At 46.7% G+C, this 136,700-nt stretch overlaps 2 protein-coding genes and 1 long non-coding RNA gene across 4 annotated transcripts in view; all 3 read right to left on the bottom strand.

Annotated features, from left to right (window-relative positions):
• Nucleotides 1-30,561: 30,561 nt before the first annotated feature.
• On the bottom strand, nucleotides 30,562-56,848 carry usf3 (upstream transcription factor family member 3). Its single transcript, XM_085999885.1, has 5 exons — nucleotides 56,773-56,848; nucleotides 51,844-52,014; nucleotides 45,574-45,656; nucleotides 42,749-42,845; nucleotides 30,562-40,270 (listed from the first exon to the last, which is right to left on the bottom strand). Exons 1-5 carry the CDS (start codon nucleotides 56,846-56,848, stop codon nucleotides 33,555-33,557), a joined length of 7,143 nt encoding a protein of 2,380 aa, XP_085856011.1. The 3' UTR covers nucleotides 30,562-33,554.
• Nucleotides 56,849-58,073: 1,225 nt separating this feature from the next.
• Nucleotides 58,074-76,407, bottom strand: LOC147111412 (uncharacterized). Its single transcript, XR_015079831.1, has 2 exons — nucleotides 75,950-76,407; nucleotides 58,074-58,153 (listed from the first exon to the last, which is right to left on the bottom strand). It is a non-coding gene; the product is annotated as an uncharacterized LOC147111412 (long non-coding RNA).
• A 33,455-nt stretch (nucleotides 76,408-109,862) lies between these two features.
• naa50 (N-alpha-acetyltransferase 50, NatE catalytic subunit) overlaps nucleotides 109,863-136,700 on the bottom strand; it is a 30,140-nt gene continuing 3,302 nt past the window's right edge. The window contains exons 2-5 of one of the 2 annotated variants that reach the window (XM_085998376.1): nucleotides 123,324-123,460; nucleotides 116,421-116,540; nucleotides 112,542-112,608; nucleotides 109,863-110,528 (exon numbers count right to left, since the gene is read on the bottom strand). In XM_085998376.1, the coding sequence (XP_085854502.1) occupies nucleotides 110,357-110,528; nucleotides 112,542-112,608; nucleotides 116,421-116,540; nucleotides 123,324-123,460 (496 nt within the window). In that variant the 3' untranslated portion in view covers nucleotides 109,863-110,356. The remainder of the gene's footprint in view (nucleotides 110,529-112,541; nucleotides 112,609-116,420; nucleotides 116,541-123,323; nucleotides 123,461-136,700) is intronic. The other variant, XM_085998377.1, reaches the window with a different exon arrangement.

Raw genomic sequence — 136,700 nt, 5'->3', positions numbered from 1 at the left:
CTTCCAGCCCCACAACCCTCCCAGATCTCTGCGCTCCTCCAATTCTCACCTCTTGTGCATCCCTGATTTCCATCACTCCACCATTGGCGGCCGTGCCTTCAGCTGCCTGGGCCCCCAGCTCTGGAATTCCCTCCCTAAACCTCTCCACCTCTCTCTCCTCCTTTAAGATGCTGCTTAAAACCGACCTCTTTGACCAAGCTTTTGGTCACCTGCCCTACTATCTCCTTCTGTGGCTCGGTGTCAAATTTTGTCCGTTAACACTTCTGTGAAGCACCTTGGGACGTTTTACTACGTTAAAGGCGCTATATAAATGCAAGTTGTTGTTGAAGAGAGTTAATATGTTGACGCTCAACGGATGGTTGAATTAGGAGCAAAAGGAGGCTATTCCACCCCTTGATCCGCCTTGTTTTTCTTTTATTCGTTCATGGGATGTGGGCATCGCTGGCAAGGCCAGCATTTATTGCCCATCCTTAGTTGCCCTTGAGAAGGTGGTGGTGAGCCGCCTTCTTGAACCGCTGCAGTCCGTGTGGTGAAGGTACTCCCACAGTGCTGTTAGGGAGGGAGTTCCAGGATTTTGACCCAGCGACGATGAAGGAACAGTGATATATTTCCAAGTCAGGATGGTGTGTGACTTAGAGGGGAACTTGGAGGTGGTGGTGTTCCCACGCGCCTGCTGCCCTTGTCCTTCTAGGTGGTAGAGGTCGCGGGTTTGGGAGGTGCTGCCGAAGAAGCCTTGGTGAGTTGCTGCAGTGCATCTTGTAGATGGTACACACTGCAGCCACGGTACGCCGGTGATGGAGGGAGTGAATGTTTAAGGTGGTGGATGGGGTGCCAATCAAGAGGGCTGCTTTGTCCTGGATGATGTCGAGCTTCTTGAGTGTTGTTGGAGCTGCACTCATCCAGGCAAGTGGACAGTATTCCATCACACTCCTGACTTGAGCCTTGTAGATGGTGGAAAGGCTTTGGGGAGTCAGGAGTGAGACACTCGCCGCAGAATACCCAGCCTCTGACCTGCTCTTGTTGGAGATAGTCATTGCCTGGCACTTGGCGAATGTTACCTGCCACTTATCAGCCCAAGCCTGAATGTCATTCAGGTCTTGTTGCACGCGGGCATGGACTGCTTCATTATCTGAAAAGTGTGAGGTGATGCATTTTGGCAGAAGGAACAGGGAGAGGCAATATACACTTAATGGCACAGTTTTACAGAGTGCGCAGGGACAGAGGGACCTGGGAGTTAATGTGCATAGGTCCCTGAAGGTGGCAGGACATATTGAGAGAGTGGTTAGCAAAGCATTTGGGATCTTGGGCTTCATAAATAGAGGTATTGAGTACAAAAGGAGAGAAGTTATGCTGAACCTTTATAAAGCACTGGTTAGGCCACAACTGGAGTATTGCGTCCAGTTCTGGTCACCACACTTTAGGAAGGATGTGAAGGCCCTTGAAAGGGTGCAGAGGAGATTTACCAGAATGGTTCCTGGGATGGGGGATCTTAGCTACAAGGACAGGTTGGAGAAGCGGGATTTGTTTTCATTAGAGCAAAGGAGGTTGAGGGGTGATTTGATAGAGGTGTACAAGATTATGACGGGTTTGGATAGGCTAGACGGGGAAAGGCTGTTCCCACTAGTTGATGGTACAAGGACTAGGGGACACAGATTTAGGGTTTCGGGCAAGAAATTCAGGGGGGAATGAGAGGAAAATCTTTTTCACGCAGCGAGTGGTGAGGACCTGGAACTCGCTGCCGCCGGAAGTAGTGGAAGCGGAGACACTCAATGTTTTCAAGGGGAGACTGGATAGGCACTTGAGGGAAATAAACTTGCAGGGCTCCGGGGATAGAGCGGGGGAGTGGGACTGACTGGATTGCTCTACAGAGAGCCGGCACCGACTCGATGGGCCGAATGGCCTCCTTCTGTGCCGTTATGACTCTATGACTCTATGAGTTGCGAATGGCACTGAACACTGTGCAGTCATTGGCGAACATCCCCATTTCTGTCCTTATGTTGGAGGGAAGGTCATTGATGAAGCAGCTGAAGACGGTTGGGCTTAGGTCACTGCCCTGAGGAACACCTGCAGCGATGTCCGGGGCTTAATGATTGACCTCCAACCATCTTCCTTTGTGCTAGGTATGACTCCAGCCAGTGGAGAGTTTTCCCCCCAATTCCAATTGACTTCAGTTTTACTAGGGCTCCTTGATGCCACACTCAGTCAAATGCTGCCTTGATGTCAAGGACAGTCACTCTCACCTCACCTCTGGAACTTAGATCCTTTGTCGATGTCTGGGCCAAGGCTGTAATGAGGTCTGGAGCCGAGTGGTCTTGGCAGATCCCAAGCTGGGCATCAGTGAGCAGCTTATTGGTGAGTAAGTGCTGCTTGATAGCACTGTCAACGACACCTTCCATCACTTTGCTGATGATTGAAAGTAGACTGATGGGGCGGTAATTGGCCGGATAGGATTTGTCCTGCCTTTTGTGGACAGCACATACCTGGGCAGTTTTCCACATTGTCGGGTAAATGCCAGTGTTGTAGCTGTACTGGAACAGCTTGGCTGGAGGCGCAGCTAGTTCTGGAGTACAAGTTTTCAGCACGATAGCTGGGATGTTGTCAGGGCCCATAGCCTTTGCTGTGTCCAATGCGCTTGATATCACGTGGAATGAATCGAATTGGCTGAAAACTGGCTTCTGTGATGGTGAGGACCTCAGGAGGAGGCCGATATGGATCATCCACTCCGTACTTCTGGCTGACGATGGTTGCAAACGCTTCAGCCTTGTCTTTTGCACTCACGTGCTGGGCTCCACCATCATTAAGGATGGGGATATTCATGGAGCCTCCTCCTCCCGTTAGTTGTCCTGGATGTGGCAGGACTGAAGAGCTTTGATCTGATCCATTGATTGTGGGATTGCTTAGTCCTGTTTATAGCATGCTGCTTCTGCTTTTTAGCATGCATGTAGATGTGCTGCAGCTTCCCCAGATTGGCACCTCATTGTTAGGTACACCTGGTGCTGCTCCTGATTAAACCAGGGTTGGTCCCCTGGCTTGATGGTAATGGTAGAGTGAGGGATATGCCGGACCATGAGGTTACAGATTGTGGTGGAATACAATTCTGCTGCTGCTGATGGCCCACAGTGCCTCATGGATACCCAGTTCTGAGCTGCTAGATCTGTTCTGAATCTATCCCATTTAGCACGGTGGTAGTGCCACACAACACGAGGGAGGGTGTCCTCAGTGTGAAGACGGGACTTCGTCTCCACAATGATTGTGCGGTGGTCACTGCTACTAATACTATCATGGACAGATGCATCTGCGACAGGTAGATTAGTGAGGTCGAGGTCAAGTAGGTTTTTCCCTCGTGTTGGTTCTCTCATCACCTGTCGCAGGCCCAGACTGGCAGTTATGTCCTTCAGGGCAGCTCGGTCAGTAGTGGTGCTACCGAGCCACTCTTGATGATAGACATTGATGTCCCCCACCCAGAGTACATTCTCTGCCCTTGCTACTCTCAGTGCTTCTTCCAAGTGGTGTTCAACATGGCGGAGTACTGATTCATCAGCTGAGGGAGGGTGGTAGGTGATCATCAGCAGGAGGTTTCCTTGCCCATGCTTGACCTGAAGCCATGAGACTTCATGGGGTCCAGAGTCAACGTTGAGGACTCCCAGGGCCACTCCTTCCTGACTGTATACCACTGTGCCGCCACCCCTGGTGGGCCTGTCCTGCCGGTGGGACAGGATATACCCAGGGATGGTGATGGAGGAGTTTGGCTGAAAGGTATGATTCTGTGAGTATGACTATGTCAGGCTGTTGCTTGACTAGTCTGTGGGACAGGTCTCCCAATTTTGGCACAAGTCCCCAGGTGTTGGTGAGGAGGACTTTGCATGGTTGACTGGGCTAGGTGTGCCGTTGCCGTGTCCGGTGCCGAGGTCGATGCCGGGTGGTCTGTCCGGTTTCATTCTTATTATTGTGTTTCGTAGCGGTTTGTTACAACTGAGTGTCTCGCTGGGCCATTTCAGAGGGCAGTTAAGAGTTAATCACATTGCTGTGGGTCTGGAGTCACATAAAGGCCAGACCGGGTAAGGATGGCAGATTTCCTTCCCTAAAGGACATTAGTGAACTGATGGGTGTTTACGACAATCCAATAGTTTCATGGTCACCATTACTGACACTAGCTTTTGTTAAGTCTGTGTGTTATATTGAGAATTACTACACAGACCACAAGAGTAAAATTTAACAGGTCTTTACTGGTTGAAGGTCAGGGCGGAACTGCCCAATAAATCATTACACAGCACTTATATACCGGTGTGGTCACCACCGGTATTACAGTATACAGCAGCCAAGATAAAGTAGTGCAACCCTTAAAATAGTTCTCTTAAAGGTGGAACGGTTACATACACTACAATCCTCCTTTTTTAGGTTAACAGTACATCTTCCCATTAAACATAACATCATAACATATATACACAACTTAATGTAAAAACAGTTCACAGATTCAGTCTCTCTGGAGGCTTCCTGACTCGGTCCGGATAACGCCTCGGTGGTGTAGTAGTTTTCGGTGGTGTAGTAGGTTCTTTTGACAAGGTCGATTCAGCTTGAATGTCAGTGTCGGGTTCATCTGGTTCCAGTATCACCGGATCGGAGGTAGATACTATGGGTATCTCTGCTTCATCATTAGGCGTATAGAGTTGTGGTGTAGGTTGTCCCTTTTCGGATGACGCTATGATCTGGTCAGCATGGCGCCTTATTATGCTTTCACCAATGTCCACGGTATACATCAGCGGTCCTAGTCGTGTGCAAATAGTTCCAGGCTGCCATTTCTCGGTACGGTAGTCCCGGGCCAAAACTTGTTGACCTATCTGGAAGGTTCTAGTTGGCCTTTCATTCATGCCTTGAAATTGCCGGTTCTCTACGTCCCTTCTGATGTTTGGCTTGATCAAATCCAGCCGGCATCTTAGACTTCTATTGAAAAACATCATGGCGGGAGTTTGGTTTGTGACCGCATGTGTTGCATTCCTGTACGCCAACAAGAAGTTATCTACCTTATGTTGTAGATTTATGTCTTCATTACCCATGGCCTTTATGGCCTTCTTGAAGGTCTGGACAAACCTTTCAGCTAATCCATTGGTGGCGGGATGGTATGGGGCGGACGTGTAGTGCTTAACCCCATTGTTTTTTAAGAACTTCCTGAATTCTTCGGACACAAATTGCGGTCCATTATCAGAACAGATCTGTTCCGGCAGCCCATTCCTGGCAAATATGGTCCTTAATACTGTGATGGTTTTTTCCGTGGTGGTGGAGGACATCTTTATTACCTCCGGCCACTTGGAGTGTGCATCCACCGCGATTAAGAACATTGAGTCCATAAATGGACCAGCAAAGTCGATATGTACCCTTTGCCATGGAGATGAGGGCCACTCCCATGGATGCAGAGGAGCTTGTGGTGGGGCGTTTTGGACCTTCTGGCATCCTGAACAGCTCTTGGTCATTTCTTCGATGTTTCCATCGATACCTGGCCACCACACGAACGCTCTGGCTAGGTTCTTCATTTTCACTCCACCCAGATGCCCCTCGTGAAGCTCCTTTAGCACTTTTTGCTGGAGTTTGGGTGGAATCACCACTCTGGATCCACACATCAAAGTTCCTCGGCACACTGACAGCTGTTCTCTTCTTTGCGAAAATGCTGGCAACAGTGGTTCGCCATGTGCTGGCCATCCCTTCACCGTTAAATCGTAGACTCGTGAGCGAGTCGGGTCATTTCTTGTTTCCTTTTCGATCGTAGAATTTGTTACTGGTAGACATTCCACTATGGTTGAGTGGAACATCTCCACTGGGTCCACTGTAGGCGCCTCTTCTACCGTTGGCAACGGTAGGCGTGATAACCCGTCAGCATTCCCATGCTGTTTTGATCCTTTGTATTCTATGTCATATTGGTGTGCCCCTAGGAAAAGGGACCACCTCTGTAGCCTTTGCGCTGTCATAATGGAAACGCCCTTTTTAGGGTTGAATATGGATACCAACGGCTGGTGGTCTGTCAGCAGTGTAAACTTCTGGCCCTGCAGGTAATGATGAAACTTCTTTACTCCCCACACCAGGCTGAGAGCCTCCCTATCTATCTGAGCATAGTTGCGCTCAGCGGAGGTCAATGATCTGGATGCAAATGCGACTGGCCTTTCCGAGCCATTTGGCAACTTGTGTGAGAGTACTGCTCCAATACCATAAGGAGAAGCATCACAAGCTAAACGAATAGGTAGCGTTGGGTTGAAGTGAGCCAACACTTCCTCTGAGGTGATCAATGTCTTGCTTTTGCGAAAGGCCTTCTTACAGTCCTCGCTCCACTTCCATGGTACTTCTTTCTGCAAAAGAGCATTCAGCGGGTGCAGCACCGTGGATAGATTTGGCAGAAACTTATGGTAATAGTTAATCAACCCTAGGAACGATCTCAACTGGGATACATTTTCCGGAGCGGGAGCCTTCACAACAGCTTCGATCTTGTCAGGTGACTTGTGCAGCCCCTCCTGGTCAATGACATGACCACAGTACGAGATCCGTTCCTGAAAGAACTCACATTTCTGGCGATTAACTCGAAGGCCATATTCCTTCAACCTGGTGAGCACCAGTTTCAAATTTGCAAGGTGTTCCTCATCGTCATCTCCTGTAATCAGGATATCTTCCAAGTAACATTGAGTGCTTGGAATTCCCTGTAATACCTGTTCCATGGCCCTCTGCCAAATTGCCGGAGCCGAAGCCACTCCAAAAACCAGCCTATTATATCGATACAAGCCTCTGTGCGTGCTGATTGTGAGATACTGGCGCGACTCTTCCTCAACTTCCATCTGTAAGTACGCTTGCGCCAGGTCTATCTTGGTGAAGCGTTTCCCGCCAGACAATGAAGCAAAGATATCCTCAATCCGCGGAAGCGGATATTGCACCGTGTGATCTGTGATCTTGAAGTCTCCACAGATGCGGACCTTCCCCGGTTCCCCTGGCTTGTTACTCGATGAACGCTTCATGATGGGCACAATGGGCGTGGCCCATTCACTCCAGTCCACCTTAGACAGTACTCCTGAATGTTCCAGCCCTTCCAGCTCAGCTTCCACAGCAGGTCGTATCGCATACGGTACCGGTCTGGCTTTGAAAAATGTTGGGTTTGCATGTTCTGCAATCTTGATTTTTGCCTTAATTCCTCTCAGTGTTCCCAGTCCCTGTTGGAACACCTCTTTAGCCTCATCCAATATTCTGGACAATCGTTCAGGTTTGACATCTTTCTTTCCGGAATCTACTGTTATTGCGTTTAGGGAGTGCCAGTCCATATTTATTTTCCTGATCCACTCCCGTCCCAGAAGTGGTGGACCTCCCTCAGGTAGCACATATAAGTCCATTCCTTGGTGTTCTTTGCCCTTGTGTATCACCTTGACTTTTATCTTTCCGATGGGGTATACTTTTTGCCCCGTGTATGTCTGCAATACTATCTCCGTATCCCGTAGGGGAATATGTTTGAATAACTTTTTGTAATCTTGCTTATTCATGACCGTCAACGCCGATCGGTGTCCAATTCCATCTTCACTTGGACTCCTGCTATCTGCAGTGTGACCCAGATAGTTTGTCGGTCAGCTTCCTTACTCACGTTGTGAATTCTTAGACTACCCAGTTCCTTGCTGTTGGAGTCTGAATCCGAATTCTGTTCATCCGAACTCTTCTCAGCCACCTTATGTACCTTTCTGCACTTTTCCTGTGGTGACTTTTTGTTGCTGGTCTTCTTCCCTGACCGGCATACTTTAGCTATGTGACCAAGCTTGCCACATTTCCTACATTCCTGGTTTTTAAACCAGCATTGGTTCTTATCGTGTGTTGTCTTCCCACAACGATAACATTTCGTTGTACCCGAAGCCATTTGATCTACGCTGAGTACCGCTGCCTTCAGCTGCATTTCCGCGGCGCCTCTCGCTGCGGCTTCGTGCGATGCTGCAATAGTGACAGCCTTATCAAGTGTAAGATCATTCTCTTCAAGCAACCGCTTTTGTGTTCCTTCTTTCGACAATCCACACACGAATTTGTCTCTCAGTGCCTCTGTCAGGCTTTCCCCAAACTGACAGTAATTCGCTAGCTTGCGCAGTTCAATTAAATACTCCGCGTTGCTTTCCTCTTTCAGTTGCGTTCTCGCATAAAATTTAAATCGTTCCGCTAACGTCAGCGGTGTGGGGTTCAAATGATTCTTCAGGACAGCAACAATATTAGCGAAAGTCTGATCCGCCGGTTTAGCTGGTGATAGAAGATGCTTCAATAGCCCGTATGTCTTCGCACCCATTGAGTTTAGTAAGGTTGGTGCTTTATCTTCATCTGATATTTTATTTGCCTTACAATATATCTCTATGCGTTCTACATACGTGGCCCAATCTTCAACATTGGGGTCGAAATCGTTGATGTTACCACGTTTAGGCATCCTCGCGATCTTCTTGAGAAACAAAAGAATTATTTTTATTTTTTTTACAAAATGGCGGTTTCCCGCACTTGTCTTCTTCCCCCGCCTCCGAAAATGGCGGCTTCCCGCGTTTGACTTTCTCCCCCGCTGGCTGTAATGGCGATTGCTGATTTGCTGCGTTCGCCCTCCCCCCAGCGGTTTTCAAATCGTGCCTCCCAGCCCCTCTTGCAGTCTGGTCCTTTCCCCCCCGGCTGCGGCTGAGTTCTCCGTGGTTTTTTTTATTTTCTCCCGCGCCTTACGCTGACCCGGTCGCTGCGCCTCGCGGCCTCGGTAGCTGCCCGGCCTTTTTCACCGGTCGCGGTCGAGCTCTCTCTCTCGACGCTGTTGCGTCTCCCAGCCCGCTTGCAGCCCGGTCTTTCGCACCGGCTGCGTTTGCATTCACCGCGGCTTCCGTGCCTTACGCTGCCCCAGTCTCAGCGCCTCTGGCCCCGACTTCTGTCCGGCTCCTTTCCCCGGCCGTGGTCGAGTTCTCCGCCCTTATATCCTCCGTTTTTTTAAATTTTCTCCCCTACTCACAGTCAACGTGGCCGACTTGCTTCTCGTCGCTGATCGGCTCACCCACCACCGTGATAGAAGGGACGATCACTGCCTGTTGCTGATGGAAGGCTTCGTGTCAGAATTCTTCCTTCTTCCTTTGCTCTGCAGACCCGAGTCTTTTCTCAGCAGAATGATGAGGGCGGATGCCTCCTCTCGACGCCCGTTAAACTGCCTTGGATGTATCTCTGCCGCAGGGTAAGATCGTACTCGTCGCCACTGTTAAGTCTGTGTGTTATATTGAGAATTACTACATAGACCACAAGAGTAAAATTTAACAGGTCTTTACTGGTTGAAGGTCAGGGCGGAACTGCCCAATAAATCATTACACAGCACTTATATACCGGTGTGGTCACCACCGGTATTACAGTATACAGCAGCCAAGATAAAGTAGTGCAACCCTTAAAATAGTTCTCTTAAAGGTGGAATGGTTACATACACTACAGCTTTTTATTCCAGATTTATTTAATTAACTGAATTTAAATTCCCCAGCTGCTGTGGTGGAATTTGAACTTACGTCTCTGGATCATTAGTCCAGGGCTCTGGATTACTAGCCCAGTGACATTACCACTAAGTTACTGTTCCCTTAATACATTTGCCTAACATATATCTATTGATCTCAGTTTTGAAATTTTCAATTGACCCCCAGCCACAGCAGCTTTTTGGGGGAGAGAGTTTCAGATTTCCAGAGGTGTAAATGGTTCGAACAGAATAGCTGTATTCGTGCTGTTATAGAATCATAGTATGATACAGCACAGAAGGAGGCCATTCGGACCATTGTGCCTGTGCCGGTTCTATGGTAGAGCTATCCAACTAGTCCTCATCCGGGATATGGTTGCAAACTCCACTTACCCTCACCACGGTCTGGGCGAACACAAAGTAAACTTTCACCCGACTCCCCCGGTCCCCCCGTCAATCAGAGTGCCGGGCCGCACAGATGCTTGATATATAAAGTGCCAGGCGGAAGGTTATTACAGTCAAGGCTGAGATCGATAGATTTTGGGATTCTCGGGGTATCGCGGGATATGGGGATCGGGCGGGAAAGTGGAGTTGAGGTCGAAGATCTGCCATGGTCTTATTGAATGGAGGAGCAGGCTCGAGGGGCCGAATTCTTGTGTTATGTACAATGGCTTCAAACAACTACTTTAGTGACTGTGGCTTCAGCCACAAACCACAGTTTATCTGCCATCCGCCACGCTTACGGGAAAACGATGTTCAGTTGAGAAATGGCGGTGGGAGCGTCGATAGAGATTGTTTCTTTGCAGGTGCATCACACTTTTTTTTAACTGGTTTGCAGGTTCCAGGCATTCCCCGTCTGACCCCAAATGGCCCATATAGACAAATGTAGGTTAGGTGGAGAAAAATTACATCATTTACAAGGTGACTTAATGTGCCTCTTGAGTCAGAAGGTCGTGGGTTCGAGCCCACTCCAGAGGCTTGAGTACAAAATACAGGCTGACACTCCCAGTGCAGTGCTGAGGGAGCTGTGCACTGTCAGAGGGGCAGTACTGAGGGAGCGCCACACTGTCGGAGGGGCAGTACTGAGGGAGCGCTGCACTGTCAGAGGGGCAGTACTGAGGGAGCGCCGCACTGTCGGAGGGGCAGTACTGAGGGAGCGCTGCACTGTCGGAGGGGCAGCACTGAGGGAGTGCCGCACTGTCGGAGGGGCAGTACTGAGGGAGCGCCGCACTGTCGGAGGGGCAGTACTGAGGGAGCGCCGCACTGTCAGAGGGGCAGTACTGAGGGAGCACCGCACTGTCAGAGGGGCAGTACTGAGGGAGCGCCGCACTGTCGGAGGGGCAGTACTGAGGGAGCGCCGCACTGTCGGAGGGGCAGTACTGAGGGAGTGCCGCATTGTCGGAGGGACAGAACTGTCTGCCCTCTCAGGTGGATTTAAAAGATCCCATGGCACTATTTCGCAGAGTCCTCCCCAGTGTCCAATATCACTAAAACAAATTATCAGGTCATTATCACATTGCTGTTTGTGGGAGCTTGCTGTGCGCAAATTGGCTGCCGTGTTTCCTACATTACAACAGCGACTACACTTCAAAAATAGTTAATTGGCTGTTCTGAGGTCATTAAAGGAGCTATAAAATGCAAGTTATTTCTTTCAAGTGGGCATCAATCATGTGTAATCCTTGACATGGGGTATTGGACTACATGAGGTACCGTAGATAATTGCCCTGGCATCCATACACATGTCCTTGCAGCAGGGCTCCGAACTTTTTCTTTCATTTTCCCCTCCCCAACTCGGGAGCAGTGCACCCCCACAGCATCGCATCACAACTTGGGAATTAACCTGGGGTCTTCCTTTTTTATTTATTTGTTCCTGGGATGTGGCCAGCGCTGGTAGTATCTAATGAGGGTTGCCAGCCCTCCAGGATTGCCCTGGAGTCTCCAGGAATTGAAGATTAACTGCTGCGAGCAAATCCCAGGAGAAAAATCGTTGGGGGCGTTCTTTGAACACTTTCGTTTATGAGATATAGCAGGGGGTGCCCGGCGTTGCCAGGGCAATTTTGGGCCACGCGGTGTCCTTGCCCGTGTCTGTCCCCTCTCGTTGAGCTCCTCAGGGGATCGCGCGGTTGACGGCCGGCAGCTGCAGTTGGCCCGCCCGTTGCGTGTCTGGGGCCTAGCGCTTGAGGCTCGGCCGGGCTGTCGGGGCAAGACGGACCCGAGCTGAGCTCCCCCGCGGGTGGCGCGGTTGATGGTCGGCCGCTGCCGATGACCCGCCCGCTGTGTGGAAACTCACCTGAAGCTCCCGGAGTGGCAATGTGGGGGTCTGTTTGGCTGGTGCTGTCCCTGTGGGGATGGAAAAAATGGCGGCGAAGTTTAGGGAGACTGGAGGATTAGGACCCGCCCGTGACGCACTGATTGGTCAACCATCAGGTGAGTGAACTGTAGGATTGGTCAAGCAGCACGTCACTCAAAGCTAATGAGAGGTAGGATTGGTCAACCGCTAATGAGTGGATTTTTGAGGATTTTTGAACGTTTTTTGTATACTGTCCAAACAATTTTTGTCTGACGAAAAAGTAAATATGCCTACGAGAGTCCCCTCACGATAAGCTTTCTTTTGATATAACATACGTGTAGGTACGCTCTATAACTTTTGATTGTATAGCCGGACAGACAGAAAGACAGAGAGACAGGCAGAGAGACAGACAGAGAGACATACTGGTTTATATATATAGATAAACATTGTGGCGATGGGAAAATAGGCTGTTTGATTGGGATTGGTTGGAGGCGGGAGGTCAGGTGATGAAACCTGCAGGAATATGCCCAACCCGAGTTGGTGACCTTATGTCTAACACAATGGGAACCGGAAAGCTCCCAATAGACGAGCAACCGAGAGTATCCTGGTTAACTTGCCCTTTACAACCTGCTAACTAACTTCTTCCTACACCACCTACTAACTTTCCTTTCACACTTACACCAAGCTCATTTGGCATTAAGCCAAGCCACCTGGTGTCTATATATAAACTGATTCGAGACCTATCAGTTATTTTGAAATAAGTACTTATCCTGTTATCGAGAATTTTGTTCTGTCAACTGTGTCGTGCTCACAGTAATTTTGTTTTATTCATTCACGGGATGTGGGCATCACTAGCAAGGCCAGCATTTATTGCCCATCCCTAATTGCCCTGGAGAAGGTGGTGGTGAGCCGCCTTCCTGAACTGCTGCAGTCCGTGTGGTGAAGGTGCTCCCACAGTGCTGTTAGGGAGGGAGTTCCAGGATTTTGACCCAGTGACGATGAAGGAACGATATATTTCCAAGACATGATGGTGTGTGACTTGGAGGGGAACTTGGAGGTGGTGGTGTTCCCAAGCGCCTGCTGCCCTTGTCCTTCTAGGTGGAAGAGCTCGCGGGTTTGGGAGGTGCTGCCGAAGAAGCCTTGGCGAGTTGCTGCAGTGCATCTTGTAGATGGTACACACTGCAGCCACGGTACGCCGGTGGTGGAGGGAGTGAATGTTTAAGGTGGTGGATGGGGTGCCAATCAAGCAGGCTGCTTTGTCCTGGATGGTGTCGAGCTTCTTGAGTGTTGTTGGAGCTGCACTCATCCAGGCAAGTGGAGAGTATTCCATCACACCCCTGACGTGTGCCTTGTAGATGGTGGAAAGGCTTTGGGGAGTCAGGAGGTGAGTCACTCGCTGCAGAATACCCAGCCTCGAACCTGCTCTTGTAGCCACAGTATATATGTGGCTGGTCCAGTTAAGTTTCTGGCCAATGGTGACCCCCAGGATGTTGACGGTGGGGGATTCGGCAATGGTAATGCCGTTGAATGTCAAGGGGAGGTGGTTAGACTCTCACTTGTTGGAGATGGTCATTGTCTGGCCTGTGTGGCGGTTAAATAAAAAGAGGAAATGGTAGAAATGCAGTGAAGGAAAGTGAATGCTTTGGGTTGAGAAATGGAAATAAAGAGAAGTGAACCCCTTAGTACGGTTGAAATGAAAGAGAAGTGGGGAAGGAACAACCGTTCTTCCAATTACAAATGATTGGGCTTATTTACTTCCAACCGTATTAAGGGCCTTGCATACATTTTTCTTCTTCAGAACTGGAAACAAAGGTAAGTAAGGCTCTGAAAGGGAAAAACATATTCAATGTTAAATTAAGGCTTCTCGAACTCCCAGAGTGATGGATTCCTTATGGAACACCTGCGCATCCCTGAAAATCTTTAACCCGGAAGTATTTATCTCGTTTATTTTTAATTGATCATTGAGGTATCTGGAACCTTAATGATTAAAAAAGTGGTGTTCATAGAATCATAAAATCCCACAGCACAGAAGGAGGCCTTTCGGCACATCTTTGAAAGATTCTCTCCAATTAGTCCCACTCCCGCTGCTCTTTCCCCACAGCCCTGCGCATTTCTCATTTTCAAGTGTTTATCCAATTACCTTTTGAAAGTCACTATTGAATCTGCTTCCACCGCCCTTTCAGGCAGCGCATTCCAGATCACAACAATTCGCTGTAAAAACATTCTCCTCATCTCCCCTCTGGTCCTTTTGCCAATTCCCTTCACTCTGTGTCCTCTGGTTACCAGCCCTCCTGCCACTGGAAACAATTTCTCCTTATTTACTCCATCAAAACCCCTCATAATTTTGAACACCTCTATTAAATTTCCCCTTAACCTTCTCTGCTGTAAGGAGATCAACCCCAGCTTCTCCAGTCTCTCCACATCACTGAAGTCCCTCATCCCTGGTACCATTCTAGTAAATCTCCTTTGCACCCTCTCCAAGGCTTTGACATCCTTAAAGTGTGGTGCCCAGAATTGAACACAATAATCCAGCTGAGGCCTAACCAGTGATATGTAAAGGTTTAGAATAACCTCCGTACTTGTGTTTTTTAAAAAAGTCACGTAATCACCTACATTGATTTGAACAACATGCGCAATAGGCCTGCTTTTTCTTCATTCATTCACAGGATTTGGGCCGAAGAGGAGGAAGCGGAAGGAAGGATGCAACCCAGACAGCCCCTTTCTGGTCAGTATATCCGGGATGGAATCATCCGCCTGCGGTACCAGTGACCACAACCCCAATTCCACTTTCAACATTTGTCCCACACTTTATCTCCCCTCTGTTACTGACCATCACAGCGTCCTCTTGGCCACAATGCAGAAATAAAAGCCACCACAAAGCAAACTTTCCAATCCAACTTTATACATCTATCCATCCAATGTGACATCAAGAAATCAACTCATCACCCGTATGCATTCTCTTATTGAGTGTCTTGTGTGTGCCTTTGCCTATCCTACTGATGTCATGCAGTGCTACCCCAGAGGCTGCAGCATGGCTGGCGGAAGGCTGCTGATTTTCAGTGGGGGACGCTGCAAATGGCCTTGGTGGTCGACCTTGAGGGAGCTGGTGGCTGGGAGTGTGAAATCAAATAACGGTGTTCCTTCTTCTTCACTCTCCTCTCCCTCTTCTTGGTCAATCACTGGCTGGGCAGGCTGCATTTCTTGGGCGTGGGAAATGAGGAAAGCACAAGGGTGGAGTTGTGGTGAGAGGAGGGCGGGAAAGCAAGAGGTGTATGTGAGAAGGAGGATTACGTATGAGGATACCAGCATCTTGTATCAATTCTGCCCCGCTGCTGGCCAAGGGCCAACGTCTCCTCCCAGGGGCTGAGGTGGAGCTAGGAATGGGAGGTGTGCTTTGTGATTGGTGCAGATTGTTGGTGGGTGAGTGATTGGGTGGTGGGGGGGGGGGGGGCGGAAGTCGTGCATTGTGAAGTGTGTGAGGTTAGTGGTGCAGTTGGTAGGAGACGGCTTTTGAAGATGCATTCACTGACCTTGACCACTGGTCTGAGGTCATGAAGCTTCTTTGGGCATTGGAGCCAAGTGGTGGGGAGACACTGCTGGCAGTGACGGCCTCGCTGATTGGGTCCCACATTCTTCTTTCTGGAGGGCCTCCTGGCCCCTGTGGGTAGAGGACCTCTCTTGCAGTGTTGACCCCCTGCACAAAGCTGCGTGTGAGACCCTCGGTGCCCCTTCCCTCACTTGCTGAGTTATTTGTGTTAATGCTGAGGCACTTTTCCCATTTTTTGAGGTGTGGAAGAAAATTCAGCTTTAAGAGCTGAAGACTCCCATTTGGGAATTCTTTTTAATATTTTTTCTAAAAAATCAGTAAGGGCTGAAAACTGCATTTTTTTACTTTATTTTAATTAGTGCAGAAGGCATTGACCTTTTAATATCCCACAATGTCTAGTGACTGATTGCCTCATTTCCACAGGTTGTTGGAAGACGGAACGCTGCTTCTGGACGCAGACTTGGCCTCTGACGCCTACACGAACATCACCAGGAGGGTGATTCAGTTCACCAGACTGATTCCTGGGATGGCAGGACTGCCGTATGAGGGGGAGATTGGGTCGACTAGGCCTGTATTCACTAGAGTTTAGAAGAATGAGAGGGGATCTCATTGAAACGTATAAAATTCTGACAGGGCTAGACAGACTGGATGCAGGGAGGATGTTTCCCCTGGCTGAGGGGTCTAGAATGAGGGGGTCACAGTCCCAGGATACGGGGTAGGACATTTCAGACTGAGATGAGGAGAACTTTCTTCAATCAAGAGGGTGGTGAACCTGTGGAATTCTCTACCACAGAAGGCTGTGGAGGCCAAGTCACTGAATATATTTAAGAAGGAGATAGATAGATTTCTAGGCACAAAAGGCAACAAGGGGTATGGGGAGAGAGCGGGAATATGGTATTGAGATAGAGGATCAGCCACGATCATATTGAATAGCAGAGCAGGCTCGAAGGGCCGAATGGCTGACTCCTGCTCCTATTTTTCCATGTTTCTATGTTACACAGTGAGTCAGCGCTGGGCAAATAATATTTAGTTCCCACCGTAAACGCTTCTCTTCTACCGCTTCGTCCATTTTCAGCGGCCGGTCAACCCGAGGCCGCAGTGACGCCGGCAACTCTCGTGGCTGCCTCACATTTCTAGGCCTTTGTGTCTGCAGGTAACTAACCCTGTGCTCTGGTGGTGATGTCTGGTTGCACCGCCTCACAGGTAGGCGATCGGAACTCGTTATTAACGCTTTGTTTGCTGAATGCTGCAAAGGTCTGTCCATTTGCACGACAGTTTCACTGAAAGCCGTGCAACAAACAGATTTCCAGCTCGGATGCTTTCCTTTAATGGACGGTGTAAGTATCAGGCTGCACAAAGCTTGCTCGTCAAAGTTGCGTTGTTGTTTAAGGGGATTGCTTTTTACTTTCGGGGAGCTAACATAAATGGATTTTTAGCACACAGGTCCTGTGGTTAATTTACCTCAACATACAAGCTGCTTGAGGTCGAGACAGCAGCAACTGAAATGCAGCATGTATGTTTGCAAGTTGAGCACAACATTTTCAGATATTTTGTGTTACATCCGTGGCTCAGTGGGTAGCACTCTTGCCTCTAAGTCAGAAGAGTCATGAGTGCGAGCCCCCACTGCAATGACTTGAGTCCCTAATCTAGGCTGAGGGAGTGCGGCGCTGTCGGAGGTGCCGTCTTTCGGTTGAGACGTTAAACCGAAGCCCCGTCTGATCTCTCAGGTGGACGTAAAAGATCCCACGGCCACTATTTCGAAGATGAGCAGGGGAGTTCTCCCCGGTGTCCTGGGGCCAATATTTATCCCTCAACCAACATGAAGAAGGGTCAAACCCGAAACGTCAACTCAAATTTCTCTCCACGGATGTTGCCTGACTTGCTGAGTTTTTCCAGCATTTTCTGTTGTTATTTCACTAAAACAGATGATCTGGTCATTGTCACATTGCTGTTTGTGAGAGCTTGCTGTGCACAAATTGGCTGCTGTGTTTCCTACATTACAACAGTGACTACACTTCAAAAAGTACTAGCTGTAAAGAGCCATGGGGTCTTTTACATCCACCTGAGAGCAGACGGGGCCTCGGTTTAACGTCTCATCCAAAAGACGGCACCTCCAACAGTGCAGCACTCCCTCAGCACTGCAAGTGTCAGCCTAGATCTTGTGCTCAAGTCTCTGGAGTGGGACTTGAACCCACAACCTTCTGACTCAGCGGTGAGAGTGCTGCCCACTGAGCCACGGCAGACACTTATGATGTACGTTGAACCTTCTAAATGTCTATTCTGGGCAGCTCATGGCACCAATGTTATTTGTCCTGTGCCGATATCAGAGACACAGGTTTGGCCACGTTGAGAATTCACTGCTGCCCACCGGCTAGTTCAGTACTTTCCTTCTAAAGCTTCCCGCAGTGCAAAAATTTCTGCAAAAACTCATCTCATTCTGTGAAACCACGAGCATATCCATGGCTAGTCTGTATTATCTTCATCACTACACACAACTGCATTTGTGTCACAATTCACCACCCATTGGTTGGAGCTAAAGCTGTACGAGCTGTTACACTGAGGTGTGAACAGAATCATTTTGACAAAGACCCACAGCACCTCTCCCGAACTGTGTGAAAAGGCCACCTTGACACAAATGAATGTGTAAACTTACTTTAAAAAGTAGAAAATCTATCCTGCGTGCTTAATCTTCAAATCCTCAGGCCATTTCCTCACTGGTGCACAACCGTAAGTCTGACGTGCCAAACACGGTTAAATACAGGTAGGCTATCCTTTATCCGAACTTCCGAAAGCCGAAAACCTCTAAAAACCGAAAGTTTTTTCGTTCAGCGTAAGTCGTGCGCACGACATGACCAGAGTGGCGCACGACTTACGCTGAGCAGGGCAGAGGGTCACAGAGTTCCCTCCTGGGTAGGAGATTGCAGGCCGAGCCGGGCAGTGTGAAGGAGGTACCGGGAGAGTGAACCCAACAATACAGCGGCCCGTCCGATAGCTGCAGCGGCCCGTCCGATATTCTTTTCTCCCCCCGACCCAACCCGACCCCCGACCCATCCGATATTCTTTTCTCCCCCCCCGACCTGAACCCCGACCTGATTTGCGGGCCAGCTTAGTAGGAGTCAGCCGATATCCGGCTTTCCAGAGAAGCAGGAAGGGGAATGAGACACGGAACAGTCGCAAGAGGTAGCCTGAACTTTTAAAATTTATATTAAATACAAATTTCCCAGTCTTATAATAATACCTTCTGAAATCCGAAAAATTCCGAAAACCGAAACTCAGCTGGTCCCAAGGCTTTCGGATAAGGGATAGTGCACCTGTATCCAGAAATTGGTATTGTGCTGGAGGTTTGAAAATGTAACTAAAAATGCGTCAGTCCATAAATATCAATTTCACAAAGTGCACAGTGTGGAACAGGCACATCTGGAAAATTACTTTGCATTAAATGTCGGAGTAGTACGAGGGGACACGGGTTCAAACTAGTAAAAGGGAAATTTAGGATCCATGCCAGCAAATTTCTCTTCGCACGGAGGGATCAACACATGGAATGGACACCCAGATAATGTGGTACGAACAAAAGACTTGCATTTCTATAGCGCCTTTCACGACCTCGGGACGTCCCAAAACGCTTTACAGCCAATGAAGTACTTCTTTTGAAGTGGAGTCACTGTTGTAATGTGGGAAACGCGGCAGCCAATTTGCGCACAGCAAGCTCCCACAAACAGCAATGTGATAATGACCAGATAATCTGTTTTTTAGTGATGTTGGTTGAGGGATAAATATTGGCCCCAGGACACCGGGGAGAACTCCCTTGCTCTTCTTCGAAATAGTGACCGTGGGATCTTTAAAGTCCACCCGAGAGGGCAGACGGGGCCTCGGTTTAACGTTTCGTCTGAAAAGGCGTGAATGGTAATGCGAACTGAAATCCTAACGGTGCACGGGGAATGGCAAACCAAAAACAGAAATATCAAACCAAAAACAGAAATATAATTCAGCTTTGGCCAAGTTTCACATCCTTCACATTGTAGAAATGTAGACATTGCCCCCTAGTGCTCAGTCGCCTTTACTTCAATTAGTCGTCAGGCTCGTGATGGATAAGACTCAACAACCCGGAATTTCCTGAAACGGCCTAACTGGCGACTTACGCTGAAATTTCCTTAGCCATAAAATCCAGCGTTAAACAAACAAAAATCGGCTCAAACAGCGAGAAACTTACTCCATATTCCTTCTTTCTCGTGTGGGAAATAAAGTTTGCATGCCGCCGCACCGTCCTTTATGGGCATTACAACAACAACAACTTGCATTTACAGGATCTCTCTTTTAAATGGCACCTAAATATCCAGAAATCTCTCTTAACCGGCAAAATTCAGGAGTAGGTTCAGGTAAGTTTTACTTCATATTAGTGGCCGTGTAACCGGGGTTCCTGCACCTGTGACCGTGTAACCGGGGTTCCTGGATCTGTGGCCGTGTAACCGGGACTCCTACACCTGTGGCCGTGTAACCGGGGTTCCTGGATCTGTGGCCGTGCAACCGGGGTTCCTGCACCTGTGGCCGTGTAACCGGGGTTCCTGGATCTGTGGCCGTGTAACCGGGACTCCTACACCTGTGGCCGTGTAACCGGGGTTCCTGGATCTGTGGCCGTGTAACCGGGGTTCCTGCACCTGTGGCCGTGTAACCGGGGTTCCTGGATCTGTGGCCGTGCAACCGGGGTTCCTGCACCTGTGGCCGTGTAACCGGGGTTCCTGGATCTGTGGCCGTGTAACCGGGGTTCCTGGATCTGTGTCCGTGTAACCGGGACTCCTGCACCTGTGGCGTGTAACCAGGGCTCCTGCACCTGTGGCCGTGTAACCGGGGTTCCTGGATCTGTGGCCGTGTAACCGGGGTTCCTGCACCTGTTGCCATACAACAGGGACTCCTGGATCTGTGGTCGTGTAACCGGGGTTCCTGGATCTGTGGCCGTGTAACCGGGGTTCCTGGGTCTGTGGCCGTGTAACCGGGGTTCCTGGATCTGTGGCCGTGTAACCGGGGTTCCTGGATCTGTGGCCGTGTAACCAGGGTTCCTGGATCTGTGGCCGTGTAACCGGGGTTCCTGCACCTGTGGCCGTGTACGGGGCTCTCGTACCTTGGTAAGTATACCTCTCTGTAATCCGGACTTTTTGATCAACCGGCACCATGCCGGTCCCGAATAAAAAAGAGTTTCCTGTATATAGTGCCTTTAACGCAGTAGAACGGCCCAAGGCGCGCCACTGTCCTAATATCTCCCTTCTTTGGCTCAGCATTATCAAACAAACGCTGAGCCAAAGAAGGGAGATATTAGGGACAGGTGACCAAAAGCCTGGTCGAAGAGGTCGGTTTTAAGGGGCGTCTTAAAGGAGGAGAGAGAGGCGGAGAGGTTTAGGGAGGAAATTCCAGAGCTTAGGGCCCAGGCAGCTGAAGGCACGACCGCCAATGGTAGAGCGATGGAAATCGGGGATGCACAAGAGGGCAGAATTAGAGGAGCGCAGAGATCTCGGGCATGCATGTTGCAGAAAATGCGATTGTGGAAACGTGTCATCAATTTTTGGCAGCACGGTGGCACGGTGGTTAGCACTGTTGCCTCACAGCGCCAGGGACCCGGGTTCAAATCTGGCCTCGGGTGACTGTCTGTGTGGAGTTTGCACATTCTCCCCGTGTTTGCGTGGGTTTCCTCCGGGTGCTCCGGTTTCCTCCCACAGTCCAAAGATGTGCGGGTTAGGTTGATTGGCCATGATAAAAAAATTGACCCTTAGTGTTAGGGGGGATTAAATACGTGGGGTTACGGGGATAGGGCTTGGGTGGGATGGCTGTCGGTGTAGGGACCGGGTGCTAGGGTTTGGATGATCAGCCATGATCTCGTTGAATGGCGGAGCAGGCTCGAAGGGCCGAATGGCCTACTCCTGCTCCTATCTTCTATGTTTCTATGTTTCTAAAAGTACCATTGATTTGACATCCATTAATGATGTTATCAGAAATGGGGCAAAACACCCATTCAACCCCCAGCTGGATAAGATCAAAGATGTCAGGAGGGGGGGGGGGGGTGTGTAAGTGTAGCTGCACAGAACTCGGTTCAGGGCAGAGAAGACTCCACCTATACAGTAATATCTTACTGATGGTCATTGAGTGTGTTGGCAGAGCTTGGGTAGCAGCGAGTACCATGGTGGTTCAGGCATTCTGCATCGTGTCCCCTTTCCGAGTGGGAATTGTGGCCAATATGCTGCTGTTACCCCTTTTATTGGGGGGTGATTACACCCAATGGTTCTCCAGGTAGGGGAAGATGGTTTGCTATTTTCTCGGTATCAAGCAGAGGCCGTGCACCACCTGTTTGAATTGGCCTTTCTCCCATAGATGCTTTACACATGTTTGCCGCAGAAGTGGAAGCATTTCACCCTAACACAAGGATACACCTTCTCACTGAACAATGGCGAGCTGTACTACTCTGTGAATCATGGGCGACTGATTCATTTAGCCCTGTGGAATGGAGGGAATCCCCGTCTGTGAAGCCGCCTCCAGCCCTCCGAGATCTCTGAGCTCCTCCAATTCTGGCCTCTTGCGCATCCCCAATTTCCATCGCTCCACCATTAGCGGCCGTGCCTTCAGCTGTCTGGGCCCCGAGCTCTGGAATTCCCTCCCTAAACCTCTCCACCTCTTTCCTCCTTAAAAGCTACCTCTTTGAGCAAGCTTTTTGGTCACCTGTCTTAATATCTCCTTATATATGGCTTGGTGTCAAATGGTGTCCAATTACACGCCTGTGGAATGCCTTGGGACGTTTTACTACGTTAAAGGCGCTATATAAATGCAAGTTGTTGAATTGCTGATTTTGTGTGTTGGTTGGACATTTCAAGGAGAAGTGTGTGTGTTTCTGGGCTTCCTGTACAATGTGAAAGAACGTGTGTCTGAAAATATACTCAGTTATTTGAGGGGGCTGCTCTTCAATCTCTGGCTCCAGTTCATCTCGACACTCCTGCTCTTTGGCCACAGTGCAGAGGGGAGGGGCGGGCAAGTCGGAGGACCTTCTCGTGGGTCTACTCCTGGGCCTGGTCAAGGTAGTCATTCACGGGACCAGGATGGACACAGGCCCGGGGGGGGGTCTTGTCCGTGCCCAGGTGGCCCTGGAAAGGGAGCACGCGGTGCCCACCAGTACGCTTGGGGCCTTCCCCAACCGGTGGGCACCGCAGGGAGCAGAGTGTCTGATAAACCCTGGTAATAACATCGTGATTTTTGTCTTATAAGTTTCCTCTTGGTTCTGTTGAAATCTGGCTTTATGTTTCAATTCTTTTATTAGTTGTGCCTCCTGAAAATGATTTGGAATTATAATTTCAAAACTTGCGGATGATGCTAAATTTGTGGGGGGGCGAGTATAGTTAATAGTCGGGGTTAAAGGTAGTTACTCAGACTGGCAAAAGGTGGGATGTGGTGTTCCACAAGGATCGGTGCGGGGACCACTTCACCATTTACATTAAGGTGTGTAAATGGCAAATGAATTTCAACATGGTTAAGTGTGAGGTGGTGTATTTTGGTAGGAGGAATAAGGAGGCCACATACGCCTTGGAAAATAAGAGTCTGAATGGGGTAGAGGAGCAAAGAGATCTCGGGGTATAGATACACAAATCACTAACAGTAACGACGCAGGTTAACAGGGCCATAAAAAAATGCAAAGCACTGGGGTTTATTTCTGAGGTGCAAATTTGTTTCTCTGCTGAGGTCGCTGGGACACCCAGTTTTAAACGGGAAATATCTCATGAAATCCCTGGTCAGCACAACAACAAAATGTATGTACATTTATAACCAAATCAATCATTTATTCACAAGTATGTGCAAAAACATTAGAAATATTCCCAATAAAATTAATATAATTAAATGCACAGAATCAAGTATATCACTTGTCTAGAAATTTTTTAATATATTTACAACCTGATTGAGATGGAGAGTAGTGACCATCCATTATACATCTCAGGGTCTCCAGTGCTGGAGCTTCAGATCTCACAACAAAGGCATGGTGTGCATCAGCCACTCTCCTAGTGTCCCTGTACAATTGTGCAGATGTCAATACAGTTCAATGCACAGAAAACCCCCCCACACACACACACACAATTTTCAATTTCCTGGCATCTTAACTGACTTCTCTTTAAACTCGCACTGTCCGATGGAAGGATTTACAAAGATTAGCGAAGCACTTAAGTAAAAAGATCGCAGTCACTGGCAGTTCCCACTGTGTGAAAGGTGTGAGGGTTAAATGATATACAAAGCCCTTCGCAGCAGGCTTTACTGAAGCCTTCCCCTGTCTGAACAGCATTACATTCAAAAAAATCATCAGAATGTCACAAAAACATCACCTAAGAAAATATATTTTTGAAAGCGTTTAACCCATTTTATAGCGCTGTATATTTTGCAAGTATCAAATATCTCCAAACCGAATACCTACCTTAGATGATTGGTTATATTGTAGTCCGTACTTGCACACCGCACCATCACCTTGCACCGGTTATGTTTTTATTAGGTTAGAATAGGTAATAATGGCGTAATCCGTTACCTTTCAATTACTGACATGAGCAAGTTACTTTGGGAATATTTAAAGTTAATTTTTTTTTTAAAAAGCAAGAAATATTTTAGGTTAAAGGAATAGGACGACTTCACTTTTTATGAAACTACGCAAACCAGACGAAAGGAATACTACTTTACATAGTAACATACAAGGAAGCAGGTACGATTTGGTGTCAAGGCAAGTGTGCGCGCTCTAATTCTGCAGCACATTTGCGAAGGGTTTCTATTTTTTTTTTAACTATTCAGCTGTCAAAAATCACTCTCAAAAAACTTTTAAAGGAACAAGGCGCTGGTTTTGAACTGAAGTAATGCAGCTGAGATCCGGAGGTTTTGCAATGTATACATGTATTAAACTACAAGCTTACACGGACATGGCCAGCATCGGTTGCAAAAGTCAAAGTGTGACCATGAGCACTATAACGTCGATAATAGGTGCTGAACTCTCCTCATGGTATAAGTGGCCAGATTCTTTCACAAGAGATGGTGGCATTTGGTACATAAAATGTGTAAAAGATCTAATGGGTAGTTAAAGTTACAGGGGTGGTGGTAGAGATTTAAAATATAAATAACCTGGTCAGTCCAAGTCCGGTTGTGCAACACCGTTATGTTCAGTAACAGGGCAGCACGAGTTGCGTAGAATCATAAAAACTTAGAGTCATAGTTATACAGCACAGAAAGAGGCCCTTCGGCCCATCGTGTCCACGCCGGCCATCAAGCCCTGTCTATTCTAATCGCATTTTCCGGCACTTGGTCTGTAGCCTTGTATGCTATGGCGTTTCAAGTGCTCATCTAAATGCTTCTTGAATGTTGTGAGGGTTCCTGCCTCTACCACCCTTTCAAGCAGTGAGTTCCAGATTCCAACCACCCTCTGGGTGAAAAAGTTTTTTCCTCAAATCCCCTCTAAACCTCCTGCCCCTTACCTTGAAACTATGCCCCCTGGTTATTGACCCCTCTACTAAGGGGAAAGTTCCTTTCTATCTACCCTATCTATGCCCCTCATAATTTTGTACACCTCAATCAGGTCCCCCCTCAGCCTTCTCTGCTCTAAGGAAAACAACCCCAGCCTGTCCAGTCTCTCTTCATAGCTGAAGCGCTCCAGCCCAGGTAACATCCTGGTGAATCTCCTCTGTACCCTCTCCAATGCAATCACATCCTTCCTATAGTGCGGCGACCAGAACTGCACACAGTATTCCAGCTGTGGCCTAACCAGCGTTTTGTACAGCTCCATCACAGCCTCCCTGCTCTTATATTCTATGCCTCGGCTAATGAAAGCAAGTATCCCATATGCTTTTTAAACACCTTGGAGGAGAAATTCAGTTGTTAGCGCCACCGATTAACACCTAAAGAGGCAGAGAAGTGGGGTGCTAGCCAATTGCCGGGCGGGCGCAAGGCACCTAGCCCCGTATTGAGCATGCATTTAGCGCCGGCGCTAAATCTTAGCGCCCGCTCATGGGCGCAGGCTGATTATGACGTCATTTGAGTGTGCAACGCCTTTTGGGCGTCCCGGACCGGAAATTCAGTGGCGCCTCCCTCCGTAGCGCCTGGCGCTAATAGTGACAGCTTACCTGGACCTTACCAACTCGCTCTCGGGCTGGAGGAGCGTTATTTAAAGGGGACTGGTGCGGTTTAAAAGCGGCAGCCATTTTTGGAGCACAACTTCCTCGAGAGCTACGAGTTGCTGAGCTGCACACTGAGAGCCATTTGACCACTGAGCCAGAACAGGCAGACGATCTTCAGCCTTCTGACCATCACCTTGCTGTTGGTGAGCCTTGACAACGGGGAACCTTCCTGTGGGCACTTATTATGGGGGCTGCATTGGAGGGGAACGTCCTGCTGCTGAATCATCTGGAAAGGGCACCGAGATGCTGGGAGAGGGGGGCGGGCATGGCCAGACGGAGGAGGGCCAACAGACGTCGCCACAGCAGACCTTACGCTGGCAGGGTTTTTCAACAGCAGTTTTCCTACATGAACATGCCGGAGGAGCAGTGTGTCAGAAGGCTGCGATTTAGAAAGGAGGTGGTGACTGAGCTGTGCCAGCTGCTTCAGCCAGATCTGCAGCCTCAGATAAGGTGCAGGACATCTCTGTCGGTGGCTGAGAAGATGCCTGCTGGCCTGAACTTCTACGCGAGCGGCTCTTCTCAGGCTGCGTGTCAGAGGCTGATCAGAAGTAGCTTCTAGGCCCCTCTCACGGAATGCTTGCTGCCATTCCAAGAACAGGAATGGAACCGGTCTGATACCCCCAAGCCTGTGAAGGGCAAGATGCATGTAAATAGAAGGTATGGCCATTGTAAATGAAGAAAGTGTTTCATTACACAAAATGTGGTTCCTTCAAACATGAGAAAGCTATGGCAACAGAAAGCAAAACTAATACACTGACACATAACTGCATCTCACACCCGGGAGACTGTCCAAAACATAAATCACATTCCGACCATCTTCCTTGGCCTTGATTCCACTGCGCCAACCAAAGCATCCAATGCCCTATCAGTGAGGCGTTCCGCCCTCTGCCTCACCCCTTCCATGTCTTGCTAGGCTGGTGCGCCACAGGTAGGCTCCCACCGCTTTGAAGGCCTACAAGGCAGTGAGTGTGTCTGGTGATGTCAATTGACCTGCCCCTTTAAGAGCTGGCCGGCGCCAGTGTGTCTCAGGGAAAGTGATTATTGACAGCACCGTCGCTGCGCCCCGCCGCCGCGAAATTGGGTTGCGCCGCGGTGTTAGTGCCTTAAGAGTAGCGTGCAGCGCCTGACTTAGCGCCGCAATCACCTTTAGGGGCGCTGCAACCGAATATCGCGCTAGGTGGCGCTAAATTGCGCCTGGCGCTAAACTTCGCGCATCGCCAGGACTAGCGCCCCAAACGCAGCTATACCGAATTTCTAGGCCCTTATCTACCTGCCCTGCTGCAGCGCAGAAGGTGGTCATTCGGCCCATTGTGCCTGTGCTGGCTCTTTGAAAGAGCAGTCATGCTTAGTGCCACCACCGCCCCCCCCTGCTATTAGTCCGTAACCCATAGGGTGATAAGTAAGCTCTTTAGAGCTATACAGAAGGTGAGTCTCTAGCCTTTCATATCTTGAGACCTACGTTCTAATCCCAGACGATAGCACTGAAGTCTCCTCTGCCTGCTGGCTCTCAGGGTCCAACGTGAGAGGAGTTTAGCCAGTCCCGGGCCACAGCGCAAGGCTGCCCTTAGTTTGGAGACGTTACTCAGACAGGCTGACTGAGGATGGGGAGGGGATATCGGGAATAAAATACACATTGGTTCAGTAGGTTGAGGCACATTGCTGGGACAGAGTAGAGGCAGCTTTACCGTGTTGTACCTGACCTGGGAGTGTCTGCTGCCGACACTGGGTGCCTGAAGTGGAAAGTGTTCCACTCCCCAGCACTACCATCCCTCAATCATTTACCATCTCCGATAGCTTAATCTTAAAAGGAAAACACAAAAACCATTGAAAATAAAAACCTCTACACACTCGTCTGATGACCGAACATTTGATGACACTTACGTTTGCCAGCCATGGCTCAGTGGGTGGCACTAATTGCCTCGGAGCCAGAAGGTTGTGGGTTCAAGTCCTGTACATGCCTTGACACTAGGTTCAATGTGCCCTCCTGTACGTGCCAGGTTCATTATGCCGCTAGATTCAATGTAAAATTAAAATAAAAAGTGCTGGAAATACTCAGCAGGTCAGGGACAGAGAGAAACAGAGTTAATGTTTCAGGTCGATGACCACTAGACTCAGTGACCTTTCACCAACCTGAAACGTTAACTCGGTTTCTCTCTGCACAGATGCTCCCAGACCTGCTGAGTATTCCCAACATTTTCGGTTTTTATTTGAGATTTCCAGCATCCGCAGTATTTTGTTTTTGTGCTAGGTTCAATGTGCCTTTCCTGTACATGCTGTGTTGAGTATCCCACTAGTTTCAATGTGCAAACCAGAATATCATTTTCTTTTATAAAAATATTTTTTTTAATTGCAGCTTACATGTTAATTGTTACATCTGGCCATTTTCCTGTTTCCATTTGTGATTTGTAATAATTAGTCTAATGAAGATTTTTTAAATTAATTAGAATGAACCCGGCGTCCTTTTTTCCTGTTCACTGCTATTTTTGTTCCAAGTTGGAGTGTCATCGATATCAGTGAGTAAATTGCTGGAGGCGTTTCTGAGCTGAATAACTTGTATTTATATAGGGCCTTTCACGCACAAAGTCCCAAGGTGCTTCACAAAGGGGGAAAGGACTAGGGATTGTGCCACAGTGCAAGTTATGAGAAGTGACAAAGGTTTAAGTCCAACAGATGGGTTCTTAAAGGCGGAGAGAGAAGAGGGAGTTGCTCTGGGAGGGTGGTCCATGCAGCAGGAATGGGGCAACTGAAAAGCTCTACCACCAACGGTGGAATGACGGGAGAAGGGGATGCAACTGAAAAGGCCAGAGGCGGAGGACTGAAAGGTGCGCATGAGGATTGAAGACTGGAGGAGGGTAGGTCAAGGCCATGGTAGGATTTAAGATGAGGATTATAAATTTAATGGACTGGGGAACAGGGATCCAATGTAGGTCAGTCAGGATGGGAGTAATGGGCGGTAAGGTACAAAGGTACTAACTGTAAAAGGGGTCTGAATTCAATAGTAACTTTCAAAAGGGAATTGGATAAATACTTGAAAAGGAGAAATTTGCAGGGCTACGGGGAAAGAGCAGGGGATTGGGGCTACTTGGATAACTCTTTCAAAGAGGCACGATGGGCCGAAAGGCCTCCTTCTGTGCTGTATGATTCTATGTTCTATGAACAAACCAAATCACAGAACGTGCGACTTTGAAACATGCAATTTCTGAGAATGCGATTTGGTTACCAAATCACTGATGAGGAAAGAGCCTCCTCTAATTCATTTTTATTAAAAGAGTAACTTCATCCAAATGTCAATAACAGGGCAAAATTCAGGTCAAGAGGCTGGGGTGGGGAGCTGGGGAAGGAAGGGGAAGAGCAAGAAAATCGCATCAATGGGGGCAGGGTGAGGTACAAAGGCAACAAGGAAACTACATCAGCACAAGGGGGGGGGGGGGAAGGGGAAACAAGCGCAGCGGGAAGAGAGCTGGACTTTATTAAGGATTTGATTGTGAAGAGTTCCAGATTTTTTTGCTTTAGAAGCCAGGTTTTATGTATTTTAGAACATTTTGATTTTACAAGTCCCTTTTACAGGCTTTAAGTGGTCTTGGTTTCAATGGATTTTCAGGAGGCCCTGAATTTTACCTTTCTGTGCAGGCCACGCTTAGCTGTGAGTTCCAGACAGCAAAATTCCTGTAGAGGCACCAATAATGAGTTAGGCGGTCACATAACGTTAGCTGACAGCACCACCTACAGGCATAACCGGTATTGCAATAGAATGCAGTTGCTGATTTTAATATATAATAACTAGCTGAAGTGCCCGGCGGTGCTGGGGCTTTTTCGAGGGCATGTTGTTGTTGGAAGAGAGAGAGCGACTGGGGGGAAGAGAGAGAGCGACTGGGGGGAAGAGAGGGAGGGGGAGGGGGGGAAGAGAGGGAGGGGGAGGAGGGGAGGGCGGGGGGGAGGGCGGAGGGGAGGGGAGGGCGGGGGGGAGGGAGGGGAGGGGAGGGAGGGCGGGGGGGATGGGAAGGGGGGCAGGGAGGGGGGGAAGGGAGGGCAGGGGGAAGGGAGGGGGGAGGGCGGGGGGAAGGGGGGAGGAAAAGGGGGGGAAAGGGGTGGGGGGAAAGGGGGGGGAAGTCGGGGGGGAGGGGGGAAGGGGGGGGCGAGGGAGGGGGGGCAGGGAGGGAGGGTCGCGGCCCCCCTGAGGGTCGCACCCCCCCCCCCCCGAGGGTCGCGGCCCCCCCGAGGGTCGCGCCGCCCCCCCCCCCCCCCGAGGGTCACGCCCCCCCCCCCCCCCGAGGTGAAGACCGCCGATTGCGGCTGTGCGAGACGGCCGGCGGGCCCGGTTGCCAGGGTAACCGTTGACGCTCAGCAAGCCCCGCCCCCCGGCCGAGCCAGAGAGAGACGCCGCGTCTCAGCTCCTGCTGCGCGCGCACCCTTTAGTAAGGTAGCGGCGCTGGGCTGAGGCCGGCCCCTGCAGACTTCGAGTGGGGCCGGGAGGTGCCTAGCTCGGGCGTGGGTGCGGAGGAGAAGCCGAGGCTTCGAGGCCTACCTGGAAAAACGGGGAAAGGTAGGAAAATTAATGAGATTAGATAAGTTAATTCGTTTCTAAATCATTTTTTTTTAAAACAATGTGTGTTTTAAAAGCAACGTTTTTTTTTTTAAAGACGCAGAAAGCGGGAAAAAGAAAGGAAAAGTTTGGAATCAAGATGGCAGCAACTCACCTCGGTTCAGAACGATAAGGCCCGCCCACACACGCTGCCGCGTGCGGCCGGGCCAATCGGTGCAAGCCGCCGTACGATTGGTCGACCTCGAGGTCACTCTGTCGCTAATGAGCGGAATGTTGAAGGTTTTTGGGATACCGCGGGCGCGATTTTAGCCCGGCCGAAACGTAAATACGCTTAAAACCGTCTCGGAAGCGTAAGCTTTCTTTGGAGGTAACGCGCACGTAGGTACGCCCTGTAACCTTCGAGCGCATAGCCCGCCAGACGCACAGGCGATGACAGACAGAATGACAGATAGACAGAATAACAGAAGTACCGATTTATATATATATAGATAATAATAGAGATACTTTTGAAACCGAGTGGTGCTTTGCTTTTTCCTCCAAATAATATATGCAATATGAACAAAATGTCAGTGTTTTATTTTAGAAAAAAAATCTGCATAATAATCTGTACAATACATTATATTACATTTGCCCAATAAATGGAGGTAGGTGCAATTTTATTTTATTTTTTTAGTTTTTAACAGTGGCTCCAAGTCTCACAGCAAGGCACAGGAACCGTAATCTGCTGCTCCTGCATTTGCTCACTCTCAGTTTACCTTATCAGATGTTTATACAAACCAACCAGCAGACGGGATAAAAGGACGAGGACAAACACAAAAGCTTGCCTGTGTAACAGATGTCTGAACACAGTCATACCGATTTGATAGTGTTCTGTGCAAAAGATAAATCTAATTTGATAAACTAAGATTTCTGCAAGGAAAAAAGCCAAATGTAGTTTCTGAAACATGCAATTTCTGAGAATGCGATTTAGTTAGCAAATCATTGAGGAAAGGGCCTCCTCCAATTCATTTTAGTTTACTTGTACTTCTTGCAATCTAGTATACTGTATTCGCTGCTTGCGATGCGGTCTCCTCTACATTGGGGAGACCAAACGCAGATTGGGTGACCGCTTTGCGGAACACCTCCGTTCAGTCCGTAAGCGTGACCCTGAGCTTCCGGTCGCCTGTCACTTTAATTCTCCGCTCCATTCCCACTCAGTCCTCACCGTCCTCGGCCTCTTGCATTGTTCCAATGAAGCTCAACATAAGCTCGAGGAACAGCACCTCATCTTCCGATTAGGCACTTTACAGCCTTCCGGACTCAATATCGAGTTCAACAATTTCAGGCCATAACCTCGGCCCCTATCTTTTTTTTCTCTCTCTCAAATGGCAGCTGTTGATCACCCTGCCATCGCCATTTACACTTCATCTCGAGTCATCTTTTGTTTCTTAACTTGTCCCATTACCATCATCCCTTTTGTCTCTTAATCTCTCCTGCCTTCCACCCTATCACAGACCTTCCCTTTTGTTCTTTCCTCCCCTCTCCCCGCCCCTACACTTGCTTACAAACCTGTTACATCTCCAACTTTTTCCAGTTCTGACGAAGGGTCATCGAGCTGAAACATTAACTGTTTCTTTTTCTACAGATGCTGTCTGACCTGCCGAGTGTTTCCAGCATTGTCTGTTTTTATTGTAGTTTCTGATACTGGTGGGGAACGAGACTGTAGATTAAATTTATCATTTAATAGTCTCTCATTTGTATATATCATTCAACAGCAGAACTATCTGGGTCAACACTCTGAAAACAATGTACCTGTGTCACAGGCTACTTTAACATTTGTATTTCTAAGTGAATTTCTTTGCACACAATGCTGATGAACAGAACCTTTTCTAACCAACCAGCACTCCCAGGTCAGACACGGCCCCTAAACAATGGTGATTTAACCCCAACTTCAGACTAGCACCATTTGAAGTAGCAGCCTAATGCTTTTAACACTACGCATACCAGCCGTCCTTCTGGCCTAATCAAGCAGGACTGCCAATCATGCACCACATTACAGGCAGTTTGATGCGTGCACTATAAACCGGGTTGAGAAGGTCCCAAACTTATTCCACTTGGAAGCCTTGAAATTAAGGGAATGGACGGCAATCATCGCTCCAGCAGAGATTTAAGCCGAGAGCCAGAGGTGAAAGGAGAATATGATAACTTATTGCAACATTCCGTCCTCTGATTTAAGCTTCAAAGTCTAAGGTACTCAAGGTACCATAAATAGTCCAAGAATTCAAATGCACAAGTGGCCATCTGTGGAGCATAACCCGAGTGGAGCGCCGTCCCCTCCTGGTAACGCATACGGAGAACGGTGCAATCGATTTATATTGTCATCATCTATAAAGTGCCAGTGAGTCAAGCAGATAGAAACTGACCCTCTGATGAACTGAAGTTTATGGTTAGCTGTAAAGCCCATCATTTCTAACTTTAATCCCTGCTCAAGTTAAATTTCAGACAGGTCCCTGTGGAGAGGGATGGGAGCCACTTCCCGTTAAAACACAGAAGGTATTAAACCACCTTCAGCACTCAAATTAAAATACATTTATATGGAAATTAACTAGAATTTTTATTTAAATATTTTATACAACACAATTATTCAGCCCCTTCATCCATGAAATAAATTCCCAATTTAAATGCCTCCCCTCTGTCTATCCTTCGCCTTAAAAGTTGAGTTATGACAGCCTTACTTGTACTAAGAATTTTAAATACATGGGGGGCGGGGAACAATCGATTGTCTAATTAACCAAATTTACTCAGGCAAATTTGATCTAATAGGATATATCTCTTAATGAATTAAGCCTATCAAGAAAGCAATTGTACCTCAAAAGGTTTATATTTGGGTCATTAATGAAAATGTCGAAAGCTCACGTCAATACCACTTCTTCCTCCTATACTTTGCTCTGTTACACAGGCAAAGCAACAAGTCACAAAAATAATAATAGTACTCTGTGCTCAAAACAATGGTTAACATCAAACCCAACAAATATTTGCTGCTGTAATGGTGTGCTATTTTTCCCCCCACATATTTACATTTTAATGCTTATTCAGTCCTATGAATGCCTTGAACCATTATTATATTGCAAACCTATATACTAATACAGTATATACAAGACACTTTATTCTGCCTGCAGTTTCTGGAAACTGTGTCCTTGCGAACAGCACGTGACGTAGCACATGAATATTCTTTGCAGCAGTGATGGCAGGTGATCAGTAGTTGGCACCCGTTATCATACATCCATCGTTCTTCCTCCTGTCCCATTCACTCACCTCAACGCCCTGCCCCGCCCCAAGATCGCTCCACAAACGGTACCAAAGAAAAAGTATCTTGTATATGTCAAAGTAACGTCTGCTGAAGGAGACAAACTAAAGATTGTTTACGGGGTGGCAGGGTTTCTGACTTTTGGGCTTTATAGCTGCACAAATAATCCCCACTCGGGAAACAGATCGGCAATCCATTCTGACCATTCAGTATAGCAGGTGCAACTGGAAAACCAAGGTGGAATGTCGAGCAGCGTTTAGTTCTACACGGCGGAGCTGCCATCGTGGCCCAGTATGTGGCTTATATTGTGAGCAGATCTGTTCGAGTGTTGCTTGGAGGCGTCGGAAAGAGCCGGGTTGGTTAAAGGCAACAAAGGTGACATGGGCATGGCCGAGCTGTCCGGGGCAAGGGGAGCGGTGGCGATTTCGGGGAAGAGAGTGGTTAGGTTGAAGTTGGACAGGTGCGGGGTGATGCTGGAAGCGTTGCCCATCGACCTGGCCGGGATGTCGGAGAGGAGGGGGAAGCTCGGCTGTGGGAAGCCAACCGGCCGAGGCGGAGATAAAATGGACCCGAATGGGTTGTTGAGTGCTCCGGCGTTGGCCTTGTCCGTGTTTGGGCTGGTGAAGATCTGATTGGAGAAGTAGGGGATGGAGAGGTCATTGGAAAGGTTGGGGTGAGCTGGAGAGTACGGAGGGTAAAAGGAGGGCAGGGGATTCTGCGGCTCCACTGGTAGGAGAGTCGGAGTACGGTTTGCACCCGGTTGAGTTACAGGGGGGATAAACGATGGGTTGGCATTAATTGGAGGGTTCATACTACTTTCCGGTATGAAAGGGAATCCGAAGTTCTGAGACAGCGAGTGCTGGTCGGGGGCTAAGTTATCGTTGGGTACCTGTTGCCCCTCAGTCATGAACCGCACAATGCTGCCTGTCCGGGCAGTCGCAGGCTGCTGACGGCCGAGAATCATACCACTACTGGGCGTCAGGGGCAACTGGAGGCTGTGCTCAAAAACATTCCCGCTTCTGTGGTTCCCAGAGCGAGGACGGTCAGTCTGCCGCATCTTCAAAGCCGATCCATCCTGGGCTGGGTGGCGTGCTCGCTGGCTGACCGAGGAAGTGGGCTGCTGGATCGAGTGGCCCTGCCCGTTCCCACTGTGGGATACCGCGGCCTGAGTCATCACCGGTCTAACCGCCCCGTGCATGTTGGAAGAAACCTGCGAGTTTGGATGGCACTTATTTCCTTGACTTTCATTCATTCTCAGGGAGTTCTTCTGCGCTGGTGCATTTGGGCTTGTGTTTCGGCCCTGGATCTCTGCTACAGAGGAAGGATTGGAGTAGGAGATGCTTAACGAGCTGTTTCTAGAACTGAGTGCACCTAAAGTCATGTCACAACTTTCGCGGTTTTGCATCTCGCCATCTCTTCTAATGTGAACGCCCTCTCTTATAGGCGGGCAACTGTACTCGATGCTAGCTGGTGGGACACACTGAGAATTCCTTGGGTGCTCCGACCTTTGGTTTCCACTTATCTGCTCGCTTAGTGGGGGAGGCAGTAGACTTTGCATAAAGCTCTGATGGCAGGAACCGTCATTCTCCCTTAAAGAAACTCCACTTCCTGATGCGATCCCTTGCATCGGCAAATAAGACAGCCTTGCCTGCCTTTCAGCCCCCGCAGCCTGCCCCAGCCTGAAGCCATGCGACTGCATTCCTCTGTGCGTTGCCATACTATTGACCATCTCGCTGCCCCTCGATGACTGCACCTCAAAAGTGCCAACTCCCTGGGTTGTCACACTCACCTTAAAAGGAGGACAGTCGGGAAGGCTTTGAACATCGGAATTCATACAATGGTCTAGTGACAACTTAGCCTGCAAACTATGCACAGGCAGGTTTTTGTTCATTGATAAATCAAGATAAGTCCGCATTTCAGACTGTTCCAGGTTAGTCCTAGGGCTCTGCATTGCCATCACCATTCGTGATTCGGCATTTGAAGGTGCTTTTCCGATAAGCGCCTCGGCAGAATAACTGGAAATTCTGTTCCTTTCTTGCCTGTGGGAGGTGCATTGCATGTCTGACGCCCGTGACACGGAGCTGGCTTTGGAAGCCATCTGTTGTTCCAATGACCGCGAGGTCATCAACCTCTGGATGCGAGACTGCCCAGATACCTGTTCTGAAGAGACACCGGATCCTTGTTGCCCACTTCTACCATTATCTTGCTGCTGTTGGTGCATCAGATCCTGGCTGTGGAGGCTCTGCGCATGGCTGCTGTGATTTCTATTGGTTACAGAATTATCACACCTTTTATCTTGATGCAAATTCCCAAAATGCGGGTGTGGCAATTGCTGCTGCAGTTGTTGCTGATGCTGCTGATGGTGGTGGTGGTGGTGATGATGGTGGTGATTCCCTTTATGTCGGCCTTGGCCATTTCCACTAGGGTGTTGCTTTTGCTGCATCGGCAACTGGGGCGCTTGGCTCCCTCGCATAAGGCCTCGTTTCTTCTGCATTTGAACATCTTGCTGTGCAGCATGGGGCTGCTGAGCACTGTGAGCCTGTGGTTGGGCTGGGGTCTCACTGTGCGAAAGGTGATGCTGAAGCTGGTATAAGTGCCTATCTCGTATCTGCCCCTGATGGTGCTTGTAATACGCGTGGCTATTAAGCCCCGTTTGCGAGGAGACATTCTGCTGGGGCACCAGATGCTGCTGCAGTTGCTGGCTGCTTTGTTGTCCTTGTGGTTCTTGGGTGCGTGGCTGAACGTTGCAATGAGCTTCAGTTGGCCTTAAAGTTTCAACAGCATTCGAGCTCAGGAGGTTAGTTGGTGGGAATAAGGTGGTGAGACTATCTGTGTGTCCTGGATTGCTACCCGCAACTAACGAACTCGAAGAATTTGTTGGCAACTGACCAATAAATGTTTGGCCGCACTCGGAAATATGTTGGGGTACTGTACTTATTTCTGACTTCCCTTCAAGTCTCATGGCCGTGTTCTGGCACTGCTTTGGCCTCTTTGCTGTCGAGATTAGGTGGTCGTCTGGCCCAGTCCGCTTGGTCGCATCTTTTCGGATATCGCTGCCTTGCTTCAACTGTGGCTCCAGAACTAGAGAAGCCTGCGTGTTACCCTTCACGGAATTTAATTGCTCGTGAGGATATTCTGTCAACAGGGCGGGTTGAGAAGCCTGCTCTGTGTACGAAGCGGATCCGCTCGATAGGCCAGCTGTAGCGCCGACTGGAAGTTGCTCAACAAGTTGGGTCTGACCCGGTGAGCAGGCATGAATTTGGTTGGCTTCGGTATGGCATGCAAGGTTAATGACACTCAGGTTAGCAGAGACAGAAGACGTACAAATCAGTGGCATATTTGATACTTCTTTTACGACAGAAGTTGAACTTTTATTTACAGACGTTCCTGTTGCATTAGTGTCCATTGGTGCCGATCGTTGGGCTTGTCCTTCAATTGCTATCAAATTTTGACTGCTCTCTTTAACACCAAGGGTTTTAACTGATTGTTGACTTGGACTCGCTTCTCCGTCTGTGAGTGGGACTTTCTGAGCTTTCGGCTGAACATTGCATACAGTAACGTCAGAGCTCAAACCTTTCCCTGGACTTTCATGTTCGAAGATTGCTCTAGCAGCAAGGGCCACTATGTCACTGTGCTCGGGTAAACTGTAGTTATTAAACGTGCTGGTCATCGTGCTGATGCAGGAAGCATCTTCCCGGGTGGTGTCTGGCAGCATGGAGGCGACAGAGAAGCCACGGCTGCTCCCGGAGCTGGTGGACATGGGTGACTCGGTCTGCCGGTGGACAATCAAGGAACCTCCTATGCCCTCCTGATCTGGGTTGCACAGCTGGTGCTGCGCGGCGTTTTCAGCCTCCGTGCTCGCCAAGAAAATGTCCTTCTGGGGTTCACCCTTTTCATAAAACATGCTAGACGAGGTCTCCCTGGAACTGTCGACGCACAACTCGTCGCCAGCGCAGGAGTCTTTCATAAATGACAGCAAGGAGCTCTTCTCGCTTGATGTTGCTTTGTCACTCTGCGTGACTCCGCGCATCATGCTACCGCCATCTCGATTGCTCATTTCTTTAGTCGTTGCAAACTTGTCCATTTCTAACCGTCCTTTGTGCCAGTCTTGACTCCTTTCTTTGTCACTTCCACTGCCTTGGTGCTGCGCGGCTGCCAGAGATTCCAACTGTGCAGAAACACTGGTCATCCCAGGTGAGCTGCAAACATTTGCTACGACAGTTTGCAACTCAACTAAGTTACTGCCTTTGTCCATTGAAAACGCTCCGGATACTTGAAGAGGCACGTTTGAACAGTACGGGGATGATGGAGGAGCTGGTGTCGTTATGTCTGTGATTACACATGGGGAGGAAGGTACATATGAAACACTTTGAGTCAATTCACCCCGAGATGAAGGGGGCGCCAATGGTGCAGCTAGAACTGATGTAACTGATACCTCTGCCAGTATATCGGGCTGCTCTCCAGACACCGATTCGGCCAATGCTGGCTCTGTTAAACACGGCATTAGTACATGTTGAGACAATTTGGGCACTGATTGCTGCCTGTCTATCACCTCCTGTGAAGCGACAGAAGTGGTCACTGTAGCCGTCACTAAAGTTGGGATCTGAGACAGTGATGATGGTTGGGATATTGTCAATCCCTTGACTGATGAAACTTGCTCGTCACCGGTTAACAACTGCGATGGATTATCTTTGTTCGATCTGGTATACTCAACGCAATTGCCGGCTACCTTCGATTTGTTCCCAATACACGTGGCCTTTCTCGGGACCCCTTGCTTTGCAGAAAGGGGTTTCTTCTGCAGCTTTTTAGCTTTACAGCTAGGGGGTGCACCGAGGGGTGGTTTTAGGGCGCACGGGCTGGTCGTGTGCCACATTGATGAGCTCAGTGAAGTCCTTGAAATATCTGTGCTTGCACTGGTCGCCGAGGTGTCAGATGCAGAGCTGCTAGCACCGATAATCTGTCCATTAGCGGTTGCTGAAGGATTGGCCGTGTGGCAGCTGCCCAACTGTAAGCCCCCCTGCCCCGCCATCTGCGAGATACTTTGACTGAGGTTCGTCAATGCGCCGAAAGCATTAAGGGCTACGTTGGTGTTCGGGTCTGCACTGGTTGTCGGCTGAATAATCTGCATGGTGCTCTGGCTGGAGGCCCCCGACTGCTTCACTGGCTGCAGAGCAAACAACTGGCCATTGACAGAGATGGTTTGCTGCTGCTGACCTGATCCCGTTACAGCAAAAGACTGCGAGCTGGTGGAAGCTGATGAAGAAACTGGCCGTGGCAATATGTGGACAAGGTGTTTCCCTCCCACCGTTTGAACGCTTGGTGTGCTCTGTGCGTTACTGCTGCTGCACACCACTTGATTGGAGTCGAGGGTCGGTAATCTATTATTCATTTGAGCCGGGACTACCGAGACTGTGTTCTGACTGGCAGCTTGTATGATCACAATTTGCTGGCCTGGTGCCTGGCTGTTGATGGCCCCTCTCACCACGGCTGGTGAGGTGGGATTAGCAGACTGGAGGATGATCAGATTCTGATTGTTTGGAGCGGAGGAGACGGACGACCCCGGAGGGCGGGCCATTTGAATCACTTGCAAGGGAGGGAGCAGCGAGACCACCTTGGCGGCTGGCTGAGCTGGAATTTGCGGCTGCGCTAGAACTGGCTGCAAGGGCAAGGGTTGCACGGGGGGCTGCACGGTAACTGCCACCTGTTGCTTGTATTGCCTGTAAGCCGAACAGAAGGAAACTCCGTGCAATGCTGTTGCAGCCGAGGGAACGACAGTGACATTATTAAGCGGCTGGCCATTTTCAGAAACAGGGAAAGTATTTCTGGCGTGCACATTTTCACTTAATGGCGCTGGCAAGATACTACAGCCCACCTGGCTGACAGGGTGCACAGTGTTGCCTGCCAGCTGTAACGTGGTCCACGTTGTCCGTGTGTTACCTGCGGAAGTCATGCGTGTGAAAGTACTAACACTGTTTGAGTCAGAAGTGCAGGCGTAGGTAGAAGCTGGGCAGGAGACTGTCCACGAGCTGGCCACTGGGCAAGACATCACACCTCCGTTAGACATTGCCCCAACTTTGAAATATGGTGACGCAGCGACAAGACCGTCAAATGACACAGGTGTTCTTTGGCAAATGTCTGACGCCAACATGTTTTGTAAGCATTCAGTGACGGGCAACCTGGTTGATCTCAACTCAGGGATCTGGCTGCTCGCAGACGACGACCCCAAAAGTGGTTGCTGTGCCGTCCCACTGGGGCTCTCCACACCTGTGCACGGTGTACCAATCTGCTGTGAGTGCAACGGCAAAGCAAAGCAAGTACTCGCAGAAATGTCAAGAACGTTCTGTGTTAGACGTCCATTAGCAGCTTCCGAGATATTCCGTCCAAACATGCCCGTGGAACACTCCAGTACAGTTTGTGCGGGGGTGCTTGTGGGACAGGTTAAAGGGGTTGATGCACAACTGCTGAGGGGGCACGGAAGAACCACTTGTCCAGAACTGTTAGTGGACACATCCAACACACTCTGTACAGTGCTGCTGCTGCTGGTACACTGAACAGTGCTCAGATAAGGTCCAGTTGCAGGGAGACATTCGGGGACTTCCTGCTGCGGGCTCTGTGTCTGAAGGTGGGCCCCATTTGCTAAAGGGCAAATGTCAGGCATTGCCACTGGCACCATTATATCAAGACATGTTTCTGGTGTATTGTTCTTCAGGGTGCTCAGAGCCTGCTCTGGTGAACTCTGCACTGCAGCCTGTTGGCAATTCCCATTCCATTGATTTCCATTTGTGTAGACTAGTAAATCATCTTGCATTTGGTTGGAAGAAATCACCATCGTAACTTTTGTACTCTTGAGTTTCCTCTTCCAGTGAATCGTAGGGTCATCGTGCAAACAGATGTCATTAGCTTTCAGTAATTCCGCAAAACGGTCATTTTCTTTCTGTAGCTCATCCAGCTGCTTTCGTAGTCTTACAATCTCTTCACCTGCAGAATCAAACAAAAATTTAATTATAAACAAATCAGCCTTTAAATCTATTTAAGCCAAATCTCTCGTATGTTATGTTTTGTCCTTTCTTCCAAATTGCACCTCATTCCTCCAAGAAAATGCTTACCCACTTTGCAATTTCTGTAGTTTAAAACCAAGGATGTGGTGTAGTCCTGAGTCAGAAGGTTGTAGGTTCAAGTCCCACTACAGAGACTTGAGCACAAAAATCTAGGCTGACACTCCAGTGCAGTGCTGAGGGAGTGCTGCACTGTCAGAGGTGCCGTCTTTTGGATGAGGCGTTAAACCGAGGTCCCGTCTGCTCTCTCAGGCGGACGTAAAAGATCCTATGCCACTATTTCGAAGAAGAGCAGGGGAGTTATCCCCGGTGTTTTGGCCGATATTTATCCTTCAATCAACATCACAGAAACAGATTATCTGGTTGTTAACACATTGCTGTTTGTGGGAGCTTGCTGTGTGCAAATTGGCTGCCGCATTTCTACATTACAACAGTGACTACACATCAAAAATATTTCATTGGCTGTAAAGCGCTTTGGGACGTCCGGTGGTCGTGAAAGGCGCGATAGAAATGTCAGTCTTTCTTTCTTTATGCCTTGGACAATGATGAGAGCTTCCATAACTGACTAGCACAAGATGCTCTTGCAGAAAGGTGTTAAGAGTTAACCTTCCTAATACATCATCATTTTTAATATTCTCAATATACCATGGGTAGGTTGCCCATCCAACAAAGCAAAAATTACATGGATGCCTGTCACTGCAAAGTCGTCTTCCCCTTCCTACATGAAGGTGCCTTCAGTTTTTCATCCCGTCATGAAAGTTCTTCAACCAACGCACCATGACATTCCTATTGCTTTCATAGGTTTAAAGTAACCGTGTGTTTATGCTGTGTTTCAAATCAAATGATGAAACAAAATAAAAGCCACCCACTGCCTTTCAACTTAATGCTGATGTAAGCTGTTCAAAAGATCTAGTCAATCAAACCATCCTCCTCTTCCAGCATTCCTTGAAGCAAAAAAACACCCACACAGAGGACACACTATTCACCACTACACTGCTTATTTCTTCTTTGGAACAGGCAAAGCAAGCTGCTGAGCTACACCGAGTATCTTCACACCAGTGGCGGGGTCAGAATCATGCAGGGTTGTGCAAGAAAACCTTTGGACTGAATGCTAACAGACCAGTCTCGATCCAAGTCACTGGCAGTGGAAGGCCATTTTCATCACTCCTCTCATAGCAACACACTGGGAGGTCCATCCTATCTGATCTGGCAGTTCCTCCAGTAGGGCTAAGCATTCAAAATACCTGCAACCTGTTCCTCAAGAGTTTTGATAGGATCTTGATAATCTGGGGGAAATGAGGAGATGCACGGAAGTGGATGACCAGGTTGTTATGGACTTTCAGCCTTTGCTGATTTCTTTCTTTTTGTTGTACAGTTGGGCAGTAGCGTGCGAGTGCGCACTCTCTCGCTACCCCTCCCATCAAGTCAGAGGCCCATCTCCTACTGCTGTCTGCTCTGTCCACAGAATTACGTAGAATTTACAGCACAGAAACAGGCCATTTGGCCCAACTGGTCCATGCCAGTGTTTATGCTCCACACGAGCCTCTCGCAACCCTAGTTCATCTCACCCTATCAACATATCCTTCTATTCTTTTCTCCCTCGTACTAATGTAGCTTCCCCTTAAAGGCATCTATGCTATTCGCCTCACCCACTCCCTGTGGTAGCGAGTTCCACATTCTCATTACTCTCTGGGTAAAGACATTTCTCCTGAATTCCCCATTGGATTTATTAGTGACTGTCTTATATTTATGGGCCCTCATTTTGGACTCCCCACCCCCACTGTGTATCCTTCAAATACACAGAATTTCAACAATCTTTCACTCTTTAAAAAAAAATGTCTGGACAGTCTGAATTAAACCTGATCTCAGCTGTCTTGTGATGGCCATGTTTGCTCCCATGCCTTGTCTCTGCTGATCGTGGTTGCTCTCACGTACTGCTCGCCCTGTGTTGAGCACAAGGGAGTGTGAGGCGCCGTCGACACCAGTGCGGCACAGGTCCCAGGAGTGGTTCGGTTCATACTTAACTATGATGATATTCTCTGTCAAAACCTTAACCATTCTGCTGCATGCAAAACAGCATGAACAAAGTAGGACGGGGGAAAGAGAAAACAAGTTACCGAGGGAAACTGAAAGTTATGCTTATGCTGGACGTAATTTTTTTTTTAATGAATTCCTGGGATGTGTGCGTCGCTGGGAATCCCTAATTGCCCTCGAGAAGGTGGTGGTGAACCGCCTTCTTGAACTGCTGCAGTCCGTGTGGTGAAGGTGCTCCCACAGTGCTGCTAGGGAGGGAGTTCCAGGATTTTGACCCAGCGACGATATAAGTCCAAGTCAGGATGGTGTGTGACTTGGCTACAGCAATGGAAGTGATTACATAATGATTGCATTATCACATGCTTACCTTGTTCTTTGGTTCCTCCATTCAACAGAATTTCATCATTCTGCCTCTTCAGCTCTGAAATGTACTTGTATGCTTGGTCTAGTATCATGTTTTTACTCTGCAAACAACAAGAAAATGTAGGTTAACAAAACCCAGTCCATTAGCGCAGTGAGAGGGAAAACTGGGCTACGGCCTACAGTTAAAATAAGATGATGTCATGTGCCAGCTGTGGCTCAGTGGGCAGCACCCTCGCCTCTGAGTCAGAAGGTTGTGGGTTCAAGTCCCGCTCCAGAGACTTGAGCACAAAAATCCAGGCTGACACTCCCAGTGCAGTGCTGAGCTCCGCTGCACTGTCACAAGACGTTAAACTAAGGCCCCGCCTGCGCTCTCAGGTGGATGTAATAGATCCCGTGGCACTATTTCGAAGAAGAGTAGGAGAGTTCTCTCCGGTGTCCTGGACAATATTTATCCCTCAATCAACATCATTAAAACAGATTATCTGTTCATTATCACATTGCTGTTTGTGGGAGCTTGCTGTGCGCAAATGGCTGCTGTTTTTCCTACATTACAACAGTGACTACACTTCAAAAAAAATACTTCATTGGCTGTAAAGCGCTTTGGGACGTCCAGTGGTCATGAAAGGCGCTGTAGAAATGTAAGTCTTTCTTTTTTTATGGTTCAATGGCACAACTAAATGGTGAGGAACTAGGAACTGTAGAGGAGCAAAGGGATTTGGGAGTCTAACTACAAAAATTATTTAAAGCTAGTATACAGGTAGAAAAATCGATCAAAAAGGCTATTGAAATGTTGGCCTTTATCGCAAGGGGGCTGGAACACAAAGGGGAGGAAATTATACTCCAGCTGTACAGAGCCTTGTTTAGACCCCACCTGGAGTCACTGCGATCAGTTCCGAGCCCCGCACCTCAGGAAGGATATCGGGGCCTTGGCGGGGTGGTAGCGCCGATTCACCAGAATGATACCGGAGCTAAAAGGGTTAAATTATGAGGACAGGTTGCATAAATTAGACTTGTATCGAAGATTGAGGGGTGATCTGATCGAGGTGTTTAAAATGTTAAAAGGATTTTGTAGATACAGAGAAACGATTTCCTCTGGTGGAGGGGGGTGGGGGGAATCAATGACGAGAGGAGATCACCTTAAAATTAGAACCAGGCCATTTAGGAGCAAAAGAAAAAATGCACTTGTATTTTTTACACAAATGATAATAGAAATCCCGAATTCTCTCCCACCAAAAGGCTGTGGGGATGCTGGGGGTCAATTGGAGTTTTCAACATTGAGCTCGATAGACTTTTGTTAGGTAAGGGTATCAAGGGATATGGAGCCAAGGCGGGTAAATGGAGTTGAGAAACAGGGTTGAGGGGCTGAATGGCCTCCTCCTATTCCTATCCTTGGATCCCTCCTCTTCCTCATCTTATATCTTTCCACCACCCCTCTCGAACCCTCCACTGCCTCTGGGCCATCAGGCTGCTTGCCCGACATCCAGTCCTGGATGAGCCACAATTTCTCCTGGTTAAGCATTAGGAAAACCGAAGCAATCGGCTTCGGCCCCGCCATAAACACCGTACCCTTGCCACCGATTCCATCACCAGCCCAGCCACTGCCTCAGGGCGAGCCAGATTGTTCACAAACTCAGTGTCCTATTCAACCCCGAGCTGAGCTTCCGACCTCGTGTCCTCTCCATTATAAATACTGCCAACTTCCACCTCCGTAACATCACCCACCTCAGCCCCTGCCTCAGCCATCTACCACTTCATGTTTTTGTCACCTCCAAAGTTCTCCTGGCCAGCCCACCTTTCCTCCACTCTCTGTAAAATTCAGCTGATCCAAAACGCTGCTACCTGCATCCTCTCCCAGACCAAGCTTTGCTCACTCACCACACCTGCCCTCGCTAACCAACACTGGCTCCCAGCTATCAATAACTCAAAATTAAAATTCTCATCCTGGTGTTTAATGCCCTCCATGGCTTCACCCTTCCCCATCTCTGTAACCATATCAGGCGCTATAATCCCTCCCCCGCACCCCCCCAACCAATCGAACTCGCCTTCCCCCGACTCCACCCCTCCCTCCCTCCCTTTGCCCCACCTTTATTCCAATCTCTAAACCCCTACGCCTCTCCACTTCCCTCTCTTCCTTTTAGACTCTCCTTAAAAGACGCCTCATTGACCAGGTCTTTGGTCACTCCTCCCAACATCCTCTCCTTTGACACGGTGACCATTTGTGCACACACACACACACACACACCATTAAACAATTAATATCTCCCTTCTGTCAATGAAAGGATTCCTTTCTCAGGAATGTAATTTATGGGTGAGTGCCATCACTCCCTGGTATTGCCCAATCCCCCTGGAACAGCTATATTTTTCAAGTTGTATAATTTAAAACATAATACTCTTTGGTTTTGGTTCTGAAATCATCCATTTTAGGCAGCCAAGGTCCGGAATCAACATGTTGCAGTGATGACAGGCCAGAGTGTCCAATTCACTGCAGCTGCTCCACATCCCGGGTTCGGTGTTTCAAGGACTTTTTAAAAGACTGACTGGGGTTGAATCTCCATGTTTTATTTCCCAAGGCTCCATCAAGTATTACCCAACGTAGATAAAAATGAAAAACAGAGAGCAGGTCTATCAGCATTTGAAAAAATAAGAGGCAGGTTAATGTTTTGGGTAGTGTCCCAGTTAAGTGTCCTCAGTCGATCAGTAGATGCATGTGCTTTCAGGATCTATTTAGTCTGTACTAACGATTTTCAAATCCAAAGAGGTATAATATTGGAAACAGTTTTACCTGCTTCAGCGCGGGAGAGCATGGAATAATATTGGAAACAGTTTTACCTGCTTCAGCGCGGGAGAGCACGGAATAACTTCTCCAATTTTAGTTATTCCAGAGTTAATCTTCTTCTTTCGATGTCTTTCCACTAGGAACAGAATTGTTTTTTAAAAAATTAGCGAGGTAAATTTTTGTACAGCTGCTTTCTATTTTCCTTCCCTTTCCTTCAAGGTCTCAACGTGCCCACAGTTAGGAACGAAGTGTTGTGAGTATGAAACGGATTCCTATTACACCACGACACAGCACAATGGAATTCCTATCTGTTGTGCATTAACTAGATATTCAAAACATTTACACTATTGTTAAACATGTACTAACCCCCCGCCCGGATATATAATTATTCCGGCAAATACCCAATGACCAGTTACAACTCATAGACACAGCAATTTTCAGTTTTCACCCAGCAGTGTTTACCGAAACTCGGGTAATCCCTGGCCATCGAGGGGAGTTTCTTGGTTGGGTGTCTGCCTCTTTTAGGCGCACACTGCTTTATTCCAGCCCATCGCTGCACCTCTAGGCTTCCCTCTCCACACAGAATTTGCAGGGGAAGGTTATGCTGTGACTTTGGTACTCTCAGTGAAGACATAGACTCTGCTCTGCCTTTCGTGGAAGAGGAGCAAGTATATATTTCTGGATCATTCATTTTTTAAAACAATGTAATTAAAACAAATCAAGTCAACAGGTAATTAGAAAAAAAATCTAATGTGCCCATTACCGTAATTGTACAACACAATGGACACGACCATTACCGTAACAGCGTAACAATAAACACGAACATTACTGCAACAGCGTAACAATAAACACGACCATTACTGTAACAGTGTAATAAACACGACCATTACTGCAACAGTGTAACAATAAACATGACCATTACTGTAACAGTGTAACAATAAACACGACCATTACTGTAACAGTGTAATAAACACGACCATTACTGCAACAGTGTAACAATAAACACGAACATTACTGTAACAGTGTAACAATAAACATGACCATTACTGTAACAGCGTAACAATAAACACGACCATTACCGTAACAGTGTAACAATAAACACGACCATTACCGTAACAGTGTAACAATAAACACGACCATTACTGCAACAGTGTAACAATAAACACGACCATTACTGTAACAGTGTAATAAACATGACCATTACTGTAACAGTGTAACAATAAACACGACCATTACTGTAACAGTGTAATAAACACGACCATTACTGTAACAGTGTAACAATAAACACGACCATTACTGTAACAGTGTAATAAACACGACCATTACTGTAACAGTGTAACAATAAACACGAACATTACTGTAAGTGTAACAATAAACACGACCATTACCGTAACAGTGTAACAATAAACACGACCATTGCTGTAACAGTGTAACAATAAACACGACCATTACCGTAACAGTGTAACAATAAACACGACCATTACTGTAAGTGTAACAATAAACACGACCATTACCGTAAGTGTAACAATAAACACGGCCATTGCTGTAACAGTGTAACAATAAACACGACCATTACCGTAACAGTGTAACAATAAACACGACCATTACTGTAAGTGTAACAATAAACACGACCATTACCGTAACAGTGTAACAATAAACACGACCATTACTGTAACAGCGTAACAATAAACACGACCATTACCGTAACAGCGTAACAATAAACACGACCATTACCGTAACAGCGTAACAATAAACACGACCATTACTGTAACAGTGTAACAATAAACACGACCATTACTGTAACAATGTAACAATAAACACGACCATTACTGTAACAGTGTAACAATAAACACGACCATTACTGCAACAGTGTAACAATAAACACGACCATTACTGTAACAGTGTAACAAGAAACACGACCATTACTGTAACAGCGTAACAACACGACCATTACTGTAACAGTGTAACAATAAACACGACCATTACTGTAACAGCGTAACAATAAACACGACCATTACCGTAACAGTGTAACAATAAACACGACCATTACCGTAACAGCGTAATAATAAACACGACCATTACTGCAACAGCGTAACAATAAACACGACCATTACTGCAACAACGCAACAATAAACACGAACATTACTGCAACAGCGTAACAATAAACACGAACATTACCGCAACAGCGTAACAATAAACACGACCATTACTGTAACAGTGTAACAATAAACACGACCATTACTGTAACAGTGTAACAATAAACACGACCATTACTGTAACAGTGTAACAATAAACACGACCATTACCGTAACAGCGTAACAATAAACACGACCATTACCGTAACAGCGTAACAATAAACACCATTACTGTAACAGTGTAACAATAAACACGACCACTGTAACAGTGTAATAAACACGACCATTACTGTAACAGTGTAACAATAAACATGACCATTACTGTAACAGTGTAACAATAAACACCATTACTGTAACAGTGTAACAATAAACACGACCATTACTGCAACAGTGTAACAATAAACACGACCATTACTGCAACAACGTAACAATAAACATGACCATTACTGCAACAACGTAACAATAAACACGACCATTACTGTAACAGTGTAATAAACATGACCATTACTGTAACAGTGTAACAATAAACACGACCATTACTGTAACAGTGTAATAAACACGACCATTACTGTAACAGTGTAACAATAAACACGACCATTACTGTAACAGCGTAACAATAAACACGACCATTACTGTAACAGTGTAACAATAAACATGACCATTACTGTAACAGCGTAACAATAAACACGACCATTACTGTAACAGCGTAACAATAAACACGAACATTACTGTAACAGCGTAACAATAAACACGACCATTACTGTAACAGTGTAACAATAAACACGACCATTACCCTAACAGTGTAACAATAAACACGACCATTACTGTAACAGTGTAATAAACACGACCATTACTGTAACAGCGTAACAATAAACACGACCATTACTGTAACAGTGTAACAATAAACATGACCATTACTGTAACAGTGTAACAATAAACACGACCATTACTGTAACAGTGAGCAATGGTTCCAAAACTAGGGATCTCTAGTTGTGCAAATCTGGGCAGCCTTTTGATGAGCGAATAAATGGGACTTCTTTGAGTAAAATAATAATGGCCGCAGTTCTTGCTCAGACATTAAATACATTAACTTATATTAACCAGAGGACATAGATTCAAGGTAATTAACAAAAGAACCAGAGGCGACATGAGGAAAAGAAAATTGCACAGCAAGTTATGATCTGGAATTCACTGCCTGAAAGCAGATGCAATTGTTACTTTCAAAAGGGAATTGGATAAATAATTGAACTGGAAAATTTTACCGGGCTATGGGGAAAGAGCAGGGGGGAGTGGGACTAATTGGAGAGCTCTTTCAAAGAGCCAGCACAGGCACGATGGGCTGAATGGCCTCCTTCTGTGCTGTATTATTTGATGAAACCTACACATATTAGTGGGCTAACTATGCACTTGGTGCTGCAGCTTCAGAGCTGCTTGTCCAAGGAGCCTGTGGGCACTGTTTCTGCAGCGTCACCATCAAGTTCAAAGACAAGAGGGTTCTGCATCACTTTTCTGTGTCCAAGCTGCTGCTGGGCCGCAATTCAAAAACACGAACATGACAACACAGGAGAAGCAACAGTAATCGTGCCATTATCGCCATTTACCGCCTTTCGGGATACGGCACAGCACACATTTGGGGGTGGGTTCTCTTTTTTTGGGGGGGTATTCTCCTCATGTGTTGTGGGGGGGGTGGAATTCTCCTCTTCTGAGCAAGTTCCAAGTGCTATGCACAAAGAGCCAAATTGAAGCTTGGAACATGCTGTTGCTTTGCCTACAGAAAATGTGTCCAAATCCAGCCGGGAATCAAGGACGAACGTCTCCTCTCTCTGTCGACGGCAAGGGTTTAATGTGAAATGCGTCTGTGCAGTCTCAATGCAAATCCTGGTGAGCACGGGTCCACCGCACAAAACTGATGCGGAACCTGCAGCTTCCCTGAAGCTGTTAACTCACACCGTCACAAACTGGGTGGTGCTCTTCTGAAGTTGATGCTGAGACACCTTGTTGGGGTAGCGTGCAGAAGCTTTGCTCTTCACATGGCTGCGCTATACCTAATTGGAGAGTAGTTTTTCGAAGGCACAACTGCCAATGCTGGAGCAAAGGGCCGCACAAGAGGCCAGAGTTGGAGGAACAGAGAGTTCGAGGTGGGGGAGTATTGTAGGGCTGGAGGAAATTACAGAGACAGAGAGGGGCGAGGCCACGACAAGACAAGAGGTGGCAAGAAGAGAAATTTAAAAATAATGATATATTTAGAACTCCTATGCAAAATACCTGGACATTTCTCGGCGATGCCATGTATTGTATTTTCCTCACTGCACTATTGCTACCTGTGCAGATTGTCAAAATATAGGAAACTCTGCCCTCACTGCTGTTTAAAATACACTCATTTTTCTTTTTTCCTAATTCATTCACGAGCTGGGCATCATTGGCAAGGTCGGCATTTCTTGCCCACCCCTACAACCGAGATTCAGCCACTTTAGTCAATCACGTTGGTGTGGGACTGGAGTCGCATATAGGCCCAGAGCAATATTCCCTGTAATTTTTTTTGGGTGCGCAGCCCCTTCACAGATTCACGCACGCGCGAACTTTAACTTTGCAAAAACCGGTACCGGGTTGTGTGGGACCGGCAGAGAACTGCGCAGCCAGTCCGGGTAAAGATGGCAGGTTTCCTTCCCTGAAGGACATTAGTGAACCTGTTGGGTTTTTACGACAATCCGATGGTCACTTTTACTGAGACCAGTTTTTTATTTCTAGGTCTTAAAAAAAAATTTAAACTGAATTCAAATTCTCAGTGGGATTTGAATTCATTCTCTGGATTAATAGCCCAAGCCTCTGGGTTACTAGCCCAGGTTCACAACCACTGCATTACCGTACCGGTAACATTAATAGGCATTCATGTATATCAAAAGACCAGGCAAGAGAGATAATTGTGAGGTAGGAAGATGTATTATTTTTGAACTCCGGAGTCTGCCACACGCTGTTTTCTGGTCGCCTGCAATCCTACGATCCAAACAGCAACTTCACGTCACTGTCGTCCGATCCAGGCTTTCGTTGTGTGTGGATGAAGTGGAAGCACATTACCCCAATTTGATGTTGCACACATTCAAGGTCATGAAATAACAGTTTAAATATTTTAAAAAAGCACATTAAGCTATATTGCACATTCCCATTTTCTATTTAGCAGTAAGCACATGATTACTATATAACAATAGGAGGCCAACCTCATCAATACAAACAAATCGAAGAGTAGAGGTCAGCAGTGTACATACAAACACTGCACATCTCTAAAATTCACCTCCGATGTGAGAACTTGCTGCCGTCACAATGGTTTTGTTTGCTACTTCTGTCTGGAGAGTTGAGACTTGTTCTTTATAATGTACTATCTCCCCTTGCCCTGGGCTTCCCCTCACCATTCTCTGCGGAGAGGTCAAAGTTGCTCTGAAGCGAAGCATGTGGAGGTGTATGAGGATTGCTTGTGCAAGTTCTTCCGGGTTTCCCCATTCCCTTCCTGCGAGGTGCGTAGCTTGACCTCTCCAAAAACATTAGTTCAGTAACTCACAATGTGGAGAGCTGCCGATGCAAAGCCACATTCTGTCACTCTGTGGGGCAGTCCACTGCAGCTCCAACACCTTGTTGAAACAAACCTTTAAACTCTGTATTGGCTTCTACCTAAAGTTAGTTACGGGCCAACTGTGGGGTAATGCAACTATCAAATTCTCAAGTGAACTCCTTACAAAACCACTTTGTGATGACAAAGTGAATTAAGTAGTAACTTGCATCCCTTCTTGACTTCCTTTTCTTCTCCCCAATAATCTTTGTCCATCACTTATTCCAGATAACGATGGCTTCTTTATTGGTTCCTGGTTACCTGGTACCGGTCCAGCTTGGTACCCTACCCTTCTCACACAGATTCTTCGCTAATTTGGGGACCCGAGAAAACTGTATAGGAAGACTGGTAACACTAATAGGATTGGTGGGTCTAGACTTGAAACGCAGCATAAGTTGGAAGTGCATTTGTCACGTGCAAGACAAAAAGACAGACCAGCAGTAAACAACTTTTGTAATCATATTGGCCATCGACAAAAAATTATAAGAGTTACATGCTTTCTCACACTCCCCTTTACATGGTCCAAAATCAGAACTAGGGTTCTAAACTAATGTATCACTCAACCGTTAACAGTTGCAAACACTTACCCGCGTTGTGTGTTTCTCGATTTTTCTTCCTATATATAAAAAAACAAGAAATGAGGCATTGCACTTCACAAAGAATTACATAGAATGTACAGCACAGCGACAAGCCATTCGGCCCAACTGCTCGGTGCCGGTGTTTCTGCTCCACACGAGCCTCCTCCCACCCCTCTTCATCTCACCCCATCAGCATATCCTTCTATTCCTTTCTCCCCCATGTGTTTATCCAGCTTCACCTTAAATGTATCTCTGCTATTCGCCTTAACCACTCCCTGTAGTAGCGAGTTCCACATTCTCACCACTTTCTGTGTAAAGAAGTTCCTCCTGAATTTCTTACTGGATTTATTAGTGACTATCTTATATTTATGGCTAGTTCTGGACTTCCCCCACAAGTGGAAACATCTTCTCTACATCTACCCTATCGAGCACTTTCATAATTTTAAAGACCTCTATCGGGTCACTTCTCAGTCTTCTCTCTTCTAGAGTAAAGAGCCCCAGCCTGTCCAAACTTTCCTGATTCAATTCAATTCAATTTTATTTGTCATATATGCAGCAGACGTGTGTACTGCACAATGAAATGTTGATTTTTACAAGTCTCCCAACATTGGAATAAATATGGCATAACAATGATAAAAATACTAATAGAAATACAGTAATAACTAAAACAACAGTAATAAATAATAATAAATTATACATTCATGAGTCTTATGGCCTGGGGGTAGAAGCTGTTTCGAAACCTGCTGGTACGAGACCGTATGCTTCGGTATCTCTTACCGGATGGGAGCAGGGCGAAGAGGTTGTGGCTGGGGTGGCTCGCGTCTTTAATGATTCTCAGGGCCTTCCCCCGGCACCTCTCGGGGGTAGATATTCTGGACAGCAGGTAGTTTAATTCCTATAGTATGTTGTGCAGCTTTCACCACCATCTGCAGAGCTTTGCGGTCTGTGGCGGTGCAGTTGCTATACCAGGTAGTGATGCAGCCAGACAGGATACTCTCGATGGTGCACTGGTAGAAGGTCATGGAAGGAGCCCCGAGGAGGGGCGGTTGGTGAGAAGGTCACGGAAGGAGCCCCGGGAGGGGCGGCTGGTGAGCAGGCCCGGGCGTTGGGCTGAAGATTGTCAGACAGGAGGAATGGTGGAAATGGAATGGCGGCGCGCACAGACGCAGCGGCTTTGCTTCTCCCAGGACGGTGCTATTTACGTTTAATGTTAATGTTATTTGTACTGGACTCATGGGAGCTTGCAAGATCACATTTCGTTGTTCATGTACTTGTGCATTGTACAATGACAATAAAGTTGAATTATTATTATTAAGTTGGTGAGAATCTGGGGGGCCATTCCAAATTTCTTCAGTCTCCTGAGGAAGAACAGGTGTTGGCATGCCTTCTTCGTTATGACGTCGATGTGATGTGACCACGTTAAGTCCTCCGTAATGAATACACCCAGGAATTTGAAGCTGCTGACCCTCTCCACCTCAGCCCCTTCGATGTAGATTGGGGTGTGTCCCTCCCCCTGCCACTTCCTGTAGTCCACGATCATCTCCTTGTTTTGCTGATGTTGAGGGAGAGGTTGTTGTACTTGCACCATTCTGCTAGAGCTCTTACCTCCTCCCTGTAGCCTGTCTCATCGCCATCTGTGATCAGGCCTACAACGGTAGTGTCATCAGCAAACTTGATGATGGAGTTGGAGTTGTGCGTGGCCACGCAATTGTGAGTAAACAGTGAGTGCAGAAGGGGGCTGAGCACACAACCCTGGGGAGCTCCCGTGTTCAGGATCAGTGTTGAGGAGGTGTTACTGCCTATTTTCACCACCTGGGGTCTTCCCGTCAGGAAGTCCAGGATCCAGTTGCATAGGGAGGTGTTAAGTCCTAGCTCACTGAGCTTGTTGACAAGCTTGGAGGGGGTAATGGTATTGAATGCTGAACTATAATCAAAGAAAAACATTCTCACATAGGTGTTCCTCTTATCCAGGTGTGATAAGGCAGTGTGCAGTACAGTGGCGATGGCATCATCCCTAGATCTTTTTGGGCGGTAAGCAAATTGGAGTGGGTCCAGTGTGTCAGGTAGTAAGGAGTTGATGTGGGTTTTGACCAGCCTCTCAAAGCACTTCATGATGACAGAAGCGAGTGCTATGGGGCGGTAGTCGTTTAAACAGGTTACTTTTGTTTTTTTGGGGACTGGAATAACCGATGTCATCTTGAAGCAGGTGGGGACTACAGACTGGTACATTGAACGGTTGAATATATCCGTAAACACGGCTGCCAGCTGGTCAGCGCATGCTCTAAGGACACGCCCAGGGATTCCATCTGGACTGGGTGCTTTGTGGGTGTTCACTCTCTTAAAGGTCTTGCTCACGTCAGCCACGGAGATTGAGAAGACCCGGTCGTCCTGAGCCGCGGGTGCCCTTGTAACAGGCCAGTTGTTGTTGGCCTCAAACCGGGCGTAAAAAGCGTTAAGCTCGTCCGGGAGAGAGGCATTGCTGGGCATGACACAGCTGGGTTTCCCTTTGTAGTCTGTAATAGATTGTAGTCCACTCCACATCCTTCACGAATCTGAGCTATGATAGTGTGATTCCACTTTATCCGTGTATTGTCTTTTTGCATTTTTGATGGTTTTTCTTAGCTCGTACTTTGATTTCTTGTACTCATCTATGTCCCCAGAGTTGAATGCGATGGACCGTGCTTTTAGCATAGCACGGATATTGCCATTTACCCATGGTTTCTGGTTGGGAAATGTTCGTACAACAATCCTCGGAACAACGTCATCTGTGCACTTGTTTATGAAACTAATGACTGAATCTGTATATGTGTTGATGTCATTGTCCGAGGCATTCCGGAACATATCCCAGTCAGTGGAATCAAAACAGTATTGTAACATAGCGTCTGATTGATCCGACCACCGTTGTAGAGATCTCATCACAGGCTTTTCCCGTTTCAGTTTCTGCCTATAGGTGGGTAGCAGCAGGATGGAGTCGTGATCTGATTTGTCGAAGGGAGGGTGGGGGAGGGCCTTGTATCCATCCCGGAACGGAGTGTAAACGTGATCTAGTGTGTTCTTGGCTCGCGTTGGGCAGGTGATATGCTGATGGTATTTAGGCAGTACTTTCTTCAGATTGGCTTTGTTGAAATCGCCAGCCACGATGAATGCAGCCTCTGGATGGGAAGTTTCAAGCCTGCTAATGATCCCATACAGCTCGTTTAGTGCCCTATTGGCGTCGGCCTGTGGTGGAATATACACCGCTGTAATGATCACGGATGAGAACTCTCTCGGGAGGTAGAAGGGTCGGCATTTGATCATCAGGTGTTCAAGATCGGGTGAACAAGAAGATGTAAGTAGTTCCACGTCGGAACACCAAGAATTGTTGATCATAAAGCATACTCCACCCCCTCTATTCTTCCCCGAGTCCTTTGTTCGGTCTAGCCGGTGAATGTTGAATCCCTCTGGTTGAATGGCCGAAGCCGGTATCGATGGATCAAGCCAAGTCTCAGTGAAAATCAAGACGTTGCAGTTCTTAATGTCTCGCTGGAAGGTGAGCCTCCCTCTGAGTTCATCCAGCTTATTGTCCAGTGACTGCACATTCGCCAGGAGAATTCTCGGAAGGGGGGGGGGGGGGTGGTGTTCACGTCGCCTCAGCTTCACTAATGCACCTGCTCGTCTGCCCCGCTTGCGCCATCGTCGCTGCCTGATCACAGGAATGAAGTCAGGTAAGCAGGTGGGAGGGTAGATGGTAGTAGCAGCAGAATCCCAGTTCGAAAAATCGGGGGTAGGTCCTATATCTCCTGACGATCTTATGTCCAGAAGTGATTGACGGTCGTAGCGGATAAGCGAAGAAACAGTACTTACAAAATTGTTTAATAATAACAATAAAATAATAAATAAAGTGGAAAGTTGTGGACGAGCTCGTAAAACAGCGGCTACCCTCATGAGCCACACAGGTCGGTTAAACAGTAGAATATTTTTTTTTTAAACAACGAAACTACTAATACTAAAACTAGAATGCTAAATACTAAACAGTAGAATACTAAAAAACTAACAGTACGATATATTAAAATACAACATTAAATACGTTAAAATACCAGTTGGGGAGGAGCTCGTAAACAGCAGCCATACAGGTCGGCGCTGATTGAACACTTCCATGTATTACTTTGCTGCAAATTATAATTTTGAATATTTATTTAGTATTCGCCCTCAATTTACATTGATACCTACAGCTTTGCAGAGATATAATGAGTGGTTAGTCGGAGGTGATCCCACCAGCAGCGATGAGACGAGCGGCCAGTCTGCTGGTGTGTGGCGGTTTGGGTCGAGTGAGGAATGTTGGCCATGGTATCGGGAGGTGCTGCCTCCCCTTCTGCGAGTAGTAACACGAGGTCGTTCGCAGCCATCCAAACCAGTGGAAGCTTGGTTTTAAAGGCGCCTCTGACAATGCTGCACCCTCTCTTCTGCAGCGGCAGGTCAGCCCGGATTATGTGCTCAAATGCTGGATTGGGGGCTTGAACCCGCGACCTTCTGACTCAAGAGACAAGAGGACTGTCAGCTGAGCCAAACTTACAAAAAAAATGTTTGTTTTGCCAGCTAAGCATTTGAACGGTCCGAACAGAAACAAATTAAAATGCTGGAATGCAGTGAGTCAGGACAACGTTTGGTTGTGCAGTTCTGCCACGAGTCAAAAACCAGAAAACTGTTAGCCTTTAAAAGATCCTATAATGCTGATCTGTTTTTAGAACATGACAGGATTTATTTGTCATCACAATTCAAGTGTAGCATTCCATAAAGCTTCAACTGCTACAAACAGAAATGCCCGAATATCACAGTTTCCAAATGAGTCATGCTGTTTTTATGTGGCTGCAGTATGTATGATATGCAGTATTATTTTGACAGCATTTCCCTCTCCGCCACCACCCCCCTCGCTGCCTTCTACCGAAAAAGGGCAAGAACAGCACTGTTGTGGGAACGGCATCACCTCCAGGTTCCCTTCCGAGACGCACTCCAGCCTGACTTGCCGTTCCTTCATCGTTACTGGGTCAGTATCCTGGAGTTCCCTACCCAACACCATCGCCACACGGGCTGCAGTGGTTCAAGGAGAATTCCACCACCACCTTCTTGGGCTAACTAGGGATGGCCAATAGGTGCCGGACTTGCCACCTCCCGAGAATAAATTATTAAAAAAATAAAGCAATTAGATTAACTCCAAACAAGTTACTGGACTATTTCAATGAATTTCCACGGCAGTGCTCTGATATTTTACAATGGCTTGTGTTGAACTTTGCTAAATGTTAAATATATGTTCACTGCGCAGTACTCTGGAGTACCATACGTGCCAGCTCTCAGGGTTTCGACCCATGCGTCAGTTTGTTTCCGCTTCACATGAAAAATCAGCATGTTCCACTAGGATTGGAAATCACTCAGATTAATTACAGGATGGGACTGACGGTCCCATTCGGGTTATCCCCGAAGGCACAGCCATAATTGGGAATATTACATATGGGGAATAACAACATCTAAACAGCATCCTGGCCTCTCTCTTCATCACTTCCATAACCTAATACAAGAGGTATATCGTCTCCACGTGTTAAATTCCCATCCATATACTAACGTCATTAACCTGCAGTGATAGTGCACCATTTTTACATGATGCAAACAACCCAGATTTTGGATAGACAAGTATGCTCAAGTGCACATTTGAACATAAGAATTAGGAGCAGGAGGCGGCCATACAGCCCCTCGAGCCTGCTCCGTCATTCAATAAGATCATGCCTGATCTTCGACCTAAACTCCACTTTCCCGCCCGATCCCCGTATCCCTCGATTCCCCTAGAGTTGCATGCACTCCCGAATACTGAGCACGCTATTGCATGTATACCCCAATACTGAGTGCAAAGTTGCCTGCGCTCTTGAATACTGAGCATGCAGTTGCGTCCACTCCTGGATGCAATCCCAACATATATTCTAAATAAAATTTCGAACAGTTTTAGAATAAATCCCAGTGGGTTAAGGTAGGTTGGAAGTGAGCACACTCCAACTAGTTGATGTAATGAAACTCAAGAAACGTTTGAGAGTATGGTCATTTTGGGAGGGGATGATGGATATATAGCAGTGACTCTAAAGAGGTACGATACTGGGACCAGGACACACACAGCAGTTCGGTTTGTTCTGGATTCTTGGTGCATGCAAATGCATCCTTTGTACCCGGAAAAAATTCAATCACAAATCTGTTTTCAGAAGATTGCTCCACACTTGCCTGTGAGTCCTACGCATAGGTGTCTGATTTTCTGTCATTTCTGGCATTGTGACTGTAGGCTCCCCTCCACAGCCTTCTACTGTAACAAAGATAAAAAATATATAAATTAATGGCATAGCAATATAAAATCTAAGTAGGGCAGTCCGTTAAAAATACAATGCTGGGATTCGAGGATGTCGAACTTGTCTGCAATACTCCCTGGTGATGGAATAGCCTGCCAACATTCACCGCCAAGACTCACAAAATGTAAAATGATCGATCACTTGAGTGAGTTACTGGATGGTACTGGGCTTAAGTGGAGCTGGGCCCAAGCAAGCAGACAATGCCTCCTCCACCCAAACAAAGTGCTAGTTACCTGAAGGCCTGTAGCTCAAACACTATGGACCAGAATTTGCCAGCAAAATAACAGCGAGTATAATGGCACTCGCCATTATTGATGGGCAAATCATCCAGCAACTTGTGGCGAGGAAGAGATTCACCGTGAATCGCCACAAGTTGCTGGACAATTCGCGCCGCTCCGCCCATTAGGGGTGGTATTTAACAGCGTAAAGACCCTTTTAATGATGAGATTTATGATCCTGCAATGCCACTCAACCTCTCCGGCCCAGAAAGGGAACAATTGAAACTGTGGAGTCTCATTCCTGCAGGTAGTAAATTGTTTTTAGAGATTTTACATTAAAAAAAATGTTTCTGACTTTTCCTTTCTGTCTTTTTTATCCCCCTCTTTCTTAATCCAATCTTTCTTTCCCTCTCTATTTCTTTCTGTACTTTATTTGATTCTAATTCACCCTATTTCATTCACCGTCGTTACTCTGTTTCTTTCTCAATCCTTTAATCTCATGGGTTAAGGAGATAGACTGTTGGTCCCGTTGTTCACTGGGGTCCCAGATGCCCCATTGTCCTCACCGCACTTCCAGTAAGATACACCGTAAAAACTTTGAGCTGAAGGGTGAGGGTAATAGTCTAACGGGGCACGCCACGAGATGCCCCACTCCAGCAAATTCTGGGCCATTATTAGGATAGCTAGCTGGCTTCAAGACAGAAAGCAGAGTGTAGGGGTAAAGGGTAGCTATTCACAGTGGCAGAAGGTGGGTCCTGGTGTTCCACAAGGATCAGTGCTGGGACCACTGCTGTTCACAATTTATATTAACGATTTAGACTTTGGAATCAAAAACACAATTTCTAAATTTGCGGATGACACCAAATTGTGGGGGATAGTCAATACTGAGGAGGACTGCAGCAAATTACAGGAGGACATTAATAAACTTGCAGAATGGGCATATAATTGGCAAATGAAATTCAACACAAATAAATGTGAGGTATTACATTTTGATAGGAAGAATAGGGGTCACTGATCACTTGGAGGGTGCGAGTCTAGGTGGGGTAGAGGAACAAAGGGATCTCGGAGTACAAATACACAAATCACTAAAAGTTGCGCCACAGGTTAACAAGGCCACAAAAAAGCAAACCAAGCACTAGGGTTTATTTCTAGAGGGATAGAATTGAAAAGTAGGGAAGTTATGCTAAACCTGTATCGAACCTTGGTTAGACCACACTTAGAGCACTGTGTGCAGTTCTGGTCGCCATATTATAAAAAGGATATAGAGGCCCTGGAGAGGGTGCAGAGAAGATTTACAAGGACGATACCAGAAATGCGAGGGTATACATATCAGGAAAGGATGAACAGGCTGGGTCTGTTTTCCCTTGAAAAGAGAAGACTGAGGGGTGACCTAATAGAGGTCTTTAAAATTATGAAAGGTTTTGATAGAGTGGATACAGAGAGAATGTTTCCACTTGTGGGGAAGAGCATAACTAGAGGCCATCAATATAAGATAGTCACCAAGAAATCCAATAGGGAATTCAGGAGAAACTTCTTTACCCAAAGAGTGGTGAGAATGTGGAACTCGCTACCACAGGGAGTGGTTGAAGCGAATAGTATCGATGCATTTAAGGGGAAGCTGGATAATCATATGAGATTAGAAGGGAATAGAGGGTTACACTGATAGATTTAAATGAGGAAAGACGGGAGGCTGGAATGCAGCATAAACGCCGGCATGGACTGGTTGGGCCGAATGGCCTGTTTCTGTGCCGTATACCCTGTGTAATGATGTAATTATTGTGAAAACGGACTTACAGTAAGTCTTTCAAGACAAGAGGGTATTCTTCATCCATTTTCATGTCTGGGTTTTTAAGACGTAGTGTACATTCTTTGTACAATGAGAAAATAAGACATCAGAGATGGCAAGGAAACCACGGATTTGGAAATTATTTTGAGATGTGCAGAGACAGATGAAAGTTTTAAAATGTGTTTTTTTTTGGATTATCTCAGAATTCTCAGGAACCAGTCAGAAAAGTGTGACAGATTGTGTGTGTTATGGACACACTAAAAGGGAGCTGTGTGTCACACACACAAGGCTCTTCTTGTATCCTAGACTGATTTTTGCGCCATGACAATCACAGTGGAGACATCGGCCATCTCCGCCCCCCCCCACCTCAGCTCATCTGCTGCTGAAACCCTCATCCGCACCTCTGTTACCTCTAGACTCGATTATTCCAACACACTCCTGGCCAGCCTCCCACCTACCACCCTCTGTAAACTTGTGCTCATCTAAGAATCTGCTGCCCGTATCCTAACTCGCACCAAGTCTCGTTCACCCGCCCACAGTGTTTCCCATAATTTATGTTTTGGGTGCGCAGGCCCTTTAAGGGACTACACAGCCCACTCACAGTTTTACGCATGTGCCAAATGTAACACTGGAAAAGCCAGTCCCAGGCTGCAGGGGATCAGCAAACAGCTGCATGGCTACTCGGCCACACAGCTTCGAGGGATCATTGCCCATCACCCCGTGCACGCTGACCTACATTGCCCATCACCCCGTGCACGCTGACCTACATTGCCCATCACCCTGTGCACGTTGACCTACATTGCCCATCACCCTGTGCACGTTGACCTACATTGCCCATCACCCTGTGCACGCTGACCTACATTGCCCATCACCCCGTGCACGCTGACCTACATTGCCCATCACTCTGTGCACGCTGACCTACATTGCCCATCACCCTGTGCACGCTGACCTACATTGCCCATCACCCTGTGCATGCTGACCTACATTGCCCATCACCCCGTGCACGCTGACCTACATTGCCCATCACCCCGTGCACGCTGACCTACATTGCCCATCACCCTGTGCTCACTGACCTACATTGCCCATCACCCCGTGCACGCTGACCTACATTGCCCATCACCCCGTGCACGCTGACCTACATTGCCCATCACCCCGTGCACGCTGACCTACATTGCCCATCACCCCGTGCACGCTGACCTACATTGCCCATCACCCCGTGCACGCTGACCTACATTGCCCATCACCCTGTGCACGCTGACCTACATTGCCCATCACTCTGTGCACGCTGACCTACATTGCCCATCACCCTGTGCTCGCTGACCTACATTGCCCATCACCCTGTGCACGCTGACCTACATTGCCCATCACCCTGTGCTCGCTGACCTACATTGCCCATCACCCCGTGCACGCTGACCTACATTGCCCATCACCCCGTGCATGCTGACCTACATTGCCCATCACCGTGCTCGCTGACCTACATTGCCCATCACCCTGTGCACATTGACCTACATTGCCCATCACCCCGTGCACGCTGACCTACATTGCCCATCACCCTGTGCTCGCTGACCTACATTGCCCATCACCCCGTGCACGCTGACCTACATTGCCCATCACCCCGTGCACGCTGACCTACATTGCCCATCACCCCGTGCACACTGACCTACATTGCCCATCACTCTGTGCACGCTGACCTACAGTGCCCATCACCCCGTGCACGCTGACCTACATTGCCCATCACCCCGTGCACGCTGACCTACATTGCCTATCACTCTGTGCACGCTGACCTACATTGCCCATCACTCTGTGCACGCTGACCTACATTGCCCATCACCCCGTGCACGCTGACCTACATTGCCCATCACCCCGTGCACGCTGACCTACATTGCCCATCACCCCGTGCACGCTGACCTACATTGACCATCACCCCGTGCACGCTGACCTACATTGCCCATCACCCTGTGCACGTTGACCTACATTGCCCATCACCCTGTGCACGTTGACCTACATTGCCCATCACCCTGTGCACGCTGACCTACATTGCCCATCACCCCGTGCACGCTGACCTACATTGCCCATCACTCTGTGCACGCTGACCTACATTGCCCATCACCCTGTGCACGCTGACCTACATTGCCCATCACCCTGTGCATGCTGACCTACATTGCCCATCACCCCGTGCACGCTGACCTACATTGCCCATCACCCCGTGCACGCTGACCTACATTGCCCATCACCCTGTGCTCACTGACCTACATTGCCCATCACCCCGTGCACGCTGACCTACATTGCCCATCACCCCGTGCACGCTGACCTACATTGCCCATCACCCCGTGCACGCTGACCTACATTGCCCATCACCCCGTGCACGCTGACCTACATTGCCCATCACCCCGTGCACGCTGACCTACATTGCCCATCACCCTGTGCACGCTGACCTACATTGCCCATCACTCTGTGCACGCTGACCTACATTGCCCATCACCCTGTGCTCGCTGACCTACATTGCCCATCACCCTGTGCACGCTGACCTACATTGCCCATCACCCTGTGCTCGCTGACCTACATTGCCCATCACCCCGTGCACGCTGACCTACATTGCCCATCACCCCGTGCATGCTGACCTACATTGCCCATCACCGTGCTCGCTGACCTACATTGCCCATCACCCTGTGCACATTGACCTACATTGCCCATCACCCCGTGCACGCTGACCTACATTGCCCATCACCCTGTGCTCGCTGACCTACATTGCCCATCACCCCGTGCACGCTGACCTACATTGCCCATCACCCCGTGCACGCTGACCTACATTGCCCATCACCCCGTGCACACTGACCTACATTGCCCATCACTCTGTGCACGCTGACCTACAGTGCCCATCACCCCGTGCACGCTGACCTACATTGCCCATCACCCCGTGCACGCTGACCTACATTGCCTATCACTCTGTGCACGCTGACCTACATTGCCCATCACTCTGTGCACGCTGACCTACATTGCCCATCACCCCGTGCACGCTGACCTACATTGCCCATCACCCCGTGCACGCTGACCTACATTGCCCATCACCCCGTGCACGCTGACCTACATTGACCATCACCCCGTGCACGCTGACCTACATTGCCCATCACCCTGTGCTCGCTGACCTACATTGCCCATCACCTCGTGCACGCTGACCTACAGTGCCCATCACCCCGTGCACGCTGACCTGCATTGGCTCCCAGTCTGGCAGCACCTCCATTTTTAAATTCTCATCCTCATTTTCAAATTCCTCCATGTCCCTTCCTCTCTGTAACCTCGTACAGCCCCACAACCCTCCGAGATCTCTGCGCTGCTCTAATTCTGGTCTCTTGCGCATCCCCGATTTTCATCCCTCCACCATTGGCGGCCGTGCCTTCACCTGCCTAAGCCCAAGCTCTGGAATTCCCTGCCTAAATCTTCCCAGCTCTCTACCAATCTCTTCGCCTTTAAGACGATCCTTAAAACCTACCACTTTGACCAAGTGTTTGGTCACCTGTCCTAATATCTCTTTATGTGACTCAGTGTCACATTTTGTTTGATAAGCGCTCCTGTGTAGTGCCTTGGGCCGTTTTACTATGTTACATAAATGCAAGCTGTTGTTGTGACAATGACTATGCTTCACCCTTGTTCAGCAGCTCTCCAGCTGTTTAGCGAAGTTAGCGACAGGAGTGGAGGATCACATTGGATAGCTTATTTTGGGATACACCATGCAAGCATGGAAACAGCAAGTAAAGAGACATTTATCGAGTGTTACAGGAGCAAGACTTAATCATTAACTTCTCTGGTTTTAGCAAACAAATGTTGCAATCATTAAAAACACCCAACGTTTAGATCACAACCAAGGCTCGCTCCACTGCCACCCAGTTAAAGACCAGATCTAATATCTCAAATTTATTCATTTTAACCTGATTTTGTGAAAAATTGTGGGTCAGAATTAACTTTCTTGCTGATCACAAAGGCCTAAAGGGAAAATAAACACACAGGGCCTGAATTTGCAGTGGGTAATAACGGCAAACTGTCAGCGTTCGCTGTCTTTAAACCTCTGAAACTGACCGCAACTTCAGGATGTAGCACACACACATCTAAACGTGGAAATCCTGAAGTTGTGGTCAGTCATTCACTGCTCCGACACTGGCTGCGCTGTGGTCACCCTTACCCCCCATAGCTGGCAATCAGTGGACCACTTTCCACTGTCAACAAGGGCAGATGTCGATGACGAAGTCCAACACCGCCTTCAGTGTGCCAGTGCAGCCTTCGGTCGCCTGAGGAAGAGAGTGTTTGAAGACCAGGATCTCAAACCCAGCACTAAGCTCATGGTCTACAGGGCAGCAGTGATACCCGCCCTGCTGTATGCCTCCGAGACATGGACCATGTACAGCAGGCACCTCAAAGCACTGGAGAGGTACCACCAATGCTGCCTCCGCAAGATCCTGCAAATCCATTGGCAGGATAGGCGCACCAACGTCAGTGTTCTTGCTCAGGCCAACATCCCCAGCATCGAAGCTTTGACCACGCTCGATCAGCTCCGATGGACGGGTCACATTGTCTGCATGCCCGATACGAGACTCCCAAAACAAGCGCTCTACTTGGAGCTCAAACATGGCAAGAGAGCCCCAGGTGGGCAGAGGAAACGCTTCAAGGACACCCTCAAAGCCTCCTTGAAAAAGTGCAACATCCCCACTGACACCTGGGAATCCCTGGCCCAGGACCTCAAAGTGGAGGAGAAGCATCCGGGAAGGCGCCGAACACCTCGAGTCTCTTCACTGGGAGCAAGCGGAAGACAAGCGCAGGCAGCGCAAGGAGCGCACGTCAGCCGAAGCACCCCACCCACCCGCCCCTTCAACCACCGTCTGCCCCACCTGTGACAGAGACTGTAGGTCCCGCATTGGGACTCATCAGTCACCTGAGAACTCATTTTTAATGTGGAAGTAAGTCATCCTCGGTTCCGAGGGACTGCCTAAGAAGAAGAAGCCGGCAATCAGTGAAACTGACGAAAATGTTGGCTTTTCTGCGGTAATATCGCTGTTAAACACCCCATTAAATGTTACGCCTTGTTGGATTAGGTGTAACTGGGGTTTTAACAGCGTATTGACTGCTAAACAAACGTTCCGGCCCGGAAAAACTAATTTTCATTTTGTGGAGTGTCAAATTTCTCCATAATGATAAAAATTACAATTTTTAAGAAACATTAAAAAAAATGTTTTAATGATATTTCAGGTTCTACCTTATCCCCATGTGAGAGCCCCAATCTTTGTTCTGCTCTCCAACATTTTTCAAAAGCCCGAATAAAACCAGGTTCTTATTTCCTGCTTCCCTGTCTGTGAGAATTCTGCAATGTGATTGGCTGCTTAGACAGCTTGTTGACGTCACAGCAGATCGTTAGGGATTCCCCATTATACTGCACCGCAATCACTTGCGCATCATAAAAGGCAAACTTCTCGCCACAGAGAGCGCGAGATCTGTGGGCAGCTTTCTTCAGGGCCAGAGGTGAACAACAACAACTATTTATAGAGCGCCTTTAACGTAGTAAAACATCCCAAGGCATTTCACAGGAGTATTAAAAGTTAAAAAAAATTGACACCGAGCCACAGAAGGAGAAATTAGGGCAGGTGACCAAAAGCTTGGTCAAAGAGGTAGGTTTTAAGACGCGAGGCGGAGAGGTTTAGGGAGGGAATTCCAGAGCTTAGGGCCCAGGCAACAGAAGGCACGGCCACCAAAGGTTGAGCGATTATAATCAGGGGTGCTCAAGAGGGCAGAATTAGAGGAGCGCAGATATCTCGGGGGGTTGTAGGGCTGAAGGAGATTACAGAGATAGGGAGGGGCGAGGCCATGGAGGGATTTGAAAACAAGGATGAGAATTTTGAAATCGAGGCGTTGCTTAACCGGGAGCCAATGTAGGTCAGCGAGCACAGGGGTGATGGGTGAACGGGACTTGGTGCGAGTTAGGACACAGGCAGCTGAGTTTTGGATGACCTCAAGTTTACGTAGGGTGGAATGTGGGAGGCCAGCCAGGAGTGCGTCGGAATAGTCAAGTCTAGAGGTAACAAAGGCATGGATGAGGGTTTCAGCAGCGGATGAGCTGAGGCAGGGGCCGAGTTGGGCAATGTTACGGAGGTGGAAGTAGGCGGTCTTTGTTATGCTGCGGATATGGGGTCAGAAGCTCATTTCAGGGTCAGATATGACACCAAGATTGCAAACAGTCTGGTTCAGCCTCAGACAGATGCTAGGGAGAGGGATGGAGTCAGTGACTCGGGAACGGAGTTTGTGGCGGGGACCGAAAAGAACAGTGACTACACTTTAAAAAGTACTTCATTGGCTGCAAAGAGCTTTGGGACGTCCTGAGGTTGTGAAAGGTGCTGGAGAAATGGAAGTCTTTCTTACTTTCTATTTGATTTGAACTAACGCCCCAGAACTTAAATGACAGCATTCTAACTCACTATGCCACCAAATTATCTCTAAATACTGCAATTCAGTATCAACCCACTGACAACCAAGGACCACATTTTCCCTACAGTTGCAACTCCTCCATCTGTTGTACTAGATAGTGCCTGGTGGAAAATACAACCACGTCTCATCTTCAAGGTAGTATTTCTACAGATCCCAGTTTCTCAAGTGACTTCCAATGTTGCTCAGTTTATTGTGCGAATATTAGGGCACTGCTACAGTAGCAACTCAATTTCAAACACTGGATAAAGACACGTGGTGCCACAGAATGTGTACCAAGAAGTGGCTACCATTTTGTATTGCAGCAAAAGTAACATTTTTCATGCTGATCTTAACTCGCACCAAGTCCTGTTTACCCATCACCCTGTGCTCGCTGAACGACACTGGCTCCCGGTCCAGCAACGCCTCAATTTTAAAATTCTCATCCTTGTTTTCAAATCCCTCCATGGCCCTCGCCCCTCCCTATCTCTGTAATCTCCTCCAGCCCCACAACCCTCCAAGATCTCTGCGCTGCTCCAATTCTGGTCTCTTGCGCATCCCCGGTTTCCATCGCCCCACCATTGGTGGCTGCGCCTTCAGCGGCCTCGGCCCTAAGCTCTGGAATTCCCTCCCTAAACCTCTCCGCCTCGCTACCTCTCTCTCCTCCTTTAAGACGCTCCTTAAAACCTACCTCTTTGACCAAGCTTTTGGTCACCTGCCCTAATATCTTCTTTTGTGGCTTGGTGTCAAATTTTTTCTGACCAACACTCCTGTGAAGCGCCTTGGGACATTTTACTACATTAAAGGCGCTGTATAAATACAAGTTGTTGTTGTTAAGTTGACAAACATGGGTTAAAATGGACAGAGATGTACCAATAATGATGGCTTCCATTACGAAAATAATATCCTCAATAAAATTCATGGTTTGAGTAGTCCTTTACATTGCGTTGCGATTAACTTCAAAAAAATCAGAAAAAAGCCTAAATGATTACATTTATATATCTTTAGTAAGTAAAGGCAAGGTTTGTACTCCGTCCACTCCAGACCCTGAACAGCTGTCAAACTGAGAGGACCTTCATCTGCTTTCAAACCTGGGTCCCTACAATCAAAGAGGGATTTAGAGAAGTATTGTAGCCAGATAAGTAATATTCTAGGGGAATGCAAAATTCCTCAGCAATGTCTCAGCAATAAAAAAACAATTAAAGTCTTTTATTTTGAAACTGAAAGTAATAGTTGCCTTTTGTTCTTCCCAAGGACTTTATAAAAATATTCAGCTGTTCAGGAGCGAAATCAGGAAGCACAGGGGGAGGGGGCAGCTCGGGGGGGGGAGAGGAGCACGGAGGGAGGGAGGAGGGTCAGGAAAGAGATGGTCAGAATCTTGTTTGGGGGTTGGGGGTGGAGGGAGCAAGTCATCCAGGTCTAAAGGAGGGTGGGGGGGGTGGGGGATAGAGAGCAAGAATGTGATCCAGATGGGAAGATAGATCATGTTTTCCCGGTCGGTCTCTGTTAGGCCTGGATCACGTTCTTCCATTTACACCCGCACCACACCACCCACCCCCCTCCCCCCCCCACAGGCCGCAGCGGTTCAAGAAGGCAGCTCACGACCACCCTCTCAAGGGCAACTAGAGATGGGCAATAAATAAATGGATGTTAAAAAATGAGAGCGTATTCTGAGTTGGTCCAACAACATGCATAACATTACATTTGTGTTATTTGACAACTCGACTATTCCAATCTTCTCCTGGCCAGCCTTCTACAGTCCACCGTCAATGAACTTGAGCTCATCCAAAACTCTGCTGCCCGTGTCCTAAAACGCAGCAAGTCCCATTCACCCATCACCCCGTGCCCGTCCACCAACAACTTGATTTTAAAATTCTCATTCTCATGTTAAAGTCCCTCCATGGCCTCACCCCTTCCTATCTGAACTCGGCAGTGTGAGCGCTCCTAACCCGGGAGGGGGAGCCCTGTCCGTTCTCTGAACGGGAAAATGCTGGAATCTATTATAAAGGATGCAGTAACTGGGCACTTAGAAATGAATAGTAAGATTGGGCAGAGTCAACATGGATTTATGAAAGAGAAATCCTGTTTGACAAACCTATTGGAGTTCTTTGAGGATGTAACTAGTGGAGTAGACAAAGGGGAACCGGTAGATGTGGTGCATCTGGATTTTCAGAAGGCCTTCGATAAGATCCCACACAAGAGGTTGGTGAACAAAATTAGGGCACATGGAATTGGGAGTAATATACAAGCATGGATTGAGAATTGGTTAACAGACAGAAAAAAGAGAGTAGGGATAAACGTTTTTTTTTCAGGATGGCAGGCTGTGACTAGTGGGGTACCGCAAGGATCGGTGCTTGGGCCCCAGCTATTCACAATCTATATCAATGATTTGGATGAGGGGACGAAATGTAACATTTCCAAATTTGCTGATGATACAAAGCTAGGTGGCAGTGTCAGTTGTGAAGAGGATGTGAAGAGGCTTCAAGGGGATCTCGACAGGCTCAGTGAGTGAGCGAGAACATGGCAGATGGAATATAATGTGGATAAATGTGAAGTTATCCACTTTGGTAGAAAAAACAGAAAGGCAGAGTATTTCCTAAATGGTGAAAGATTGGGGAATGCAGATGCTCAAGGAGACCTGGGTGTCCTTGCACATGAAAGTGAATGTGCAGGTGCAGTAAGCCATTAGGAAGGCAAATGGTATGCTGGCCTTCGTTACAGGAAACTTTGGTTTATCCGGAGGTTATATGTCCGGAATACTCGATCTATCGTCAAAAATCAGGAGCCGTTTTCTATAAGTTTTTTTAGTTCTCGTTGCTTTTTTTTTTCCCCAGTCAGGCACTGCAAGGTCTGTAGCTATAGCAACAGCTTCAGCTAGAGACGCTTGCAGCTGCAGCCGACTGTTTTGAAGCTGTTGCTAAGCAACAGTGTTTGTTGATTCACACGGAGCTTTTCAGTTCCATATGTTTCAACATTAACGCTGGTATGTCGGCACTTTTGATGGTACGGCACCAGCTCGGTCCCGTCAGTGCCGGATATCAGGAAAGTTTCCTGTACAAGAGGATTTGAGTACAGGAGTAAAGAAGTCTTACTCCAAATATATAGGGCCTTGGTGAAATCACACCTGGAGTACTGTGTACAATTTTGGTCTCCTTACCTAAGGAAGATATACTTGCCATAGAGGGAGTGCAACGAAGGTTCACGATTTTGACTCCTAGGATGGTGGGACTGTCGTATGAAAAGAGATTCAGTAAACTAGGCCTGTATTCTCTTGAATTCAGAAGAATGAGAGGGGATCTCATTGAAGCATACAAAATTATTACAGGGCCTGATAGGGTGGATGCTGGGAGAATGTTTCCCTTGGCTGGGGAGTCTAGAACCAGGGGCCACAGCCTCAGGATAAAGGGTAGGCCATTCAGGACTGAGATGAGAAGAAATTTCTTCACACAGAGGGTGGTGAATCTTTGGAATTCTCTACCCCAGAGGGCTGTGGAAGCTCAGTCATTGGGTATATTCAAAACAGAAGTCGATAGATTTCTGACTAGTAAAGGTATCAAGGGATATGGCGATAGGGCCAGAGAATGGAGTTGAGGCAGAAGATCAGCCATGATCTCATTGAATGGCTGAGCAGGCTCGAGGGGCCGAATGGCCGACTCCTGCTCCTATTTCTTATGTTCTTATGTTCTCTGAAAGCAGTAGTGTTAGCACGGTGAGCTCTGGAGCCTGGCTGTCACAATGAATGGATCATAGAAACATAGAAGATAGGAGCAGGAGTAGGCCATTCGGCCCCTCAAGCCTGTTCCGCCTTTTAATGAGATCATGGCTGATCATCCAAATTCAGTACCCTGTCCCTGCCTTCTCCCCATAGCCTTAAGAAATATATCTAACTCCTTCTTGAATATATTTAATGATTTGGCCTCAACTGCCTTTTGTGGTAGAGAATTCCACAGGTTCACCACTCTCTGGGTGAAGAAATACCTCCTCATCTCAGTCCTAAATGGCTTACCCATTATCCTTAGAATGTGACCCCTAGTTCTGGACTCCCCCGCCATCGGGAACATCCTTCCTGCATCTAGTCTGTCTAGTTCTGTTAGAATTTTATAAGTTTCAATGAGATCCCCTCTCATTCTTCTAAACTCCTGCGAATACAAGCCCAATCGACCCAATCTCTCTTCATACGTCATTCCTGCCATCCCAGGTATCAGTCAGGTGAATCTTCGCTGCACTCCCGCCATGGCAAGAACATCCTTCCTCAGATAAGGCGACCAAAACTGCACACAATACTCAAGGTGTGGTCTCACCAAGGCCCGGTACAACTGCAGCAAGACATCCTTGCTCCTGTACTCTAATCCTCTCGCTATGAAGGCCAACATACCATTTGCCTTCTTAACCGCCTGCTGCACCTGCATGCTCACCTTCAGCGACTGGTGCACAAGGACACCCAGGTCTCGTTGCACTTCCCCTTTTCCCAATCTATTGCTGTTCAGATAATAATCTGCCTTCCTGTTTTTGCCACCAAAGTGGATAATCTCGCATTTATCCACATTATACTGCATCTGCCCAATCTGTCCAAATCATACTGGAGTTTCTCTGCATCCTTCTCACAGCACACACGCCCATCCAGCTTTGTGTCGTCTGCAAACTTGGAGATATTACATCTAGTTCCCTCGTCTAGATCATCATTAATATGTATTGTGAATAACTGGGGTCCTAGCACCGATCCCTGCGGTACCCCACTAGTCACTGCCTGCCACTCGGAAAAAGACCCGCTTATTCCAACTCTTTGCTTCCTGTCTGCCAACCAGTTCTCTATCCAAGTCAGTACCTTACCCCCAATCCCATGTGCTTTAAGTTTGCACACTAATCTCTTATGCGGGACCTTATCGAAAGCCTTCTGAAAGTCCAAATACACCACATCCACTGGTTCTCCCTTATCTATTCTACCAGTTACATCCTCAAATTGCACATTGCAAAGAACTTGATTACTCTCCAGCAGGCAGGATCTAATTGCACATTCCAGACAAACTGTTAGGTATGTCTTGCCCTCCAAGGGGTATGTCTTGCCCTCCAAGGGGACCAATCAGAAATCTGGTGTTGCAAATAAACCCGACCAACAAAATATACGATCTCTTACTTGGATCGGTGCTTTATGGCCAACGCGCATGGTTTCATATCTGGCATCTGATGTGCCTCATCGCAAAAGCATCCGAGTGTTAGGATTAAAAAGTCACTGTCTGAAGCTGAGTTAAAGTAACTGAACTAACTCGGCGCCATTTACAAGATCATTTCTTACACGGCTTCTAATGAACTTGCATCCGAATTAGCACACATCCAAAGGAACCCACTGTCTAATAAGGTGGGATCACTTCATAAGTAGAACTCTAAATAATTTTCTTTTTAAATTAGCTCTGTGAAATTGTGGTTCTTTAAAGAATCATGTTACAGTTCTAATAGTAAAGTTACTAAAGAATAGTAACTACTGAAACATTCTATGTAATGCTCAAAGTGTGTCATATCTACGTAAAAATACAAGATATCAAGTGATATTGTCATGAACACATCACTTAACACTCTTCCTCTAATTGTGCGAACTTTACCCAATTTCCATAACAATGATTTCACCATTTACAGCACCATATGAACTGGGTAGTTCAAGCAACTTACATGTATATAGTGTTTCTCATACAGACTAAAGTATCAGAGCACATTATAAGGGGAAGGGGAGGACACTGAACATGGATGAAATGCAATTAAATGATTAAAGGTGATAAACCAGACTGAATAATAACATAACTCTCTATATACTGCTGGCAGTAACTGCAAATTATACACCAAGTAATTGTCCAGTCCGTACCCAGGACTATCACGCAGCATACAGCAAGTAAATCAATACACAAACAGGTTGTACTTGTCTGCAGTCCCGACTTGCAACGGGTCGAGAAACACAAGTGGGCCCACACTGGTACCAGTCAGCGCTCCAACAACAGGAGCAATGCTTATGCCGCCGATACAGGCTTGGAAACACTGCCAACACAAGCTTCCCTGGTATTGGACATGAAGCAGTTGCAGTGGAACTCTACGTACGCTGAAGACCTGTCGAGAAGTGTACAAATACAAAAAGCCTCCCATTACCTGACCATAATTTCACACACTTGTAAGAGCAAAGAAAAACAGCAATTCTCTCAAGCAGTCACTCAGGTGTTGATTCAATAAAGATCTGGGATTTTAACATTCAGTAAGAACGTCAGTTAAGTGGAGGGACTGGAGAAGCTGGGATTGTTCTCCTTAGAACAGAGAAGGTTACGGTGAGATTTAATAGAGGATTTCAAAATCATGAGCGGTTAAAGAAGAAACTGTTTCCACTGGCGGGGCCGCAGATTTAAGGTAATCGGCAAAAGAACCAAAGGGGGAGACGAGGAGAATCTTTTTACGCAGCGAGTTGTTGTGATCTGGAATGCGCTGCCTGAAAGGGTGGTGGAAGCAGATTCAATAATAACTTCCAAAAGGGAATTGGATAAATGTAGTATATGCCAAACTTTGATTGCAATTCAGGGGTCAGTAAGGAATCTGGAGTCAGACTCTGAGACAGGGAACTAAGAAAAGCAACCTGCAGCCAGTGACCAAAGGCAAGTGTACAGGGGGAGAACAGGCTCAGATTAATTGAAAGACTTTATCTGAAGACCAAAAATATCCAGTAAATAGACTACCAAGATCCCAATTCTATTCCTTGCTGGTGGTTACAGACACAGCAGTAATACCAACAGGGTCAGCAGAAGAACTGAAACCACTCTTTTAGAATCATATAGCAGAGAAGGAGGCCATTCGGTCCATCGTGCCGGTGCTGGCTCTTTGAAAGAGCTGTCTAATTATTCCCACTCCCCCCTGCTCTTTCCCCATAGTTCTCCTTTTCAAGTATTTTTCCAATTCCCTTTTGAAAGCCATCATTGAATCTGCTTCCACCGCCCTTTCAGGCAGCACATTCCAGATCACAACAACTCGCTGCGTAGGAACAGGAGGAGGCCATCGAGTCCCTCGAGCCTGTTCCGCCATTCAATGAGATCGTGGCTGATCTGTGACCTAACTCCATATACCTGCCTTTAGCCCATATCTCTTAATACCTTTGGTTATATCTATCAGTCATAACGGCACAGAAGGAGGCCATTCGGTCCATCGAATCCGTGCCAGCTCTCTACAGAGCAATTGAGTCAGACCCATTCCCCCGCTCTATCCCCGTAGCCCTGCAAGTTTATTTGCCTCACGTGCCTATCCAGTCTCCCCTTGAAAACATCGAGTGTCTCCACTTCCACCACTTCTGTCGGCAGCGAGTTCCAGGTCCTCACCACTCGCTGCGTAAAAAAGTTTTTCCTCACATCCCCCCTGTATCTCTTGCCCAAAACCTTAAATCTGTGCCCCCTAGTCCTTGTACCATCAACTAGTGGGAACAGCCTTTCCCCGTCTATCAATCTCAGATTTAAAATTAACTATTGATCTAGCATCAATTGCCATTTGTGGAAGAGAGTTCCAAACTTCTACCACCCTTTGTGTGTAGAAGTGTTTCCTAATTTCACTCCTGAAAGGTCTGGCTCTAATATTTAGACTCTGCCCCCTAGTCCTAGAATCCAATACCAGCGGAAATAATTTCTCTCTATCTACTCTATCTGTTCCCCTTAATATCCTGAAAACTTCGATCAGATCGCCCCTTAACCTTCTCAATTCTAGGGAATACAACCCTAGTTTGTGTAATCTCTCCTCGTAACTTAACCCTTGAAGTCCAGGTATCATTCTGGTAAACCTACGTTGCACTCCCTCCAAGACCAATATATCCTTCCTAAGGTGTGTTGCCCAGAACTGCTCCCAGTGCTCCAGGTGTGGTCTAACCAAGGTCTTGTATAGCTGCAGCTACCCCCTTGTATTCTAGTCATCTAGATCAAGGCCAACATTCCATTAAATTTTTTGAATATTTTCTGTACCTGTTCATGACATTTTAATGATCTATGTATCTGGACCCCCAAGTCTCTTTGGACCTACACTGTTTTTAGTTTTTCACCATTTAGAAAGTACCCTGTTCCATTTTTTTTAGGTCCAAAGTGGATAAAATCCATTTGCTACAGTTTTGCCCATTCACTTAATCTATTGATATCTCTTTGTAATTTTATATAAAGTGCTTTGGGACGTCCTGAGGTTGTGAAAGGCGCTATATGAATGCAAGTCTTTCTACAGCATATCCTTCTATTCCTTTCTCCCTAGTGTACTTTAGATTCCCCTTAAACGCATCAAGTGGATCGGAAGTAACAAAGCACACACCTGTGCAGGTAGAGTGGCAGCCGCAGCAAGTCCGCACTGGGCAGAAGCGGGGTGCAGAGTGCGTACTTTGACAATCACAAGAACCGCAAAAACACAATGCAGGGGTAGGAGAGTGATAATACACAAACTGGAAATCTGCAACAAGACCAGACAATGCTGGAGACACACAGCAGCTAATCAACTTGCATTTATATAGCACCTTTAACATAGTAAAACATCCCAAGACATTTCACAGGAGCGATTATCAGACTAACAGTTGACACCGTGCCAGATAAGGAGATACTAGGGCAGATGACGAAAAGCTTAGTCAAAGAGGTAGGTTTTAAGGAGCGTCTTAAAGGAGGAGAGAGAGTTAGAGAGGTGGAGAGGTTCAGGGAGGGAATTCCAGAGCTTAGGGTCTAGGCAGCTGAAGGCACGGCCGCCAATGGTGGAGCGATGGAAGTCAGAGAACATCGGCAAAGAGATAAAAGATAGAAAATATTTTTTTAACGCCTTTCATGACCTCAGGACGCCCCAAAGCGCTTTACAGCCAATGAAGTACTTTTGAAGTGTAGCCACTGTTGTAGGAAACGCGGCAGCCAATTTGTGCACAGCAAGCTCCCACAAACAGCAATGAGATCAATAATAGGCAATGTTTTTAGTGATGTTGAGAGATTAATATTGGCGAGGCCACCAGGGAGAACTCCCCATCTCTTCTAAATAGTGTCGTGGGATTTTTTACATCCACCTGAGAGAGCAGATGAGGCCTCGGTTTAATGTCTCATCAGAAAGACGGCAACTCCGACAGTGCAGCACTCCCTCAGTACTGCACTGGGAATGTCGGCTTAGATTATGCGCTCAAGTCTCTGGAGTGCAACTCGAACCCACGAGAGACGAGAGTGCTGCCCACCGAGTCACAGGTTAACACTTCGGGTGCGGAACCCAGAGACGGCGCTGTCGGAACGGGGCAGGATCATCGACCACCCATCACACACCCACCCCCGTAAAAGCCCCAGCCTTACCTCAGGGTACGGTGGGGAAGGAGTCTGATGCTGCGGCCTCCCGCGTGGTCCTGGCGGTTGGTGCCCACATTACCCCCCCGGCTCACATCCTTCGCGGGGGGGGGGGGGGGGGGTGCAGTGGGTGGTGGAGTTGTGGGGGGGTGCTCAGGGTCCAGGGCTGGCCAGGCCAGGATCCTGGGCTCTCAGCCTCCAGCAAACCATCAAAGCAAAAAAAGACTCACTCCCTCACACAGGCCCCAGGGTGGGGGCAAGACTCAGGGGGTGAGGGGGAAAGGCTCAGGGGGCAAGGGTCAGAGGGTGAGGGGGCAAGGCTCAGGGGGTGAGGGGGCAAGGCTCAGGGGGTGAAGGGGGCAAGGGTCAGAGGGTGAAGGGGCAAGGGTCAGAGGGTGAGGGGGCAAGGGTGAGGGGGCAAGGCTCAGGGGGTGAGGGGGGCAAGGTTCAGGGGGTGAGGGGGCAAGGCTCAGGGGTAGGGGGCAAGACTCAGGGGTAGGGGGCAAGACTCAGGGGTAGAGGGGTCAAGACTCAGGGGTAGAGGGGGGGGCAAGACTCAGGGGTAGAGGGGGGCAAGACTCAGGGGTAGAGGGGGCAAGACTCAGGGGTAGAGGGGCGCAAGACTCAGGGGTAGAGGGGGGCAAGACTCAGGGGTAGAGGGGGGCAAGACTCAGGGGTAGAGGGGGGCAAGACTCAGGGGTAGAGGGGGGCAAGACTCAGGGGTAGAGGGGGGCAAGACTCAGGGGTAGAGGGGGGCAAGACTCAGGGGTAGAGGGGGGCAAGACTCAGGGGTAGAGGGGGGCAAGACTCAGGGGTAGAGGGGGGCAAGACTCAGGGGTAGAGGGGGGCAAGACTCAGGGGTAGAGGGGGGCAAGACTCAGGGGTAGAGGGGGGCAAGACTCAGGGGTAGAGGGGGGCAAGACTCAGGGGTAGAGGGGGGCAAGACTCAGGGGTAGAGGGGGGCAAGACTTAGGGATAGAGGGGGGCAAGACTCAGGGGTAGAGGGGGCAAGACTCAGGAGTAGAGGGGGGCAAGACTCAGGGGTAGAGGGGGGCAAGACTCAGGGGTAGAGGGGGGCAAGACTCAGGGGTAGAGGGGGGCAAGACTCAGGGGTAGAGGGGGGCAAGACTCAGGGGTAGAGGGGGGCAAGACTCAGGGGTAGAGGGGGGCAAGACTCAGGGGTAGAGGGGGGCAAGACTCAGGGGTAGAGGGGGGCAAGACTCAGGGGTAGAGGGGGGCAAGACTCAGGGGTAGAGGGGGGCAAGACTCAGGGGTAGAGGGGGGCAAGACTCAGGGGTAGAGGGGGGCAAGACTCAGGGGTAGAGGGGGGCAAGACTCAGGGGTAGAGGGGGGCAAGACTCAGGGGTAGAGGGGGGCAAGACTCAGGGGTAGAGGGGGCAAGACTCGGGTAGAGGGGGGCAAGACTCAGGGGTAGAGGGGGGGCAAGACTCAGGGGTAGAGGGGGGCAAAACTCAGGGGTAGAGGGGGGCAAGACTCAGGGGTAGAGGGGAGCAAGACTCAGAGGTAGAGGGGGGCAAGACTCAGGGGTAGTGGGGGCAAGACTCAGGGGGTGAGGGGGCAAGGGTCAGAGGGTGAGGGGGCAAGGGTCAGGGGGTCAGACCCCCTCAGGAGCTGCTGCCAGGCCGCCCGCTCACAAACTGCAGCAACTTTTGCTGCTCTGTCTCTGGAGGAGCTCGGCCTCCCTCTCCCCCGGGCTGTGTGGGGAGGGGGCAGCCACTCAGTTTGTCCCCCGGGCCTCTCTCTCAGGGCCCGGCCCACCCACTCTCTCTCCCCAGGCTGTGTGGGGGGAGGGGTCTCTCCCTCAGTCTCCCAGGTCCCGCGCTCTCGTTTTCTCCCCGGGAGGCTACAGCCTCTCTCAGTCTCTCCCCGGTCTCTCTCTCTCTCTCTCTCTCTCTCAGGCCCCGGCCCGGCCCGACTTGCCGCCCGCCGTTGTCATGGTGATCCGGCCTACCCGCGGGCTCGGCGGGCTCCGTCGGTGACGTCAGCGGGCCAGTGGGCGGGGCGTCGGGCCAGGGCGAGGGGGCGTGGCGTATTGGTTGTGACGTCTTTGATTGACGGCGGGCTCCGGCGCCTGCGCTGTGGGGAAGTCCGGCAGCGTGAGTGGGGGGCGGGGTTATGAGCAGACGTACGACAGCGTGAGGGGCGGGGTTTGGGTTCACGCTGCCTCCGTGCGGCGGGTGATTGACAGCTGAGCTCAGCGGGCAGCGTCCACCTCTCTGAGTCAGAGGGTGGAGGGTTCGAGTCCCACCCCAGGACTTGAGCTTTGTTTGGATAATACTGAGATCCTCATCTACTATAATAAAAACAGTAAATGGTGGAAACACTCGGCAGGTCAGGCAGCATCTGAGGAGAGCGAAACAGAGTTAACGTTTCAGGTCGATGACCCTTCGTCAGAACTGGAAAAAGTTAGAGATGGAACAGGTTTTTAAGCAGGTGTAGGGGCAAGGAAAGGGGGGAGGGGAGGAAAGAACAAAAGGGAAGGTCTGTGATGGGTGGAAGGCAGGAGAGATTAAGAGACAAAAGGGATGATGGTGCGAGGCAAAAGGAGATGGTAATGGGACAAGTAAAGAAACAAAAGATGGGTCTAGATGAGGTGTAAATGGCGATGGCAGAATGATCGACTGCTGCCATGTGAAAAAATAGGGGCGGAGGTTATGATCTGAAATTGTTGAACTCGATGTTGAGTCCAGAAGGCTGTGAAGTGCCTAATCGAAAGATGAGGTGCTGCTCCTCGAGCTTACGCTGAGCTTCATTGGAACAGTGCAAGAGGCCGCGGACAGAGAGATCAGAGTGGGAGTGGAGCGGAGAATTAAAGTGACAGGCAACCGGCAGCTCGGGGTCATGCTTACGGACTGAACAGAGGTGTTCCGCAAAGCCGTCGCCCAATCTTTGCGGAACACCTCCTTTCAGTCCGTAAGCATGACCCCCCATCACTTTAATTGTCCGCTCCACTCCCACTCACAGCTATGGTGTGGTTTCATCCTAGTTTATGTTTATATCACCACTTATGTGGGTGTACAGGGCACCATTTCAAAATTTGCAGATGACACCAAACTTGGAAGTATATTGAACAGTGAGGAGGCTAGGAATAGACTTCAAGAGGACATAGACAGGCTGGTGAAATGGGCGGACACGTGGCAGATGAAATTTAACGCAGAAAAGTGTGAAGTGATACATTTTGGTAGGAAGAACAAGGAGAGGCAATATAAACTAAATGGTACAATCCTAAAGGGGTGCATGAACAGAGAGACCTGGGGGTATGTGTGCACAAATTGTTGAAGGTGGCAGGGCAGGTTGAGAAAGCAGTTAAAAAAGCATACGGGATCCTGGGCTTCATAAATAGAGGTATAAAGTACAAAAGCAAGGAAGTTATGATGAACCTGTATAAAACACTGGTTCGGCCTCAACTGGAGTATTGTGTCCAATTCTGTGCACCGCACTTTAGGAAGGATGTGAAGGCCATAGAGAGGGTGCAGAAAAGATTTACGAGAATGATTCCAGGGATGAGGGACTTCAGTTACATGGATAGACTGGAGAAGCTGGGATTGTTCTCCTTGGAGCAGAGAAGGTTGAGAGATTTGATAGAGGTGTTCAAAATCAAGATAGAGAAAAACTGTCCCCATTGGTGGAAGGATCGAAAACCAGAGGACTCAGATTTAAGGTGATTGACAAAAGAACCAAAGGCGACATGAGGGAAAACTATTTTACTCAGCAGGTGGTTATGATCTGGAATGCACTGCCTGAAAGGGTGGTGGAGGCAGATTCAATCGTGGCTTTCAAAAGGGAATTTTACACTGGAAGCTTTGGCCTGAATATCTGACTTTAGATATTGACATTGATTTCCTTTGCTACTACCACACGAAAGAAGAAGAAGAAGAAAAGGGAGTTGGATAAGTACCTGAAGGAAAAAAAATTGCAGGGCTAAGGGGAAAGGGCGGGGGAGTGGGACTAGCTGAAGTGCTCTTGCAGAGCCGGCATGGGCTCGACGGGCCGAATGACCTCCTACTGTGCTGTAACCATTCTATGATCCTATGATTCTTATGGTGTAAAATGTAACTGTTGCAGGTGACTTAGTGTCAGCCTTGGCTCATTGCTAACTCTTTCATCTCTGAGTGTGATCTGACCAGATGAACCAATACTTCTTTTAAGGTGAATACCTAACGCCGAGGTTCCTTTCATATTCATATGGAAAAAGTGACAGAGAATGACACTTCCCCAATGACAGCGCGACATTAAAGGTAGACACAGGCCAAATTTTTGCTTCAATTATCAGATGACCAAATAGAGTTTTTCTATTTGGAAAAGGGAGGGATGGAGAAGTCTTCAAACCACCCCTTTGCGAACGTATGAAAATGACGGACAGAAAAAGCTGGTCCATCAAACCTGCTCCACTCTCATGGTGGTTGGAGCATTATGACTAGACACTTCCTACTCCCTTCACCCCTCCCACCCACCACCGCACCTCCCCCCCCCATCCCCCACCAATCCCCCTCCATCCCACAGCTGTGCCTGGGAGAGGCAAAATAACAGATAAAAAGCCATGGCCAATAAGGGGGAAAAAATCTCTCCGACCTCCTCAGGCGATCGGAACCAGTCCAGGAGGTCACACAGACCAAATGTTATCTATAAAGACACTTACTTTTTATGTGATGCAATCTCTGCCCAGTCAGGGCTATAGGGAAAGAGCAGGGGGGAGTGGGACTAATTGGAGAGCTCTTTCAAAGAGCCGGCACAGGCACGATGGGCCGAATGGCCTCCTTCTGTGCTGTATCATTCTATGATTCTATACATCAGACCACATCAACTAACTTCATAGGAACTTTTAGAACTTCTAGTACAGTCATTTCAAACAGCCCGAGTAAGTCTACATTTGCAGGGAAGTGAAACTTTTCAAATAGACACTGAAATGTGAAGACTTCAATTTTCCCACCGAGAGTTAGCATGCTAAGTAATGACGTGGGTAAGAACACAAAAATTAGGCTGTAAAGAAAGTTGCAGGAATGGCCAACATGCGTCAGTATTTACAGCAGAAGAAGAGGATAGCATGCCGGAAATCCCAAAGAAACTAATATTGAATTGGGGACGGACTCAATAAAATTAATGTAAGTAAAATAACAGTAATGAAGAAAATAATGGCACTAAAGAATGACAAATCCCCAGGACCAGATGGTTTCCATCCCAGGGTTTTAAAGGAAGTAGGTGAGCACATTACAGATGTTCTAACTATAATCTTCCAAAGTTCTTTAGATTCAGGAACCGTCCCTTTAGATTGGAAAATTGTGCACATCACTCCGCTATTTAAGAATGGCGAGAGAGGGAAACCAGGGAATTATAGACCAGTTAGCCTAACATCTGTTGTCGGGAAATTGCTCGAGTCTATAATTAAGGATAGGGTGACTGAACACCTCAAAAATTTTCAGTTAATCAGAGAGCCAGCATGGATTTGTGAAAGGTAGGTCATGCCTGACAAACCTGATTGAATTTTTTGAAGAGGTGACTAAAGTAGTGGGCAGGGGAATGTCTATGGATGTTATTTATATGGACATCCAGAAGGCATTTGATAAAGTCCCACATAAGAGACTGTTAACTAAGGTAGAAGCCCACGGAATTGAGGGCAAATTATTGACCTGGTTAGGAAATTGGCTGAGCGGCAGGAGACAGGCAGTAGGGATAATGGGTAGGTACTCAGATTGGCAGGATGTGACTAGTGGTGTCCCGCAGGGATCTGTGTTGGGGCCTCAACTATTCACAATATTTCTTAACGACTTAGATGATGGCATAGAAAGTCATATGTCCAAATTTGCCGATGACACATAGATAGGCGGCATTGTAGGCAGTGTAAATGGAAGCATAAAAATACAAAGGGATATCGACAGATTAAGTGAATGAGCAAAACTGTGGCAAATGGATTTCAATGTAAACAAATGTGAGGTCATAAGAACATAAGAAACAGGAGCAGGAGTAGGTCATACGGCTCCTCGAGCCTGCTCCGCCATTCGCTAAGATCATGGCTGATCATTGACCTCAACTCCACCCTCCCGCCCGATCCCCATATCCCTTGATTCCCCCAGAGTCCAAAAATCTATCTATCACAGCCTTGAATATACTCAACGACTCAGCATAGGTCATCCACCTTGGACCTAAAAAGGATAGAACAGGATACTTTCCAAATGGTAAAAAGCTAAAAACAATGGATATCCAAAGAGACTTGTGGGGTCAGGTACATAGATCAAGAGGAAGTATTAAGGGGTTTAGCATCTTTGAAAGTGGATAAATCCCAAGGCCCGGATGAAATCCCAGACTGTTAAGAGATGTAAGAAAGGAATTAGCAGAGGCTCTGACCATCATTTTCCAATCCTCTCTGGCTACAGGTGTGGTGCCGGAGGACTGGAGGACTGCTAACGTGGTACCATTGTTTAAAAAGGGAGAAAGGGATAGACCAAGTAATTACAGGCCAGTCAGCCTAACCTCGGTGGTGGGAAATAATACTGAAGGACAGGATAAATCTTCCTTTAGAAAGACACAGATTAATCAGGAACAGTCAGCATGGATTTGTTATGGGAAGGTCGTGTCTGATTAACTTGACTGAATTGTTTGAGGAGGTAATAAGGAGGGTCGATGAGGGTAGTGCGTTTGATGTAGTTTATATGGATTTTAGCAAGGCTTTTGCTAAGGTCCCGCATGGCAGGCTGGTCATGAAAGTAAAAGCCCATGGGATCCAAGGCAAAGTGGTAAGCTGGATCCAAAACTGGCTCGGAGGCAGGAAACAAAGGGTAATGGTCGAAGGGTGTTTTTGTGACTGGAAGGCTGTTTCCAGTGGGGTTCTGCAGGGCTCAGTACTGGGTCCTTTGCATTTTGTGGTATATATCAATGATTTGGACTTGAATGTAGGAAGTATGATTAAGAAGTTTGCAGATGATACAAAAATTGACCGTGTGGTGGATGATGAAGAAGAAAGCTGTAGACTGCAGGAAGATATCAATGGACTGGTCAGGTGGGCAAAACAGTGGCAATTGCAATTCAATCCGGAGAAGTGTGAGGTAATGCATTTGGGGAGGGCTAACAAGACAAGGGAATACACAATAAATGGTAGGACACTGAGAAGTGTAGAGGAACAGAGGGACCTTGGAGTGCATGTCCACAGATCCCTGAAGGTAGCAGGACAGGTAGATAAGGTGGTTAAGAAGGCATAGGGGATACTTGCCTTTATTAGCTGAGGCTTAGAATATAAGAGCAGGGAGGTTATGCTAGAACTGTATAAAACACTAGTTAGGCCACAGCTAGAATACTGTGTACAGTTCTGGTCACCACATTACAGGAAGGATGTGATTGCACTAGAGAGGGTGCAGAGGAGATTTACGAGGGTGTTGCCAGGACTGGAGAATTTTAGCTGTGAGGAAAGATTGGATCGGCTGGGGTTGTTTTCTTTGGAGCAGAGGAGGCTGAGGGGAGACTTAATTGAGATGCATAAAATTATGAGGGGCCTAGATAGAGTTGATAGGAAGGACCTATTTCCATTAATAGAAGGGTCAATAACCAGGGGGCATAGATTTAAAGTAATTGTTCAGAGGTTTAGAGGGGATTTGAGGAGAATTTTTTTCACCCAGAGGGTGGTGGGGGTCTGGAACTCACTGCCTGAAAGGGTGGTAGAGACAGAAACCCTCATCACATTTAAAAAGTACTTGGATGTGCACTTGAAGTGTTGTAACCTACAGGGCTACGGACCAAGTGCTGGAAAGTGGGATTTGGGTGGAGAGCTCTTTGTCGACCGGCACGGACACGATGGGCCAAATGGCCTCCTTCTGTGCTGTAAATTTCTATGATTCTATGATGATCATTAAAATGTCATGAACAAGCACAGAAAGTAATCAAAAAGGCTAATGAGACGCTGGCCTTTATATCTCGAGGACTAGGATACAAGGGGGTAGAAGTTATGCTGCAGCTGTACAAAGCCCTGGTTAGACCACACCTGGAGCACTGGGAGCAGTTCTGGGCACCACACCTTAGGAAGGATAGACTGGCCTTGGAGGGAGTGCAGGGCAGGTTTACCAGAATGATACCCGGACTTCAAGGGTTAAGTTACGAGGAGAGATTACACAAATTAGGGTTGTATTCCCCAGAATTTAGAAGGTTAAGGGGTGATCTGATCGAAGTTTTCAGGATATTAAGGGGAACAGATAGGGTGGATAGAGAGAAACTATTTCCGCTGGTTGGCGAGTCTAGGACTAGGGGGCAGAGTCTAAAAATTAGAGCCAGACCTTTCAGGAGTGAAGTTAGGAAACACTTCAACACACAACAGGTAGTAAAAGTTTGGAACTCTTTTCCACAAACAGCAATTGATGCTAGATCAATTGTTAATTTTAAATCAGAGATTGATAGCTTTTTGTTAACCAAAGGTATTAAGGGATATGGGCCAAAGGTGGGTATTTGGAGTTAGGTCACAAATCAGCCATGATGTCATTGACTGGCGGAACAGGCTCGAGGGGCTGAATGGCCTCCTCCTGTTCCTGTGTTCCTATGTTACAGTGCTAAACACTGAAGACCATGGACTGGAACATGCTGGCATGCCCAAGATATACCAGTTTAGGTATTGTTTTTAATTACAGTCATTTTCCCTTCAATGGAGAATGAATCTCTAGAGCAAATCATCTGATGTTAGCCCACTTAAGCGAGGAAGTAAAAAACTATGCCGGGTTTTATGGCGGATAAGATTGCGTGTGTGCGTGCGTGCCTCAGACAAAAATGAAGTTCAGGTAACATTTTTTAAGACTATGAGACCTCCGCCTTGAAGTTTCAAACATTTTGCATACTTGGAAAACGCTGGAAGCTAGAACTTGAGATCTGAACTCTGATTGAACTGAGCTGAAGTTTCATTAATATCCTCAACTCACGAGAGCACAGAGCTAACTATTCACTTGTTACACTGTCAATGTCCGTAGCCCCAAGCCCAACGGGGCACTGTACTCCAGTGCATTGCTTAAGTGAGAATGAACAGTTGGAGCTATTTGGTTTTGTCGCAAGATGTCCAGTTAGTTTCTGATTTTTAAAAATTCGTTTTCAGATTGTGGGCATCGCTGGCAAGGCTGGCATTTATTGCCCATCCCCAATTGCCCTTGAGGTGGTGGTGAGCCGCCTTCTTGAACCGCTGCAGTCCGTGTGGTGAAGGTGCTCCCACAGTGCTGTTAGGGAGGGAGCTCCTGGATTTTGACCCAGTGACGATGAAGGATCGGACGATATATTTCCAAGTGAGGATGGTGTGTGACTTGGAGGGGAACTTGGAGGTGGTGGTGTTCCCATGCGCCTGCTGCCCTTGTCCTTCTAGGCAGTAGAGGTCGCGGGTTTGGAAGGTGCTGTGGAAGATGGAAAAGGTTAAGGTTCTCAGTTACAGAGTTTTAAGAGTCAAATAGAGAACATACAACCAGATAGAAACCTATCCGCCTATTGTACGTATCACTTAAAATTTTATCATTTAAAATATTTAATTCTGGGGATGTCTTCAATTGCAACTAAGATACGTGCCGTGGAGCCGTGTATAAAGTTTAATCCCTGTTCCCGCTGATACCAACAGATCTTGGTGTTGGATTTTAGGATTTATCCACCAATTAGGCAGCTGCCCGAAAAAGAGCCTTTCAAAACCTCCATGCCCACAATTTTTGAACCGAGAAGGATGATTACACAGGATTACATAGGATACACGGCACAAAAACAGGCCTTTCGGCCCAACCAGTCCATGCCGGCGTTTATGCTCCACTCGAGCCTCCTCCCGTCTTTCCTCATCTAAATCTATCAGCGTCACCCTCTATCCCCTTCTCCCTCATATGCTCATCTAACCGCCCCTTAAATGAATCTATACTATTCACTTCAACTACTCCCTGTGGTAACGAGTTCCACATTCTCACCACTCTCTGGGTAAAGAAGTTGATTTCTTGGTGACTATTGAGGGCCTCTAGTTATGCTGTTTCCCACAAGTGGAAACACTCTCTCTGTATCCACTCTATCAAAACCTCTGCTATCTCCTCCCTAGAATTTTTAAAATGCGCGGATGTAATCTGTCCCTACCAGAGGTTTTATCCTCTCTGAGTTTGATTAGTTTATTTTGTATATCTCCTCTTTTTATTTTAAATGCAGTTATCTCATTAATAATCTCATCATCTGATGTCATGTCCATCTGTTCTATCTCCCTGGTAAATACTGAAGCAAAGTAATTATTTAATATTTCTGCCATTTCTCTATTGCTGCCTGTGGTATTATTCTGTCCATCCCTTAGTGGTCCTATTCCCACCCTGACCTTCCTTTTTTATTGATGTACCTGTAAAATATTTTACTATTTTGTTTTATGTTCCTTGATAATTTTAAAGAACTCTATTAAGTCACCCCTCAGCCTTCTCTTTTCAAGCGAAAAGAGACCCAGCCTGTTCATCTTTCCTGATAGCTATACCCTCGCATTTCTGGTATCATCCTTGTAAATTGTCTCTGCACCCTCTCCAGTGCCTCTATATCCTTTTTATAATATGGTGACCAGATTTGTACTCAGTACTCCAAGTGTGGTCTAACCAAGGTTCGATACAAGTTTAGCATAACTTCAATACTTTTCAATTCTATCCCTCTAGAAATAAATAAATGTGTTTGGTTTGCCTTTTTTATGGCCTTGTTAACCTGTGCCGCTAATTTTAGTGATTTGTGTATTTGTACTCCGAGATCCCTTTGCTCTCCTACCCCACCCACACCCGCACTCTCCAAGTGATAAGTGACCTCCCTATTCTTCCTACCAAAATGTAATACCACATTTATCTGTGTTGAAATTCATTTGCCAATTATATGCCCATTCTGCAAGTTTATTAATGTCCTCCTGTAATTTGTTGCAGTCCTCCTCAGCATTGACTATCCCCCCAATTTGGTGTCATCCACAAATTTAGAAATTATGTTTTGTATTCCAAAGTCTAAATCATTAATGTAAATTGTGAACAACAGTGCTACTTGTCCCCTGACTCCACATTCTCTGACCTTATTCATCAGTCTATCATGGGGTACCTTATCAAAGGCCTTTTGAAAATCTAGATAATTTACATCTACTGCATTACCCTTGTCTACTCTCTCTGTTATCTTTTCAAAAAATTCAGTGAGGTTGGTCAAGAAAGACTTTCCCTTTTGAAAATCATGCTGACTATCCATTATTATATTTTTGGTTTCTAGATGTTCTTCTGTTTTCTCATTTAGTAGGGATTCCATTATATTTCCTACCACCGATGTTAAGCTGACTGGTCTATAATTCCCTGGACATGTTCTATCTCCCTTCTTAAATATAGGAATTATGTTAGCTATCCGCCAGTCCTCTGGCACTACACCTTTTTCTAATGAATTATTAAATATGTGTAGTAATACCTCTGCTATCTCCTCCCTAGAATTTTTTTAATGCGCAGATGTAATCTGTCCCTACCAGAGGTTTTATCCTCTTTGAGTTTGATTAGTTTATTTTATATATCGCCTCTTTTTATTTTAAATGCAGTTATCTCATTAATAATCTCATCATCTGATGTCATGTCCATCTATTCTATCTCCCTGGTAAATACTGAAGCAAAGTAATTTTTTTATATTTCTGCCATCTCTCTATCGCTGCCTGTGGTATTATTCTGTCCATCCCTTAGCGGCCCTATTCCCATCTGACCTTCCTTTTTTATTGATGTGCCTGTTGTGATAATAATAACTTCCAGGAAGTTATGTCATCACTTCCTGTGAACTGTGAACTATGAACTGTGTACATACCTCACTTCCTGTCATATGTCACTTCCTGTTGAACTGGTATAAATACTGGACTGTTCAGTATTGTAAGAGGCTTCTACCAGAGGCATGGTAAAGACCTCTTTTGTATATAGTGTGTTTATAAGTTACTTAAAGCTTACTTTAAAGTTACTTGATGGTAAGACTCCTTTTTCTTACATCAATTTAAGTAACTTAGTATTTACACTCACGAATACTAGACCTTCGGACAAACTCGGAGTTAAGGATCCAGGGAACCACCCATCATGGAGAGAATCCTTAGACCTATTCGTCTGGACTTGGACCCGAATACACCAGCAGCTGGCAGGGTATGGAAGCATTGGTACCGTACTTTTGAGAATTTTCTGGATGAATGTAAAGCGGATGCTCCTGCTAGATTGAGGATACTTATCTATGTGACCCCAAAAGTGTTCGAATATGTTGATGAATGGGATAATTACGATGAGGTGATTCGGGCACTTAAGAAACTGTATGCCAAGACCCCAAATGAGGTCTATGCTAGACATCTACTGGCCACAGCCCAACAAGGGCCAGGGGAATCAATTAACGAATTCCTGCAAGAACTTCGCAGGCTCAGCATAGATTGTAACTTTCAGGCAGCCTCAGCTGAGCTGTACCGCGAAGAAATGATTCGTGATGCTTTCATCTGCGGGATTGCCTCTCCATTTATACGCCAGCGTCTACTAGAAAGTAAAACACTTGAGCTACAAAAAGCTTTTGACCTAGCTTGTTCTCTGGATTTGGCAAAGAGAAATGCAGACCTCTATCAGCTGCCCAGATCTCGATCTGCTGCTGTAGCTGCAACCAGACAATTCAAGCGGTCTCAGGTGAACCCTATCATGGGGGAATCTAATTCTGATAATTCTGATGAAGAAGAGGAGGATGACCCCACTTTAGCAGCCTCTTGGCAATCTAGGAAGGAATGCTTTTTTTGTGGAGATGCTTTTCACCCTAGGAAAACCTGCCCTGCTCGCAATGCAATCTGCAGTTATTGCAAAAAAAAGGACACTTTGCTAAAGTTTGCCTATCAAGGGCCTCTATGAGGGCCAATCCAGCTAAGGCCTACCGAACTGCCCCAATTAGGGCCTATCAAGATGCTCCAGCTAGGACCTATCAAGCTTCCTCTCGAGCTCTCTCCCGAAGAAGCACACCGAGAGTTTTAGCCACTCTCTGTGCAACGACACCAATTACAGCTGCTTGCCCACAGAACCTGTCTCATGCAGCCACAAAAATTTCAATTAAAGGGTATACCTTAGATGCCTTAATTGACTCAGGAAGTACTGATAGTTTCATTAAGGAACAGATTGTTGCGAAATTGAAACTACATGTCTTCCCATCGGACCAGGCAATTGCGATGGCTCAGTCATCACTTAATACCAGAATCTCCGGCTTTTGTGTTGTTGATATGACACTTCATGGTCGTATGTATCCCTCCACCCGACTTTCGGTGCTTAAGGACTTATGTAGTGATCTCCTCTTAGGGCTGGACTTCCAAAAACAGCATAAGAAACTCACCATTGAGTTTGGTGGATCCAAACCCGGACTTACTATTTCTAATATACCGGCTAAATTACCGTTTTGTGCATTGTCAGCAGCTTCACTTGATGAACCCTCATTATTTGCCAGTATTCCGCCTCGATGCAAACCAATAATAACGAAATCGCGGCGCTTTAATCAGGAAGACCAATCTTTTATTGCGGCTGAAATCTCTCGACTTCTAGCAGAGGATATCATCGAACCATGTTCGTCGCCCTGGCGGGCTCACGTCGTCATTGTCAAGAACCCTCTAAAACCTCACAAACAGCGACTATGCATCGATTATTCGCAAACCATCAATCAATATACCGACTTGGACGCCTACCCATTGCCACGCATTGATGATATAGTTAATAAACTGGCCGAATACAAAGTGTTCTCAACTTACGATTTAAAAAGTGCCTATCATCAGGTACCTTGAAGGTCTCAGATAAGCAGTACACAGCCTTTGAGGCTAATGGACGGCTGTACCAATTTCGTCGCCTCCCATTCGGGGTTACTAATGGAGTGGCTGTCTTCCAACGGGCAATGGATGGCCTGGTTAAGCAGGAAAACCTAAGGGACACTTTTCCCTATCTTGATAACATTACCATTGCAGGTCACGATCAACAGGAACACGACGCCAACCTCCAAAAATTTTGGGATGCCCTCCATCGCCGTAATTTGACCCTGAATGAATCCAAATCTGTTGAGTCGCAACCGACCATCAACATCCTTGGCTACTGCGTAGGCAATGGTATCATTAAGCCAGACCCAGAAAGACTTCGCCCGCTCCAAGAGCTCCCGTCACCTAAGAATCCGGCTTCTTTACGTCGGGCTCTCGGTCTGTTTGCATACTACACTAAATGGATTCCTCATTTTTCGGACAAAATCCAACCCTTGCTGCATGCTAGATCATTTCCACTGGGAACAGCGGCTGTTGCAGCCTTTAACCTTCTCAAAAAACAGTTGGAGAAAGCGGCTCTTCACTCCATCGATGAGAATCTCCCTTTCGTGGTTGAATGTGATGCCTCGGAGGTGGCGATCTCGGCTACTCTGAATCAGGAAGGCCGTCCTGTAGCATTTATGTCCAGGACCTTACAAGGTGCCGAGCTACATTATCCTCCGGTTGAGAAAGAAGCCACAGCCATCATAGAGGCAGTACGGAAGTGGAACCATTTTCTAGCTCGCCAGCACTTTACATTGATCACGGACCAACGATCAGTCGCCTTCATGCTCGATAATCGAAAACGAACCAAAATTAAGAATAATAAAATACAACTTTGGAGGATGGAACTGGCCTCTTTTGGTTATACCATTCTCTATCGGCCTGGCAAGGAGAATGTGGCCCCGGACACCCTCACACGGGCATTCTGCTCCACTATGTCATCCTCTACTCTCATGGATGTCCACAATGGATTGTGTCATCCTGGCGTTACGCGCATGCTACATTTCATACGATCACGGAATCTCCCTTTTTCCACTGGAGATGTAAAGAAAATATGCTCAGAATGCCGGCTTTGTGCGGAATTAAAACCTCAGTTCTTCCGCCCCTCAGATGGTATACTCATACATGCAACCCAACCGATGCAATGACTTAGCATCGATTTTAAGGGCCCAGTGCCCTCTTCAACTCGGAACACATATTTGCTCACCATGATCGACGAATATTCACGTTTTCCGTTTGCCTTCCCCTGCTCCAATATGCTGGCGTCCACAGTAATCTGCTGCCTTGAGCAGGTATTTTCTCTCTGTGGCATGCCGGCTTATATTCACTCAGATCGGGGTCCATCCTTTATGTCAAGGGAACTCAAGGACTACCTCTCAGAATGGGGAATTGCTACAAGCAAAACAACACCATACCATCCCATCGGAAATGGGCAGGTAGAGAGGTATAACGGTATCATCTGGAATTCCGTACGTCTCGCTTTAAGATCTCGGGGCCTACCAGACCAGCAATGGGAAAGTGCTTCCAGATGCATTGCACTCTATACGGTCCCTGCTTTCTACAGCCACAAATACTACACCTCATGAGCGGTTCTTTGGATTCCAGCGTCGCTCATCTCATGGGACATCACTCTCGTCGTGGCTAACTACTCCTGGACCTGTATTACTCTGAAGATACGTTCGGACGTCTAAAAATGACCCTCTCGTAGACGAGGTCGAACTAACCGATGCCAACCCCACCTATGCAAACATACGATATTCCAACGGCCGAGAATCTACCGTATCATTACGGGATCTGGCTCCCTGCCCACCAGGACCTAGTGGGACATCGGGTGATGGCATTTCACCAGGAAACTCTTGGGACCTATCGGGTACCCCTCTCCAGGATCCTGATCGGACACCAACTAGCTTGGTGCCGGTAGAACCCCGTACTCAAGGTTGCGACCCTCCCAGTACCGCGCATGAAAGTACTGATCCATCACAGACCAGCTCTGCACCTCCCTCTGAACAGAGGCAGTCCGACTTTGAACCTATTGGGGCTCGTACTCGAAGCCATGATCTCCCCGACCCTTCACAGGGCAATCTAGGCCACATAGACTCTGACCAATGGCCAACCGCATGTAAGCGGACCAGCGACCCTCTACGACGGGAATCCAAACGGGTGCGACTCTTCCTTGTTCGGCGGCTGCGGACCAAAAGGTAGACCACAGCCTCCTAATCCTGCAGGAGGGAAGAATGTGATAATAATAATAACTTCCGGGAAGTTATGTCATCACTTCCTGTGAACTGTGAACTATGAACTATGAACTGTGTACATACCTCACTTCCTGTCATATGTCACTTCCTGTTGAACTGGTATAAATACTGGACTGTTCAGTATTGTAAGAGGCTTCTACCAGAGGCATGGTAAAGACCTCTCTTGTATATAGTGTGTTTATAAGTTACTTAAAGCTTACTTTAAAGTTACTTGATGGTAAGACTCCTTTTTCTTACATCACCTGTAAAATATTTTACTATTTTGTTTTATGTTCCTTGATAATTTAATTTCATAATTCCTTTTTGCCTTCATAATTGTTTTTTTGACTTCCCTCCAAATCTCTTCATATTTTCTCTTATTATGCTCTCTCCTGCTCTCCATGCATGTACTTAATGTATGCCTCTTTCCTTACCCTCAATTTTTCTTTATTCATCCATGGAGTCTCATTAGCGTTTAGCTTGTTCTTGTTTTTTAGCAGAATATATTTTTCCTGGATTCTGTTGAACACCGTTTTAAATGTTTCCCATTGCTGTTCTGTGTCATTGTTTGCCAATATTGTTGTCCATTTTATTTTCCCAAGTTCTATTCTCAGCCCCTCAAAATCAGCTTTTCTCCAATCTATTACCTTGGTCTTCATCATACTTATGTCCTTTTCAATTATGATCTTAAAGCGTATTATATTATGATCACTATTGCCTAGATGTTCCCCTACTTTTACTTCTCTTATCTGCTCTGGTTCATTCCCCATTACTAGATCCAATAGCGAATATTCTCTTGTTGGGCTTTTTACATATTGGGTTAGAAAGGAGTCCTGTACACATTGTAGGAACTCCATTCCCTTATCCCCTTCACCTAACTCTTCTGTCAAATAAATATCGGGGTAGTTGAAATCCCCATGATTATTATTCTATGTTTTTTATTCATTTCCTTAATTTGTTTGCATATTTCTTCCTCCACCCCCTTCCACTATTAGGTGGTCTGTAGTCTAGCTGTATTAGTGTGTGTGATCCTTTGTTATCTTTTATCGCTATCCATATGGATTCTATTTTTGTCTTGCTGATATCTACGTCCCTTTTTTCTGCTGCCATTGTTATCCCTAATAAGTACAGCTACTCCACCTCCCCTTTTTCCCTATCTTTTCTAAATATGATATACCCTGCAATGTTCAATTTCTGATTTTTCTGTAGCCATGTCTCAGTAATCCCTACTATGTCTGGTTTGCAATGTATGGTTGCCTCCAGCTCCCCTGTTTTATTACGGACACTGTGCATTGTTGTGCAGTCAGTTTAACACATTTTTAATAGCAGTTCCTCTCACTTTATTTTTAACCATCTTTTTAAATTCTATAACTCTATTTATTCCATGGCCATCAATGTCCTCCCTTACTTTATTCTTTCCTATGCTCTCCTTTCCTGTTTTGTTTATATTTTGGCGGGTTTCATTTCTTGTAGATTCCTCCCCCCATTACATTGAGTTATTCCGGGCTTTGAGGGCTGGATTTCCAGGGTCCAGAGATGGAAGTGGGCCCAGAGCCGTGGATTGGACATCCCTGTTCTATGCATCAACATGTCCAGTTCTGATTTAAGGTTCATACCTGAGACGTTAACTCTGTTTATCTCCACAGATGCTGCCTGACCTGCTGAGTGTTTCTGTTTTTGCCTTTTTAAAATATATATTCTTCTAACTTCTCCAACTCTTTTGCAGGCCACAATATACTAACTGCCGGAAGAATTTGATGTTCATGGTTATGAATGTCGTACACATTATTGAGCTGTTGAAGAAAAAAGCATTTCTTGAATCTTATAACATCCTTAAATTACCTTTAGGGGTAGATGACTTGAAACCTTTTGGTGGGTTGTCCAGAGTTGTCATTACAGCTTGAACAAAACCTGTTCTAATCTTTTTTTTAAAGTGCCAGTTGTAACATCCTTTAATTCCCTGGGATCTGATCCCATTCCTTGAATTCATGGGGATCTGATCCCATTGCTTTAATCAGCCTGTGCAGCTCCCTTTCCTTCACTTAAACTGGCTGTGCAGTCTTCTGCCTCAAATTGACCCAGTTTATAAACCTATTGTGATGTGCAGTGTGAAGTTGAAGCTTGCCCTGTGATGTCACGGTTTGCCCCATCCAGTTAAGGGGTCCTCACCTTGATGAAATAATCTTTAACAAATCTTAAAATTAGAGCTATGCCATTCAGGAGTGAAATCTTGAAGAACTTTTCCACATTAAGTGTTGTGTCTGTGTATAATAAGACACAGACTGCGGAGAACGGTACAACAGGTGTTTACTCAACGTGGCTCACACTGCAACTGATCTGTACAGATTACTACTCAGTGCTATATACAGGTGTGGTCACTGCCGGTACTGCAGTATACATGAGCTGTAAAAGATAGTTCCCCCCTTAAAGGTACATACATTACAATTCCTCCCCTTTTAGATTAACAGTACCATAACACTCATTTAACAATTAAATATCAAACTAATTACAATTAACACTTTTAACATGCAACATTAGCTGAAAATAGTCTATTTATATATTCAGTCTTTGGGGAGGCTTCCTGATCCTTTCTGGATAGCGCCTTTCCCGAGTGTCTTGCTCTTGGTGCGGAGGCGATTCTGGCCCCCTGTCGTCGGTTGGTTCATCAGCTTCCGATGCTACTGTTTCTGGGTAGATGCGACCTGTACGTCGGGTTCCTCACCAGGTACGTATGGGCGAGGCATGGGGTTGACTTGTTCCTGTGACTCTAGGATCTGGTCAGCATGGCGTCTCACGATGCTCTCCCCAATGTCCACTGTGTACATTAGTGGGCCCTGCCGTGTGCATATCATTCCTGGTTGCCATTTCTCTGTTCGGTAGTCACGGGCCAAGACTGGTTGCCCTACATTGAAGCTCCTTGTTGGCTTCTCATGGATGTGCTGGAATTGCTTACTCTCAACATCTCTTCGTACGTTTGGTCTGAGCAAATCCAGGCGAGATCTTAACCTTCGGTTAAAGAACATCATGGCTGGGGCCTGGTTGGTGACTGCATGTGTCGCATTCCGGTAGGCGAACAGGAAATTGTCCACCTTGTGCTGCAGCGGAATGTTGTCATTGTACATAGCCTTTATTGCCTTCTTAAAGGTTTGTACGAACCTCTCAGCCAATCCATTTGTGGCTGGATGATACGGGGCGGATGTGTAATGCCTTGCCCCATTCTTTTTCAAGAATCTCCGGAGCTCTTTGGACACAAACTGTGGTCCGTTGTCGGAGCAAATCTGTTCTGGCAAGCCATTCCTGGCAAAAATGGTCAGTAGGACTGCAATAGTTTTCTCCGTGGTGGTGGAGGACATTTTGATGACCTCAGGCCATTTCGAGTGCGCATCCATGGCTATTAACAACATTGAGTCCATGAATGGACCAGCAAAATCAATATGCACCCGTTGCCATGGAAATGAGGGCCACTCCCATGGGTGTAGAGGGGCCTGTGGTGGTGCATTTTGGACTTCTGGCATCCTGAGCAGCTCTTGGTCAGGTCCTCAATTTGTTTATCGATTCCCAGCCACCACACATAAGCCCTGGCTAGGCTTTTCATTTTTACCCCTCCCAGATGACCCTCATGAAGCTCATTGAGCACTCTATCCCTTAACTTGGGTGGAATTACCACTCGGGATCCACACATCAAGGTCCCCCGGAACACTGACAGCTGTTCTCTCCTTGTCGAGAATGCTGGCAACAGTGAGTCACCATGTGCTGGCCATCCCTTCACCGTCAAATCATATACCCGAGACAGTGTCGGGTCATTTCGGGTTTCCTTTTCGATACAAGCGTTAGTTACCGGTAGGTATTCAACTATAGTCGAATGGAATATTTCGACAGGATCCACTGCTGGTGCTTCCTCCGCAGTAGGCAGTGGCAGGCGTGATAGCCCATCAGCATTTCCATGCTGTTTCATGCCCATATATTCAATCTCATAGTGGTGCGCCCCTAGAAAAAGTGACCATCTTTGTAGTCGTTGCGCAGTCATCACCGGAACGCCCTTCTTCGGATTAAAAATGGAGACAAGAGGCTGGTGATCAGTCAGCAAGGTGAATTTCTGCCCGTGCAGATAGTGATTGAACTTTTTCACTCCCCACACTAGGCTGAGGGCCTCCCTGTCAATCTGGGCGTAGTTACGCTCGGCTGAGGTTAGTGATCGTGACGCAAAGGCTATTGACCTCTCTGAGCCGTCCGAGAATTTGTGCGACAGCACCGCTCCAATGCCGTAGGGTGACGCAGCACATGCCAACCGAATTGGTAATGCTGGGTTGTAATGGGCCAATACCTCTTTCGATGTGATTAGTGTTTTGCTCTTCTGGAAAGCTCGTCTACATTCGTCACTCCACTTCCATGGCACCCCAGTTTGCAGTAGGGTGTTCAGTGGGTGTAGTATTTGTTAGATCCGTGTATCTTAATGTTGTGTCCTTCAATAATCAGACAAAGACTGCAGGGAACGATCAACAGGTATTTACTGAATGAGGGTTCAAACTGCAACTGATCTGTACAGATCACTACTCAGGGTTTATATACAGGTGTGGTCACTGCCGGTACTACAGGATACAGGAGCTGTAAAAAGTAGTTCTCCCCCTTAAAGGTACATACATTACAATTCCTCCCCTTTTAGATTAATAGTACCATAACACTCATTTAACAATTAAATATCAACTAATTACAATTAACACTTTTAACATGCAACATTAACTGAAAATAGTCTATTTATAAATTCAGTCTTTGGGGAGGCTTCCTGATTCTTTCTGGATAACGCCTTTCCCGAGTGTCTCGCTCTTGGTGCGGAGGCAATTCTAACACACTGTCGTCAGTTGATTCATCAGCTTCCAATGCTATTGTTTCTGAGGTAGATGCGACCTGTACGTCGGGTTCCTCACCAGGTACGTATGGCCGAGACGTGGGGTTGACTCGTTCCTGTGACTCTAGGATCTGGTCAGCATGGCGTCTCACAATGTTCTCCCCAACATCCACTGTGTACATTAGTGGCCCCTGCCGTGTGCATATCGTTCCTGGTTGCCATTTCTCTGTTCGGTAGTCGCGGGCCAAGACTGGTTGCCCTACATTGAAGCTCCTTGTCGGCTTCTCATTGATGTGCTGGAATTGCTTACACTCAACATCTCTTCGTACATTTGGTCTGAGCAAATCCAGACGAGATCTCAACCTTCGGTTAAAGAACACCATGGCCGGGGCCTGGTTGGTGACTGCATGTGTCGCATTTCTGTAGGCTAACAGGAAATTGTCCACCTTATGCTGCAGCGGAATGTCGTCATCGCACATGGCCTTTACTGCTTTTTTAAAGGTTTGTACGAACCTCTCAGCCAATCCATTTGTGGCTGGATGATATGGGGCGGATGTGTAATGCCTTACCACATTCCTTTTCATAAATCTTCGAAACTCTTCGGACATAAACTGTGGTCCGTTATCAGAGCAAATCTGCTCTGGCAAGCCGTTCCTGGCAAAAATGGTCCGCAGGACTGCAATAGTTTTCTCCGTGGTGGTGGAGGACATTTTGATCACCTCAGGCCATTTCGAATGCGCATCCATGGCTATTAAAAACATTGAGTCCATGAATGGACCAGCAAAATGAATATGCACCCATTGCCATGGAGATGAGGGCCACTCCCATGGGTGTAGAGGGGCCTGTGGTGGTGCATTTTGGACTTTCTGGCATCCTGAGCAGCTCTTTGTCAGGTCCTCGATTTGCTGATCGATCCCCAGCCACCACACATAAGCCCTAGCAAGGCTTTTCATTTTCATCCCTCCCAGATGACCTTCGTGAAGCTCATTGAGCACTCTCTCCCTTAACTTGGGTGGAATTACCACTCGGGATCCACACATCAAGGTCCCCTGGTATACTGACAGCTGTTCCCTTCTGGATGAGAAAGCTGGCAACAGTGAGTCGCCATGTGCTGGTCATCCCTTCACCGTCAAATCATATACCCGAGACAGTGTCGGGTCATTTCGGGTCTCCTTCTCTATAACAGCGTTAGTTACTGGCAAGCATTCAATTATAGTTGAATGAAATATTTCGACAGGATCCACTGCTGGTGCTTCCTCCGCAGTAGGCAGTGGCAGGCGTGATAGCCCATCAGCGTTTCCATGCTGTTTCGTGCCCTTATACTCGATTTCATATTAGAAAAAGGGACCATCTTTGTAGCCGTTGTGCAGTCATCACCGGAACGCCCTTCTTTGGATTAAAGATGGAGACAAGTGGTTGGTGGTCAGTCAGCAAGGTGAACTTCTGCCCGTGCAGATAGTGATTGAACTTTTTCACTCCCCACACTAGGCTGAGGGCCTCCCTGTCAATCTGGGCGTAGTTACGCTCGGCTGAGGTTAGTGACCGAGACGCAAAGGCTACTGGCCTCTCTGAGCCGTCCGGGAATTTCTGCGACAGCACCGCTCCAATGCCATAGGGTGATGCATCACACGCCAACCGAATTGGTAGTGCTGGGTTGAAATGAGCCAACACCTCTTTTGATGTGATCAATGCTTTGCTCTTCTGAAAAGCTCGTTTACATTCGTCACTCCACTTCCATGGTACCCCCGTTTGCAGTAGGGTGTTCAGTGGGTGTAGTACGGTAGACAAATTCGGCAAGAACTTATGGTAGTAGTTCACCAGCCCGAGGAACGACCTCAGTTGTGACACATTTTCCGGTGCTGGAGCCTTGACTACTGCCTCAATCTTTTCAGGGGATTTATGTAACCCCTCTTCATCAATAACGTGGCCACAATACGAGATCTGCTTCTGGAAAAACTCGCATTTGTGGCGATTAGCTCGGAGCCCATATTCCTTCAATCTAGTGAGCACCTGCTCCAGGTTGGTGAGGTGATCACTGTCATTTTCGCCCGTGACCAGGATGTCGTCCAAATAACACTGGGTCCCTGGAATCCCTTGCAGGACTTGTTCCATTGCCCTTTGCCAAATAGCCGGAGCTGATGCTACCCCGAACACCAGCCGGTTGTATTGGTAGAGACCTTTATGAGTGTTGATCGTGAGGTACTGTTTCGAGGCTTCTTCTACCTTCATTTGCAGGTACGCCTGGGCCAGATCAATCTTAGTGAAGCGTTTCCCTCCAGATAGCGAGGCGAAAATATCTTCAATCCGCAAAAGCGGATATTGTACAGTGTGAAGGACTGGGTCCACTGTCACCTTAAAGTCCCCACAGATGCGAACCTTCTTTGGTTCCCCAGGCGTATTACTCAACGACCTCTTCATTACAGGAACGATGGGTGTAGCCCACTCGCTCCAGTCCACTTTGGACAGTACTCCTGAACATTCCAAACCTTGCAGCTCTGCTTCGACGGCTGGGCGGATCGCATAAGGTACCGGTTTGGCCTTAAAAAACTTTGGGCTTGCATTTTCCTCTATTTTGACCGTCGCTGTTATGCCTTTTAGTGTTCCGAGTCCCTGCTGGAACACTTCTTGTGCGTCAGTTAGCATTTTTGATAGTCATCCAGGTGTGACGTCGTCATCCTTTTTGGCATCTACAGTCAGTGCTTGTATGGAATGCCAATCTAGCTGTATCTTCCGGATCCATTCACGTCCTAGTAGTGGTGGTCCTCCATCTGGCAATACATATAGGTCCATTTTTGGTGTTTCCTTGCCGTTATATATAACGTTCACCTTTATTTTTCTTTTGGGGTAGACTTTTTGCCCCGTGTATGTCTTCAAGACAATCTTTGTATCTCTCAAGGGTATATGTGAGAATAGCCGCTTGTAGTCCCTTCAGTTTATGACTGTTAGGGCTGATCCTGTGTCCAATTCCATTTTCACTTGGACTCCTGCTATCTTGAGCATGACCCAGATAGTTTGGTGATCCTCCATTTTGATCACATAATGTAGTTTCAGACAACCCAGTTCCTTGCTTCCGGAGTCTGTATCACTCTTCTGTTCATCTGAACTACTCTCCGTCACCTTATGTACCTTCTTGCACTTCTCCTGTGGAGATTTCTTGCTGCTGGTTTTCTTTCCCGACCTGCAGGCTCTTGCTATGTGTCCTACTTTTCCACACTGTCTGCACACTTTGTCCTTGAACCAGCAATCATTATGGTCGTGTGTTGTTCTGCCACAGCGATAGCACTTCACTGTTCCGTATGACATTTCATTTGTGCCATATACTTGCGGTCTCCATTGTATCTCTGCAGCGCCCCGTGCTGCTGCTTCATGTGATACTGTAATGCTGAAAGCCTTGTCCAGCGTAAGATCCTTTTCTGATAGAAGCCGTTTCTGGGTTCCTTCACTTTGAAGCCCACACACAAACTTGTCCCTTAAAGTATCTGCTAGTCCCGTTCCAAACTGGCAGTGTTTCGATAGCTTGCACAGTTCCGTTAAATACTCAGCATTACTTTCATCTTTATGCTGGTTCCTTTTGTGAAACTTAAATCTTTCTGCTATCAGCAGTGGTGTGGGGTTTAAGTGGTCCTGTAGGATTGACACTATGTTTTCAAAATCCTTTTCTACTGGCTTCTCTGGGGTTACTAGGTTTCGTAGTAAGCCATACATTTTTGCACCCATTGAATTCAACAATACCAGCGCTTTCTTGTCATCTGGTACTTCATTCGGCTTGCAGTATACTTCTATGCGTTCGACATATGTCGTCGAATCTTCGACTTCATTGTCGAACGCTGTGATACTGCCACTCTTCGGCATTTTTGGGTGTGGTTAGACTGACTTAAAATGGCGTCTCCCGCGCTTTCCTTTCTTCCCCGCTGCGGCTTAAAATGGCATCTCCCGCGCTGCTGCCAACGCTGCTCTCGGCGGTCCTCGTGGCAAATGGCAACGCCCTGTGGGTTTCGTGCGCTGCTCCTGCACTGCTGCCAATGCCGCTCTCTGCGGTCCTCATGGCAATGGCAGCGCCTCGCGTTTTCCTGTGCGCCTCTCTCCCCCGTTGACGCTGCTCTGCTCTCTCTCGTCTCTCTCCCAATTGACGCCGCTCGGTCCTGAACAGCGGCTGCGCCCTGTGCGCTCTGCCCTCTCTCTCTCCCCCGTCGACGCTGCTCGGCCTTTTTCTGTGCCGCTCGGTCGGCTCTAGCCGCCGCTGTCCGGGAAGGGTCTGCGCAGTACCTGTTGCCAGCCCGTTTTGCTGGACCACTGTGACTGGAAAGCCAAGCCTGGCTCTCGACAGCCTCCCCTGCGATGCTCAAATCTCTGCTGGATGACTGGGCGGCTGCCCATGGTCGACGCGCGTGCTTCTGGACTCGACCTCCTTCCAATGTTCTCCAGGAGTGAATCCCTGGGAGGTGATGCAGAGTTGCAGGTAGGTTCGAATCTGCGTCGTCGCCAATGTTAGATCCGTGTATCTTAATGTTGTGTCCTTCAATAATCAGACAAAGACTGCAGGGAACGATCAACAGGTGTTTACTGAATGAGGGTTCAAACTGCAACTGATCTGTACAGATCACTACTCAGGGTTTATATACAGGTGTGGTCACTGCCAGTACTACAGGATACAGGAGCTGTAAAAAGTAGTTCTCCCCCTTAAAGGTACATACATTACAATTCCTCCCCTTTTAGATTAATAGTACCATAATGATGGAGCTCTACAAAACGCTAGTTAGGCCACAGCTGGAATACTGTGTGCAGTTCTGGTCGCCACACTATAGGAAGGATGTGATTGCATTGGAGAGGGTGCAGAGGAGATTCACCAGGATGTTACCTGGGCTGGAGTGTTTCAGCTATGAAGAAAGACTGGACAGGCTGGGTTGTTTTCCTTGGAGCAGAGAAGGCTGAGGGGGGACCTGATTGAGGGATACAAAATTATGAGGGGCATAGATAGGGTAGATAGAAAGGAACTTTTCCCCTTAGTAGAGGGGTCAATAACCAGGGGGCATAGATTCAAGGTAAGGGGCAGGTTTAGAGGGGATTTGAGGAAAAACTTTTTCACCCAGAGGGTGGTTGGAATCTGGACCTCACTGCCTGAAAGGGTGGTAGAGGCAGGAACCCTCACAACATTCATTCAAGAAGCATTTAGAAGAGCACTTGAAATGCCATAGCATACAAGGCTACGGACCAAGTGCTGGAAAATGGGATTAGAATAGACAGGGCTTGATGGCTGGCATGGACATGATGGGCCGAAGGGCCTCTTTCTGTGCTGTATAACTCTCTTACTCTATGATCTCTTCCCGTTCCTATGTCATGTATTATTGAAACTACGATGACTCTATCCTGTCAAAGGAGGAAGTGACATTGTAGCCCACGGTGTGTATGGCTGCAGTGTAAGCATTCAGGTGAGAGTTAAAAACTGGCCTGGTGGGCTCTGTGATGAGAGGCTGCCCTGCAGACGTCTCGAGGTGACACTTACTCCAAGGCTGATTGCAGCCTTTCAGTGCCGTGCACCAGAACCCCACAGATGTGGGCATGTGTACTGTTCCACACTGCCGTCAGGTGCTGAAAGCTCCTGGACGAGTTGGCCAATGACACCAACAATCTCTCGTGCTCCACTTCTTTTAAAGGCTGGGCCCCAGGGAATCAGAACCACTTCCCTCCGCTCTCCACCCACCTGTTTCCTGCTCCTGCTCAACTAATCCACCACCGTGCTGCCCTCAAACTAACCGTCTAAACCCCTGCGCTGGAAGGATCTGTGCCAATGCTGGTGAGAGTGTGATGGAAAAAAATTCCATCTGCTGCGATTAGTGGAAAGTTTATGCAATGGCTTGACATCAGATACAGAGGTTAGTGATTAGGATGATAGCAAAATACTGCAATGTTGGAAATCCGAAATAACAACAGAAAATGCTGGAAAAACTCAGCAAGTCAGGCAACATCCGTGGAGAGAAATTTCTCTGACTTGCTGAGTTTTTCCAGCATTTTCTGTTGTTATTTAGTGATTAGGATATTGGGTCTGATTGGGTCCCAGTTATGAGTGGAGTTCCTCAGTATCCATTACTGTTCATCATTTTTGTTATTGATCCAGAAGAATATAATATTCTAAAATTCACTGTTGGCAAGTGGATTGGTTGCAGGCGGATGTAGATTAGTTTGTGAACGGGCCGGCGTGGGGTAGATGTTACTTTACAAAGAATTTGCACAGAAACAGGCCATTCAGCCCAACCCCTCCGTGCCGGCGTTTCTGCTCCACACGGGCCTCCTCCCACCCCTCTTCATCTCATCCCATCAGCGTAACCTTCTATTCCTTTCTCCTTCATGTTTATCTAGCTGCCTCTTAAATGTATCTACACTATTTGCCTCAACCACTCCGTGGTAGCGAGTTCCACATTCGCACCACTCTTTGGGTAAAGAAGTTTCTCCCGAATTCCCTACTGGATTTATTGACGACCAATGTTCCCGCTAAGGTGTGCGCGGCCGTGCAGTAATCTGAAAGGTCCTGCGCAGGCCGCTCACCGACCTTTACACTGTAAACACTGCGCCTGCGCAGAAACGTAAAGGGACCGCACATTGAATGAAACAGGCCGCGCAGAGCAAAGCGCAGCTCACCGGGAACATTGTTGGTGACTATCTTATAATTATGGCCCCTAGTTCTAGATTCCCCCACCAGTGGAAACATCTTCTCCACCTATACCCCGTCAAACCCATTCATAATTTAAAAATTACTTAATGTGGACAGGTGTAGTGTCATATACCGGGGCTAGGAAACTCCAGGAATATCTACACTGTGAAAAGGTGTTCACTAAACAAAACAGAGCATGAAAGAAGCCTGGGGTAGCAGCTGATCAATGATAAAGGTGCACAAGCAGTGTGAGGTGACGATAGAGAAAGGAAACAGGGTGGTTGCATTGGTGGGATCACCGAAGGCAAATGATGAATACTATACTGAGGCTTTGGTACTTCTGCACTTGGGAGGACTGCGACCAGTTTTGACCCCGCACTTGATGGAGGATATTGAGACATTGGAGATGATGCAGAAGGGGCAACAAGATGACTGTAAAATCTTCGAGCTCTTCATTATCAGGATAGAGAGTTGGGAGTCACCCATCACCCCTGTGCTTGCTGACCAACATTGGCTGCCGGTCCGGCAACATCTCGATTTTAAAATAGTCAGTTTTCAAATCCCACCATGGCCTCCACCCCCCCACCCACCTATCTCTCTAACTTCCTCCAGCCCTACAACCCCCCCACCCGAGATCTCTGTGGGCATCCATGATTTTCATCACTCCCCCACGGGCGGCTATGCCTTCAGCTGCCTGGGCCCTCTAACCTCTCCTCCTCTAAGAGGTTCAACACGCTGTTGCACAAATTAGAGATGCATGTAACAAGGGTACTACAGTAATCATGGGTGACTAATTTACATATAGACTGGCCAAACCAAATTAGCAATAAAATTGTGGAGGATGAATTCCTGGAGTGTGTGCAAGATTTTTTTTTTTTTTTTTTTTTTTTTTTTTTTTTTTTTTTTAAGAGCAGTACGTTGAGGAGCCAACTAGGGAACAGACTACCCTAGATTGGGTATTGTGCAATGAGAAGGGGTTAATTAAGAATCTTGTTGTGTGGGGTCCTTTAGGGAAGAGTGACCATAACATGATAGAATTCTTCATTAAGAAACTAGGGTCCTAAATCTAAACAAAGGAAACTACGATGGTATGAGGAGGGAGTTGGCTATGATAGATTGGGGAGCTTCATGACGGTGGATAGGCAATGGCTAACATTTAAGGAACGAATGCATGAATTGCAAGAGTTATACATTCCTTTCTGATGCAAAAACACAAAAGGAAAAGCGGCCTAACCATGGCTAACAAAAGAAATTAAGGATAGCATTAGATCCAAAGAGGAGTCATATAAAGTTGCCAGAAAAAGTAGCAAGCCTGAGGATTGGGAGCAGTTTAGAGTTCAGCAAAAAAGGACCAAGAGATTGATTAAGAGGAGAAAAATAGAGTATGAGAGTAAACTTACAAGGGACATAAAAGCAGATTGTAAAAGCTTCTACAAGTATGTAAAAAGAAAAAGATTAGTGAAGACAAATGTATGTCCCTTACAGTCAAACGGGAGAATTTATAATGGGGAACAAGGAAATGGCTAAGCAATTAAACAAATACTTTGGTTCTGTCTTCACAGAAGAGGACACAAATAAATTACCAGAAATGCTAGGGAACCAAGGGTCTAGTGACGAGGAGGAATTAAAGGAAATTAGTATTCGTAAAAAAATAGTGCTGGAGAAATTATGGGACTGAAAGCTGATAAATCCCCAGGGCCTGATAATCTGCATCCCAGAGTACTAAAAGAGGTAGCCATGGAAATAGTGGATGCTTTGGTTGTCATCTTCCAAAATTCTATAGATTATGGAACAGTTCCTGCAGATTGGAGGGTGGCAAATGTAACCCCACTATTTAAAAAAGGGAGAGAGAAAACGGAACTACAGACCGGTTAGCCTAACATCAGTAATAGGGAAAATGCTAGAGTCTATTATAAAGGATGTGATAACAGGACACTTAGAAAATATCAACGGGATTAGACAGTCAACATGGATTTATGAAAGGGAAATCGTGTTTGACAAACCTACTGCAGTTTTTTTGAGGATGCAACTGGTAGAATAGATAAGGGAGAACCAGTGGATGTGGTGTATTTGGATTTTCAGAAGGCCCTTGATAAAGTCCCACATAAGAGGTTAGTGTGCAAAATTAAAGCACATGGGATTGGGGGTAATATACTGGCATGGATTGAAAATTGGTTAAGACAGGAAACAGAGTAGGAATAAATGGGTCTTTTTCGGGGTGGCAGGCGGTGACTAGTGGGGTACCGCAGAGATCAGTGCTTGGGCCCCAGCTATTCACAATATATATCAATGATTTGGATGAGGGAACCAAATGTAATATTTCCAAGTTTGCTGACAACACGAAACTAGGTGGGATTGTGAGTTGGGAGGAGGATGCAAAGAGGCTTCAAGGCGATTTAGACAAGTTGAGTGAGTGGGCAAATACATGGCAGATGCAGTAGAACGTGGATAAATATGAAGTTATCCACTTCGGTAGGAAAAACAGAAAGGTAAAATATTATTTAAATGGTGATAGATTGGGAAATGCTGATGTACAAAGGAACCTGGGTGTCCTTGTACACCAGTCACTGAAAGCAGACATGCAGGTGCAGCAAGCAGTTAGGAAGGCAAATGGTATGTTGGCCTTCATTGCAAGAGGATTTGAGTACAGGAGCAAGGATGTCTTACTAGTTATACAGGGCCTTGGTGAGACCACACCTGGAGTACTGCATGCAGTTTTGCTCTCCTTACCTAAGAAAGGATATACTTGCCATAGAGGGAGTGCAGCGAAGGTTCACCAGACTGATTCCTGGGATGGCAGGACTGTCGTATGAGAGATTGGGTCGACTAGGCCTGTATTCAGAGTTTAGAAGAATGGGAGGGGATCTCGTTGAAACCTATAAAAGTCTGACAGGGCTAGACAAACTGGATGCAGGGAGGATGTTTCCCCTGGCTGGGGGGGGGGGGGGGGGGGGTCGAGAACGAGGGGTCAGTCTCAAGATACGGGGTAGGACATTTAGGACCAAGATGAGGAGAAATTTCTTCACTCAGAGGGTGGTGAACCTGTGGAATTCTCTACCACAGAAGGCTGTGGAGGCCAAGTCACTGAATATATTTAAGGAGATAGATAGATTTCTGGACACAAAAGGCATCAAGGGGTATGGGGAGAGAGCAGGAATATGGTATTGAGATAGAGGATCAGCCATGATCATATTGAATGGTGGAGCAGGCTCGAAGGGCCGAATCCTGCTCCTATTTTTCTATGTTTCTACACCGCCTGTTCTCCTCTCTTTCCTCCTCTCCTACCACCACCCCCCACCACGAATTCCTAAACCTCTTAATGGATGGGAGAGAGCGAGAGGCAGAGAGGTTTAGGGAGGGAATTCCAGAGCTTAGGGCCTTGGCAGCTGAAGGCCATAAAAAGAAATAACTTGCATTTCTATAGCACCTTTCAGGACCTTGGGACGTCCCAAAGCACCTTACAGCCAATGAAGTACTTTTGAAGTGGAGTCACTGTTGTAATGTGGGAAAGGCGGTGGCCAATGTGCGCACAGCAAGCTCCCACAAACAGCAATGTGATAATGACCAGATCATCTGGTTTTTAAATAAAAAGTGATGTTGGCTGAGGGATAACTGAGCCATAGCTGACACCTTTAAATAAAAGTCCAGTCGTACCTGGGAAACTCCACCAGGAAGAGTCCTGCACTGATCAACCAACTTTATGTGAAGGTGCGCCTGACAAGACATTGAAAATGCTGTGGGGCTGTCAGGAGGAGGGAGCTGAGGCAAAGTTCACAGTGGCGTACGTGACAAGACTATTGGCAGAAAAAGACTGTTAATTTTTGATCTTTGTCTAAGCTCGCTGTAGAATTTTGATCCTGAAATTAAGCTGTTGGGGGAGCAAGTCAAACCTCTTTTGCCCGAGAAGGGAGGAGGCAAACAAGAGAGGAGCCTGGATATGAGGATGTTGTTCAAGTCAGGAAGATTGGCCTCTTGTCTTTGGGAGAACCTGAGGCAAACAAGTTAAATTTTATGGTAATGAAAGGAATTGGCAAAATGAATCCAGGAGCATAACGGTGAATGGTTCAAATACCAGAGGACACATGTTAAGAAGGTGTGGTTATAATCTGGAATGTGCTGCCGGAAAGGGTTGTGGAAGCAGATTCAATAATAACTTTCAAAAGGGAACTGGATATATGAAAAACTTGAAAAGGAAAAATTTGCAGGGCTATGGGGAAAGAGCAGGGGGAGTGGGATTAATTGGAGAGCTCTTTCAATGGGCCGAATGGTCTTCTGTGCTGTATGGTTCTATGATTCTAAGAGGAGAATCCAACAGAACTTGGAACTTTTAGAACAGAGGTTTAAGTTACCAACCCTATGGAAACAGGTGGTCTAAATGGGTTCAAGGGGCAATTAGAAGCATTTCTGGAGAGAAAAGGGATTGAGGGATATGGTGAGAAGGCAGGTAGTGGATTGAGTGAAGACAAGCTGGTTGGGCCAGACTTTGCTGATTCTGCCCACTCTGCTGCATGTACATGTGTAGTTGCCACAGTGTCCAGTAAACGGTCAGTTATGCCACAAGAACAGTGGCTCTCGGGTCCCCATATCGCAGCACCGCACAAAGTCAAAAAGTATGAGGATAGCAAAAGGCACATTTCAGCTTACGGCTCCATGACCTGCATATAAAACAACATACTGTACAACAAAAAAGGCTGCAGCCTTACCTCCATGTTACACCAAGGATTAGAAACAGAAAGCAACGATTCGGTTAATAAACCATCCGAATCCCTTGACTGCATTAGCCTTGAAACTCACTACACATCAAATGCGTCACTTCGAGAGTTTCCGTTAAGGTGTGCGTGTGCACAGTAGTCAGAGCGGTCCCGCACCGGCCGCTCACTGGCCTTTACATTGTCGATACCACACACACGCAAAAATTTGAATGGGCCTGTATTGAGGGAGGTAGTGCAGCTTACAGGGGACATTACATGGCGAGATTTACACCTGTTCTCTCATTCCTTGTATTTTATTTTTGTTACTTTCATCATTCAAGTTTTTAGATGAACCCAATTCTAATTTGTTCTGAAAATGTTGTCGTTAGATCCTCGATTGTGTATTTAAATGGGGAGAATTTCTTCACTGAGGGTGGTGAATCTTTGGAATTCTCTACCCCAGAGGGCTGTGGAGGCTCAGTCATTGAGTATATTCAAGGCTGAGATCGATAGATTCTTGGACACTAAGGGACTCGAGGAATATGGCGGGAAAGTGGAGTTGATGTCGAAGATCAGCCGTGATCTTATTGAATGGCGGAGCAGGCTAAAGGGGCCGAATGGCCGACTCCTGCTCCTATTTCTTACATTCTATCTCTTTTTTAAAATCCCATTTCTCTTCACCCAGGTTACTCAAGGTCAGACATTATTGGGTGAAGATTATTACCATGAATATTTCAGTTCTTATTCCCATTAGCCCTGTTGGCTAAATAAATCTAAGTTTTAATTATATATCTGTTACCTTTGTGTTCCAGCTACGACCTTGAGGTTTTGTTTAATCTAAGAAGTCACACAACACCAGGTTATAGTCCAACAGTTTTATTTGAAATCACAAGCTTTCGGAGCGCTGCTCCTTCGTCAGGTGAAGTGGAGAGATGCATAAAGACACAGCTTATATAGTCAGAGAATCATGTCAGATGAGTACAGGTAATCTTTCTAACTGCCATTTATCACACCTTGGCAGAGAGATAATCACAGCAATCAAAGGTGTGAATGGTGTCCAAACAGGTTAGTCAGGAAAACATTACATCAAAGAACATGTAACCCCACCTGACGTAGGGTCATCCAGACTCGAGTCGTCGTTGGCTTGTTCTCTCTACACAGATTTCCAGCAAAAAAAATGTTTTTTTGTCTGTTTTTTGTTTTTCCATACAGACCCCAGCACCTGCAACATTTGACCCCTTGTGACCCCACCTCATTGTTCTTTGATGTAATGTTTTCCTGACTAACCTGTTTGGACACCATTCACACCTTTGATTGCAGTGATTATCTCTCTGCCGAGGTGTGATAAATGGCAGTTAGAAAGATTACCTGTAAACATCTGGCATTATTCTCTGACTATATAAGCTGTGTCTTTATGCATCTCTCCACTTCACCTGACGAAGGAGCAGCGCTCCGAAAGCTTGTGATTTCAAATAAAACTGTTGGACTATAACCTGGTGTTGTGTGACTTCTTACATTTGTCCACCCCAGTCCAACACCGGCATCTCCACACCTTGTTTAAGCTAATCCTTGTGTAGCACGGGCTTGGGTTGTGAAACAGGCATGGCTGCTCTAGACATGAAGTACGAGTGAACTGGGGAATCGAGGGGAGTGTGTGGGTACACGGACAGCTCCAGGAGAACAAAGGACAGGACATCGGCGCCTGCTGACAAAATGAACCAGTGAGCAGACTATCCAGTATCATCTTTAAAACTGAAATATTTATTCCATGAAATGAAAAGTGGGAGATATAACTCCAATAGGCACAAAAGTTCGTAGGACAATTAGTTCTTGGAAAGTACTAATTCAACTTTTACGGAAAAATGAACTATGCATGAATAGGTCTGGATTTTTTTTTTTTTTTAAATACAAAATCAGATCACTTGTTTGCACGTTTGAATTGGAAAACGAAAAAAAAAAATCCCCTATAGAACCTGGTAAAGTAATAAAAACATGCCCAAACCCCATGCTTTGATTACAGTTCTGGCAGATGGGTTGCTCGTCTCAGATACATTAATTCTAACTGGTGAAGATACAGTATGCTTTATGCAGGAATAATTTGAGTGGTTTCAGGTTAACGTGGTAAGAATATTGCCACAACGCGTTGTAGAGAATCGGCTCCTCTCGACGCTCACCCCCCCAACCGTCTGTACAGACTTTTTTTTGGCAACAAACGTACAGGACCAGCCACAATTTCACTTCTGATTTTCCACACTCCGGCAGGGAGAAATGTATTTGAGGGTTTTCTGCAAAACATGTGCGTCAGCTGGCTCTATCCTCTTGTAGTAGTTCTTTTTAGTTTCTATTATTCCAAAGCCAAATTTTCTGTAGAATTCAATAGCTGATTCATTGCTGATTTGAACGTGCCTGGAAAGGTAAACACAACATTAATGCATGTAGTGCCTTTAGAAATTCAGCATTACTTCTGGAAGAATGGTGCATCTTTCTCTCTCTACAGCATAACTTTCTCTCTATAGCATAGTCGTCAGCCATGCTCGATGGGCAGCACTCTCTCGCCTCCGAGTCAAAGGTTGTGGGTTCAGGTCCCACTCCAGAGACTGGAGTACAAAAATCTAGGCCGACACTCCCAGTGCGGTACTGAGGGAGTGCTGCACTGTCGGAGGTGCCGTCTTTCGGATGAGACGTTAAACCAAAGCCTCGTCTGCCCTCTAAGGTGGATGCAAAAGATCCAATGGCACTATTTCGAAGAACGCTATGGTTCTTCCCTGGTGCCGAGGCCAATATTTATCCCTCAAGCAACACCTAAAACAAATGATCTGGTCATTGTGGGACCTTGCTGTGCGCAAACTGGCTGCTGTGTTTCCTACTTTGCAACAGTGAATACACTTCAAAAAATCCTTCATTGGCTGCAAAACGCTTTGGGACGTCCCACGGTCATGAAAGGCGCTAGAAAATGCAAATATTTATTTTAGAACATCTAAACAATTTTTTAAAAACTGTTTTCAGGATGTGGGCAACACTGCATTTATTGCCAATCCTTAGTTGCCCAGAGACAGTTCTGATAAATCTTCTGGTGATAGTTTTTTTACAACTGGGTGGCTTTGCTGGGTCACTTCAAAAGGGGATGGACATATGAGGAGAGGTTGAGTAGATTGGGACTCTACTCATTGGAGTTCAGAAGAATGAGAGGCGATCTTATTGAAACATATAAGATTGTGAAGGGGTTGGATCGGGTGGATGCGGGGAGGTTGTTCCCGATGATGGGTGAAACTAGAACTAGGGGGCATAGTCTTAGAATAAGGGGCTGCTCTTTCAAAACTGAGATGAGGAGGAACTACTTCACTCAGAGGGTGGTAGGTCCATGGAATATGCTGCCCCAAAAAGCTGTAGAAGCTACATCATTACATAAATTTAAAACAGAAATAGAGAGTTTCCTAGAAGTAAAGGGTATTAAGGGTTACGGGGAGCGGGCAGGAATTTGGACATGAGTCTAGGTTCGGATCGGTCATGGTCCTGTGGGTAGCGGAGCGGGCCCAGGGGCCGTGTAGCCTGATCCTGCTCCTATTTCGTGTGTCTAATTCTGTTAGATTCAGGAGATGGTTCTGTGATAGTGGATTGGCGGTTAGGATCAGATCAGCCATGATCTTATTGAATGGCGGAGCAGGCTCGAGGGGCCGATTGGCCTACTCCTGCTCCTATTTCTTATGTTCTTATGGTATTAAGAGAGTTAACCAGTGTGGAGCTGGTGTCACATGTAGGCCCGAGCAGAGAGGTGGCAGGTTCCCTAGCCCGAACGCCATGTGTGAACCAGTTGGGTTGATAGTAACAGCTGTCCGCAATACCACGCCTGCCACTTCCTGATCAACAGCCCACCTGCTGCTGTTTAGGTGGTTTGCTGCAGTTAGAATGGGTGCGAGTTATTTATGCCTGCTGCGCATTTGGACCGTTTAAGAGGGTTCATGGACACCATGGTCAGAGCTCAAAGCAACCACAATGATAACCCCCACCACCCCACAAGCCATGTCTTCACCATAACCGATCTCCCAAAACCAAGGCTTCCCTGCAATAAGTTCCAAATTGTAAAAGCTGGTCAGAGCACACAACGACTTCTGAAGTTCTCACATTAAAGAAAGGCACAAACACGACGGGGTCAGAAAATCTTTCCTCTCAAACCCCAGAAGGAAATAGTGTGGATTGATGCAGGGATTATCCCTCAGTGCTAGTTGCTGATATTAAGCTTGCATTCAGACTGTGCAGTCGGAGGTTGCGGAGATATATATTCCGAGTGTACAGAAATGGTGTTTGCTAAACAAGCAATGTCCTTGCACGATCTTATGTAACAACCATCTCCAAATCCATGTTTAATGAAAAATTGTGTGCTGGGAAGGAACTGGTTTAAATAAAACAGCGCATACTCACAGATAAATATTGTCAAAAGTTCCATCCTTTTCACAGATGTTTAACACATGATTCAGCATTTTAGTTCCTAAACCAAGGAAAAAGAATAAATCATTCAATGCTGGGAGTCAAGTGCACACCACTTACTCTGAAATTGAGTCGCTGATTAACCAGGAGCCAATGTAGGTCAGCGAGCACAGGGGTGATGGGCGAACGGGACTTGGTGCGAGTTAGGACACGGGCAGCCGAGTTTTGGTTGACCTCAAGTTTACGTAGGGTGGAATGTGGGAGGCCGGCCAGGAGTGCGTTGGAATAGTCAAGTCTAGAGGTAACAAAGGCATAGGTGAGGGTTTTAGCAGCTGATGAGCTGAGGCAGGGGCGGAGACAGGTGATGTTACAGAGGTGGAAATAGGCAGTCTTAGTTATGCTGCGGATATGTGGTCGGAAGCTCATTTCCGGGTCAAATATGACACCAAGGTTGCGAATACCTCTACGAATACAACAGGTGCGATACCTCAAAGTTGTCATAAAAACATTTACTTTGACTACTTCAAGTCCAAGTTCTGACCTTCAAGCTGGGCTTTTACACTGGCTTACACTTCACTGAAATTATGTTTGGAGGTACGATACTAAAGCACAAATGATGGGAACCATCTCATTTTCCTCAGTTTCTAAGTCGTGAGAATGTTTTTCTTGTGTGGTTCCAGTTGCCCGAAGGCAGTACTGGCAGTCATGGCCCATTACACCTTGTAATAAAATCAGCAATAGTGTTTTGACCCATGATAGTGATGCTAATCCAGCACAATTTAAAGTGGAGATCCACTGGAACAAAGGGTTCCAGCAGTTAATTTACAGATGGCACAGTTTTCTTGTCTGGGAGGCTGGTAACAGAATTGGCTTTAAAGAACCCCCTTTCATTCATAACCTTTAACTCGACTAATTCTTGACTCAAGCTCTCTGGCGTAGGCAAATTGTCTGAGCAGCCATAAAAGAAATATGGATTCCATCTTGGGGTTGCTGCAATGTCGCACATCTAATAGGGCAACAACTGCATTTTCGTCACAGTTGGATTCTATACGTTGAGTCGTGGGAGCTCGGTTCACTGGCACTTTGAACAGATACAACCCTAATTCAAAACAGAAACCGGTTTTAAAAGGCTGAAGTGAAGAGTCCTGCTGAATTTACAGCGATCAGCTGGTGTTGCACTTCACTCCACATGCTCTGCTCACAGCCAATTCATTAGACAGGACTCAACGGCTTATGGAATTAGAAGACATAAACTGTCCTGACAAAAGGTCACCGACCTGAAACGTCAACTCTCTTGCTCTCTCCACAGATGCTGCCTGGCCTGCTGAGTGTTTGCAGCATTTTCTGGTTTTATAACAAACAGGTTTGGATGCAGTAATCAGTCTGATCAAACCAGGACCTGTCCAAATCATTGTCATCCAAGTCTCCTCTGTATGTGGAGGTATAGGGGCTTTATTGAACAATAGATTGTTTGTGATTTTAAAAAAGGAGTCAAGATATTTTGATAAATAATCCAAGGAAACTGTGCATCAACTATCTCTGTGGCACCTTTCTGTCTATTGATCCTGTCTCATGCAGAAACTTTCTGATATGTTCAGTGTCATTTCCAAATGCTTCAATCACAGCACCATCCCAACAACAAACATTTGGCACATTCCCTGCATTCAGCTGTTACAGGTTGAGCTTTGGGCCAGATTTCATGCCCACTGACCATGAATGGGCAGCAATATCCAATCTTTAACCCTACATTTCATTTCTAAACTGCACACTGGAATATATAATCTTTACATTCATATTTCAAGTATACAAGGGTGGTGAGAATGTGGAACTCGCTACCACAGGGAGTGGTTGAGGCAAACAGCAGAGATACATTTAAGGGGAAGCTGGATAAACACATGAGGGAGAAAGGAATAGAAGGTTATACTGATAGGGTGAGATAAAGTAGGGGGGAGAGGAGGTTCATGTGGAGCAAAAACCAGTTGGGCCGAATGGCTGGTTTCTATGCTGTAAATTCTTTGTAAAGCAACATCTGCCCACACCGGCCCATTCACCAACTAATCTAAATCCACCCACAACCAATCCACTTACCAACATGTTTAGTCCTCTTTTGGATCAATGACAAGGACAAGAGGAAAAGCAAATGCTAAATAGATATTATAAAAATATGTAAAGGATTGACATCTGGTGGATAAAGCTTTGTCCTGAAATCCTGCAAATGATTCTGCAAGATATCAGAGCTTCTTTTCTCAAATGCATTCTGAAAAATCCATATACACTACACCGACCGCATTCCCTTAATCGGCAATCAGTCAGTCACTTCAAAAACATCCCTTAAACTTGTGAAACACGACTGAGGAACACAGGAACAGGAGTAGACCATTTAGAACCTCGATCCTGTCCCTGCCATTCAATGAGATCATGGCTGATCTGTGACCCAACTCCTCTATGGGCATTTTGCCATAATTAGGCACCAATGTTCCCTTTAAGCTGCGCGGCCATGTAGCGCTCTGGAACTCCGGCATAGCTGGCTCACCGGCCTTTAAATGGGGAAAAACCGCGCATGTGTGGCATTTTGAAAATGGGCCGCGCAGCCCCCTGAAGGGGCCATGTACCCCCCAAAAATTAAAGGGAACACTGGGCACCAACCTAGCAAGCCAGAGAGTCATATTAGAACAGTACCAATCTATATTATTAATAATCTTGTGTAGGTGCATGCATCCTATTGTCACAATTCAGTCATGTTTTTGTCAATATTTAATATTGAAACTGCATATGTAAACATTTAGAGTGGAAATCCTCTATGTAAACAGTTGCTTGTAACAAAGTTACAGGCCATGGCCATTAGGTGGTGCTATGAAGCCAGTTTCTCAAGTCACTCTCCCAACTCCGTCACCATAGTGTATTTAAAAGACCGTATATATTTATTCACTGTGGGGCGATGCCATGGGCATTTTATTAGTGTTAAATATATTTTAAAACATTGTTCGGTACAGTTCAGTTGAAATCCAAGAGCAGCAGAAATGTATCCAACATGGTTCAAAACAGCCCCAGTGCAGAGTGCATTTAACTTGGAGATCAGCAATGAACAGGCCCAGAACACATCTGCACCTCTGAAGTGTTAACAAGATTTTAAACTGGGACTTTATTGACCACCATTTGAATTCTTCAACATGTATGCACCTGGTGCAAGAGCACAGAACACCAGAAAAATTAGCTCAAGTTTGTTACACTACAATAATCAAGTACAGAATTTTCATTTAGTTTACATAGTAGCAGAACCATAACTCTCCACACCAACAGGAACTTTCAAGTACAGTTGTGGAAATATTATCTCCAGCAAAAACTTGCAAGAATTTATTAGGAACAGGAGGAGGCCATTCAGCCCCTCGAGCCTGTGCCGCCATTCAATTAGATCACGGCTGATCTGTATCTTAACTCCATCTACCACCCTTGGTTCCATAACCCTCAATACCCCTTGCCCAACAAAAATCTATCAATCTCAGCTTTGAAATTTTTGATTGACCCCCTGCCTCAACAGCTTTTGGGGGGGGGGGGGGGGGGCCAGAGTTCCAGATTTCCACTACCCTTTGTGTGAAGAAGTGCTTCCTGACATCGCCCCTGAACGGCCTGGCTCTAATTTTAAGGTTCTGCCCCCTTGTTCTGGACTCCCCCCACCCGAGGAAATAGTTTCTCTCTCTCGACCCCATCAACTCCTTTAATCATCTTAAAACACCTCAATTAGATCACCCCTTAATCTTCTATACCGAGGGAATACAAGCCTAGTCTATGCAACCTAGTCTTTAGTTAAGAACTGTAAGAATTAAAAACGCACCAGGGGAGACTTTCCTTTTGCAATCTTCCCGCCGAGCTTACCTATTCCTAGCCTGCGGTACGGTGCCAGGCATCCCAGGGTCATGATGTACAATCGCTTTTGGTTTTGCGAATGATCCACTCTACAGCACACTGCACCCACTGCAATGTCATTGAAATATGCTGCAAGTAAACGAGATAAAAGTTTATTTTTATACATCGCCATTCAGCCACCGTGCCGCAATAAAAATTTCCAAGTGTATTGCTGTAAAAATCACTTTTCAAAACAGAAGAATGCCCAAATAAAATTCATACAATAAAATGCAGTATTTCCCAACACTACAGAGTGCATGCACATTTTCTGAACATATAATGCTTTGCTAAAAAAAAAATTAAACTTTGTGTAAAGCATTAACCATCTCTCCTATAACTGATCATCTTTTCTAAAAATATCCTACGTTAGTTTCGGTTCTCCTTCAAGACCATTATTTTTGCCTCTCAAATCTCTCCTCAGCTGCTCCAATGATGCAGATTATGGCGAGTGCCGATGGGAATCGGCACGTTGGACTGCTGCATCCAGAGTCCCCAGATCCTGCAAAGCCTCCTTCCAGGCAACTATTGCTGCACACTCAGCCTTGCAGAAGGAAGCCAGCCCCAAGGCTGGTCCAAAGTCCGCAGCTATTAAAGAGGCAGAATCAGATGCTGGCGAGGCAGGGAAGTAGCTGAGGGAGGCGGTGAGGTGCAAAAATGTTACGTCTTCATAAGTAATGATATGAGGGGCTTTGATAGAGTAGATACGGAGAAACTGTTTCCACTGGCAGGAGGGTCGGTAAGCAGAGGACACAGATTGAAGGTCATTGGCAAAAGAATTTTTTTTTTAACATAGCGAGTTGTTGTGATCTGGAATGCGCTGCCCGAGAGGGCGGTGGAAGCAGATTCAATAATAACTTTCAAAAGCGAATTGGATAAATACTTGAAAAGGAAAAATTCTCAGGGCTGTGGGGAAAGAGCAGGGGGAACGGGACTAATTGGAGAGCTCGTTCAAAGAGCAGGCACAGGCACGATGGGCCGAATGGCCTCCTTCTGTGCTGTAGGATTCTAAGCGCTATAAAATTGAGGAAATATATATTTATTAAATATCAGGACAATTTTTGAGAAGGGGAAGCACTCGTGCAGGGAGGTATTTCTTCCAGCGTTTCTTCCCCCTTAAACGTAATACCAATAGAAATCCCATTTAGATCGTACTTGGGGATCAAGCAGAACTGCTCGTTTCTCACAGCAATGAATGCTGTTTAAATGCCACGAGAAGCTGCTGCACCACAGATGGTCCGTCATCAGTAATGCATGCACGCTCCTGCAGATTTGAATGGCCCCTTCTGTTAACATTTCAGTATGCAGTGAGGATAGGGCTGGCTTTGTAGTCACTGCATGGAAACGTACGGAGTCATCAATAAAAGCTACCCTTTTAGGACTCTGCTACAGATTGCTATTGTGCAGTCACGTGACCACTCATTCTTGCGTATCCTATTTAAATTCTCTCTGAAAGCTGTACGTAGCCCCTATTGGAACAGTAGCACAGAAACAGTGACATCCTGTAACTGTGTTTGCACGTCGAGTACCCTTGCAGCATTAACAAGAAGCACCGAGTGTTCTTCCACAGTGCAGGTGGACACGCAACGTTCAGTCCGTTTCTTCAAGAGTCAACGAAAATTGTGATTTTTAAATACAGGGAGGTCCATTCAAACTCAACTCCTTGAAAAGGGAGCACACATGTCGTCTTGAATACTGTCCTGGCCAGTATTTATCCCTGAACCAACATCACTAAAACTGATGATCTGGTCATTATCGCATTGCTGGATGTGGGACCTTGCCATACAGGGGATCTCATTGAAACTTATAAAATTCTAACAGGACTAGACAGACTAGATGCAGGAAGGATGTTCCCGATGGCCGGGGAGTCCAGAACCAGGGGTCACAGTCTAAAGATAAGGGGTAGGCCATTTAGGACAGAGATGAGGAGGAATTTCTTCACCCAGAGAGTGGTGAACCTGTGGAATTCTCTACCACAGAAGGAAGTAGAGGCCAATTCATTAAATATATTCAAGAAGGAGTTAGATGTATTTCTTAAGGCTAAAGGGGTCAAGGGATATGGGGTGAAAGCAGGGACAGGGTACTGAATTTGGATGATCAGCCATGATCTCACTGAATGGCAGTGCAGGCTCGAGGGGCCGAATGGCCTACTCCTGCTCCTATCTTCTATGTTGACAAGGATTTGGTGGTTTCAAACTAAAATAGCTCAGGGTAGTCAGACATACAAGATGTCTTCAGTACCTGTCTGCTCACTATCTGCCTGGGATTCTCTCTCTCTAAACCAGAGTAGACCGATGTCAGTTCACCTTTCAAGACCACATCCACCTCTGGAGCGAGCAAGCCAGTACCAGAGAGTTCAACCATGACCTCCATCCCCAAAGGGTCTGGGTTGACGTCTTGAGAGATTAATTGAGGGGAGGGGGCTGGCATCTCAGGACTTGAGTTCATAACTGAGGCCGACACGCTAATGGAGAAACGAGGGAATGTTGCACTGTCAGCGATGCCGTCCTTCAGATAAGACGTGAAACCAACGTCCCGTCCAACTGTTGAGGTGAACATTAAAGATCACATGCACTACTTGGGAGAACAAAGTGTTTAAACTCTCCTGGCTTATAAAAAACATTCACTGATGTAAATTTGCATTGAACAGCTGGGCTCAAACTTAAATCATAGTGAAAGAGGAGGTAGTGGAGATACTGGATGGGATAAAAAATTGATAAAGAGGTACTAGAAAGGCTGGCTGTACTTAAAGTAGATAAGTCACCAGGACTGGAGGGAATGCATCCTAGGATACTGAGGGAAGTAAAAGTAGAAATTGCGGAGGTACTGGCCATAATCTTTCAATCCTCCTTGGATACGGGGGTGGTACCAGAGGACTGGAGAATTGCAAATGTTACACCATTGTTCAAAATAGGGTGTAAGGATAAACCCAGCAACTACAGGCCAGTCAGCTTAACCTTGGCAGTGGGGAAGCTTTTAGAAATGATAATCCGGGACAAAATTAACAGTCACTTGGACAAGCGAGGATTAATTAAGGAAGCCAGCACGGGTTTGTTAAAGGCAAATCATGTTTAACTAACTTGATTGAATGAGGTCTTCTTCTTCTTATCGTGTCCACGGACAGTCGATACATAGCCCAGCCAGAACTGGACACATTTTTGCGCCTTGTTGTTGGATTCGGCAAGATCTGCAACAGTGCAGGGTTCCTCTAACGATGGGCATTGCAGGAGATGTTGCATAGTCTGTGCCTCAGTTCCACATTCACAAGTTGTCGGGCTGGTTGAATATCCCCATTTGCTTAGTGACACCTTTGAGCAACCTACACCGGTCCTAAGTCTGTTAAGGCACTTCCAGATTGCCCAGTTGCAATTAGCTCCTGGGGGAAGGCTTTCATCAAGTAAAATTTCCATCGCTGGGGGTTGTTCAAGACTGGCGAGCCGGTCTTTCCACAAGGCGATGCGGGCTTCAGATGAGGTTGATTGTAATGGAACAACACTGTTCATGAAGCTTTTCCTTGACTTTAGGCGGCTGGGTGTAGGTGTATGACAATGCAGAGGGTGCCTCTCATCTGATGTTTGACGGAGTCGCTCTTTCTTGCTGGCTACCGTTCTTCTTATATCAGGGGGAGCGATACCCGCCAGGATATATAGGCTGTTGGTGTTTGTTGGTTTTAAGCAACCTGTGATAAATCGGCAGCTTGCATTCAGAACGGCATCCATCATGAATGAGGTAACAGAGAGGGTTGATGAGGGCAATGCGGTTGACGTGGTGTACATGGACATCCAAAAGGCATTTGATAAAGTGCCACATAATAGGCTTGCCAGCAAAGTTGAAGCCCATGGAATAAAAGGTGCAGTGGCAGCATGGATATGAAATTGGTTAAGCAACAGGAAAGAGTTGTGGTGAACGGTTGTTTTTCGGACTGAAAGAAGGTATGCAGTGGTGTTCCCCAGGGGTCGGTACCAGGACCACTGCTTTTCTTGATGTAAATTAATAATTTGGACTTTGTACAGGGCACAATTTCAAAATTTGCAGATGACAAAACTTGGAAGTATAGTGAACAGTGAGGAGGATAGTGATAGACTTCAAGAGGACAGACAGGCTGGTGGAACGGGCGGACACGTGCAGATGAACTTTAACACAGAAAAGTGCGAAGTGATACTTTTTGGTAGGAAGAACGAGGAGAGGCAATATAAACTAAAGGGTACAATTCTAAGAAAGAAAGAAAGACAGACTTGCACTTATAAAGTGGGGTGCAGGAACAGAAAGACCTGGGGGTATGTGTGCACAAATCGTTGAAGGTGGCAGGGCAGGTTGAGAAAGCAGTTAAAAAGGCATACGGGATCCTGGGCTTCATAAATAGTGGCAGAGAGTACATTATGATGAACTTACATAAAATACTGGTTTGGCCCCAACTGGAGTACTGTGTCCAATTCTGGGCACCGCACTTTAGGAAGGATGTGAAGGCCTTAGAGAGGGTGCAGAAAAGATTTACGAGAATGATTCCAGGGATAAGGGACTTCAGTTACGTGGATAGACTGGAGAAGCTGGGGTTGTTCTCCTTAGAGCAGAGAAGATTGAGAGGAGATTTGATAGAGGTGTTCAAAATCATGAGGGGTCTGGACAGGGTAGATAGAGAGAAACTGTTCCCATTGGCAGAAGGGTCGAGAACCAGAGGACACAGATTTAAGGTGATTGGCAGAAGAACCAAAGGCGACATGAGGAAAAACTTTTTTTTAAACGCAGCAAGTGGTTAAGATCTGGAATGCACTGCCTGATAGGGTGGTGGAGGCAGATTCAATCGTGGCTTTCAAAAGGGAATTGGATAAGTATCTGAAGGGAAAAAATTGGCAGGGCTACGGGGGAAGGGTGGGGGGAGTGGGACTAGCTGAAGTGTTCTTGCAGAGAGCTGGCACGGGCTCGACGGGCCGAATGGCCTCCTACTGTGCTGTAACCATTCTATGATTCGAAGAGTACTGACAGCTAGAATACAAGATGGACAAACTGATCACCAAATTCACTCTAAAACCCACGTATACATACTCCAATGAGCTTGCACACACAGCAACCTTAGCATGTAGGTTTAATCAATCAATGACCACCAACAAGGTGTGGGAGCGCACACACACACACACAATACACTAACTTTTCTTGAGTTGGCAGACCAGAAGTTTAATGCAAACCAGTGCCCAGTTACTTAAGCCTCAACAAATCTGGTCACTGAAATACTACTTTGAATATTCAGACATCAGCATCTGATTTAAACCAACTCCATTTTGCCCATCAGGCCCCCAAGATCTAGCGCATTCCAGAGCTATACAGTTGGCCAAAACCCCAGGGGTATATAATGGATCATTTGCCTCTATTTATCTTTCTTCCTACTACAGCTCAAGCCAAGATACATGCAAACCCCATTGCTGAGGGGGAGGGAATCTGGTTCTACATTTTTAACTAAAAGATCAGAGAGCAACTCACAAGACCTATGAAAATATGCACCTCCAATGTGGCCGTCTGTGGTTCTAAATGAGCTCACGTTCTGGTTACAGCTCTTGCTCACGCCTTTAGTTACATAGAATTTGCAGCACAGAAACAGACCATTCAACCCAACTGCTCCGTGCCAGTGTTTATGGTCCTGCGACATGAGGAGTCTTTTTTTTAGATCTGGAATGCGCTGCCTGAAAAGGCGGTGGAAGCAGATTCAATAGCAACTTTCAAAAGAGAATTGGCTAAATACTTTGAAGGGAAAACATTTATAGGGCGGTGGGGAAAGAGCAGGGGAGTGGGATTAATTGGGACAGCTCTACCAAAGGGCCGTCACTGACATGATGGGCCAAATGGCCTCCTTCTGTGCTGTATCATTCCATGATTCTACAAGCCTCCTCCCACCCCTTTAGTGTTGCCAAAGGAGAGGTTGTTTCCTTTTAGCTTGCAGCAGTGACCACATTTCATGGTTCGTTTTTGCTATTCTTTGTAACAAACAGGCAACAACTTACCTACAGAATACAAGCAGTGAGCTTGGCTTTCTGAAAACAAGAGTCAAGTACGCACAGAAGCAAAAAAGCCCTCTGTAAACCTACACAATGCAATCTGGATTCTATCTCTGGCATACAGGCAACAGAAACATACATGTGGTATAGCATTCAAAAGCTAAAATATTAATTGTGGTAGAAACGTGGAGAGAGGTTGGTCTGCAGCACAGGCACAACATGCAATTGGTTAGATACTAAAAGTGTCCAGAACACACACCCTTCCAAAGCCTAGCTGATTGCATGGCAGTAGCATGATTATTTTATTTTTTATTGTTGGGGTCGAAAGAAAATGAAAGGATTTAAGACAAGTTTGTGGCTCAGATCCCTGGCAGGAACAAGGATTTTCTGCAGCGGTTTGGTATACAAGAATCCCTTCTGATAATTTCTCTGCACTGCATCACCTTCGTGACTCAGTTTGCCCTTGATCCTGATGAGCTGCCTTTTCTGACCTGGTTTTAACCGACTGTAAGGAAAGGATTTCACATATCGTCTATTTTTGCGAGTAAAATGACAAGCCGTTTCTGCTCGCTGCTACCCAGCACTGTGATGGGAAGTTTTCTGTACGTCATGCAGTTCTCCAATGCCCTGCTGTTATCCAAGAGCATTGTGCCTCTCTTACTCCCCGATCTGCAAAATACCCTCCCAGCAAGGAGAATCAAAACCTGCGTGGCCTGATAAATGGATATTTGAGCCCCCATACAAACTCAGTTAACTCTTCAAACGTGGTCCCAGCAGAGGTTCCAATCCAGGCAGAACATTTCCTAGCAAAGTACTGACAATTTATTTTAAAAAGAACTTAGTAGTAGATACTGCAGACATGAGTACACACAAAAAACACAAACTTTACCTAATTTTGCAAGTTCTCCAACCTCCAGCACATCCTTGTAGAATTTGTCGTTGTAACTTACAGGGAAGATGACTTGGTTTAACCGTTTCAGCTGTTTGATGTTGTGTGGAGTTACATCTCCGAGCTCAATCCGGCTACTGAAACAAAACAAAGACATTCCATATAACTGCGCCCGGAGTGATACATCAATTAGAATCACAGAAACTTACCGCACAGAAAGAGGCCATTCCGTGAAGCTGTTTAGCTGTCAGTTGTCAACCCCTATTCAACCTTGCTGCAATTTCTGACCTACAAGGCAATTTTTTAAATATATTCATTCTTGACAGTGGTTTGCGAGGCCACTTCAGAGGGCAGTTAAGAGTCAACCATGTTGGTGTGGGACTGGAGTCACATGTAGGCCCAGACCGGGTAAGGACGGCAGGTTTCCTTCCCTGAAGGACACTAGTGAACCGGCTGGGTTTTACGACAATCCCGATAGCTTCACGGTCACTTCTACTGAGACCAGATTTTTACTGAATTCCAATTCTCCAACTGCCACGATGGGACTTGAATCACTTTCTCTGGATTATTAGTCCAGTAACACAACCACTGCATCACCATATCCAGGAGGTAAGATGATGCTTCCTCTCACTCACAAAACAAGGAACATGTGAATTGTGTTGAAGTCAATCAACATTAAAAAAAATATCTTTAAATCCTATTTTTAAAAGTTGGTTTATTCTGAATAGATCCAAGTGAAAAATCCACTTCTCCTGATATTTCTCTTTATTTTTCCACTTTCTCTAAAGTTTCGTATCCACATTTATGAATATCGCTAATTCTGAGCTTAGGTGGTCAATACTGGACACAATACATGTCTGACAGTTCGAAACTTCAAGCTGACGAGACTGCCTTGGCACCTTGCAAATAAAATTAGCCTTTATATGTTAGAATGATTTACTATGCTTGCTGTGACAGCTGTTAAAGGACACCGTTTAGATAGCCTGAACAGGTGTTGGTGTTAAAATAGTATCGAGCTATGGGATTTCAATTTCTTTACTCATCGGTGCTGACAGGAATAGGTTCCCCTCCTTCGCCATCTGACGGTGCTCAAACTTGAAGCAATGAAATGCCAAGCACCTTGACACAAGCAAGGACTTCAAACAACAGAACACAGCGGCTAAAGCAGCTGGTTTTCCTCAAACTCATTGCACACATGATGCTATAGCAGCGTGAAGGACAGCAGATGCGCTCTCCCACTGTCGACTGCACTCCTGAGTGTAAATAAAACACCAAGCAATCTGGGACGATAGCATGATAGACCCACGGAAGGGGTCTATGAATCGGGCAGGTCTCTGCATTACGCAGCACAGCAGAGATCATCACCCCGTCAGGAGACATCTTTTAAAAACTACTGTAAATGTTCAAGAGGCTTGTTCTGAAACATACTTCAGATCCAATGAGTAGCAAGGGATGCAACTCTATACGTGGAGGTTGAACTGCTGATTGCTTAATGCTGATGCCAAACGCTGATGTCAATATTTTAAAAGAGCTAACTCTATTTTAAAAAAATAACCAGGAAAATTAGGTAGGAGCAGAATGAATGGGAATGGAACGGTTTCATGCTCATCAAGGCAAGGTGTCAGCCGTGGCTCAGTGGGTGGCACTCTTGCCGAGTCAGAAGGTCGTAGGTTCAAATCCCACTCCAGAGACACGAACACAGAATCAAGGCCGGCATTTCAGTGCAGTTCTGAGGGAGTGCTGCACTGTCGGATGAGACGTTAAACCGAGGCCCTGTCTGCCCTCTCGGGTGGATGTAAAAGATCCAACAGCACTATTCCGAAGAAGAGCAGGGGAGTTCCCCTGGGCAATATTTATCCCTCAACCAACATCACCCCCAAAAAAACGTAGCTGGTCAGTATCTCGTGGGCTGCCACGTTTCCTACATTACAACAGTGACTACACTTCAAAAAGTACTTCACTGGTTGGAAAGTACTTTGGGACGTCCTGGGGTGCTATATAAATGCAAGTTCTCTCTCTTTCGACCAGGTCAGGCAAACAACAACCAGGTGCACAAGAAGCTGCTGCTGTACATCTTATCCACAACTTTAGCAGCGTATCCCTTTACTGAACAATTTTAATATAATCGTTCTCAGTTACAACACAGTCTTACATTTGTATGTTATTATTGGCACAGTGTGCAGTCATGCTTGGGCTCTGTGCTGTAGATTTATAAGACTTCCTTCTGGTTCAGTCTCCGCAACTAGACTGTTCTTGTCCCCAGATTGGGTCTTTATTTCCCGGATTCACATTGATCGGGTTAGGGATCAACCTGCCACCATCTCAGTGGAACGCACTGGCAGACTGCAATGAGGAGGAAACCAAGAGATTGCCCACATATGGTCCAAGGGAAGCACTATGGGCAGCGAGTTGGGCATAGCTTGATCATCTACTTGGTGAGCTTTTGGATTCGACAAAGCACTTTCCCCACACACTCATGCTAGAATCTTTGGGCATCACAATCTCCCTGGCATTCTAGAAGACAGACAGACTTGCATTTATATAGCGACTACCACGATCTCAAGACATCCCAAAGCACCTTACAGCCAATGAAGTAATTTTTGAAGTGCAGTCACTGTTGTAATGTCGGAAACACGGCAGCCAATTCTGCGGAGCAAATTCCCACAAACAGCAATGTTGGTGGAGTACATACTGGACAGGCCATCAAGGAGAACTGCCCTGCTATGTGAAATAGTGCATTGGAATCTTTTACATCCACCTCATCCGACAATGCAGCTCTCCCTCAGTACTGGCACTGCTCATGTCACTGGAGTTGGGCTTAAACCCACAACTTTCTGACTCAGAGGTGCGAGTGCTGCCCACTGAGCCACAGCTGACACCCAAGCCAATTGGGTAGGGCTGTGGAGATAGGTGATGTAGCACACCAAATGAATAATTCTTAATCTGCTGTTGGGAACATGACTGCTTGCCAACAGGAAGATCGAGTGCTGTACGAGAGTAGAGAGTTGTAAAAGGGTTTGCAGAGTCTCCTGGGGCCCAGACAGCTCCAGCTTTATGCACCTGGAGAGCAAAATTGAAGTGGCTATCTTCACACTCACAAAATAGCAAGTTTCCCCCCTTTCAACTTCCAACACCCATCAACTCTGAATGAGATTCCCAAATGTGCAAACTTGGGCTGAATTGTGTCCAGTTTTGAAGTACAGGCCTACACCCATGAGGCACAAGTTATTAAAGCAGACTTTGACAGCTACTGCAAGCAACGCCTATAGCAATGAGGTGAATTGCTAATGGCCGCTTTGAAATACTGTATCCGAGATTTAATTGTTGAGCATCCTTTAGGTAATGGCTGCTCTGGCAACAGAAACACATTAATAAAGAAACACATTCATCCTTTACAAGGATGATACCAGAGTGGAGAGGTTATAACTATCAGGAAAGATTAAACAGGCGGGGGCTCTTTACTCTAGAAAAGAGAAGGCTGAGGGGTGACCCGATAGAGGTCTTTAAAATTATGAAGGGGTTCGATAGGGTAAACGTAGAGAAGATGTTTCCACTTGTGGGGGAGACCAGAACTAGGGGCCATCAATATAAGATAGTCACTGATAAATCCAACAGGGAATTCAGGAGAAACTTTTTTTACTCAAATGGTGATGAGAATGTGGAACTTCCCACCACATTGAGTGGTTGAGGGGAAAAGCATAGATGCATTTAAGGGGAAGCTGGATAAAAACACAAGCAAGAAAGGAACAGAAGGACATGCTGACAGGCGACATTCCCGCTAAGCTGCCTGGAAGCCCTGCGCAGATCGCTCGCCACCTTCGAGGGAAGAAACCGCGCATGCGCGAAAATTTGAACGGGCCGCGCATCCAGTTAAAAGGGACCGCACACTTACAAATAAATTAGGGGGAACATTGCTGATAGGGTGGCAGGAGGCTCGGACCAGTTGGGCCAAGTGGCCCGTTTCTGTGCTGTACCTTCTATATAATTCTATATAATGTAGTCATTTAATGGAAACTACTGATCGCCAGAACCTATTACAGCAACTCTTGAAATCTTGGAAGGCGAGTGAAGTTGAAGTCTGTCTGTGCCTGACATAATGGCAGGGGACAGAAGTCATGTTATGAGATGGCACATTGCTCTTCATAGAATCATAGAAGGGTTACAGCACAGAAGGAGGCCATTCGGCCCGTCGAGCCCGTGCCGGCTCTCTGCAAGAGCACTGCAGCTAGTCCCACTCCCCCGCCCTTTCCCCGTAGCCCTGCAAATTTCTTTCCTTCAGGTACTTATCCAACTCCCTTTTGAAAGCCACGATTGAATCTGCCTCCACCACCCTTTCAGGCAGCGCATTCCAGATCCTCACCACTCGCTGCGTAAAAAAGTTTTCTCTTACGTCGCCTTTGGGTCTTCTGCCAATCACCTCAAATGTGTCCCCTCTGGTTCTCGACCCTTCTGCCAATGGGAACAGTTTCTCTCTATCTACTCTGTCCAGACCCCTCATGATTTTGAACACCGCTATCAAATCTCCTCTGCTACAAGGAGAACAACCCCAGCTTCTCCAGTCTATCCACATAACTGTCCCTCATCCCTGGAATCATTCTTGTAAATCTTTTCTGCACCCTCTCTAAGGCCTTCACATCCTTCCTAAAGTGCGGTGCCCAGAATTGGACACAATACTCCAGTTGGGACCGAACCAGTATTTTATAAAGGTTCATCATAATTTCCACACTTTTGTACTCTATACCTCTATTTATGAAGCCCAGGATCCCGTCAGCCTTTTTAACCGCTTTCTCAACCTGCCCTGCCACCTTCAATGATTTGTGCACACATACCCCCAGGTCTCTGTTCGTGCACCCCCTTCGGGATTATACCTTTTAGTTTATATTGCCTCGCCTCATTCTTTCTACCAAAATGTATCGCTTCACACTTTTGTGTTAAATTTCATCTGCCACGTGTCCGCCCATTTCACCAGCCTGTCTGTGTCTTCCTGAAGTCTATTACTCTCCTCCTCACTGTTCACTATACTTCCAAGTTTTGTGTCATCTGCAAATTTTGAAATTGTGCCCTGTACACCCACGTCCAAGTCATTAATATATATCAAGAAAAGCAGTGGTCCTAGTACCGACCCCTGGGGAACACCACTGTATACCTTCCTCCAGTCTGAAAAACAACCGTTCACCACTACTCTCTGTTTCCTGTCACTTAGCCAATTCCGTATCCATGCTGCCACTGTCCCTTTTATTCCATGGGCTTCAGCTTTGCTGGCAAGCCTATTATGTGGCACTTTGTCAAACGCCTTTTGGAAGTCCATGTACACCACGTCAACCACATTACCCTCATCAACCCTCTCTGTTACCTCATCAAAGAGCTCAATCAAGTTGGTTAAACACGATTTGCCTTTAACAAATCCGTGCTGGCTTTGCTTAATTAATCCACACCTGTCCAAGTGACTGTTAATTTTGTCCCTGATTACAGTTTCTAAAAGCTTCCCCACTAGCGAGGTTAAACTGACTGGCCTGTAGTTGCTGGGTTTATCTTTACACCCTTTTTTGAACAATGGTGACATTTGCAATTCTCCAGTCCTCTGGCACCACCCCCGTATCGAAGGAGAATTGGAATATTATGGCCAGTATCTCCGCGATTTCCTCAGCATCCTAGGAGGCATCCCATCCGCTCCTGGTGACTTATCCGCCTTTCTAATACCTCCTCTATCAATTTTTATCCTATCAAGTATCTCCTCTACCTCCTCCTTCACTGTCCATGGCAGCATTCTCCTCCTTGGTGAAGACAGATGTAAAGTACTCATTTAGTACCTCAGCTATACCCTCTGCCTCCATGCGTAGGTCTCCTTTTTGGTCCCTAATTGGCCCCATCCCTCCTCTTACTACCCTTTTACTATTTATATGCCTAAAGACGACTTCTGGATTACCTTTTATGTTGGCTGTCATTCTATTCTCATACCCTCTCTTTGCCTCTCATTTTCTTTTTCACTTCTCCTCTGACCTTTCTAAAATATAGCCTGATTCTCAGATGTATTTGCAACCTGACATCTATCATACATGTTCTTTCTCTGCTTCATCATATTCTCTATAACTTTCATCATCCAGGGAGCCCTGACTTTAGTTGCTCTGCCTTTCCCCCGAGTGGGAATGTACCTCAACTGTACCTGAACTATTTCCTCTTTAAAGACAGCCCATTGTTCCACTACAGTTTTGCCTGCCAATCTTTGATTCCAGTTTATCCGGGCCAGATCCGTTCTCAACCCACTGAAATAATAGCAAAATACTGCGGATGCTGGAAATCTGAAATAACAACAGAAAATGCTGGAAATACTCAGCAGGCCAGGCAGCATCCATGGAGAGAGAAACAGAGTTAACGTTTCAGGTCTGGGACCCTTCATCAGAACTGGAAAAAGCTGGAGATGTAACAGATATTAAACAGGTGCAGAGACAGGGGTGGGGGGGTTAGGAGGGGAGGAAGGAATAGAAAGAACATCCTGTAACATTTTATCTTTTCTGCCTCTTACAAAAGTACAGGATATTCTTTCTATTCCTTCCTCCCCTCCTAACACCCCCCCCCCCCCCGCCCCAGTCTCTGCACCGGCTTAATATCCGTCACATCTCCAGCTTTTTCCAGTTCTGATGAAGGGTCCCAGACCTGAAACGTTAACTCTGTTTCTCTCTCCACGGATGCTGCCTGGCCTGCTGAGTATTTCCAGCATTTTCTGTTGTTATTTCTCAACCCACTGAAATTGGCCTTCCCCCAGTTAAACATGTTTACTCTAGATTTCTCACTATCCTTTTCCATAGCTAGTCTAAACCTTATGATACTATGATCACTGTTCCCTAAATGTTCATCTACTGACACTTGCTCCACTTGGCCCACCTCATTCCCCAGAACCAGATCCTGCAATACCTCCTTCCTCATCGGGCCGGAAACATACTGGTCAAGGACGTTCTCCTGAACACACTTCAGAAATTCTTCCCCTTCTCTGCCCTTAACACTATTACAATCCCAGTCTATGTTAGGATAGTTGTAGTCCCCCATTATTATTACTCTAAAGTTCTTGCAGCTCTGTAATTTCCCTGCAAATTTGTTCCTCCATATCTTTCCCACTATTTGGTGGTCTATAGAATACACCTAGTAGTGTAATGGCACCTCTATTACTTCTTAACTCTAGCCAGATAGATTGTGTCCTTGACCCCTCCAGGACATCCTCCCTCTCCAGCACTAACATTCTCCTTGACCAATACTGCCACACCACCTCCTAAGAGGTAAGAAGTTAAAGAAAGTTTCCTTGCAGCATTTGCAGAACAAATTAAGTTTGCTCACATAACAGGGACTACACTTCAAAAAGTAATTCATTGGTTGTACGGTAATTTAAACATCCCGAGGCTGTGAAAGGTGCTGTACAAATGCAAGTGTTTTCTTTAAGTTGCCATTATCTCAGCGGTGACATGAAAAGACTGCCATAAAATAATCCTGTAAGTTGCATCCTGAGGCAGATTTTTAAAATCCGCAGTGGAAGGTGCAAGAGATACATTAATGCTAGAAATATTTGGAATGCACTTTTAACATTTAAGAATTATAATTTTACATAAAGCAGCCTTACAGATTACTGTTGCACAACCAAGTGAGACTGCACTGAATAGAATCCATATATCCAACTTGTATCAGAAAATTAGGCAATGTTCAGTTAAACGAATGCCCTAGGAGAAGGCCATAACTGCCCTACTCTCCAATATTACTAAGAAAACTTTGGGCTCTGTATTAAAATGCACAGTTGTTTGCCAAAAATAGAACATCCAGATCATATCAGTAGTGAATAGGAATACAGGAACAGGAGGAGGCCATTCAGCCCCTCGAGCCTGTCCACCATTCATTAAATCATGGCTAATTTGTACCTCAACTCCATCTACTCGCCTTTGCGCCATATCCTCGATACCCTTACCAACAAAATCTATCAACCTCAGTTATGAACTTTTTTAACCCCTAGTCTCAGCAGCTTTTTTGGGGGGGGAAAAAGAGTTCCAGATTTCCACTATGCTTTGTCTGAAGAAGTGCTTCCTGACTTAATTTTAAGGAAATGCCCCCTTGTTCTGGACTCCCCCCACCAGAGGAAATAGTTTCTCTCTCTACCCTATCAACTCCTTTAATCATCTTAAACACCTCAATTAGATCACCCCTTAATCTACTAAACTCGAGGGAATACAAACCTAGTCGATGCAAACTTTCTTCAAAATTTAACCCTTTTAGCTGCGGTATCATGGTGATGGAAATAAGAGCTTTTCTTCCAACTAAAAGATGCACCAGCTGTGGCTCAGTGGGTAGCACTCTTACCTGAATCAGAAAATGTGGGTTCAAGTCTCACTCCAGAACCCTGACCAGAATATCCAGGCTGACACTCCGGTGCAATACTGAGGGTGTGCTGTACTGTCGGAGGTGCAAGGAAGACTCTGTTGTTTAAAGTATAGAATCATACAGCACAGGAGTCCATTCGGCCCATCATCCAAGGTCTTGGAAGAGAGTTGTTGAGAGTCCAGGCTAAAGGGTCTTGTTCAAATTGCTGCCTTTTTTTATTATTCGTTCCTGGGATGTGGGCATCGCTGACAAGGCCAGCATTTATTGCCCATCCCTAATTGCCCTTGAGAAGGTGGTGGTGAGCCGCCTTCTTGAGCCTCTGCAGTCCGTGTGGTGAAGGTGATCCCACAGTGCTGTTAGGGAGGGAGTTCCAGGATTTTGACCCAGCGACGATGAAGGATCGGCCGATATATTTCCAAGTCAAGATGGTGTGTCTTGGAGGGGAACTTGGAGGTGGTGGTGTTCCCATGTGCCTGCTGCCCTTGTCCTTCTAGGTGGTAGAGGACGCAGGTTTGGGAGGTGTTGTCAAAGAAGCCTTGGCAAGTTGCTGCAGTGCATCTTGTAGATGGTACACACTGCAGCCACGGTGCACCGGTGGTGGAGGGAATGAATGTTTAAGGTGTGGATGGGGTGCCAATCAAGTGGGCTGCTTTGTCCTGGGTGGTGTCGAGCTTCTTGTGTGTTGTTGGAGCTGCACTCATCCAGGCAAGTGGAGAGTATTCCATCACACTCCTGACTTGTGCCTTGTAGATGGTGGAAAGGCTTTGGGGAGTCAGAAGATGAGACACTCACTGCAGAATACCCAGACTCTGACCTGCTCTTGTAACCACAGTATTTATGTGGCTGGTCCTGTTAAGTTCCTGGTCAATGGTGACCCCCAGGATGTTCATGGTGGGGGATTCAGCGATGGTAATGCCGTTGAATGTAAAGGGGTGGTGGTTAGACTCTCCCTTGTTGGAGATAGTCATTGCCTGGCACTTGTGTGGCGCGAGTGTTACCTGTCATTTATCAGCCCAAGCCTGAATGTCGTCCAGGTCTTGCTGCATGCGGGCGTGGACTGCTTCATTATCTGAGGAGTTGCGAATGGAACTGAACATTGTGCAGTCATCAGCGAACATCCCCATTTGACTTTATGACGGCGGGAAGGTCGTTGATGAAGCAGCTGAAGATGGCTGGGCCTAGGACACTGCCCTGAGGAACTCCTGCAGCGATGTCCTGGGGCTGTGATGATTGACCTCTAACCACCACAACCATCTTCCTTTGTGCTAGGTATGACTCCAGCCAGTGGAGAGTTTTCCTCGATTCCCATTGACTTGTTTTACTAGGGCTCCTCGATGCCACACTCGGTCAAATGCTACCTTGATGTCAAGGGCAGTCACTCTCACCTCACTTCAAAAGGTGAAAATATTTAAGACCAGTCTTCCAGTAGTTGGGTGGACCAAAGTATATTGTGATGTATATATCTTTTGGATGAGACCTTAAACCGAGGCCCCTTCTGACCTCTCGGGCGGACAGAAAAAAATCCCACTGCACTATTTTGAAGAAGAGCAGGGGAGTTGTCCCCGGTGTCCTGGCCAATATTTATCCCTCAACCAGCATATCGCTGTTCCTTTATCGTCGCTGGGTCAAAATCCTGGAGCTCCCTCCCAAGCTGTGGGAGTACATTCACCACACGGACTGCAGCGGTTCAAGATGGCGGCTCACCACCACCTCCTCAAGGGCAATAAATGCTGGCCTTGCCAGCGACACCCATCCCATGAACAAATAAAAGAAAGACAGATTATTTGGTTATTTGTGGGAGCTTGCTGTGCACAAATTGGCTGCCGCGTTTCCTACATTACAACAGTGACTGCACTTCAAAAGAACTTAATTGGCTGTAAAGCGTTTTGGGATGTCCTGAGGTCGTGATCAGCTCCAAGTGAGAATAAAACAACTCAACCCCATCAGGCAGCGGCTGGTTTCCAATCTGAGGAACCATTTTCACCATTACCAAGGCAATAGAACTAGAGAGGAGATGAGGAGAAATGTTTCTACACAGCGAGTTATGATAATCTGGAATGCATTTCTTGAAAGGGCAGTGAAGCAGATTCAATAGTAACTTTCAAAAGGGAATTGGATAAATACTTGAAAAATGTGCAGGGCTGTGGGGAAAGAGCAGGGGGAGTGGGACTAATTGGAGAGAATCTTTCAAAGAGCCGGCACAGGCACGATGGGCCGAATGGCCTCCTCCTCTGTTGTAAGATTCTATGACAAGGCACTGTAAGAAATACATAACGTTTGATTGACATCACAATACACCTTGGTCCAGCCAACTACTAAAAGACTGATCTTAAATACCTTCACTTGAAGACAGAAATTTGAACAAGACCCTTTAGCCTGGATCAAAACTACTTTCTTAAGATGGGCCGAACGACCTCCTTCTGTGCTATATGGTTCTATAATTCAAAACAGAGTCTTTCTTGCAACCAACAGGCCCAATAGCACCAGTCACTTGTGGCCCAGGGAACATACAAAAGCTGGATGTAGCATTTAATCACAGGAAGCTCGCCGAACCTTTTGTAAAACAAGTCAGCTCTTATGTTCTCCAGCATGCAAGTAGAGTAGTCACTTTAGAAACATAGAAGATAGGAGCAGGAGTAGGCCATTCGGCCCCTCAAGCCTGCTCCGCCATTCAATGAGACCATGGTTGATCATCCAAATTCAGTACCCTGTCCCTGCCTTCTCCCCATATCCCTTGATTCCCTTTAGCCTCAAGAAATATATCTAACTTTCACTGACACATCACAACAATTTTGATTGTTCACTCCCCCATTGAAAGATTAAAAGCTGCGGTGATGCCCATAGTTCCAACACAAAGCACAGAATCAAATATTGCTTCCTTTTTTTAAACATACAGAACACAATCAAAAAAGACCACCCTCGTACAAGCTGAAACACGACTACAGTTTCAAACATGTGACATTACTTTTCATGTGGTCAAGCTCATGTTTCCATTCAATCCAATGTAACACTACAGCAACCCAGACAAAAATGGAACATCACAATTTCCATACCTTCCATGTCATCACACCAGTACACACTTACTTGACACCACATATGTGGGAAAGACAAATTGGCTGGGCCCACTTCAAGTCGGAGGCAACAACCTCAGAGTAGCAACGAGCAGGGAAATCAACAGTCACAGCTTCACAGCAAAGATATTGGTGCAACATTGGGATATACACACTTACAAAATTCTCTCTTTCTTGGTCTAGGTGGCCCTGTATTGTGACACCAATTTGGGGGTTATAGTTAATACTGAAGACGACTGCAGCAAAACACAAGCTGACAGTTCTGGTCTCCACGTTACAAAAAGCATATAGTTACTGGAGAAGGTGCAAAAAAGATTTACAAAGATGAGACCAGAACTGAGCGGTTATAACTATCAGGAAAGACTGAACAGACTGGGGTTCCTTTCTCTAGAAAAGAGAAGGCCCAATAAAGCTCTTTAAAATTATGAAAGGGTTCGAGAGGGTAGACACGAGAAGATGTTTCCACTTGTGGGGAGACCAAAACTAGAGACCATCAATATAAGATAGTCACTAATAAATCCAATCGGGAATTCAGGAGAAACTTCTTCATCCAGAGAGTGGTGAGAATGTGGAACTCGCTGCCACAGGGAGTGGTTGAGGTGAATAGCAGAGATACATTTAAGGGGAAGCTGGATAAACATGAGGGAGAAAAGAATGGAAGGTTAGATGAAGGAGGGTGGGAGGAGGCGGGTGTGGAGCAGAAACACCGGCACGGACCAGTTGGGCTGAATGGCCTGTTTCTGTGCTGTAAATGCTACGTAACTAAAATTCAATGTTAAAAAGCAGCTGCATGCATTAGGATGCAACTTCAGTGTATTGTCCTTTTTATTTTGAATTTTCCAACTGTGTAATTGATTCCATGATACAGCTATTCCTACCGTGGCAACAATCACCTGGAATTTCCAGGTTTGACAATGAGCCCATGACAAATCAGTGTAGCACACTGCACCTAGACGAGAATATAAAGCTGCAGTCTGTTTGGGCAACTTGCCTGCAAAATGTCAGCCTGCTGTGGCGGTCGGGACATGGTTTGCGATTTAAAAAAAAAAAAATTCAACAGAATGTTGGAATCAGAACTGCAGTATTAATGATTCTCAGACCAATTTAAGAGGCACACAAAAATAAATCTTATTGGGGTCGTTATCCTCCGAGCGGAAACATCTCCCTCGTTCCACAATTTGCTGGACTGGGCATTGAACCAGTCGCATGAATGTCATTCGTGAAATAAAAAAAACTGGGATCAGTAAAAGTTACCATGATGGGTTGTCGTAAAAACCCAACTGGTTCACTAATGACCTTTAGGGAAGGAAATCTGCCGTTCTTCCCCGGTCTGGGCCTATAGGTGACTCCAGTCCCACCCCAAGGTGGTTGACTCTTAACTGCCCTCTGAAGTGGCCGAGCGAGACACTCAGTTGTATCCAGGGCAACGAAGGATGGGGCAATAAATGTCGGCCTTGCCAGCGACGCCCTCTTCCCGAGAATGAATATTAAAATGAATTCCTCAAATCTGCAACTAAATATTGGAGACCCCTGGAGAATAGTGCCGGGCACTGTGGCTTAACTCCACATGCAGTGCAAGTCCAGCAGTTTGCCCGACCTCCTGGGCAGTTTATAAACTTAAGTCGAGGTTGATCCAAATATTGCGAGTGTGGTAGTTCTGCTCGCACTGCCAGTACATATGAAGTTTACCAAATGGGATTAGCGTTCTCTCCGGTCTGGAAGAGCGGGATTTGTAGCTAAGCCGTAGAAACAAGATGTTGCCAGTTGTGAATGAGCACAGTAACATCTACAGTATAATCACGGGCTAAATTCATTTTACAATTCTAATCGAGTAACCTCCAAATACTTTTCAAAATAATCTCATAAAACACCCAAACAATTAAACTTACTTCAGCTGCTCCTGAATTGCAGCTCAGTTTGGAAAGGAACCAGGTCACACATTAAAACT

The sequence above is a fragment of the Somniosus microcephalus genome, chromosome 10, assembly GCF_052327205.1.
Source record: "Somniosus microcephalus isolate GS21.2 chromosome 10, FLI_Smic_1.0, whole genome shotgun sequence".
NCBI classification, from domain to species: Eukaryota; Metazoa; Chordata; class Chondrichthyes; order Squaliformes; family Somniosidae; genus Somniosus; species Somniosus microcephalus.
The sequence above is the reverse complement of the archived record's forward strand: the minus strand, read 5'-3'. Positions and strand labels throughout refer to the sequence as shown.

Coding starts and splice junctions, on each gene's coding strand:
- usf3 (XM_085999885.1), bottom strand. CDS start 56,848: ATGAAGGAACGGCAAGTCAGGCTGGAGTGCGTCTCGGAAGGGAACCTG. Junction 52,015..56,772: donor GCCGTTCCCACAACAGTGCT/GTTCTTGCCCTT, acceptor TGATGGGGTGAG/ATGAAGAGGGGTGGGAGGAG. Junction 40,271..42,748: donor TGGAGGAACCAAAGAACAAG/GTAAGCATGTGA, acceptor TTGATTCTGCAG/GTGAAGAGATTGTAAGACTA.